General features: G+C 43.9%; 3 protein-coding genes across 4 annotated transcripts; 1 reads left to right on the top strand and 2 right to left on the bottom strand.

Moving 5' to 3' along the window:
- Positions 1 to 11110: 11110 nt before the first annotated feature.
- CWC15 (CWC15 spliceosome associated protein homolog) lies at positions 11111 to 26126 on the bottom strand. The gene is made up of 7 exons (XM_064409486.1): positions 25988 to 26126; positions 24028 to 24166; positions 21932 to 22044; positions 20904 to 20992; positions 20034 to 20144; positions 11737 to 11855; positions 11111 to 11451 (listed from the first exon to the last, which is right to left on the bottom strand). The coding sequence occupies exons 2-7, from the start codon at positions 24156 to 24158 to the stop codon at positions 11322 to 11324; spliced, it is 693 nt and encodes a 230-aa protein (XP_064265556.1). The 5' UTR covers positions 24159 to 24166; positions 25988 to 26126; the 3' UTR covers positions 11111 to 11321.
- Positions 26127 to 39881: 13755 nt separating this feature from the next.
- Positions 39882 to 50270, top strand: ENDOD1 (endonuclease domain containing 1). The gene is made up of 2 exons (XM_064409484.1): positions 39882 to 40562; positions 46222 to 50270. The coding sequence occupies exons 1-2, from the start codon at positions 40269 to 40271 to the stop codon at positions 47353 to 47355; spliced, it is 1428 nt and encodes a 475-aa protein (XP_064265554.1). The 5' UTR covers positions 39882 to 40268; the 3' UTR covers positions 47356 to 50270.
- A 6525-nt stretch (positions 50271 to 56795) lies between these two features.
- Positions 56796 to 101587, bottom strand: SESN3 (sestrin 3). Of its 2 annotated transcripts, XM_064409472.1 has the most exons (10): positions 101361 to 101587; positions 78150 to 78215; positions 75626 to 75823; positions 74762 to 74944; positions 74115 to 74351; positions 72423 to 72570; positions 70127 to 70242; positions 67591 to 67781; positions 66191 to 66335; positions 56796 to 65344 (listed from the first exon to the last, which is right to left on the bottom strand). In XM_064409472.1, exons 1-10 carry the CDS (start codon positions 101454 to 101456, stop codon positions 65258 to 65260), a joined length of 1467 nt encoding a protein of 488 aa, XP_064265542.1. In that variant the 5' UTR covers positions 101457 to 101587; the 3' UTR covers positions 56796 to 65257. The 2 variants fall into 2 exon arrangements, with proteins under 2 accessions (XP_064265542.1, XP_064265543.1); XM_064409473.1 differs by lacking the exon at positions 78150 to 78215.
- Positions 101588 to 125898: the final 24311 nt, after the last annotated feature.

The raw sequence follows: 125898 nt of genomic DNA, 5'->3' as shown, positions 1-125898 counted from the left end.
CTCTCTGGGTCTGGACTTAAAGTACATTGCAGTGAAACATGAAAAGTTCAGATCTCACTCTGGCAGGAAGGATGCTGCCAGGATCCTGCTTGTCATCAGCATCCCCAGTCTGGGGTCTGGATGCAATCCAGCAAACCGGGCTGATCTTGAGCACCCCGCCGTGTTCCGCGAGCACTGTGGGTCAGGTAAGTCAGCCTGAAGGTAGTGACCCCCTCTCTGCAAACCAAAGCAAGTGGGGAAAACAGGGCACAGTGTCCACAGTGCAGTCCCACCTGAGAGAGGGGTAGAAACACCAGCAGCTGTCATTGTGCCGCTGTGATTAATGTTCATCCAGACCTTAAGCTGCGGCTTCGAAGCCTTGTAAAACCAAACACGAGTGCCCAGCATTCCTGAGCTATAAAAGGCCCAGGAATTCATTGACTCGAGGTATGAAGACCACAAGCTATTTTCTTTCATACCGGCTACTTCAGCTTTAGATGAACAAAATATCAGCGTGCATATTTTCCACAGTAACCCTGCATGGCCCTGCTGCAGTCCAGAACTCACTCCTGTGCCAGTGCCCTGCAGTCTGACACAAAGCAGGGCAGCAACTAAGAGATGAGACCCAGGTCTGTGTTGGCCCCCATCCTGTTAGAGGCTGAAGACCTACAGTGAAGTTTGGTGCTGAAAGGGAACTTTTTTCCCCTGGTACCACATGATGAGGCAGTGATGGAGCTTTTGGCAAGCTAAAAGTTGGAAGATAGAAGTGCTACTACCTTTTGGGAGGTCATACTCACGTACTATCTGACCTGACCATTGTGGTGGCCTCTCCAGCTGCTTGGTGGACTCTTTGACTCCTTGTTCATGGCTCCCCTGGTGCCTGGGAGCACGCTCAGTCCCCTGCAGAAGCAGGGTGGACAGCCAGTGATCCTGCAGGCATGTGAAGCTTCCTCAGGACAGCTGGGCTCAGAATGAGAAGAGGGGGACCATGATGGCAGCTGACATCCCTCTGCTGGCCCCTGGTTTGGGCCTTGATCAGCCCAGGTAGGAAAAATCCTGCTGGGAGGAAGCTCCAGGAGGGAGAAGGGTGTTGTAAGGTGTGAGCAGGTGGAGGTCCTCTTGCTTGGCCTGTTACTTGGGGCATTTTTAAGATGAACCTTTCTGGTAGGCTTGCTATTAAAACTGCAATGCAATTTGGTGTGCAAAAAAATTGCTGCTTGGTGTAAATCCCGTCTGAATTCATAGAAGGAGCCTTAAAGACCACATGTAGTTCCAACACCCTGCCCTGGGCAGTGACACCTTCTGTGAGACTAAGTTGCTCAAAGCCCCGTCCAACGTGGCCTTGAAGGTTTCCAGGATCAGGGCATCCACAGCTTCTCTGGGCAGCTTGTGCCACTATCTCACCACCCTCACGTACAGAATTTCTTCCTTATGTCCAATCTAAACTTTTCTTCTTTAAAGCTGTTACCCCTTGTCCCATCATGTCCTTGTAAAAACTCCCTCTCTGGCTTTCTTGTAGTAACCCTCTTGTAGCTCTGGCTTTCATCCTCTCAGTGCACATCCTACCCTGCTCTCCTGCACCCTCTCACCCTGCTGCCTCCCACATCTTTTTCCAGCTCAACCCTGCCAGAAGCAGGCAGTGAAAGCCCGGGCAGTCGGATTCTCATGTGCCACCAGTTTTACTGTTCAGTTTTAAGAGTGAACAGCTTAAGAGGTATGAGCTACCCTCATCTAGGTGCTCTAGGTGCTTGTACAGTGCCTTGCACAGTAGGGCCGTGTGTGGTAGCCCCAAATCATACTCTCAAGCTGTAAATAAGGATATTTGTTGATGATTATTATTATCTGCATGCCTCTATGCACCTCTGCTTTTAAAATGAAATCATTGTACACATTCCTCAAGCCTGAATCTGGTGCACAGGTCAGAGCCCTTTCAGTTAAGGTGTTAAATAATGCCTTATCCCCACCCCAGGGCTTTTTTTATATGGCTGAGCCTTTCTTTTCAGATGCCATGAGTGCCTTATCGTGTTACCCAGATGGCTGTGTGTGCTGGCTCTCCTGCCTGCAGGGCTCTGAAGCCTCACCCGACCCCGAACAGGACTGCAGCACCAGCCTGCATCATCCCTGTCCCCATCCACCACTCCTGTGCCAATCTCCAGCAGCCATGGGCCAGCTCCTGGGCACAGCCAGCTGGCACAAGGCGTCTGCGTGGGGACCACTCCCTCTGCTGGCTCATCCTGCCTGCTCCTACCTGGCGCTGAAACCGGGAAGGCTCTGGGGTGGGGGTTTTGGTGTGAAGGGTGAGTCCAGCATGGGATGATGATGCTAATACCAGCAGTATTATAGTTACAGTAATTATAGCAGCAGCAGTAGTAGATGAAGAGAGAGAGAAAGCAGAATAAGACTAAGCCAGACTAGGAGGGACATGATCTAGTTGAAGATGTCCGCTGTCATTGTGTGGGGGTTGGACTAGAAGGCCTTCAAAAATCCATTGCAATCCAAACCATCCTATGATAAGGCCATAAATAAAAAATAAGATTACGAATCAGAAAAAGAAAATAAGATAAACAGGAATAGGAATAAGCCCAATAAAAATTCGGTTCATTACAGGGAATAATAAAATTAAGAAGAGAAGACGAAGGAGAACAAGGAGAAAAAGAAATCTGGTCACCTCTAGTGGCAGAAGAAAGTTTGAATACAAAGAATTTGATTCTAGAGTGAGCTAGACTTTCATGCTAAGGGAAATTTTTCTGTTATCCCCCAGTGATCCCTGGCTGTGGCCAGGCCTGTTCAAATGTAGACCTTTCCAGGTAAAAAAGCTCGACCAAAGCACAGGACTTTGAGCTTGCAGCAAGAAAATGAGATTGAGTGATCATGGGAATTGGGTCTGCATTTGAAAACTAGTTTATTACATAGCCCCTGGATGGGAAAGTTCTCTGTGCATCATCCAGTTGAACTGTCCAGACCCAAAACAGCTGCCACAGATCAGGTTCATTTCAGTTTTAGAGAGGAATTTCAGACACCCCTTTACAGCAAATATTTCCCAGCACTCGACAGCCTTCACCCCACACATGTCAGCTTTCTCCTTGGATCTTTCACCAGCAGCAAGATTTTTCCCAGGTGAAAAACATGCTTGAAGTCCTAAGTAGAAGAGACTTTTCTGAAAGCAGGAGCTGTCTCTCAGCTCGCTGGAGAGAGGAATGCCACGTCGAGGCCCCATTCAGGAGCAGCTCCAGAGCTGCACTGTGCTGGGCAGTTGTTGGTGGGGCATGCCCTGGGGTCCCAGAGGCCCCAGCAGCCCTGTGTTATCATCATATGCAAAAGTCATGACCCATGGCTAATCCCTCCTGTTCCCAGCAGAGCTGGCACGGAAGAGTGCTGCAGCCCAGGGACCACTTGGGCACTGGCCAGCAGCTGGGAATCCCTTTGGCAATCTCCTCCTCACCCACCAGCTCCACGTGTCCCTTGTGGGGGACCATCAGGAAAGTACCATGGAGTCTGCACCCTCACTGAAGTAATTTATGTGGACTATTTTGCTGGATGTGTCAGTTTTCTCTCACCAGAGCACTGTAGAAAGGGAGAATTGGCAGGAACACCCATCACTGTGCACTGTTTGTTGGGCAGTGTGGGATGTTAGAAGGCAGAAATATTGGCCTACTGAATGTTGGATGAAAGAATCCCAAAAGGAGCAGGCCCTGGACTCACTCCCCCATTTCCAGAAGCTGCTTTTGCTGAAGACCCAGTGCTTGTCCCACTGCCTCCTTCATGCTCCCACTCCACTGTCCCCAGAGTGTCTCCACTCTGTTTCTGCTGCATTGGCCAAGAAAACTTGTGGGGAGTTTTCAGCTTCTTGACAAATCTCTTTTCTTAGGAAGAGCAGTTACTGTGTTAGTCCATAATGATGCCATTCAGCATCAAACCACCCCTCCTATGCCCAGCTTGCCGCCTTGGGTTTGGAGCTGGTATTCTCCAACACTCAGTTATTCGCTGTCCCTGCAGCTGCCAGGGGTGGCTCATCCTACCAGACTCCCTGCACTTGCAGGAAAATACATAGCAGACTCTAAGGATGTCCAGGATATTAAAAAAACCTCTTTGGTTTATTGTTATTTTCACTCTAGAAACTGTACTTCACAAAAAAAAAAAAAAAGAAAAAAAGAAAAAAGAAAAGAATTCCAGGTATTTAGAAATATCTTGGTCTTGCTCTCCCATTTACAACAGCAAGAGTAACTCCACCACAGCCAGCAGTAAAACACTGGGATAAAACCAGAGCCATGCCAGTCACAGGACTGACATCTCAGAGCACTGGTTTTTTGAGCATTCTAGAACAGAAATTAGAGTTTAAAATCTTCCAGCTCCCTTTCATGTGGCTCCTAACTGCTCAGCATTTTCCCGCAGGCACAGAATCCTTTGGAAAGCCTGGGACAGGCCCCTGAACTGGTTGTCAAAAGAGCAACTATCTGTGCTGAGTCTGGAACTCATTCTTTGGGGCAGCTGAAACAAGTGCACACAAACGAGTCCACCTGGTCCCACTAGTGAGTTATCACCTCTTTGCCTAAAGCACATTGCAGGAGTGGGAAGAGCTCCTTCCTGTCCTTGTTACTCTGCTCATCTTCCCTGCTTATCCATCACACTCCTTCCCATCTATTCCCTATAGAGCTCAAGATCTATTCCTTTTACTTAATTTCACCATTTTATTATCTTTTTTCTCTATCTGCCAGTTCTGCACTGTGTTTCCCTCCAGCTGAGCGCAGTCCAAACACCCTCCAGGTCTTCTGTGAAATCCCTCCTCACATTCCCTTGTACCAAGGCACTTTGTGGCATGTCTCCATTTTTTTGCAACACACTCACTGCAGTTCTCAGATTTGATACTCTTGGCAAGGAGTAATTACTGGGGGGGAAAAAGGGATGAAATTAAGTAAAAAACCTACTCCAAACCAACAACTGCTGAAGAGGAGCCAGCAAGGCTAAGCAGTAAGGAATGGAGAAACTTTATCCACACATGCTCCCATTTGCAATCAGCAATTGCTAGTAACGTTCTATTAAAATATATAAATATTTCTGATACATATCAGTGCTAATTGATGAAAAATATAGACTTGGAAAATGTGGAATTTTAATGAAATCTTCATGCCAAATACATTCTCCCTCTGGCTCCAGACATGCTCTCATGCCCTGCAGCTACAGCTGAGCTAAGAGACATCTCAGCAGCCAGAGGCATGTCCCACGCTCCCTCCTGCAGCAGTCTGACCTGGCAAGTGCGAGCGTCCCCAGGTGGCCAATGCTGAGCACTTCTCCTGCTATCCCCTGCCTCGAGCAACATTAACTCAGAGCTTCTGCATCTCTCTTGTCACACCTATGGCTCTAAGGTGGGTCCTTGTCTTGCTCCAAGTAGTGCAGCACCACAAGGGTAAACCACACCCCCTTCCATCAGGAACAGCTGGAATGCCAGCACCCTGTTCCCTCCTCAGACCCAGGGCTGGGACTGGAAGAGTTTACATGCCTGAGCCACTCCTGTAAATTCACAAAAGCTGAATCAGAGCCAAAACCCTGCCTCCCTCCCATCTTAGAGCAGGGCAAAACTCATTGCTTCATCCCTTTGCTTCATGCCCAACTCCATGAATATAACAAGTTCTGGAACACAAATCCATCAAGAGCAATAAAATCCAGGCCACCATCTTGGCTGCAAGGAGACTCCAGAGCCCTGGTTACAATCCCTGCTCTAATGCCCACATAACACCATCTGGCTTTTATTCTTTATTGGAACAAACGGTAGAAAGGCATATTACATAAAGAAGGACTTTTATTTGCTTTTTATTTATTTTCAATTATTTGGCTCCAGAATTTTCTAAAATTATTCCTTCTTTCACTTGAAAAGAGGATGCACTGAAAGAGAGAATATACACTTTTAAAACCTGGAGTTTGTTTTAAAGCAAGCATAAAGCAAGCATAAATTAAAATATGAGGTAGGCATAAAACAGCTAGAAATTTCAATATCTATGAATAATTTCTACAGTTTTCAGAAAACATGATTTATTGTTGTTACCATCAGCTCACCTATGCTCCAAATGAAATTAATTCAGCCCTCAAAATTTTGAACTGCAAAGAAGTTCCAGTGAAGTCTTACCTTCTAAAATAAATCACAATGCTGCATACCCAAAACAAGTGTTGCAGTAAGAAATGTGATGAATCCATCTATTGCTAGGAGGAGAATTGGGAAAGTTGGTTTAACACAGTCCTTTCAGAGGTGCAAGTGACAGGTCTCATCACCAGAAGAAAGAAACCCAGCAGGACTCAAACTTCTTGAACTCTGTGTTTGGTGTTGACAACCTCTGTTGCTGCCTGGTTTCACCACCAATCCCAATGAGCTATGTGTCACCAACTTCAACTGGGCAGCCCCAAGAAAAGAGACCAGCCACAAGGGACCCCATCTGAAAGTAAGCAGACTAACTGGCAGATGTATCCTTCACCCTCATCCAACTCAAATTCACAGCTTGTTCTCCCAGTGCAGGAAAAATAACCATTTTTCACTGGAGAAAGCCCAACTGCTTGAAATCCCATCCACTAGAAACAACTCAGAAAAATCACAAATAGCCCAATTTCCTAACAGGAGTATTTCTGAGACAAGAGCTGGTTGGAGAGGCAGATTTGTAAGTAATGCAGATACCAAGGGGAGAAGAGCTCAATACTCAGCATCCAAACACAACTTTTTGTGGGACTGAAGACCCTGTTTTCATTCTGTCCTTCACCCTGAGTGCTGATCATTTAAGCTCTTCAGAATACAGCCTGCTTTATGGCCTCCATTTCCATAAAATTTATCATAACAGATGTCTATTGTGGTCTTTCAAATGATAATCTAGTGTATACAATGTAGAAATAATCTTTTCCTATGCAGATGATACTGATTTCAACAGAGAGCAATCAGATTTCTCTGTTCCATTCTTTCACCTCCCATACAGTGCTTCTTCCCTTTACTTCAGAATGTATTTCTTAGGCTTGGTGGCAAACTGGGATTTGGATTAGGAGAAATAATTTGTTTAGATATACAGGACCCTTCTCATTAGAGCCGCACTCGGCACATTAGAATTCCAAGCAATTTTGTGCTTGTTTTTTTCTTTGTCTGGTTTTGTTTTTTAATGGAAGTTCCCCACTTGAAATGACAAGTTTTGGTAAAATCAGTGACATGAAGGTTCTGGTTCTGAACTACTGGTCAGATGCTACAAAGGGAAAAGAAAAATCTACTACACAACCCTTTGGTATATTCTGAACTAAAACAATTTAAAAACTAGGCATAGTCACTATTTAATTTTCAATCTTACTTCCCCACCAGACACAATATTACGGTCATTCTTGAGTTACATCCCATGATATACCCACCTATGCCAAGAAAACAAAGTCAAGTCTGACATACAGGAAAGCCAACCTGTCTGACCTCAGACCAGGAAAGCAGCACAATGGTGATACCTATCTGTGATTGAACAACATAAGAATTCGATGTGATTTTGTTTTTAATTTTTAATTAACTTCAAATGAGAGACTGGGCCATGTATGGAAACATTACTCTTCTTTCTGCTCATCCACAATTCAAAAAGAGGTCAGAGAAGCCTTTCTTAGGAAACATGAATTTTCCAGATGTGCCCATTTATGCCCTGCTTACACTGGATCTTGGGACACACAGGGTGGTAGCAAGGCTGCACTTGCTTCTATCACTAGATATGATGTGTCAATCTGCCTCGGTAAGGAAGATACAGCTGAACTCACAAGAAGACTTTGTTTCCTTGCAAGAAGCATCCCAAAATTTCTTTTCCAAATAGGCATGACAAAATTAGACAGGGAGTTTTGTTTTTGAGTAACAACTAATTAAACTCCCTTCCAGAAGCTGACAGGAGATGAAATGAGGACTTCCACGGATGAAAACATTTCAGTGGATATTTCCTTTCCCTCCTCCTGAATCTGTTTCATAGAGCACTATGCCATGAGAAAGAAAAAAAAAGAAAAAAAAGCAGAGAAGCGCCTACATGTGATTCTGACTTTCCTTACAAAACCAAAAAAAGCTTCACACTCCAACTAGCCCTGGCTGCAGATATGAATAAACACTTGAGTCTGAAGCACTTTCTGAGCATCAGCACATCCCTTCAAGAATTGAATCCTAGATTTCTTTGAAGTGAAACACTTGAGGGCAACATCCCCCATCCATTTGATGCTTTGACCTTGTGTTCAGATCTCTCCTCCAGCATGAAAGACTTTCAGGTATTTGTAGTTGTAGAGAGAAATTTCAGCACCTCAGTGGGAATTGATACCTGCCTGGCTGAAAAGAGACACTGGGCTGTCACCACAGCAGGCACCAGCTGGGCTGCCCATGAGACACTCCCAGGGAAACAGAGCAAGTACCAGATCACCCCTGCCCCAGGATTTTACTTCAAACAAAATACAAGAGAACAGAGAAACTGGAACTCATTATAAAAGGTTTGTTTGGTTAGGTTTTTTAAAAAAGAACTCCTTCCAGGCATTCATAGGATGCTTATCCGGTACCTATAACAATGAGAAATCCTGGAAAATGCAGATGGCAATCCTGCTGGATGCAGGAGGAAGCCTGTAATATTCAGCCATCTACTGGAGGAAGACAAATAGACACTAAATGTTTTAGAACCCTGTATACACACAGCACAATTATTTCCAGCTGCAGGACTATCATTATGCTTTATTCCACATACTATTAATCCCTTCAGAATTATAAAACATACTCCAAGAAAATTCTGAAAGACAAGGCTTTGTAAAAAAACCTTAGAAGTGTAACTGTTAGCCTCCATGGAAAATAGATTCTAGTTTTCAGTTGCAATGCTACTCCAAAGGTAGCCATAAACAATAGGGAAACTGTTTATAAAGCAGATAGGCTTTGTCTACCAGTTACAGTAAGTTCAGGTGTTGCTTACAAAAACACAGGATTGAACAATCCTGATTGCCAGGAACTGCAAAATAATGCCTTTCCTTGAAATACTGAACATTAACTTTCTTCCACTTCACCTCCTGGAACAAGTTGCCTTTGCCAGGTCCACTGTCCTCGTTGAAAGCTATTTGTTATACTGAACAGGGATTCCTGGAAAAAAAAAACTCTGCTGAGAGCAGAGGTGTAGAATGTCAATATGATTTTAAGAACTCACAGTCACACTGCAGTTTTACTAAAACAAACTACCTCCTTATTTCTCCTAGATGCATGAAAAGAGCACAGCAGAAAATGAAACATCAATACAGCATCAATATTGAAAGCACTTTCCTGACAAAAGGAAATCACAGAGCACTTCAAATTTGCCAGTACTAGTAAAGGAAGTTCAGTAATTAATGATACAAAACCTACCAAAAGGTAATATCTGAGATTCCTTAATAAATTATTATTATTTATTTATTAATATAAATTATTAAGCATATTGTGTTGGTGTATTGCTGAGTCTTCAGACTGCAGGTCGGCTATCACTCCAGGAGGCTAAAATACAAAAGCTTTGAGGGAGAACATCAGAGATAGGACTTGCAAATTCGGTGGTGGAGTTGAGAAACAATGTCAACAAAAGGCTTCAAATGAAGCTGCAGCCTGGAGCTCTACATTCCCTACAGATCTTTCTCCAGAACCTGCGAGGGAGGGAGCTACTGGGAGAAATGACCCAGCACAGCTTTGCATTATGCCTCAATTTAAGAAAGAGATGCTCCTGCAGGTGTGCAGAACAGCTGCCTGCACGGCTGTGGAAGACTGCATTCAACCCCACCCATCTGACTTCTCTAGAGTTATTTTTTCCAAGAAAAAATACATTACTTCAGGAACCAAATGATGGTCACTTTGCAGATGTAATTTTCCATGAGGACACTGAACTGGCATTCCATCTGTCTCCCCATCCAATAAGACTCCACGCTCACTCCCTTTGGCACAGCAATTAGATCTCACAGTACTGTGAGACCAATGTATTTTTTGTTGTTGCCATGACAACCATGCTGCTAGGTTGGACCTGCAGCAGCAGCTGGATTCTCCACTGCCAGGCCCTGACAAGTACAGCCCTTAACTCCTTTTCTTCCCACCTTCTAAACATGTTGCCTATATACCAAGATTTCAGTTGCTTTATTTCAAGAGACTTACAAACTACACCCATTTTTCTGCTTCCCAAGAATCATTTCTATCATGAGGCAGGCAGCAGAAATAACACAAACACGTATTCCTCCAGTAGCTCACATGACCCCAAGCATGCTGAAAATCTCATTTCCAAGTAAAGGTGGGTATAAGCTGCTGGCATTAGTACACTATGCATAGCTTAGTGAAAGGGTGGCAAATACAGCTAAAGCTAAGGAAAGCTTTTACAGGATACCAGTCAAACAAAAATCTGAAACATTGTGCTCTACATTTACTCTCTTAAGAAAATCAAGTAAGTCTTCAAATTAAGAACTTGAAAATAATACTAAGAAACAGCATCTCTGAGAACAAACTCAATTGAGCACAACATACACAAGGAAAAGGGCAAGAGTTTTACATAAATACATCTGAGTTCTGCCACTGTCACCTCCTGGGCAGGGAGGTAACTACTCCATTTTGAAAATGCTATGTTCCTAGCCAGTGCACCACTTGGCCAAAATTTCAAATGCAACTGAGATGACAGGAGAACAGAAAAAAAATAAACCCTACACATTTTAGCTTTTTTTGCAGTCATTCATATTTTATACCATTCCAAGTGTTAACATGGACATTAGAGGAGTAAACAAAGTGTACTATGGTATCTTGGTATCGCTTATTTGATAAAAACACTTGCAAGTTTCTCACAATTCTATTATTACCATTAAAAGGCACACACAGAGACTGAAAAAAGAAACTAAAAATCAAAAACTAAGTTTCTAACTAGCTTTTAAGAGGAAGTCCAGTTTGCTACAGAAAGTGTGGCTCTTTTCAGCTCACGCTGCTTACTATACTCAGCTCTTCCTCACTTTTGATTAATACTGACATCTATCTAAGTTGTGTAAGTTACAAACCATCATCACTACAAATATAGGGCATTTTGGAAAGCAATTTAAATGATCAGCAGCATTTATTGCAAATCAGCTTCTCTCTTTTACCATTTACAGGTGGACAGTAAAAGTAAACACACACAAAGAAGAAAAAACATTCATGAGACACAAACTGGTTTAATCAAAACTGTAAAGGAAAACAATATGCAAGAATAAAAACTCCAGATACATAGCACTTATTAATTATGAAGCTGTTGCTGACCTCGGAAAAGCATTTGAGAATCCATGACCAAATATTCAGCCTTAAATTCTGAGGGAAATGGCCACGACCTACCAAGTCCTTCCGCACTACGGCACATAAAACTGCACTACTTGATGTACTTTTCCATGAACTTTTTGTGAAACTCTGATCGCAGAGTATCATTGACGAATCTTTTGTCCTTTTTTGTTTCGTCTATCCCCTTGGCACAGTTCTTGAAGACAACATCGTCATCCCACCTGAAAACAGAAGTTTTTAATTTCAGGAAGCTCATATGAAAATTAGGTGTAATATACAAAAAGATAGAAATGGAGTTTGACCTTCTTACAGAAGAACTAGTCATTAGGATTAGATTTTAGTCTTTCAGAAAAGATGATCTATTTTTCTACCCCAAGCTATCTCCTACACACTTGTGACAAGATCTGAGGAAGGAAATAGAAACCAGCTACAGTGATAACATTTTCTGACTCTGAACAGCGAGAGTCAGCAAGGGGATGGGTGCCACTGAACAGACTGCACAGTACCTCCTTTTAACTTTGAAGTTTGCCTGAGGCTGTGCTGGCCCAGTGAGGTTCAGCAGTGGGTTACCACTCAGGATGTTCTCCATCCGAATTCTTTCTTCTTCAGCCTTTTGCTCTTGTTCCTGAGAACCAGAAATGGATACATTATTTTTCTAGGCCACTTTTCTCCTCTAGTTGGTAGAGATCCACATTATTTAGCTTTGGTAGAGAGATCCACATTATTTAGCTTTGAACACTCACACAGATGGAGCTTTAATTCTTAGCCCAGATTTTTCAGAGTGTTTGGCACTTGCATATGAGGAGAATAAGGATAGAAGCAGAGGCACTCTACAGAGCTTAACTTTGCTAATAAACTGTCAGACTAGCAACATTCATATCGGCTCTACTTAGCTCTGATGCGCCATCAAATATTCAGGTGAATTCTAGCTTTACCATATACATATTTATTATATTAAAAACTGTATACACATTAAAAGGTTTTCTTTATCCTCATGAGAAAAGACATCATACAATATTCACTAGGTGGAAGAAACCATGCAGCATATTGAAACTTCTCTACTTTCAGCAGCTGTTAGGATTTTATAACTACAACTTCCCTAGGGACCAATTAAAAAGAATATTGAGAACCCCACAGTGAAAAGAACAGAGGATATCACAAGACTATTTAAGAGTTTCAATATTAAGAAGCAGAAAAATTTTCTTGTCCTTGTACTGTCAAATGCATATAGCTCAAGCCTAAGTGAAGCAATGCACTGCAAGTAACACAATTACAGTAATTTCATTGCCCACACTTTCAAGCTCTATTAGCACATCTAATAAAAGCGACTTAAATGTTTACAGACTTCAAAAATAATGTTTAGTATTAATTTTACATATTTTTCCACAGGCTTCCACAAATATTGCAGGGAGTGTTCTTTGATGAAAGAACTAGTAGGGAAAGAAAGTAATTCTTTAAATTAGGATGACTAAGTAGGTTTCCTACTCTGAAGTATGGTGTGAAGACACCGATTAAAAAATGAATGAAGCTTCATTAGCATTGCAGGAGAATCAAACCATGGCTTTTAAAATTACATAAACTAAAAACAAAGAGATCATGAGGTCAGGGTTTTTCCCCAAACTGGGGGAAAAAACCCCAAAAAACTGCAGAAAATTATTGCTGAGAACTTCTACAGGATCTCAAGAGAGGAAGCAGTTTCCTTGCTGCTGGAGTTTACAAGGTTTAAATGCTAAACTTGATGCTGATGCCAGCCAGAGGTCCCTAGCTTCAAACATTTAATCAATACTAAGTTATTTATTATTACCTACAATTTACTATATTTTTCCATTAAATTGATCAAATATGTGAAATTTTGGATGGGTTCCCTATCTCTGGAAGTGTTTAGGGCCAGGCTGGACAGACCTCTGAAGGTGTCCATGCCCACAGCAAGGGGGTTGGAAGTAGATGACCTTTAAGGTCCCTTCCAACACAAACCATCCTGTGATTCTATGAAATTTTCTTTTAAAATACCTCTGCTTTCTTAAGAACATGGATTTAATGTACACATGAATAGCAGATGATGCAGGATCACTGGTAAAGATTTTACTTTTCAAAATCTACTCAAGTTTTAGTTATGAAAAAACACCTACCATTACACTGCTTCTCACAAATAAAATGTAGACCAGCTGCAATTAATTGCCAGTGGGATGGGAAAAGCTCCCTAGAAGGGCACATTGCTCAAAAACAAAGCACAGCTTCAGGACAAGCCCTGTAATACCCTTATTTAAAAATATACCTTAGAAAAACTTGCTCTTTTCTGCTACTGTATCCATGGGGCTTTAACAAAAACCACAACAATTAGAAGTTATTAACACAAATGAACTGAGGTTTTGAATTTTCAAACAGCTCTAAATCTAACATTTGCAGTCCAACTTCTGTTATTATCACCCCATTAAGTATGGAAACATGGAGAACAAAAAGATTTGATATGGAACAGCAATTTCCTCCCATATTGCACAGAGCGAAGTATAATTTGAGTTTATATTTGGATCAGAGACAAGAAATGCATGCAGCTGCTTATGCACACAATGCCAACCTTTGATATACCATCTTCCTTCCACATAACATGGAACAGCCAAGAGCCATGAAATCCCATTTACTGCAGTCTGTTGCCATGTGCTCCCACCAGAAGTCCATCAGCCCTCAGACTGTTGTACAGCACATGCAGCACTGCTTTGAAACCAAACAAAATCTTGGATACTGGATCAAGCAAAAACTCAGTATTGATCTTCAGGTACCTCGCAGGAGGTGATCAGATACTGCTTATGACCATTAGCAAATTTGCAGCTGGATGCAAGCATGTGAAGTTTTCTCTGTGTTGTCCAAAATGAGGTGGGCTCTGCACCACTAACTTTAATCTCCAAAGCTTCATTAGAAGTGAGGCTTTGAAAACACAACAGGCCAGGGAAAAAGCAAGAGCAAATGAAAAGGCTACAAACCAAAAATTCCTAATCAAGAGAAGGTAGCATTACTAAGACCATTGTAAGAAATTAATACTCCACTATTGAAAAATGGTTCTGTGGACAGAACTTGTTCCAAGCTTCTATATGCAATCAGATGCAGCAGTTTCTGATTTTAGAGCTGGAGTCCAGGTGAACTCTTCTGAAGGTGGCAGGTAGAGCATGGCACAGTCTCATCCTCTAAGACATTAACTTCAGCCATGATCCAAAGTCGCTGAACCTGTGCATCATGCATTGCCTTATCAGACTACTATTTTTGTTTGAGTTTTTAGGATGCATGAAAATACATCCACACACCACTAATATACAGAGAGCTACAATGCAATTCACACATTACTTTTTTAGTGGTCAAAAATCGACTGGAGTCAGCCAGCACATATTCAGAAGGAACTGCAGTTCCTCTTCCCTCCCTTTCCCCACTTCAGATTTAATCTCATAAATTCATAGAAAGCTGATTCCAGCACTCTCCACCATGCATGAAGAGAAGCAAAAAGCACTCAGTCATTTGAATGGCAAATCTTCAGAATCACTAGAGAAAGATAAAGCCCATATTAAGAATCATAAAAAATAGGCATACGGTACTCCCATGTACTTCCTACACACAGATGTACATTCTAATTTTCTATACTAAGATTTCTAAAAGGCATGTTACACATCACCCTTTTAACTGCTTTGCCATAACCCACATAATATCCTCCAGCCTCAATCAGCCTGACATTGTTTGATTTCTGAAAACAAAGAAAAGCATTAAGTGACAAAATGTAGTGACAGAAATAAAAAATCAAAGCTGAAATAACACTTTTAAGAAGTGTTATACTACAAGCACTAGTGTAAGACTGGAAGAGGGATTTAGCTCTGGGTTAAGACACCAACAGACAGACATGGTCCCATAGGCACCTGAGCTCACATCTTGGCAGAGACCTAGAGGATAAAACAGGGAGCCAAGACAGCTTTTAGTGCTCACACTAAATTGTGACACAGGAGACCAACCACACTGTAGGCTCTGCTGACTGCATCTCCACTGCACCACCATGCAGGCCACGAGACACAACTTGCACATTGGCCCCAACAACTTGGCTTTTCAGCCTCAACTGCATTCTGTCCGCAGCTGATTATTGCTAGCAAAAAGCTGCATTAAGTCAATTACAGTTGCAGAGGACTGGGAAGTGGCAGATAAAATAAGTGGTAGAGGCAATCTTGTGAATTTCTTTCCTTGGCATATCTGTTTTTGACTGCAAAGGAAAGAAAAACATTGTTACCATGTTTATTTTGAGCATAGCTCCTACCCTTAGCACTGAGCAAGATTACTTTTACAGAAAGTGCTGAAATTCCCCAAATGACTCCATTGTATTAAAGTTAGTTATCCTACTCAGTTTTTATAGATGTTGAGCAGCTGAAAGAAAACCTGAAATACTCACATTTCATCAAAGGCGGAGAAAAAGTTAAAAAATATATAAATTGCATAACCTGATTAAAATGTTAATTTTTGAATGACAAACTGTGGTTGCACTGCCTTTAGCAGCAGGGAATGAAATTCAAGAATGCACAGACACACCCCAGTTATCCGACCCTGTGCAAGTCACCAGCTCTGTGCAATACAGACTCAAATAATTAATTGAAACTTCAAAAACAAAGAGCAGCAAGAAGTCACAACGGCAGCGTCCACACACAGCTTTGTTGTGATTTTGTCCACAAGGAAAGGGATGTTATCACTAGTTCTTGTCAAGGTTTAAGTGTTCTTGGCATGTCTCAAATATTAAATGAAGAAAACATGCTCTGCCATGTGCTTTTGTGTCTTTACTGAAATTTTCTTAATCACAGATTTAATCTTCTAGTTTTAGTCAGACCCTTGAGATTTAAGTGAAAAGGTTAACAGCTATCAAGACTCATTTTCTGATGTTTTATTTGAAAGCCTGTGGCATGTCTAAAACAGGGGGCAGAGCTAAGATTTATTGTGACCACTGGTAAAGTAATACATTCAGTTATAGAGAAACTTGGTGAAATTAAACTGTCAAGAAAACAAACTGAAATTTTTCTTCTGCTCTCAGTTAAACAAAGAACGACTGGATATTAAAACAGGTTTGCCAGAACTGCACACATACATTCAGCTGCTCACTGGCTTGAAGTTTCTTTTTAATTATTTCAACTTACTTTCTAAGGAAGCACTTGAAACTGAAAAACAAGAGCATTGTAAAGCTTAATTTAGAATACTGAAATGTTTACTGAAACCTGTGCGTGGATGGTTAACACAGACACTGATTTCATGTTTGTACAGTTTTATACAGACCTAGAATAATTCCACAGAAAGGACTTTCAAAACTACAATTTCCTGGTCAGCTTACTGTCTACTAGAAACAATCTGAGATTACAATTGTAGAGGAAACATCAGGATGACTCCCACACTCAAACGATTTTTTAAAAACATTCATAGTATTTATTTAATGATTCTACATAACCTCAGGGAATTAAGCATTTTGAGAAGTTAACAAGCTTTGAGAGGAACTGTTTATTGGGCTGACAAACTATTAGAACCTCTTAATATTAATATTGTCAAAATTAGATTTAGAGAATTTTTATGGAAATTTGTGTTGCCCATAAGGGAAGTTAATAGAGAACAGGACACCCCATAAAAAGTAGATTCTCATATTTTCTTTTTAACTGCTGTTTCAGCACAGATGCATTTGGAAAGAAGCTGTTCTCCTTTAATGACAGCTTAAATAATGGACACCGAAGTGATGAGTGAAGACTAGTAACAAAATAACAGTTTACTCTAAATGAAGTCTCAGAAGTAATTAGACCAGTATTTTAATAAATCAAAATAACTAAAGTACCAGGGAAAAATCTACACATGGCACAGGTTTGGGACCCTGGGACGTTGCAAGAAGATGACAAGAAGAGACACATTAATCTGTCTGTGTAACAATGGGGCTAGAGAATGATGATCAGGGTGAAGAGAGAACAGGTATTCACTCCACAGTTTCTCTTTGCCTGGCCACTGGCTCACCCACGCTGTCTACTGTGGACAGCAGCATTTCAGCAGGTAAAGCTGTACATGGATTTGGATTAACAGCAACTGCACAGTTAAGACTTTACATGATATGCTATCCTGAAGTGATCTGAATTATTAATACAAGGTTACTTACAAAGTTAGGTCTAAATTATGGCTTGCAGTACATAGTAACATCAAATAAAATGCATCTTAAAGGAAAAGGATTTTATATAAAATAACTCTAAAATGCTTAGCCAGTAACACCTTATTCCAAAGCCATGGAAAATAAGGCATAATCTGAACAGATTGCATACTAACAAACAGAAGACTTCTTTCCAAAGATGATCCTTACTGCTACAGATTTTCCAAGGCTGTGCCCCACTCTGGCTTTTACTTTTTCCATCAAAACAGTCTTAGTTTCCTACTCCCAAAAAAAACACAAGAAAATAAAATCCCAGCACCCTCTATTTATTGAAGATGCCAATTTTAAAGAGAGCCTACCTGCCACTAACCAGTGAAAGGATGAAAACTGGAGGTCTAGATTCTTAGCATGCAATAGGCACTATTGCAAAAAAATAACACGATTTTATTCAGCATGCATGCAGCACTGGACATTACAAGCCCTGCTGCTGGGTTAGGAGAACATCCATGAGGGTTAACACATTGTACCTGTAAGAGACAGCAAAACAAAACAAGCGCTATCCCAGATACTTTGTGGCTTTTAGCACCCTCTAGTGACAAAATCAGAATTTCACAGAGATTATGATCCTACTTTCCAGACATGATAAAAGAAGCAAGCACTTGGCTATGTGAGCTGCAATTTGCTAACCATTATCTTCCTAATGCAAGTTTTCTACACTGGAATGTGACAAGTTATACTGTTTAATCTTGATGCATAACTTACAACTATCAAGCAAAGTGAAAATCCACACAGACCTGAGCTTTCATTTTAAGCATCGTGCAAGGACAGCTAAAGTCAAAATCTTTCCTACACATGGCTACACTTAATTTGTAGTTTAGTACATTTCACACAGGAATACGTGGTCGAATTGCTGACAGTGTTTTTAAGTAATTTTCACTATGTTGTTTCTACAAAAGACAATTTCATTGCTTTATGATGTTCCTCAAATGCCTAGAAGAAGACACAGGAGATGCTTTCAGACATCCTTTAATGCAGAAGACCTCTCACAGGCCAGACAGGCAATCAAGTAACAAGTCTTGTACAGCACAATTTCTGCAGTGAAGCAGCTTTTAGCCTTGAGTACTATTTAAGTGCAAAACTGCAGAGTTCACTTGTTTTACAGGCCTTATTGATTCTAAAGTTAAATTTATATATTGTTAGGCAAGAACAACTACAACACAACTGCAATGCTGCCAACAGCAGTTAAAACATTATCCTCTCCTAGCTGCTCCTAGTGTCTGCTGGAAGCTCAGCCCTGTTTACTGCCAGCTAAGCATTCATGGAAAACACTAAACTATGAATGTGTTTGTTAAGCTACAGGAAAGGTTACAAGTAGAGCAGAGGCACTAAAACATTATGTTGTCAGAACAGCCTTTGATTCGGCTCCAGATCAGTATCTAATGTGTTTATCTAGCATGTTCTAAAAAAGTACTTCAGATAAGTTTATACACAGGTGACAGGTGGCTTGGTTTTCTGACAGACTTTTTGATGGTTTGGGGTTTTTGTTTTACTCTGATGGAGAGTATACTTACAAAAACATACAAAACTACTCCAGGTGAAGGAACCAAAGTTTCACAAAAGCACTACAATTATTTAAGCCCTACTCAAAAAGAGAAAGCACTGAGTAAAAGCAGATGAGGGAATGTTGCACGCATCCACTACTTCTGTTGCAGCACCAGAGGAGAGAGTTTCAGCAGCGCAGATGAAATACCCTCAACTCTAAACTCTGTTGCAATACTATGTTAGAACCAGCACCCAAAACAAACCTAAAACCTGGTGAGTTTGACAACACAAATGACATCCAGAAACTAGTCCAAACTCCCAGTACCTAGAAGTGCAATCAATAGCTAGGAATTTTGATAATGCACTCCATCCCAACAATCCCCTCTTACACCAAGGACCACTAGCATAGGATTGAGTCCCACTCACAGGACAACATCTGTAACTACAGGGACCTTCCTCCCCTTTCAAGGGCAGAACATGGTGTTTTCATCTGTAGAGAGGGATTACAGAGAGGTATGAAAGCTACACGTGAATTGAGTTTCCCAGTTCTGAAAAGACTGCTGTATTGTTATTGGGTTTTGAAGAGACAACTTTCAAATGAATTTGCCTGTGTATAATCACATGAAAATAGCTCTGGTCTTACAGTTCAAATTGGTGCTCCTTGCAGCACCAAAGCTGTAAAAGAACAACTACTGTATAAAACCTGCAGCACCAAAAAGCACGCATCTATATTTCATAAATAAAAATAGTATTTCTTGTTTCACAAAAGCTAGTTAAGTAAACTAAATTACATCAGATTGCATCAGCTCACTAATGCCCCTATATCCTTTGGTATGACAGCTGAGTGCAGAGGACTTATACATGAAATCAAGATTATCTTCACTCACTGCCCGTACAACGTGTAGGAAAATAGAATAAAACGTTTCAGTGAGTAAAACATTCAATATGTCTAATATAGAAAAAATTTCTTAATAATTATTAGACAGAAGAACAAATACATCATATCTGAGAGGAGGTTTGAACAGCACTTTGTTTACCAGTTCTCACTCATCCCAAGCACTTTAGGCACACCAGATTTAATAGACATCAGTTCACAAAAAAACAGGTGCTTTTTAATGTGTGAGATTTTACCTTTCGAGCTTGTTCTTCAGCTCGTTCTTTCTTGATTTTTTCCAGCTCAGCTAGAAGAGCTGCAGTGTCATCATCATCACTGTCTTCCAAGTCCTCATCTTCATCATCTTCCTAATAGTAACAAATGGAAGGCAAGAATCAGTTTGTTCATTTAATTTAATAAAAAATGGCCCTGGGCTGCCCAACTACAGCTACAATTGGATGGCTGATTTCTGAAGTACTGCTGACTGATTTCTGAAGTACTTAGGTAGCACCAAATACAATACAAATAGGGTTTTTGCTCTTTTATAGTAAAGCCAAGAGAAAAACATATTCGTGCTTTTGGGATGACTGCAATTAAAAATGCTATGTAACTGATTGACTCTAGAGAATGGGTATCCCCAGTCACTCTCCATCATTGTGATACAAGTCATTCTGTGGGCCTCATTAACCTGTCCAGTACTGCTGGGACCAAATACCACAGGATTTAAAAGCCCAGAGCTTATTGTCAAGCCTTTGACTTAACTCCTAGATATCAGCAATAAGAAGCATAGTCAAAGGCAAGCATTGGTGGTTCATGCAGAGAATCATCTGCAAGTATCTCAACAGTTCTACCCTTGGGGAATTCTTACTAAGTCAGTGGTAATTCCCCATACTGTAAGTGGTATTTTCAGTTTCCTAGATTTTTTTGCTTTCCAAGAATACTATTACAGCATGGACCAGAATCCTCTGAACAACTCTGGACTTTCACCACAGTACAGAAGCTGTAAAAGGAAAACACATTGGAACCTGTTTGAGATCTTTAGGCAACCTAAAAGTACATATAGCATTAACAGCAAATCCTTAAGGCAGGGTAACAAAAGGAAAGAAGACACAAAAGAAGATACATACATCAGTCAGAGGATCATCTGCATCAAGATTTGCTGCAGGAATCTGGTCTAGCCGAGGCTTCTTAGACACAGAAGATGATGTTGTATGTTCTATGGTGTAAGAGTAAAACCAAAAAGTGTCTAAGTCACTTCATTTAACTGCATCTACTGTCAAAAAGCAAAAATCTTCACAATTTGTCTTGCATTAGAGTAAGAGAAAAATGCTTGTGCTTACTTTCCCCTCACTTCTCAATCTTAATGTCCATGTTAATTCCTCCCCCTAGGAAGCCTCAAGAGCAGCAATAATATCCCAAACTTACAGTTTGGCCTCCAGAAGCTTTTTGAAGTCATTATTATTTCAATCAGAAGAAAAAAAAAAAAACCCAAAAAAAAAAAAAAAAAAAAAACACCATAAAAAACAGAGGTGGAGAAATAGTCTTATTACATATATCCAACTGGAGGGTTCCCATTTAGGATGATCCCAAAGCATCACTGTTGGCTAGTTTGGTCAAACTACACCTACTTTCTTCTGTGAATCTGAAAGCCATGCAACAGCTTCACATCTAAACCTAAAGTACAAGAGGTTGTACTTAAATACTAAAAATGAGTATTTCTCAAAAAGCTCTTTGATTTTGTTATTACTTCACCATGTCTGAAAAAAATAGCATACTTTCAAGCAGATTTATTGTTACACTGGTACTGTAACAGCAGAAGATGAGTCATTACACTTTCTCCTTCCTGTCTTGCCCATCCAAGTACAAAATGAAGTCCTTTATTAGCTGTACACACTTGTTGCCAACTCATTACAATTATACTGTATCAGCTGGGCATGCTTTTCTACTAGCTGGCCTGTATTTCTGCTAGCCTGAAGCCAGCGTGAAAGCCAATGGACATTCCCTTGCAGGTCAACAGCTCTGAATTATCAGGCCAATACCTTAAATTCTACTCTCATGACATGCTGTCTGCAACTGCAAACTTCTTACAACATCAAATTTCACGCAAGAGCAATGTTTCACAAAGGAGTTAAGGTTTTTGTTTCTTGGTTGTTACCTCTGGTTGGTCTGTCTCTGTTCTTTTCTCTGGCAGCAACTCGTTCTCTCTCCTCCAGCTCCCGTCTGAAATCACGGTTCCGCACCTCCTCGGGAGCATCCTGAGTGGTCTGTCTAAAACAACAAACAGGGAGAAAGCCTGAAGTCTGACACTCTGCAGCTGGGCAGAATTTTTTCATGAAGGCCAGTAAATCCTGGGCTGAACAGGCAAGGACAGGGAACAAGAACTGGGTTCCACGCAAACGCACGTTTGCTCTCTCCTCAGCAGAGCCCTCCTGTGTACGTATGCACTGCACACAGACCTGCCACGCCACCCACTCCTGCTCCTTCTGGTGGCTCCTGAAGGAATGAAAGGCCCTACTTAAATTCCTACAGAACAGGATGGTGACACCTGTCTGTACTTCGCTACGTTGAAATATTGTGTTCTCCAGCAGTCCAATCCCAGTGTCCTAGTAGACATGCACACACATGGTCACTTCTTTTCATTGTTTTACCACCCAAAGTTGCTGCTGCAAACTCAATCTCTAAGGCTTACAGATAAGACCAAGACTAGAACATCCTTTCCATGAACCTTTTCTTCTCCATGAGCATACACCATGACCAATAATAAAAAAGCTGGGAATACAGGTAAAACACCTTGTAAATACATGTCACCCCTCTTTTATGTAACAGCACACTGGCAAAAAGCAATGAACTACGTATATCTGAGCCACATTAAATTACACTAGGGGCTGCTGAAATTTTTGTGGATATCTTAAAAAGAACTAGTGAATAAAAGCAAGCACCTCTCTGTGAACCCAGTGCTGGAAGTAAGGGTGCCTGGAAGAAACCCAGACATGAGGCATTATAAACACATTGTGTGTACAGCCCATCTTTATGATGAAGCATTTAATTTGCTTTTGTAAATAAAACACTGAATTTGGAATCCTTGTTAGAGCTGCAAAATCTCCCTAAACCCTGTGCCATGCAAACAAACATGGGTGGGATTGAAACACTGGACTTTTCCTGCAGTGATGCAGTCCTGGCAATTTAACAAAGACAACTTTTTATTAGGTATTTGGGAGGAAAAACAGAAGACACTTGATTCTCTCTCCATCTCTCTCTCTCTCACACAAAAGGAGGGATTTAAAACATATATTGTATGTTTCTGATCCCACAGACTTCTTCCAAAGTAACAGACTGGTCTTCCAAACCCCACTTTTTTTACAAAACAAACCACCAGAAATTTTCCCCATAACATCCAAACACATTGGGCAGCACTTTTTGTGTTGTTTGTTTTGGTATTCTCCAAAACACTCAGCTCCCTTATGAATACATATTCTTGAAAACCAAAGGGGCAGGAGGGAAGAGGTGGCAGGGTAAATACCTACACAAAAAAGTGCAACAGTAAATCCTTAACATCAATTAGATAAAATGAGCATTTTTAGATTGACACAGTCAATTTAAATTCTACCATACTGACTTCAGGTTTTTTTTACTCTTTCAAAAAGATAAAAATTTATTGTGCATTTCAAACACAGGAAAATATTCCTAAGATCACATTATCTTTCTTACTAGCTAAAGAAATTTCTTTTCCCAGGACCTGAGTAAACCACCTGCAGCTTAACATCAGCTCTTCCAACACATCCCACTATCCGAGTGCTATTCCATGGCTCCCCTGCCTCCTCTCAATGCCTTCACACAGTGGTCCTTTGCCAAATACATGATGTGGTTTTCCAGCTTTACTATGTGCTCAACTTCACTTCTCTCATCCCAACCTGCTCTGCGAGTACTGACAGTACTCCCTGTGGCTCAGCCACAATGCCAACCTACTCACCACTTCACTGCCCAAGAAGTTCATCTCCAATGTTCATTTTCTAGTAATTCATGTACATAAACAGCAACAAATTATCACTAAAATTAAACCTCCCCAAATCACCCATTTGAAGTCCTAGCTCTGCTTTTGAGACTTTCACTTTTAGCCCACTTGTTCAGCACTCCTGTGCAATCTCTGGACCAAGCACATCAACATGTATTGAGAAAATTTTAGAGTATCACTCATAACAAAAGAGTCATTCCCAGTCTGCTTTGCCCCAACAGGAAAAAAATGATACCAACCTGTATTTGATTTTAGTATGAGAAGGAAGATCTCTGCTAGAATATTGTTTGGATAGCTGGCTTAAGTCTCCTTCACCTTTTCCCCTTCCTCCTCTTGCAGGTTCAAACGTCGGCCTGGCTGCTGTGGTCATCTTCACTCCTACAGAATCAAGGGATGAAACAAGCTGTTACTACAATTCACAGTGTAAGACACTCACTGGGAGCTACTCTGCTCCTGGAACTGTTGAAGCAGTGACCCAGGGATAATACACAGCTGGTCACTCAGCTCATGATCCTCAGAATTTGAGTAGCATTTTAGTGACAGAACCTATTCAGGTTTCACAACAGAGTGTCTTCCAATGTGCTTGGAAAATGATAGATGGACTCTAACTTAAGTAAGAAGCTACATAAGCCACATTTGTAAAGGAAATAACACCAGCCAGGAACTGATCTCCCATCCTTTAAGGATGTAAAGTACATCCTTACAGTAAGCAAGCAGTACAGTCTTGTCACTAAGCTCTTTCCCCTCTGGAAAACTGCAGTCAAAACCGACTGCCTGCTGGGATGAGCCCTTCACTGCTGCCCAGACCAGTGCTGGTGGCAGCACAGAGACCACGGCGTGCCTGGGAAGGTGCTGATCATTGGCCGCTGGTGAACGCCGGGCAGCACAAACAAAGTGCAAGGGAAAAACCCTGGATAAAGGGAGAAGTTGTCACAAGTTCCCCCCTAGAAACTGCAGGAGCCCAGCATGTCCTAAAAACCAGACTGGCAGATGCCCCAGTTTCTCCTGTCACTCCTCAGCCACCCCGGGAGCACACGCTGTGCTCAGCACTGCCTGGCAGCCCCTGCAGACCCTGCAAGCCCAAGCCAAGCCTATTTTGTCAGTCTGTCACTTTGAATGAGAGCACAAACACCCAACTTCAGCACCAAAATGATAATATAATGTGTGGCTCAAAGTAACATCCCATCAGGCAGAGCAGCTACAGCCACTGAACTGCTACTCAAAAAACAAAATTAACAGAGGGAAACACCTTTAAAAAGAAGTGAGATGGTAACCAGCCTTGGCTCCTTTGTCTAGGCCAGCTGACACTTTTCAGTGAGGCTGTACCAGTCACCTGAAGCTCAGTGAGCCATTTCAGATCTCTTGGCACACATTCTGCCAGACCCATGATCCAAGAAAGTCACTTGTTCCCAAAACTTATCTGTGCTAATCATATGTAATAGGGGGGATCCATGAAATCAGGTGAAGAACAAGACCTGGTGTGGCTGCAGTAGTTTCAGGAAACATCTGGAAATTATCCCTGCTTTTCTTAGGTTACAGAATTAACCAGGTTGGAAAAGACCTATGACATTGCTGAGTCCAACCTGTGACCGAATATAAAACTAGACCATGGCACTAAGTGCCAAAATCCACTCTTTCCTTAAACACCTCGAGGGATAATGGCTCCACTATCCTTGGGCAGCTCATTCCAATGTCCAATCACCCTCTCGGTGAAGAAATTCCTCCTAATGCCCAACCTAAACCCCCACCGGCACAACTTCAGGTCACCTCCTCTTGTCCTGGGAAAAGAGGCCAACCAGCTGGCCCCCACCTCCTTTCGAGCAGTTGCAGAAAGCGCTAAGGTTCCCCTGAGCCTCTTCTTCTCCAGGCTAAACAAGCCCAGCTGCTCCTCACAGAACTAAGCCAGGCTGGATTCAGCTTGGCCTTCAAGGACCCAGACTCAACCTTAAACCTCTCAGGCTTCAGAAATACCCGAAGAAGCCTCTTCAGCACTAGCAGGAGTTATCGGCCGAGAGGGAACGACCGAGCTCGGCCCGCAGCCGGGCTGCGCCCTGACCGGGGCATCCAAACCGCAGCGTCAGGCCCGGCCGCAGCCCGGCCCCTCGCTGAGCCCGCCTCCCCCGGCACCCCCTGCCCCAGAGCCGCCTCTCCACCTCCAGCAGCCTCCCGCAGCGCCCCGCCGCTCTCCCGGTCACTCACAGCACGGCCTGCTCCGCCCTGCGCCGCCGAGCCTACACCGCCACCATAACTCCGCCACGCACCCACAATGCCCCGCGGCGGGCCATAGAGACGGGCGCGCTGACCATAGAGACGGGCGCGAGCGTGTCCGCCATGGCGGTGCCGGGCGGAAGTGCCCTGGGGCGCGGCCGCCCCGTGGCCATGGCGGCTGCGCTGCGGGGCTGCGGGAAAGCGGGGACGGAGAGAGGGCTGGGAGCCTTGGAGGGCTAACAGGGGAGGGTAGAAACAATGGAACAATGGCAGGCGGAGGAAAAGGGAGTAGCTTAGGCATTCTCTTTATTCGGTGGGGTGTGTTAGGTACATCAGCCTAAGTCTGATTTAAAGCAAGTCACGTCTGACTTGCCCCTGCCCTCCTTGCAGAGAAGTCCTTCACATGGCGTAGATGTTTACACGATGGATTGAGACCGGCTGTAAGGAAGACATCTTTTCCTGTGGCGGTGTGGAGGCGCTGGAGCGGGGTGCCCAGAGGAGCCGAGGGTGCTCCGTCCCTGGCAGTGTGTCCGGAGCCAGGCTGGCCGGGCTTTGGGCAGCTCGGTCTCGTGGAACATGTCCCTGCTCATCACAGCGGGCTTAGAACTAGCTGCTCTTTAAGGCCCCTTCCAACCCAAACCGTGATTCTATAATCATTGCTGTCTGTGCGAAGAAGCCAAAGCACAACGACGATCGATAAGGAATTAAATTCCCTCTCTTAAAATGCAGCTCCTTCCTTGTGTTTATTGCTCCTTTTAGATGCATTTTATTGTCAAGCTTCTGCGAAGCCACACTAAGGCCTGTGAAGGAAAAGGCTCTCTGATGTACCGACAAATGAGCACAGAAACATTTTCCCGAGTGCTCGACACCCAAATGCAGTTTGGAAGAGAGCCCACAAGAGGTCCCACGGATCTTGCTGTCCAGGGAGCTACAGCAACAAAGGCAATTGCACCCTTGCCTCAACGAGCCATCAGAGAAAGCACTTGGAAGAACTGGGTTTTAGTCTAGAAAGAAAACAAATATTTTAAGCAAGTTAAGCTTCACTCTGAAGTTGAATAGATAGTGACGGTAATTGCTGTGCCAGGTCCTAAGAGCTACGCCTGTCAGTAACCAGGTATCCAGCATTGCATTTTCTCATCTGCAAGCTTCTATCAGCACCCTGTGAAATGGGTTTATGATTTTTCCCACTACAGGCACTTTAAATTCAAGATCGAACCTTGCAGAGAAGTCTGGCTTCGGGAAATTGGTGTTGTTGGGCTACAGATCACAGCAGCCTGAACTGAGTGCATCATTCTGCGATGGGGGGTGTTACTCCTAGATTACAAATCTGTGGATTTTAAATCAAGAGGCGCTGACTGCTATGCTAATTTGACTGGTGCAGCAGAATGTCATGTTTTGCTCAGTAACACGTCCTGAAGGCAGTGCCTACTGTTCAGTTGTAATATCCATCTGGCAGAAGGTATCAAGTCTTGATTAAAGACCTCCAGAGCTGAAGGGACCTCTCCTGATGTTGGGTTAGAGGAAAAGGCGAGCATTCCGTTGTGTGTTAAAAACTAGCACAGCCCCTGCTCTGAACACATTGGAAGATTCTTCAAATAGTAAAGGAATGGCTTTGTGTCTTTGGCCAAAATTGTTCCCCAGGGAGCTTCCCTTCCCCCAGATTGTGTGTAGCAGGGTGAAGGTGTGTTTTGTGGTCAAGGGCTTGATCTCCCTAGAAGACTTGAACACTAAAGAAGGATATTGGTGAAGGGGAGGTGCCTCAGCCCAGACTCCTAAAAATACAAACTCAATTTTGTTGCAGAAGCACCTAACCTTCACAGGTCCACCAACTATTGGGTTTAAAGATCTCAAATCATACCAAGTTTTTCCCAATCTTGAGCTTGTTTGGATTTAGTTCAGGAGTAAGGAGTTTAGCACCATATTGTCTCCAGGACCTAACAATAATAGCTGGTTTATTCTGCAGCTCAAGTGCTCAGAGAGCCTTCATCCAGTAATTATTCTCAGAGTATGTCCACACTCATCAGGGTCACCATCAACTTCTCAGTCCCTCTGGGTCACATCACAGAGCTCTTTCCCATACAGGGCTCACCCCACACATGGAGAATTATTGTCCCACCAGGCAGGCTTTGGCATTTAGGAACATTCTCCGTGTGTTTTTGACCAGCCAAGCATAAGGGAAGGGATTAAAGATCCACCAAAGTGCAGGGATGTAGAAGGGGACACCACTCAAGTTCAGTGGTAAAGGTGGCAGGTGTGAATTCCTGTGTTCCTGGATTCTGCATTGAAATGCCATCAGATAGTGTAAACAAATAAACAATAACAAACTCCAGATCTTCCCCCTTCCCATGGCTGCTCAAATCTTTGCTGAGCAGTTTTGCTGTGGCAACCCTTAGAAAGGTATTGTGTGCTGCATGGAAAACATGAAAAGCAGAAGTCACCACTTCCCTTGATCATTTCCTCCAGTAATTATCCTCACAGTTTAAAACTGCACCTTATTTTTAATTTCAGTTGTCTTTGTTTCCAACCACAGGCGCCTTTTGTGCCTTTGTATGGTAATTTTAAAAGCCTGTGCTCCCACTAAGTATTTATACTTTGTAATCTAGTCTTGCTGCTGCCTTTGGATAAAGTAAGCAGGCTCTTCTAATCTTGGGATAGTTTTCTTCCACACACTGATTGATTGAGGGCTTTTTCTTGCTCTATCCAATCTATCAACAACAAAAATATAAAAACAGTTTCAGCATCAGCTCCATCAATGTGAACGAGAGAGATATAATCACTTTCCTACCACAGCTTTCTATGTTGTTGTTTATCTGAAGATCATGCTGGCCTTTTTACCCACACCACTGCATTGGGGGCTTGAATCCAGGCATGTGTCCATGGTGACTTTTGAATCCTTCTCAGAGTTGTCATTTTCTGGATTAGAAAATTCTATGTAGTCTTTGAGCTGCAACAAATAAACGTATTTGGTTGTGTTACAGGCATCAGTCTTAAAAATAAATCCTTTGCTGGTGTCACTGGCATAGCCTCTTAGTGTCCCAATCCTTTGTGGTACCCATACACATTCACAGTGCCATTTGCTTGTGGATCACACCTGGAGACCAACATTCTTTGCTTATCCCAGTGCTTTAGGATGTAGGTCTCACCAAAGTGCTGGTCCTTCTCTGAGATCATGGCAAGACTGCAAAAGACATTGTGTCCTGAAAGAGAACAAACACATTTCTAAAAACCTTGTGCCTGTTTGAAGCTTTGTTAATGTTTTTCTCTTGGCCTGTAGTGTTATGAAGATTGTTAATGTTCCTAATGGACTTTAAAAACTCCCTTTTAGACTTGCCAGTGTAGGGATTTTCCCTGTTTCCTGTGTAATTTGTCTGTTCTTGAAACCTTTCTCTATTCTTTGGGTTTTGGTTTCCCTTTCTTCCATCTCAAGCATTTATCTTACTTACTGATTTTCACTGATGTTTTTTTCTGAATCCAGAAAGGCATTTAGTTGAAGCAAATGTAATTCCCGAGTTTTCATCTCTCCCACTGTAGGGTGTCTTCTTCCCACCCTTAAAGTACAGCAGGACAATGTGCAATCTCCTCTTTCAAAGCAGTGCTCTGAAGGTGAGCATTTTCCCCAGCAGGACAGAGGTTCAGTGCTGGAATGGAAATCTCCCAGCTTGAATTTTCCCCTTGCCTCCCCTTTCTTGTGAGAGCCTGTTTTTGGCCATCTGAGGCACAGTTTACATGGCTGATCAGCAGTAAATTGTAAATCCTGTTTCTGCTTTGGAGTGGCCACAGCACCGTTTCCTCCCTCAGGACACTGTGTGCTTTGAAGGATTGTGCCTCCTGCTGGGAAACAGATATAGAAGGGCGCAGGGAATTGTCAAGAGTGGAAACTTGGTGCAGGAATGCTCAGCATCCAAACCAGCCTTAAAAGCAGTTCATGGGAAGTTGCTGTTTCCTTGATTGGAAAAAGAATAGAAGCTGGGTAAGGCTGTGACTCAGCCAGTGAGTCAGCAGGGGCTGCTTTCCAATGAGGCCATCTTGTGTTCTTTTGCTCTTCGCCACACCTTCCTGCTGCCTGCCGTGGGACAGTAAAGGCCATTTAATGCTGCTTCTCTTTGCACACAAAGTCATTCCAGCTTGTAACCTATTCCCTGATGCCTCCCACTTCACCATCTCTCCAACTGTCTGCTTCCGCGCTCCATTCCATTCCATTCCCTGGGCTGCTGCTGGGATTTTTGTGCCTTCAGTACTCCAATCATGGGTGCATTTAGCAGCTGCAGAGACAGACTGTGACCTATTCACCACAGAGGGAAAATCCCAGGAATGAGTGGGAATTCCCTGGAAGAAAAGACACGGCATGAGGAGCTGACCTGGATCCTCCCCGAGGCAGTGATGACCTGCATCAGACACCGCAGACTGTGGTTCCTCAGCCAGCCATTAAACGAGCCAGACCAGTGCTGCAGGTCCAGCACACTGAATTTGAATACATCCTCTGTCAATTGTTTCTTCTCTGTCTGCTTCCCCACACGCGCGGCTCTCCGCTGACATCCCAGTGCTTTTCCAACGTGAGACGTGATGTCAGCCAAAAGGCACTCAGGGACTTGGGGAAGGGAGGGTGCTGCAGGAAGGAGTGGCGCCCCAAGACACACACAGCTAATGCTTCCTGGACTCACAGTCTTGGATGCATGCTCAGCTCCATGGAAGCTCTCTTGTTTCTACTGAAGGGATTTTGTTTTTGAGCTTGGATAAAGCAAATAATTTTAGCCATGCACTATTTACATCCAGGCAAGCAGCCAGGACATACTCTGCTATGGTTGCATCCACTGTTAAGCAAAAGTGTCCTACTGTTTTATTTATTAACCAAACATTTCCAATAGCCAAGCTAATTTTATCCTTTCCTTAATGCTGGCTGACGATGACTCAGTCTGGCTGGGAGGAGTCTCAGAAGCACGGGGCCCAGATTTTGAAAACCAGTGTTATAGAAGGGAGGGGCTGGCTGTCTATGTACCACAGTGGCTCTGGCTTTGAACCTGCTCACTTTACCTCTCCCTTTGTGTACGTGTGGAATAAAGGAACCAGTGAAGTATTCCACAAGTGAGCTTGTTAGGCAGGGTGGAGTGGAGATGACCTTGTCTCCGTAAGAGTCAGCTGCAGCTATAACTTTTAGCAATAATATCAGGAGCTGGAACACATACTTCTCTGGAAGTTTTTTAATGTTTTAATGCTTTATCAATATTTTCTCTCTGAATCAGTCCTCAGTTTATGTGCATCTCTCCCTTAGCTTTAGGATTGCTCTTATACCACACCAGGTAAGTGAGATATCTAGGCTAGGCAAATCTTTAGGGTACTTTATTTGTTCAGTGGACAGTGACAGGTTCTTCTGGGAGGTGATTCACTCCCTTGCTTGAGCAATCCCACAAAATCCTGCTCTATATTTCATTAGTAATTTACAAAGCAACCAGAAGATGTGGAGTTTACAATGTAAAACTATGTAAAAACACAAGGTTAAGTTAAATGAGATCCTTCTGGATTCAAAATTTCAGTTACTGGAAGCTTCAAGGTGCAGGTAAGTACTTTTTGTAAACAGGGCTCTAAAGAATAGAGAATCCAGTGTGGAAGCACAAAATCTCCTAATTTATCTTCAGTCTCCAAACCAGGAATACAAGGAAGAATTCATAAGAAAAGTAAAACAGCTCTATGACATCCTGACCAAGTTAAAACACAATTCAAGTTCCTTTCCAGCAGCATCTCAGTATTGCAGTCCTCAAACAAATTGAAAAGAAGGTCAGCCATAGGATCAATTTCTACTACCTCCAAAGATGCCACACAAATATAATATGTGTTCCTACCTAACAGGATTCTAGCTGGTATCAGCCAGCAGTGAGTTCTCTTAACCACTGTGTTAACCTTTAGTTATTCTTAGTTATCCTTTATTTACTGAACTAGCACACTGAGGAAAGGGTTTGGCCAGTAATGTAGCTTTGAAAGAGTTTTAATCAGCCACATTGTTTCTTTCAGACGTGGGCAGAAGTGAGTTTATTCTGATTCAGATGGAAACAAAGAACAAGAGCTTGAAAAACAATGAAATCCCCACAAGCGGGATCAACCAGGTTGTTTTTCTTTCAGTTCTTGATTGCAAATTTCCAGTATTTTAGCTGCTGGGGCCTTAAGGGAGCCTTTTGCTTTTGTGGAACTATGTCAGTGCAGAGGGCTGGCACTCAGGAAAACTTAATTTCTTCCTAGCACTGCCACTAGAGAGGGGACCTTGACAAAGCCACTCCCTCTCCCCAAGTCTTGTGCATCTCCCTTTTTGTAAAACCACAAATAATGGACCAAGGGCTTTTGCTCTGCAACTTGTTGAAGTAATGTCCCATTTAAGTGCAGGCTCTGAAATTTGTTTTCCCATATTACAAAGCCCATAGGGCTTTGACATTTAATTTTGCCATCAGAACCATCACCTCTATTTGAGCAAGACTTGTGAACTGGGTCTTGTTGTGGGACTCAGATTAAGGATAAAGCAGGCTTCTCCTACAAGATCAGTAACCCTGACTGAAGCTACTTACAGATTACACCAGCCTGGCAAAACTTGTTCCCTTCCTGGGTTTTAATCTCTGTTTTGTGATTTGTGCAGAAAGACAGGAGGAGCTGAGTTGAAGTTTAAGTGGTTAATACTGGTCAGGAGTATAAAAACAGGATTAGCAGAACTGGTTGGTTTAGGATTTCTGGTGGCCAGTTCCTTCAGCTGAACATGGAGCTCCACTGTGGGTGCAAGCAGGAGGCCTTGCTTCCCTCCTTTGGGGAGCATGCAAAAGGGGGTATTGCCCCAAGACTTGGGGCTCACCAAGAAGGTGAGTGTGCTGCAAACGACTCTGCAGATGTGCCTCATCTTGGCAAGACACTGCCTGTTTCTGTATCATTGCTATTGAGGATTAGTAATTACGTCCAAGCTTTGCATTTCCCTCCCTTTTCCTGTTCTCCTTGTCCACTTGCCTGTCATGAGTGTGGTGAAAGCAGCCACATCTCTGTCCCTGCAAAAATATGCCCGTTGAGCAGCTTGACCTCACTGCTCCCATCCAGTACTATCTTACTGCGCCCCTAATAACTTGGCTTTGCTGTCCTTGGAGGTAGAAATTTAAGCAGGAATAGAGGGAGGAGTCCTGGTCCTGTGCAGGGTGCTGCATCCCTCTGGTGGGGAGTCCCACCCACCAGAGCACAGCAGTTTGTGAGCAGCTGTGGAGGGAAGACGATGGAGCTGGTGCCTGTGGGGGTAGGGCTTGCACAGGAATGTTTGGCGTGTGATGAATGTGCCTCACTATTTACATCTCTCCCCCCTTCAAGTTTTCATTGTGCTGGAGCCTGCCTACTCCAGCAACTCCTGCTCCTGCAGTGTTTACCAGCTATGAGCTCTGTAGTCCGTGCTTGGTAGGTTTCCAAGCACTTCCCATCAGGTGTAAGGATGCTCAGTTAGGAACACGTGGAGTGGTTATGCAGGCCTTGTGCTGGAGGGAGGTTAGAGGGCTGTGCTGCTCTCAGGGGAGTTCTGTTCCTTTGGCTGCTGCACAGAGGAGATTGAGAGCACCATGTCCTGGCACCGGCACAGGGACTGCTGCTCAGAGGGACTGTAAGCAGAGTGGTCCAGGCTGAACTGCAAAACTCTTGCTCTTGTGCTTTCACTACAGAACTAAAGGGCAGAAGGTGATTCTCCTTCTGACTATTTGTGCAAAGTTCAGTGGCAAGCAGCCCAGGGCAGCAGAACAGTGACTCCTGTCACTGGCTCTTACAGGGGTGAGACACTTGAGGCCAAATCTCTTCTGCCTCCTGATGGAAAAAAAGATCTAAACCTCAATTTCCTAGACGCTGAACTGAGCTTGAGAGAGGGAGACAAAGTTACCTTTCCTCAGGGGCTTTGGGTTTTGCACTTGTAATTTAACCTGCAATCCCAACATCCACCTGTTTGTTTACAGGTCTAATTTGAGGCGAGTACTTCCTTCCACCCTGCTGTCAGTGTGACTAAAAGCACTGCTGCTTTTTTATTTTAGAGGAAATACTCTGTCCTGGCTGTCATGCACCGATGCTATTCTGTGACCTCTAAGGGCAGAATCTGAGCCCTATATTCATGGTAGTGACAGGATCCTGGGAGGGGTGATTGTGTTTTTCACATCTGAATTTTTCCCTAGGCAGTACTGGCCAAGAAGCAACATATGTGGAAAATATGATATTACATTTATGCCCAGAGCAGTTGCAATATATATTTCAGTAGCAAGCCAAGGCCTGAAATGAGAATGGAGAAAGAGCTGCTCACTCTTCTCTCACACAGCCAAGGCACTTAATTTTTCATGAGCTAAGTCTCTGTGATGGCAGGAGTACATTAGATCCTGCCTGAGGTTTGTCATCCTGGGTTCACTTTAGAGCTGGTGCAGAGACAGAGGCACATCTGGAGGATGCCACCTTGTCCTTGCCTGGCTATGTAGCATGATGCAAGTCAGAGCCTTGTGGTGCCTGCCTCTCTACTCTTGGGACTGGGCTCCATAGGGACATCTCCACTGCCAGTCTGTGTGGCACAGAGGGTGCTGGGGCTGGGGAGCAGCTGGAACTTCATATCCATCTATCAGGTCTGGCCAAACCTTTAATGCAGAACATCTCACTCCTCCTAGTACTCCTTGGTTCCAAAACACAGTGCTGTTTCTGGAGACAGGCAGTCCTGGGTGTGGCTGCTATCTTGCCTCTTGATTAGAGGTTCTGGATCCTGCCAGCAGGTTTAGCTTTCTCAAGGGTTATGGCTTTCTCCTTCCCTCTTCTGAAGATGATGCAAGCCTAACAAGCCTGTACCTCTAATTTTCTTCCCACTCACCAGTCTTTTGTCAATGCAGACTGTCAGGAGCTGTCTCACGCCTTGTTTTGGGCAGCATGAGCACAGCAAGCTCTCAGCATTGACTGAATCACACTGCACTTTTGAAAATATAAAATAAAACAAATAGTAAAAAAAATCAATATTAACACCTAGAAGAAAAGCATGTAAGTGGATAACTCCCTGTCCAAAACAGATTTAAAGTGTGTAAGAACTGTTGTGGCTTTGACTAATTGACAATCTGTAAAACAAAGGCCATTACAGTTGAAACATCAACTCTTTTTTTTTTAGTTGTTTTCATGTTAAAAAGCACCTCCTAATTTAAAGAATGGATGTACTACAGCTTTCAGCACATCTCTAAATAGCTCATTTTGACAGATAATCATTTGCACTATTAAAAACAGTGCCTTATACTGCTAATCTACATCCATCCTGCTTTTGCTGTCTAGCATGGGATTGTCATTGTGCTTCTTTTAAACAGTCTGAAGATCTCTTGGGTATGAAGACTGTGATAAAGTGCCAAAGGAAGCAGCCTTTGGATTTTATTAATTTTATTCCATATTTATGCAATGCATTTATACTTCATGGTGCATGATTCATTTATACTTTACAAGGTGCCTGTCAGACTTCCACCATGCAAGTTTTTGTACTAAATGAGAATATGTCTCTGTCCTAATGGTGTCATGATTCATAGAGCAGTGTGCATGCTTCATTCTTCCCAGTTGCCACCCTTTTCCTCTGATTGTACACCACAGACAACCTCCTCTATAATGTTTTGTTTAAAACTTCATGCTCTTTTTCTCTTCTGAATTCAACTGCAACACCACTTCGGGGCATCCACTGTCTGCTGTGAGTGGACACTGAGTCTGGACAGGAGAAAATGCAAGTAAAGAAGCAGAGCAGCCAGATCAGCATCCCTGGGACTCTTAGGCAGTTCGTGGCCTCTCACAGGCCATCCTTGCTGTTGAGCATCGTGGCAGAGTTGAGCAACAAAGCAGCACTGCCAGTGCAAGGCCATTCCTCACCAGCACCAGGGACACCATGGGGAAGGTGTCAAGACAAAAGGCAACAGAGATTGGCATTAAAACCTCATTTTAGGTGGGAAAAATCAAAATCCCAAAAATGTGTTTTCAGGCTCTTCCCTAGAATTTGTTGCCCTTCTGCCCACCCCCTCCCCTTGCCCTTGAATCTCTTAGTTACAATAGGAAAATTGTTTCACTCTTGCTTTTCCCTGTAGCTCAGCACTGGGCTCCCTTCCCAGAGCAAGTTTCTAAACTGATTTTAAAAAGACTGTTTCCCCATGAGACAGTGAGGAGGCAGATGTGCTCTCTGACATGCCATAGCATGTCTGCTGGCACTGTTGTGCTCCAAGTCCAAGCTTGGTATGCCTACTGAAACAAATGGTGTCTCTCTCATGTGACTGCTTGCCCTTGGAGACACTGTCTTCTTCCTTTTCTTCTCAGGAGAAAGGGACAGTCACATACAACACTTGAGTCTCACAGAGGCCATGATAGGAGACTGGAGATCCAGCCTGGAAAAATATTTGGAGTCAAGAATGTTTTGAAAGGCTAGGTTAGAGGGTCAAGCATGTGAAGGGCTAGATTTTCTATTTGTAGCAAATCCAGTGTCAGTCGTGTGAACAGAGACAGGGCTGGAGAAGCAGTGTGGGAAAGCAGACAGACAAGCCCAACAGCTTCTTAATGGCTAGAGAGTTTGGATGCTGACATGCTTTTCAGGTTAGTTTTGCAGGGAGGTAGTCTTCCTTTTGAGACATTGTTCTTGATGCTTGTTCTTGGTCCTGCTCTTGACCCTTGGAGAACAGGAAGACTGCTCATTTATGTCAGGTCAATGAAGATGGAAGTTAACCTTTCATTTTCCTTTCCCCCTATTCCTCCTCATATTTTCTCCTCATTTTCTTATCACAAGAGACTTTCCTCAGATTTCTCTCATCATCTCACTTGACCTGTCACAACCTGCCTCCTGGGTTTCCTCACACCTATTTCCATTTGTTTTCCATCTTTACCTTTTCTTAGCACCCTAGATTTTCAGGAGTGCAGATCCTCCTCCACTCTAATTTTTGCCCAATATCTTCCTTTTCCTGATGGTCAATACCATTTTCTGGATCCTTACCTCTTTTCTTCCCTTCCTTCTCTCCAACATCTCTTAATTTTCCCCAACACTCTTTACCTCTGTCATGTCTTGCAAACTCTGTGTCTGTACAGTTTGTTGTCTACAGCCTCTCTTGTCTCCCACAGCCTCTGCCTGCCACTGAGTGATCAGTTTCCTCATGAGGGCAAGAGGAGAGGCAGGCACTGATCTCTTCTCTGTGGTGACCAATGACAGGACCTGAGGGAATGGGCTGAAGCTGTGTCAGGGGAGGTTTGGGTTGGATATGTTCAGGAAAACATATCCTGAAAGAAAAGGTTCTTCACCCAAAGGGTGGTTGGGCACTGAACAGGCTCCCCAGGGCAGTGGTCACAGCCCCAAGCCTGACAGAATTCAAGAATCATTTGGACAATGCTCTTAGGCACCTGGTGTGACTCTTGGGGTGTGCTGTGCAGGGCCAGGAGCTGAGCTTGATGGTCCTTGTGTGTCCGTTCCATCTTGGGATATTCTGTGATTCTGTGATCGCTTTTCTCATGTGTCCCTTTGGCCACATCACTCTGCATCCTCCCTGGGTTCCCTCTGCTCCATCACACAAATCATCAGGTTCTTGCCTGCACTGTTGACACTGCTCAGCTCATTGCACTGTCACCCTTGATGGTTTGGAGAAGGCAGCCCCAGGTCCCAGGGCCACCCTGCTGCCACAGTTCATGCTGACACTACCAGCTCACACTGCCCATTGCCAACCTAATGTGTATTTTGCCAAAGCTCTTCTGCTCACATCAAGAGCCTTAGGGCTGTTTTGAATCTGATCTTAATAGTCCTTTTGGCATCAGCTCCTATAGGCATCCATCGCTCGCTATCACAGCCTATAGGCATCACTCTCAGTGATGCCTATAAAAGTGTCTGATGGCAGATAAGCTACTGCAGCTCTGAGCCATCAAAACCTCTGGCCAACTCCATCTCTCTGTGTTTGAGCCCTCTGTCTGTGGTCCCTTGGCTGAGAATGTAATCTTCCTAGGGCGGGTCATTCCTTTTGTCTTTATCTTTTCATCACGGTGAGTGACAAAGCATGATGATGGCATGAGTCCCTTTAGTAATAGTGATGTTAGCAAGAGAAAAAAATACTCAGCTCTGTCTTCAAGGGCCACAACAGCTATCTTAAATTAGATAGAAACTGGACAGGCACCTCGTTTGGACAGAAAATCAAACTGGGAGCAGAGGAGTGGAACTCCATGCTGGGTTTCAACTAATGCTCCTCATGGGAGGTGAGAACCTGAAGGTCCTGCTCTTCAGGATGAGTCAGGTTTTATGTTTGCTGGTAAATGCAGAGCTGAATCGGCAGGCAGACCCCAGCCTCACACCCTGAAAGGAAAGAACTCCTCAGAGTTTCCCAAAAGCCCTTGAGGCTCAGAAGAAAACATGGGGCTGTACATCTGATGAGACAGAGTTGCCGCTTTGAGGCAAGAGGTTGATTCACAGGTCTAGGACAGAGGCAGGATTTCCACCAGTTTCCTGGTGGAAATTACTGATCTCTTCGGTTGCTAGTGCCTGCTGTCATGCACATCTTGAGGCACCTCATGCTGCCTTTTCATTGGATTGGCATGCCAGCCTTGAAGTGGGGTGTTTAAATTAATTGTCTGACCTAGCTTTGCCTGGTAGTAGGGCTTACCATGCTTATGGAAATATTTTCTTCTGCTGCCCAGGTAATTGCAAGTCTGGGGTCAGAAAAGCACCTAACAGCAAAGGTTCAGCTTCAGTTCTTGATTTTCCAGGAGCCTTTTTACATCCAGGAAAATGAAATTTTATGTCTGTGCTTTCCTTTCCATCACCTTTCCTGAACATGACTAACTCTTTCTGGCAGGGCTGGGTGACCAGTCATCTGCCTGGACCAAACCCAAGCCCACTTACTACATTTCCTGTTGTTCCCCAGCCTGTCCAGCCTGCCTCTGTCTCCCCTAGCTGATATCACCACACCAAGAAGTGTTGACGTATTTCCTTGTCTTGATACTTCCAGAAGTCATCCCTGAGTAGAGGAATGATAGTCATACAGTAGAGTCTATTTTTAGCCTTTCACAGACTCCTCCTCTGCCCTTGGGCAGGCTCACCATCTTTAACCACTCACCCCTCCACTTCATAATTTTCAGTATGGACACGATCCTACCTTGTCTGCAAAGTACTTGTGGGATGGAAGCACTTGGGAGGTTTTTTTCTTGGAAATTGTATTACAAAAGGGACTTGTGCCCTATTGGCATCTAGGATTTTTTAAATTGTTGGCAACACAGCTGATCACATCTCACTTCTTGGGTTGGAAAGTGCTGCCTTTTCTCGACTCCAAGATACTGCTCTTTCCATCTAAACTATTTTGAAAACATTAATTTTCACAGTTACTGAAGGAATACTGCTTTTACCCAGCAGTAGCCAAGGTATCATAGGCAGCTGTTGAGTGTATGGTTACTTTGCTGAACATAAACACAGAGCAGCAGCTTAATTTCCTTTTTTTTGCCAGTTCCATAGGTGTGGCCAAAATGTTCTCTGGTGGGTGCTGATTAGGGGTACTTGATCTGAGAGTCCTCAACCTTCTGCCTGTTGTTAATCTCTTCTGAGAGAGGCTCTCCCGAGATGAGGTGATACTGGAGGGTTTGCAATTCCCCATACAGCACCAGGAGAGTTGGGAGGTGAATGCCTTTCCCAAGCACCTAAGCAGCAAGTGGCTGGCAGCAACAGTGATGACAGACACCCCAAAAAGGGACAACGGGGGCTCCCAGCAGCTCCAGTGTTGCCACCTCTCTTCTTTCTCTCCCTCTCCTTTGGCCAGGCTCACAGCTGGAGAGGACAGCTAATACCTTCTTTGGGGCGGCGGAATCTGACTTTGCAGCATCCCCTCTGACAGCCTCAGGAACATTTCTGGCTGTGTCAGCCAAAATTCCTGCCGGGGACTGCTGCAATGCAGCACACCACACCCCCGCGGGCGCTGAGCCCCAGCCCGGACAGCCGGTGCGGCTGAGCTCCAGCCCTGCCGCTGCCACAGGCGTCTCTCCTCCTCCTGCCCTTCTCCGAGCAGGAGCCGCCGGTTCCCGGTGGCCGGGCATCCCGTGCCGCGGGCAGCTGTTGGGCGGCGTGTGCCCGAGCCGCCTCGCGCGCGGTCTGTTTCCCAACGCGCCGCCGGCTCCCCGGAGGGATCGGCCGCGGTTTCAGATTTCATTGCCCTCGCACGCTACACCCGAATTCCAGACGCTTTCTGGCTTCGCTGCTGCATGGACTCTGAGCGCAGATCCTTTGCCGTACCCAGCGGAGGCAGCCGGGGCTTCCCTCGGCTCCAGGGAGTGGACCATGAAGACGTCAATTGTATTCTTGCTTTGCATCTCAGTTTTCCCAGGCTTTTCCCAGGGCAGAGTTGTTAGAGAGGATGAAACTGGTTTTGCCGAGTGTAACGTGTTCTTCTCTGGACAAGTCCCACCCGAAGGATTTACGGAGCCGTTCCATGTGAAAATCTGTCAGCAGTACAACAAAGAGCCACGCTTTGCAACCCTCTACAGCACTAAGGACAAAATCCCTCTTTATTCAGCTTTTAAGTTCACAAAGCCAGCGCAAAGTGAGGAGGAGAACTGGCTGATTGAACCGCAGGTAAGGCAGCTTTTCCTTTGCTGAAAAGCAACTCTACCTGGAGAGCATTTCCTCTGGGTGAAGCTGTGGCTAGAATATTGCAGAGGAGGCAGGAACTCTGCTTGTTGAACTTCTGTTGGTATGAATTTAGCACGAGCAGAACATATTTTTGTGCTTGGAACTGAGCAAACAAATAGTTTCTTGTCCCAGGGAGCTTATAATGAAAACGGAGAGGCTGCTGCATGAAAGTGCAGTGCCAGGGGAGAGGAAAGCCCTCTCTGACACCAGGGATGTGTCTGTCCTGCCCAGCCAGCCCTTGTGGGCAGGGAGCCTGCTGGGGGGTTAAACATCTCAGTGTCAAGTTCAAGTTTGTTCTGTTGCAAGTGTGATCTCACAGTGTTGATAGGGGTTCTTTAGCTTCACTGAGCAGAGATAAAGCATCCATTTGTGGTTCACCAAGTTGATGCTGCAGCTTTTCAGTGTGTCCCAGTGTTGCAGACTGAGGTAGGAAAATGAGTTGCTGTGTCGTGGGGTGTGCAGGTCAGAAGTATGCAGTATGAAATGAATTTTGCCAGAGCCTCAGTGTTTTTTGTCTCCCCTGTCACTTGGTGTGTTTAAGCAAGACCTTCAAGCTGTTCAATTTAATGGCAATCCTTTAAAAACTGGTGGTGCCGTAAGAAAACTTTAGCTCTTCTTTTCGCCCCCGTCATGTTTTAGATTTTTCAGCAGTGATATTGAAGAATATTGTAGCAACATCAGCCTACCCCATCTGTTGAGGTCAGGAGGGATTATCAGTGTGCAGGGGTGTTTTGTTAGGGCGGGAATGGCTGCAGTGTCAGAGCAGTGTGTTGGGAGTGTGGCCCTCAGCTACTGGATGTTGCCACAGTCAAAGCTCACCCCTTTGCCAGGAGAATGCTGTGCTTATTTTTCTCATGTGTGGTGATGAGATATTAAGGCCACAAGGCCACAGGCATTGAAGACAGGAGATATTAAGTGGTTATCTCAGCTTGGACTGTCTTGTGGCTCTCTGGGGTGGGTTTTGAGTTGCAGGAGTTTCTAAGGGCCTTTTGATCTGAGCTCCTTCCACTTCACAGGCAAGTTTGTGGGAGCTTGCCCTTTTAAAACAGAGGAAACTTTTTGCAGAATCTGTCATGATTGAGTTGTGGAAGGGTGGCAAATTTTTAAAGTGCAAAGGGGACCTAGGCTGGCAGAATCTTTAGCCAGTGCCACGGAGGCAGCAAGGGGACAGAGATGAGATCCTTTTCGATTTGCCTTGGCCAGTGACACCCTTCATCACCTCTAGCCCCCATATTGCCTCCTGCTTCTTGTGGTCCAGCTCTCCCAACCTACCTAGGTAGGCTCAGGAGCTGTTCCTGCCATGGAGCAGTGGCCAGCTCCCCCCAGCCTCCCAGTAACTTCAGTTCCCCTGGACCTCCTTTGAGCTGGCTTCTCTGCCCTTCCTGCTCCATCCCTTTTGACCCCTCATCTTGTCTTGGTTCCTGCCAGCACTGCAGAGTCCCAAACCTTGTGTGTCCTGCCACCAAAACCTTCTGCAGCCTCAGAAATAATAGGGCAGGTGCTACCTTTACTTGATCTGGCTTCTCCAGAGCAGCCTCACAGGCTGACACTAGTTCTTAGTTGACACTAATGGGTCTCCTTCATCCAGAAGTGAAATGCAGATATCTCAGAGGCAGGAGTTAGCAACTCTGCAGCTCCCTGGAGGAACCTCTGACTGAGACAGAAAAGTACTAGGGAAAAAAACCAAATCTGCAGAAGACTATGTAATGGGAAGAAATCAAGAATATGAGAAATTCCTATAACTCAAGAAATAAGTGCATAAAGCCCTCTCAGACACTGCCACTTGGAGGAGAGAGTGGGGAAGAGCTTTCACACCCATTATGTATTTTCTACCTAGGCTGGGTAGATGGCTGCTGAAGGGAGCCCTTAGCAACACCTGCTCTGCAGCACAGCCCAGTGAGCTCATATCACCGATTTTCTGGGTAATTTCCTTGCCAAGACAGGGATAACTGGGTAGGGGCTGGCTGAGCTGCACAGTGCCATGTGCTTGCACATGGAGATGCAGACACACAGCAAACGGAAAGAAATCACTATAGAAACACTCTCAGCACTCCAGTGAGGGCCTCGAAGTTGTAATATGCTTTTTTGGGGGGGATAATGATGTAAGTGGTGAGGGCATCATCTCACTCCCTCCTCAGGAATGTCTGCCAGAGAAACAAATGCCAAGGTAGCACGGAGGCAGTAATTGGGTGAGAAGTGTGAGGAATGTCAGTGCCACCCACTGCAGATTGGCAGCTGGAAACAATGAATTAATTCAGCAATTAGTGAAAAATTAGAGAGCAGGAAGGGTAGGCTGATGAGCAGGGTACTGATGGGACTCCCCGAGGCGCAGGTCTGAAAACCTGCTCTGCCACGGATTTCCTAGGGGCTGTGAGCAAGTCACTCAGGTGTCTTTTACCTCATTCCAATTTGGTTGTCTGAAAATCTCTGATTCTTTCTGTAGCTTAGAGAGAGATGGAAAACTCCAGAGTTGCTTTTCCGATACTAATTTACGAGGGGCTGGATGAATTACCTTGTGTTTTTATTTGGTTAATGGCTATCCCAGGCAGACAATGAAGGTGGGATTCTTGCCCAGCTATAGTGCAGCTACCTCTGAGCTGCTCTTGCAATCTCTCTTGGTAGAGAGTGAAGAGAACAGGCACTTCTAGAGCCACTCGTGGATGTCCTGCTGCAGAAACTTCAGGGTAAGATGCAGTGTGCCTCTTCCCTGTGGTGTGAATCCAACTAAGGTTGGATCAAACATTTCCACTTCAATCAAAGGTGTAAGGGGGCCTGAGGAAGTAGAAGTGGGAAAGGGAAGCTGAAGTTCAGGGATTCTACATAGCAGGGTGGGGAAGGTGGGGGATGGCAGTGTCCTGCCTTGTTAAATGACCAAGCTCAGTGGAAGCTGCCTACCCTAATAACTGTGTGTTGCCATACTTCTAATCCCCCTCTAGCTCTGTCCTTTCTGTCAAACTGCACCCTCCACTTAGTGACACACATCAATATTGTTATGTGCTAACATCCATACAGGCTGCAGGCACATAAGTTATTTTTAAACCTCCATTCTATGATAGGGAGTTTACCTGTCTGCTTGGATTTTGCCCTGAGCTGTTCCAGGGTTTTTGGACAGATGGCTTCATGGCTGACTCCTTAAACACAGGTATGTTTTGGGGTGACACAAGCCAGAAGCTTTTTGAAGCAGGGAGGAAAGGTATCTTGCAATGCAGATTAGCTGCAGTGCTGAGACAGCCTGCCTTTGGGATTGAGCTGGAGGAGGCATGAAAACCTCAGGCACACATTAGTTATTACAAACCATAATAGGAATTATTATAAGCATAATTAGGTGATGTCAGAGCCTGACACATGAGCAGTACACAGCTGCATTTTTATCATATTCTTTTTTAATTGCGCCCAAACAATCTTGATGGTATGTGCAAAGGCCTGCAACTGGACAGGAAACCAGGGACATATTTTCTTGATAGGATCCTCAAGGTTTGCATGCAGCAGCTCTAGGGAGAGAGAAATTAAGTTTGTTCTGCTTTGTGTAGGTTGGCAATTTCTTCCAGGAGGCAGAGCTGATCCATCTTAGGTCTATGTGTCCTTGTAGTTTGGCAGCTACACCATGGGAGTGAGATGGGATGTGTGTCTCTGAGAGGGTGTAAAACTCCAAAGGGTCATAGCACTGGGGACAGTTCCTGGGCACAGCCTCACATCTATGCCCAATCCCCCTCACCTCTTCTGTACTATTAAGCACACTGGATGCATTCCTTGTCCCATGGCACACCATCATCTCATCAGAAGGGGAGAATGGCAAGGGAGGCGGGGCAGGAAGAGAGAGTGATATTGTGGAATGCAAAATGTCTGGCCTCATCAGCCTGTTGTTTGGGGTGACTGAGCAAGAGGAGCAGAATAAGGCAGTAAAAGTGCAGAACAAGTCTTTTTAAGCAGTGCATTTAGAAAAAGCTGTGACTTGTGCATCAGCACACGGGACTGACTATGATCCTCCCAGTCCTGAAGCAATAAGCACAAGATGCTTCAATAAAAAGAGCAAGAAACCTCCTTAGCAGGAGGTAGGGTAATGCAGCCCTCTGCAATGGCCAGGCTTGGCACTGTGACCAAGCCTGGTGCAGAGGGAGCCCTGCGCCTTGACTGCAGAGGTTTGGTTGATGCAGGAAGCCAGCCCGAGCTCAGCTCCCAGGTGAGGGTGATGGACAATTGCTGACACTGGCCCTTCCACCCTGACTCCCAGCACAGGCTTGTGCAGAGCTGGGAGGAGGTGATGTGCCACTAAGAGGATGCAAACTCTGTGTAAGGTTGTGAGGACACAGTTGGGTATCTGTCCAAGTGCACTGCAGGGTGGTCAAGAGACAAGGATGGATGACCTGGCAATGATTCAAGGTAGACTATAAACTGTCTGTCCAAGACCTCTCCAAAGTGCATATTATATAGTGCAGTAAACAATTTATGGGCCAGGGGCAAAGGCAGAGGATTTAATTGGGCCAGCACAGTGCAGGGACCTGAGGGCCACACCCTCTGAGACTCCAAAAGGCAGTGACTGCCAGAGATCATCTGCCACCCCTGAACTTCTAGCAACATGTTCACCCTCTAATTTGAGGATCAAAATGACAATTTGGCACAGCCCTCTGGAGCAGCTGCAGGCTGTGTCAATAGGAATGACTATGGATCAGACAGAGCTGTGGTCAACTGAGAAAGACCTGAACACACCCTAACATTTAGTGCTTATCCTCCCACTGCTCTTTGCCTCCCCTGCCTGCCCCCTTCCCTCACGCATGGCTCCAGGACAAATTCCTGCTGTGGTAATTGCTACCTCTGGCTCTGCTGCATGGGAGCCGCAGACACAGGCAGGTAGCACATATTCCATCGAGGACCTTTGGTGATGGCACCCTCACCCATGTTATGCCAGGTGGTCATTAAGGATGAGGTTCAGACTGTTAATGACATGAGGATCAGGTTACTGATGACCAGCCCTGCAACAGCCCTAGAGCTCATGGCTGTGTCTCCTGTTCGAGGTGGGGTGGTTCAGGTCATCTGACATGATGTCTGACTTCATTCTTGCTTCTTACACAATAAGCAGTGAGAGGTAAATGCCTTCTCTAGACATCTTATACACCATGGCTTGTTTGTTTTTGGTTTTTTTTTCCTTTCCCCATGACTTGGATTTGATAGTTCAGAGGGGCTTAAGTTAAACCATGGTTAAGTTCTTAGATGAACTGCAGGTTCCACCACAGTAGGAGGTAAAAACATGACCCTAAATTTGCCATCTATTGGTCTTAAAGATCTCTTCTAGGACAAATTACAAGTCAGAGTCTTGGTATATGGTGCCTGGTAAGACTTTGAAGTCTGTGCTGTGCTGTTTACCAGACTGGAGAGCTGCAAATATCCTTTGGAGCCTAAATCAATGTGTTTGGCAGGGAAGCTAAGTAGAGAATACACTCCTCTGAAGCACTTCAAGGAAAGTAATGAGAGGATGCAGGATATAATCCAAGGCATGGCATAGTACATGCCTGTGCTAACGAAAAGTATATGTCAGGGCTCATTTTACACATTGTTTTCTAGGAAGGTGAATTGCATGCAGTAATGCTTCTCTCTACTCTTTCAGATAGATGATCCAGAAAATGACTTGCATGAAATGGTGCATGAAGCTGATATTGGTGGCACTGTGGCCAACCTTGGTGCAAATCAAGCCCTGACCTCAGACTACATGGGCTCTGGCTACGAGAGAGGTCTTCTCAATCCCAGTTTGCTTAATGAGGAGGATTTCCAGGTGGCCACTTACACACTCACGAATGCTGTCCCTCTGAGCCCGGGTCTGAGCAAAAGCTGGCACAGAGACATTGGGAAGGTAGTGGAGGAAGCTCTGATCCCTCACTGTCCCAAGATGGATCACCTATATCTCCTTGCAGGTGCAATTCCTTCCAGTGTCCAAGTTAAAGGCAAGGTTTCAGTGCCAGAGAGCCTCTGGCTGGCAGCCTGCTGTGATGCTCCAGAGGGATGGTCCCTGGGACTAGTGAAAAAAACCAATGATGAAAACAGCTTAGCAGACCTCACGGTGAGAGAGCTGGAGAAGCAGCTTCTACCAGGAGTTCACTTGTTCAAGGGCAACTGTGGGAAAGACAAACAAAGCCAGAAGAAAAGAGAAGCAGTATTGCAAGCTGTCAGTCAGATCCGCTCTGGAGAGGAAGTAGGAACAAATAGCAATGAGGAGACCAAAGAGAGTGGCTGGGTGAGAAGAGTGGCTGGCATCATTGCTACTCCTTTCATCAAACTTCTGGAACTCCTCATCTACATCTTTGTGGAACTGGTGAAATTTGTGTTTTATTTTCTGTGGCTTGTTGTAAAGCGAGTTGTTGGCACAATTCTGGGTGGAGTATGCAGCCTGTGGAATGGGATGGTGTCCTACCTTAAAGCCGTCAGCATGGTGCTCATCAGCATCCCTTATGATGTTGGGAGGGTCATCGTCAACATCTTCCTGGGCTTCCTGCAGATTGTTCAAGATGTGATGTCCCTCACCTACAGGATCCTGAGCATCCCCGTGGGGTTCATCCTTCATCTTGCTGCTTTCCCGTACCACTCCATCTGTGCCATTCCCTCTGTCCTTAAAGACATGGGCACTGGGATCATGGGCACCTTCTCGCTGGTCATCGACGCCACAGCCGCAGTTCTGCACGGCTTTTATTATCTGGCTTGGCACATTGTCAAACGGTTTGTCCCTAAAGGCTCTTCTGACGACTGATAGGAACAGAAACCAAGGCTGCAAATACATGGAATAAAGGAGGAGTGGGGCAATGCTTTAAGATACGTGGCCAAATGCTGTCAATTTCATTCTGGTATTTATTGTAATGACATTAATAATAATGAACTGACTGGGGAATAACAAGGAGGGCCAAGGCAATGTCGCTCGGGGCCGCCACCACTGTAACTAGAGTTCTGTCTGTTGTAAAATGTTCGGGTTTTATCGGGGCAGGCCACAAAGTTTCTGTGATTTGCAGGTGTCAAGATTCTTCCTCTGGGAAATGCACACTAAATGTGGTATGAGGTAATTTCTTTCTGGCTATGATGACACTGAGACTTATGCAGCGGCAGTGAGCTCTGCAGAAGCCCAGCCCTTCCAAGGAACAGGTGGTGGTGGTTAGGGGAGGACATGAGTTACAAAGGATTACTGGGACCTGATGAAAGGAAAGGGAGGCAAGAGTGCAAGGGGGTGGGAAACAGCAGGGAGAAGGGTGGAATGGGAGCAAAGTCCTGCTATTGGCTGCATTGCTCATTTCTCTGGTGTCCCACTGGTGGAGGGGATGCAGCAGGGTATATCTCATAGTCTTCAGGCCTTTCCAGACATCTGAAATTGCATGGATCTTGCTGCAAGGAAAGACCCACTGCCCATTTTTTTTTTTTTTTTGCATGATGGGAAAGCATTTTTCCTTAGCCATACCAAAGTCATCTTCCCCCAACCCTTCCTTGCTGTCTGGTGACCACTGAAGGTCTGAGCGCTGAATCTTCAAGATGTGGTGTTCTCTGAAGGTCTAAACCCACAAATATCTTAGCCCTGAAGCCCTCGTGTCTGCTCCAATGCCCAGCAGATCTGGGAGCCACACATTTGGATTCAAATCTGTTGCAAACTGCCTTGTCTGCCTTGAGAGCTGACAGCTCCTGAAGCACACAGGGGACTATGGACTATCAGGTGGGAGGAGAGGCAGGAGAGATCCTGTGCTGCAGTGCTTGTTTTGCTGGGTGAAGATCCACACACAGACACTGTAGTGTCAGAGGCAGAACCAACTCCTCTTCTGCACTGCACATCCTCTCTGCTCACTCTTCACCCCTTCTTCCCTCTGCCAGCATAAGCCATGTCCCCCAACATCTGTGAAATTGGAGCTGGGGCACATGTCAGGGCTTTGCAAGGGACCAGCAAGTGTCTGCAGCCAGATGAGAGACATCTACCACTGCTGGAGAGGGGCACAGGAGTGCTGCCCTTCCCTGGGGCTCAGCAAGGGGCTTTGGATCTTTTGGTGCAGTTGCTTGCAGGAGGGAGGCTTCCTGTCTCAGCAGCATTTGCTTTGGTGGGACTCCATGAGGTGTTGAGGAGTCCTGCATACATGGCACCTCCCTTTCACACCCATCTGTGTCTCTCCCTCCAGCGCCAGCTTGGTGTGGACCCCTGATCTACCATAACACCCCATAATGAGTCCCAGGAGTGAGCAAACTGGTGCTGCCATCTCAGTAGTGCTGTGTTGGTGGTGGCCTGTCCTGGGTTGAAGACAGCTCAGTTACTTACATGGCAGCTTTGCCTCTCTGCATCATGCAGCCTGCAGCGAGGCTGAGCTGGCGTGGGTAGATTCAGAGGGAGAAGGAGATTTGTCTGGTTCATGATGGGACAGAGTTGTTTCTTTAGCTCAGGGGCTGTGTTCAATGCAACCAGATCTGTGTGCACATCCCAGCCCAGCATACCCTGGTCGGGTGGCACCCTGTTCAGCAGTGATGCAAATGGCAAAGCTGGGGATGCCAGCAATGGTGATGAAGTGGGGAACCAGTGGCATGAGTGGAAAGAGAGGATGACTCCTTGCCTCACCTTTCATGGGTCACCGCTGTTTTATGGAGAGATGCTGTCTGCAAGCAGAACTGGCTTTGTTCAAAAGGAAAAGCAGCTTTTGGGTGCCAGTATGGGTTGTAGGTGGGTAAAGTCAGTGGCATTTTGCTATAGGAATGTTGGGTGCAAGGGGCAAGGTCACAGCTCCTATCAGGCAGAGAGCAACCAGTGGATGCTCTCCAAACTGAACCTTGCATGTCTGCCCACTCAAACATGCCTGGTCTGCTGTCAAGACAGATGTGGAACTGATTTCCCACTCCTTCATGAGATCCTGGTACTCCTCAAGGGCTCCATGCAGCTGTCAAGGCAGGAAAGAGGCCAGCCCAAGCCCCAGGGTATCCTAGGGTGGGGTGACAGGGTCCCCAGCAGCCTCTGAAGGCACATGTGATGGAAGCAGCTCTCAATGGCAGCCCAGGCACTGGGGAGAAGGGGTAGCTGCCCCCCACAGCTGTCTTGCACCTGCTGTGTGACCTTATCTTTGACCCATCTTAGCTGCATGGCACTGCACGGCAGCAGCCATGCACTTCCTGGGGCTCTGTACCCAGAGCAGCTTCCCTGCACCTGAGCCCAGAAGCCCCTGCATCCCAGATCCACCAGCACCTCCAGTGCAGCTCTGCAGTCACAGTGGTGTGGGAGCTCGTGTGCTGATAAGATAAGCAACTGTCCCTTTGCCACCACCATTGCTACCCCACCTAGCTCAGGCCAGCGTGTCTCTGCTGCAGCCATGACTTCTGACAGCAACTGGACAGTCCTTGAAATCCAAGGCACTGCAGCTCTATAGGATTTGGGCAGAGATGCAACAGTATTATTAAAATTGTCTTAACATGCTCAGATTTCAAATGCTGTGAACAGTAACTGGCATGGGGCATTTCTCTTCTGTGCTGCGTGTCTGAGCAGGCAGTGTGAAATCTGCCTTGAACATCGTGCAATTATCACAGAACAAGCAACATCCTGCAGAAAAACACTGTTTGAGAGTCTTCTTATCTAGGCATGATTTATGGCTCCTGAGCTTTACTCTATCCTTGGAAACATATGGCTTCAACAAAATAAAATGACTTTTCCTAAGAGGGACTGGTATCACTTTCTGTCACAGTTGCAAATGAGATAACAACCTAGGGTGTCCTGACTAATAAAGAAAACAGCAGCAGCACAGTTTTTCCTTGTAATAGCTTGACATCTGATATTAATGGCTCTGTTGTGCTTTTTAAACACCTTTCCTCTCACAAAGCACTCTAAGACTCAATTAATTAAGCTGCAGAATAAGTAGATAAAACCCGAGGTGTTGCAGACAGTGAATATTACTGTGTGTGTGCCAGGAGAGGGGATTGTTTTATTTTTGTGAGATGCACCTGGAGTGCAGCATAATAGCCAGTTTTCATACAGAAATCACAGCACAGCAGCACAGTTCTTCACAGCTCACAGGGAGAAACTCCCTCTTGTGCAGTGCTGATCCCTGGGCTGGCTGTGTCACAACTTCCTTACCTTCCCTAACAGGGGTAATTATATTCCACTGAAGGTATGGAGGTCCTGCGATGAGTAAACCAGATGCTGGCACCTCTGTTTTGCAGGTATCTCTCTTTGGGCAGATGAATCCCTGCAGCTGAGTCTGCAGGAAATGGTCAAGGTCAAGTTGGCAGGTTGGATGGGGCTTTGATCAATGTGGTCTATTGGAAGGTGTCCTTCCTTGACCAGATCACCCCAAGCTTTGACACAGGGGTCTCTCCACCTCTGCTGCATCCACTCTGGGGCTGGGCACCCATAATGGTAGAGGGGCTCAGTAGCCCTGCAGGACAGCCCCTCAACCTCAGGCCCTCTGGGTCACACCTCTGCTACCATTGCATGTTTTGAAGCTGCTCGCCTTGCGTAGAACTCCATCAGCAGCTCTGTCCCTCCCTCTGGTCAGGGAGCTGCTCCTGTTCATCAGGGAATTGAGCCATGCTTGCTAACAGGTAGCCAGTGCCAGAAAATGGAAAAGGTATTGGATAATAAATACCAGTGTAACTCGTTTGGCCAGGAGGGATTGTCTGGGAGCAAGGAGTGTGAGGTGTGTCCAGGGTGTGTGTGTATTAGTGAGGTTGCAATACTGTGGGTTTGGCATGGGATGATTTCTCTTTGCTGCACAGACTCCTGGGCTCTTGGACTTACTTCGGTGGATCTCACACGGGGTAACATCTGCTATTGATTTCCACACAACTGGTGTTTCCAGCCAAGTAGAAACGCCTAAAGACTTTCCAGTGGTGTTAGTGTTACAGCTGGTTGGAAAATCTCCAAGGAATTATATTCTGTCAGAATGGGGTGATTTATCATACAGGATTCTTTTCATGGCAATTTACCATTTTTAGTGGAAAATAGTTTTCAAGTCCAGGTTGGAACAAGGACAGGAAACATCCATGAGCAGCCCAGGGTCTGGATTAGCAGTTTGGATGTTGACATTCAGCACCCACTCCTACCTAACAGCAGGTTTGGCATGTGAACGTGGCTCTTTCTGTCTCAGAGGCACATCCTTCAGCCATGGCCCATCTTAACATATGTGCGATTTTCTTCCATTTGTAAGGGTGAAAAAACCCTGTCTCCTTTCCAAAAATACTGAAATTGTGACAGTATTCCTGAGAAGTAGAAGCCATTTTCTATTAAGCCAACAGCAAAGTTGCCTGCAAAACTGAAGCAGAGGCTTCAAATTCTTCTGCAGGATCATCTTTACTAATAAGTTGATATTTTAATCTTATTTAACATGGTGAAGAATGGAGGTATGGAGCAGATGTCACTGTGTGACATCTACCCCAGTACCTGCTGGTAGAAGATGGTTATGGACCAATGCCAGGAGCTGCAGCAGGTGGGCAGGACCATGCTGGTGGGCAGGGGAGGATGTGTGGGAGAAGAACATCAGATTAATAAAAGGAAGAATTAAATGATGGTAAATTACAATGAGTAAAACCCTGGTACAGGTTGTCTAGAGAGGTAGTAAGTGCCCCAGCTTTGGAAATGTTCAAGATTAGGCTGGATGAGACTCTGATCAACCTGATCCGGTTGAAGATGTCCCAGGTAGGGCTATGTGGCTTTTAAAGGCCCTTCCAACACAAGCAGTCCATGATTCTGTGAAACCAAATGGCCAGTAGCTAAACAGTGAACAGTAAGGCTGAGAAATGGTCTCTGCTTGATCCTGACACTGACCAGCTCCTGATGTGAGTGAAGCAGCTCCAGAGGGATGATACCATAGACTCATGGAGACATCATTTCTGGATTTATGCCATCTAAATGTAGCCATTTAAAATTTCTTCTCTGCAGGCACAGGGGTCCCTGTGTTCAGTATAAATATGTCACCTGGCTTTCACCTGGGCAGCTCAGCTGGATGCCTGAAGTTGGGACCAATGAACCTTGGCTGGGGTTGGTGGCTGATGGGGCTTGTCCCATCACCCTCGAAGACCTTTGAGGTGTCCATTGGCATGGTTCACCCAGATGATGGTGCAGGTGGGATGGTCGTTCCAACATCCCTTTGGAAGGCTCTTGGGTCACTAAATCCTTCCATGCAGGTAGGACTATGTCAGGGTCTGATGCCTCCTGAGTGCTGCTGGAGCAGCACCCGCAGCCACAGTTGGGTGTTGGTGGGCATTGTATGTGGCCCTGTTGAAACACATGGGGTTAACCACCGTGTGCACCTCAACCACACAGCTTGGCCTGACCTGTGGGGAATGAATCCAGCTCCCAAAGAACTTGGCCCAATTTTTTTGAGTTCATGGAAAACATGCACATTTGTGGGGTGGGTGAGTTCATCCCTCACCCCCAGGCATCTGTAGGAGGCACACCTTTGCACTGGAGGTGACAGCCTGCACTTGAAAATACCACTACACCCTGCAAAAATGAGATGAGCGTCTGATGTAGGACAAGGGCCTGCCTTCCCAGGGATCTGTGAGGACACAGAGCCCATGGCTGCAGAAGAGGCTTGAATGGTAACAGTGGCTGCCCTGGTGTCAGAGGGGTGCAAATCTGAGGCTCATCACCACAACAGTTGAGGATGACTACTCAGACAGAATCATTAAGGTTGGAAGAGACCTCTAAGATCATTGAGTCCTACCTTAGACACAGCACTACCAAATGCACCATTAAACTGTGTCCCCAGGTGCCACAGCCACATGTTCCTTGAACCCTTCCAAGGTGGTGAATTCACCAATTCCCTAAGCAGTCTGCTCCAATGTCTGACCATTCTTTCAGTAAACAAATTTTTCTTAATCTCCAAACTAAACTTCTCCTGGTGCAACCTGGGGCCATTTCCTCTTGTCCTGTCACTTGCTACCTGCGAGAAAGAGACTGACCCGCTCCTGGCTACAGTCAACTTTCATGTGTGATCAAGGACAAGTGAACAGGCTCTCAGGCTCCAGTGATGAAGGATAATTTTGTCCATTCCCAGATCCTGTAATACTTCAGATCATGCCCCCATTCCCAACCCACGGGAGGTTTGGTGGTGTAGGATCTCTCTGGGAACCTGGTCCCTACTCTTTATTTCTCTCAGGAGTTTATTCAGAATCTCATTCTTTTTCTATCCCCCATTTCCAGCTGTGAACAGATGCAGGTGTTCAACACTGAGCACATTCCTGCAACATGTCCTCCTGGCACTGCTGGGGCTCCTGTGGGCACAGCACTGAGGCTTTGGACCTCTGTGGTTGTGGGGATTTGCACTCAGGTCTACTAATTAGAGCTGGTAATGATGCCTCCAATGGAACTGCTCCTGTTCCTGTTTTCCACAAACAATTATTTTTGCTGTTTTGTTTTTTCATCAGGAAAAGAAGGAAAGAAGGAAAGAAAGAAGGAAAGAAAGAAAGAAAGAAAGAAAGAAAGAAAGAAAGAAAGAAAGAAAGAAAGAAAGAAAGAAAGAAAGAAAGAAAGAAAGAAAGAAAGAAAGAAAGAAAGAAAGAAAGAAAGAAAGAAAGAAAGAAAGAAAGAAAGAAAAAGAAAGAGAAAGAGCCTAGGAGTTAGCTCAAATCTAATACCATGTTTTCAGCTGATATTTTCAGCATCACTATGCTGTATTGCAGATGTGAGATGCAGTTTCACCTTCTGCAAGCTGAACGCTGCATCCTGACGGGGAGGGTGGAGGCGGATCAGAGTCTCCCAGGAGATGATTCAGGGCAGATGTCACCCTCTGGTGGAGTCTCTGCCTTTCTCCATGCGTTGCAGAGGGAGCAAGAGAGAGTAGCTAGGTAATTTTGCAGGGCAAATCAAACACCTGTGCTCAGGCAGCATCACCTCTCCAGCCCAGCCCAGCCCTTCTGGTGCTTTCAGAGATGCTGGGACATAAATCAGCATGGCTGAGGTGGTCTGGGCTGAAGCTAAGCCCTCCTCCACGGGGCTGCACATTGTGGCAGCAAACTGCTGGGGAAATCCTTCCTGAGCCAGTCAACACTGAATGTTGCAGGTCACCACTGCTAAAACACTTCTGTTTTGACTGTAATCATGTTTTGTTGCATTTGCTGTATCTAGTTTTTTGGCTATGTTTTACTGCCTGGATATACTGATACTCTGAACACCAGCACCAGGCAGAAGAAGGAGGAGAAGGAGGGCTTCCCTTCTGCAAAAGCACTTTCCCGCAGGTCAGAAAGGTTCCAGTTTTGCTCCTTAGGGCCTTAGAAAAGACCTAGGGAAAAAGACACACATGGAAGATGAGGAGGGTTTTAATTTAGCAGGAAATATAAATGCAGTGATCATCTTCCTTGTATATTGAAAAGCTTACAAAAAATCAATTTTATTTACATGGGCTCATTGGCATGATGAATGTTGTTATTTAAAATCAATGTAATTCTATCTTGGGTTTGAGCCTCTGGTCCTCTGCCCAGGTACCTCACCAGATAACTCCATCATGATCCAACTAAAAGTTTTTGGGGGGACTTTCCATGCCCCCACATTGCCTATAATTTGGTCTAATTGAGCATGTAGTGCTGAAATGAAGTCGTGCAGGTGGGTGCACTTCAGTTAATGTACACTTGGTAGAGCAGATCCACCGAAGGCTCTGTATGGGGGTCTGGGGCTGGTCACCATTTCTCCCCCATGCTACGGCACGAGGAGCCTGAGCTGATGCTGGGAAGAAGCGAAGGAGACCCCAGCACAGGTGGAAATGCAGCCCTGCAGCTGGGGGCTTGCTGGGGCCATGAGTGGGCAGCCAGTCTCTGCTGGCAGTGGCACACACTCTGCCAGCCACCCCGGCCTGCTCACGGCTTCTCGGCCCCAGCCGGGATGCTGGGGGTGCCACACTCCCAGCTGATGGTCATGGGGCACACCAGGGTGTGTCCCTGTGCTCCACGAGGAGGGGAGGAACCTGGTGAGGCTTGGGGTCAGCCCAGGCAGGTGTCTCCCCAGGGATGTGCTGCCCATGCAGGGCTGCCTACCTTCATCTCAGCCATGGTCCTTTGCAGGTGCCAGGGACATCCCACAGCGGTCACCTGTGGGCTGCAGGGAGATTGTCCCACTGACACTCACTGTGAGCACATCCCTGTGACACCTGTGGTCCCTGGTCTGCCACCACCCTTTGGTGTCCAGAGCGGGCACAGGGGGCAGGGATAGATGGCAGCAGAGTGGTGGCCCAGAGACATGGGCAAAGAGGTCTTGGGGAATCACCAACACACAAATGTTTTTGGCTCTGAATTTCCTGTGGCAAACCAGCTGGAGAGGTGAGGATGGGGTGCAGGGGATCAGGGCTGTCCTCTGCTGTGCTGGGTACCCCCATGTGAACACTCACACCACACACAGCATGTGAGCAGGGACCAGAATCTGGGCAGGGCTCACTTGAGGGTGGTCCTGTCCTGCCCTGCTGATCATCCATGCTCTGGGACTTCTAAGGGCTAAAGCAAGGATTCCACAGCAGCCCTTGGCTTTGAGGAATACTGCAAGATCTTTATCTTCTTCACGGTGGTGCTGGTGACATGGTGCTTCTCCCAGTCCTGAGCTGCTCTGGCAACTGGAGGTGACAGCCACAGCACCTGTACCAAGGGACCTGGACCTAAGACAACAGATATTCAGAGTTTTGGAACTCCCACTGAAAGCAAATAAATAGGCAGTTTATATACATACAGATATTTATGTACATACAGGTATTTATTTTATTGTGATCTGTGCATCCTGCAGCTGGAGGTGAAGTTACACCCAAAATATCCCTGGTCTGCAGCTTGTGTTAACTAGTTTAGTCTTTCTGAGGGGAAATGATCATCTGCCCCAGGACAAACTTCCCTGGTGATTCCTCAGCACTAAGTCATCCTTCTCTGGTGATGCACGGGGCAGAGGGCAGGCTTTGGGGACTTGGGGGCAATTTCACTGCAGGTAAACTTGGCACTGCCCTGAGCCAGCACCCTCAGTGCACATTTCCTCTCACCTTCATGTGCCCTTCCTGTTTTTATGGCTCTCACCCACTTCTGCTCTGGGGTTTGCCCAGGTCTCCCTGGAAGAGGGATTAAATAATCTCTGTTTCGAATGATACGTAAATTAAAATCCACTACAAAGGCATGGAGAGGAAGGAACTTTGAGAACTGGATTTGTCCCAAAACACAGGATGTTCTGCTCTAGAGATGTGTTCCCCAGCATGTGGCAAATGATGGCTCAAACAGGAGTCAGGTTTTATCCATTTTATTTAACCAATGAAATTCCTACTGATAACAATGAAAGTAATTTCAGCAAGTATAAATGCGATACAGTTTTAAACAAACCCCATTGTTCCGTACCTATAAATAGATTTTTCAAAACCTCATAAAAAGTGCAGATTTATGAATTGCTGTTAAAATGTTAATACATGATTCCTTTGTTTAAAAATGCGTTTTTGTCTCTTAACTCACAAAAAAGAAAGTTCCTTCTGCATCTGTTCAGATAAATTCAAGTCGGGTAACTTAAAAACTAACAAAAGTCACACACAAAAAATTCCATCCCACTAGGTCAGTCTGTCCTTTCAAAAAAAAAAAAAGAAAAAAAACCAACAAACCCAACCAGCAACAACAGTAAAGAAATGATAAAAGCTGCTGTGGGAACCCACAGTGAGCTCCTAGCAGCTGCCTCACCTTGCAGGCAAACCTCCCCTGAAAGCATGGAGCCTGTGGCCTGTCCCTGGGGCTCAGGACAGGTGGTGACCTGGGAGGCAGGACAGGAGATGTGCCAGCTGCCCACGGGATGCTGTAGGGACTGTGGGACCCACAGAGCCACCACACTTCCTCACTTCCTGGTGGTGGGAGGGAGCTACAGTATCAGAGCTTTGTCCTTAGCCCTCCGTCCCAAAACGCCCGCGTGGCCGTGGCACAGGGAGGCAAGAGGCTGACAGCTGCTGGGCTGGGTACAATCTTCCCCCTGTCCAGAGGGTCAGAGGTGGGAGATGCAATGAAACACCCCTCTCTGGGCACGGAGCTGCCCTGCCTGCTGCCCCAGCCAAGGGGGCTCAGACCCACGGCTGCCAACAGGGAGCCAGTGCTGCTTCTTACCCCGATGTGCCAGGCTCTGCAGTCAGCAAATCAGGGGCGAATTCTTACACTCGAGAGAGGCTTGGAAGCTTTTTGGCTGCAGAAGTGCCGTGACCATGTTGGTGGTCCAGCAGCTGGCCTGTCCATCCCTCTCATGCCAGCGAGCTCGTGCTTGCCCCGTGCATTGGTGAGCAGAGTGTGGGGGGCAGCCTGCAACAGGCTTAGGGGCACAGGGGGCTGAAGGAGCTGCCAGGCCCCAGCCCTGGCTGCCTTTGGGTCTACATGTGGCCACGGGCAGGGTGGCCGTGTGGCTCGGACCGTGCTTTGTGCAGAGAGGGGCTCGGCTCCCACAGGCGAGAGAGGTCGGCTGGTGCTTCTCCCTGTATCTACAGTGGTATTTTATCTACAGCAGGGTCTGTTTAGCAAGAGCAGTTTAAAGTGGCTATGTTTATCAAGTTTGCTACTTTATGAATTAAAAAAAACAAAACAACAAAACAAAAAACCAAACCCCAACAACTATAAATACAAAGACTCTCACACACCAGACACTTGCAGCCTGCGTGACTCATCAATAACCGCATCAATATTCTGTTAAAAAGCTTATTCTACTTAGAACTATACATAGTACAAGAGACTGAAAAGTGGCAGTCGTGTACGGGCACGCTACCTGCCCCAGGGTGGCCCACAGTCAGGTGCTTCCTAAAAAGTCAAGGAGTTACAGTAACATGGCACAGGACTGCAAAGCCGATCACAGCTTCTGCTTACACTGCATACGAAGTACCAAGGGGAACACAAAAAAGAACTGGTGTTAATACTGATGGATTAAAGAGTAACTATAAAGATCCAAACAGACGTTCACAGCATGCTACATATATTGCTCACAAACTTTCCTTTTTTTTTTTTTTTAAAAAAAAAGGCTAATACAAAACAAGGAGTTGGCAGTCTGATTTTCAGTTATGTGGATAGAAAGATAAAGCATATACATTCATCGTGTGGCTTTCCAGCAAAAGGAGAAAAGGGTAAAATCAAGAAATTTCAAGTTTGCAAAATTCCTGTTTTTTTAAGCTACAGTTCATATCCAGTTCTGGTCACAGTCGTGAAAAGACCTCTGACTGCACTGCCTAGCAGAGTCCAAGGGTTGTAGCCTATATATTATTATTTTCCCCCTAAAAGTGGCCACATCACCCACCACCATGAGCAGGCTGCTCCTGCAGCCACCTGGGCGCGTGGCAGCTGGGCTGGAGGGAAGAGGTTTGGGTCTGGTGGCAGGACATGAGCATGAAGTGAGGAATGAGACACAGTTTTGGAGTGTTGGTGTTTGGAGCTGCTGCTGTTGCTGCCTCCCCAGACCCCTCAGCTGGAGACACAATGCTTAGTGATTGACCCATTTTGCCAAAACTCCCTTCAAAGGGAAGATGGGGATGAAAAAATGCAATTCAACAGCAGCAAGTTTTTCTTGGGCAGAATGGTTCCCTTCCCCTACTCTATCTCTGGAGTAAGGAAAGGGTCCCAGCTCTGTTCCCAAAGAAGCCCTCTGGACACCATGGAAGGAGGCATCCTCCACCACCTCCCCTATGCACAGGCACATAAAAGAACCTCTCAGACACATCAGTGAAGTTTCTTCAGCTGGCCAATATCTCAACTCCTCCTGCACCGTGTCCCCTTGGGAGTGCCTGTGGTCTGTGCCCCCACCAATGCTGACAGACTGGCTTGCTCCCCACAGTTACTGCAACGATTGGCATCTCCAGTACCTCTAAGTACTGCCAGGAACAAGGCTTCTATTTTCCACAAGCCCTGATGATACTCAGTACCCTAGGAACACCCAACTCTGCCTCCAGCAGATGCTCCACAACATGCAATTGGATTTTTTTCCCCATAGATAAATGAAAAACTCAAATCCACCTGTTCCAGAGGCTGGATGCAGTCTGCCTGGCTGCAAGGCACCCAAGGGACTGCCAGGCAGATGGCCCTGTAAGCCTGCCTGGCAGAAGGGGACCACAGATTCCCAGTTAGATTCCCTCTGAGAATCCTGCACAGCTGAATAGCTCAAGCATGGGGCGTTTCACCAAAGAAAGCATTTCCTTAGTGGATCCACTGCATTTTTACTGTAACTTTAGAGATAGGCTTTGACAGACTACGAAGCAAATACTGAGTTTCATCCTTTTGAACCACATTTAGCATTTTTCTGTCCAGAAATAATCTACTACGGCAATTAAGTTCTAAATGTGAGAAAGAGCTTCTGCTCTTACCAACAGGCAGTGACAGAGGAACCTTGTTTTCAAGGTTAAGGCTGGGAGGCTGCATGGGGTTGGGAACTGGGAAAGCAGGAAGCACTTGATGCAGGATAGGGGTGGTGGCAGGTTGGAAAATGACAGTTTTTCCCCTGATGAGCAGCAAATGATTAAATATCTGCAAGAGAGACCCGATGCAGAATGGGGGAGCAGCAGCATGACCACCTGCCAGGAAATGTGCTCTAAGGAATAAATTAACACTGATCAAGATACTCCTGAAGTTTCCTCACACTACTGTGCTCTCTCTCCATCTCTCACACCTGTAATCTATGCAGTAGGTATGAAATATTGTATTACTTTTCATTTGGAGATAAAATGTTTCACTTACAATTCCCAAATAAAGGAAAGCTGGTGGATGCATCTTTTCAGACAAACATAGTGCTGGGAGACATGAGGAACAGTAAACCTGAAGTAATGAAAACTGACATTTTTTCCTTTTGTCCAGCTCTTGGAATGACTGCTAACAGCAACTAATTCTTACAGCTTTATAGTCAGATCTGGTCTGGCAAAGTTCATTTACAACAAATCCACTCCCTCTTCCTTTGTTTTGTGCAACATCACCCCTTATTTATAGGAGAAGGATCCAAACATCTACAGAAAGTAACTGAAAGAACATCACTTGAGATCAAGAAGATTTGGGGTATTTCTTTTGATCCAAAAACTTTTAGTTCAGGCACATGCTATCCACTTACTACCACCAATGAATGTTTTCTGCAAGTAGAGCTTAAACAACCCAGCTCTTCTGAAAGGGAGTCCAAATTCTGGATCATGAGCCTGAAATGTATGCCTATGTTCATGGAAAACACACATGCATGAGAAACATTGAGAACCTGTTCTGCAAGAGCAATGGCTTACAGTTTAACTGCTTTAGGAGAGACTTCTCTGAGTCTACATATTAAGTCCCCAAAACAACTCTTTTCATTAACAATCACTGTGAATCACATGGATCTGGTACATATTATTCCTTTAGTCTCTATGGAAATTAATTTTATTCTATTTTATTTAAGTGACTCGGTTTCTTTAAAAATCTGACTCAAACATTCAAGTGGGCATCTTCTAGGATTTTGGTGAGTGTCTGGGTGCTTAAATCCCCATTGAAATTTAGGCAGCTAGCTGCTTTTTTCAAATCCCATGAAAATATCAGCACACTCCAAACAAAAGTACACTTGAAGAATCTGGTGCTTTGACTTTCTGCACTCAAGTAATAGAGCAACAAAATGTTTTCCTTTTTGTTCTCTTCTGATCTGTTCTAAATTTATACTTAACATTTGTAATTGTTTACAAGCACTGTTTTTCCTGTCCTTAAAGCTTTTTTTTTTTTTTTTAATACATAGGAGAGCTGATAGTGGCAATTCTTTAACTCTTACAGCTGAAATAAATTCTTTTCAAGGATCAAGGTGTCAGGCAAGGGAGGGGATTGTCCTGCTCTGCCCTGCACTGGGGCAGCCTCACCTCGAGTGCTTTGTGATGCTTTGGGTGCCACAGTATCAAAGATAGGAAACTATAAGGGAGCATCCAAAGGAGGGCAATGAGGATGGTGAGGGGCCTTGAGGGGAAGCCACATGAGGAGTGGCTGAGGGCACTTGGTCTGTTCAGCCTGGAGGAGGCTGAGGGGAGACCTCACTGCATTTTGCAGCTTCCTTGTGAGGGGAAGAGGAGGGGCAGGCACTGATCTCTCTGGTGCCCAGTGACAGGACTGGAGAGAATGGCCTGAACTTGTGTCAGGGGAAGTTCAGGTTGGATATCAGAAAATGTTTCTTCCCCCAGAGGGTGGCTGGGCACTGGAACAGGCTCCCCAGGGAAGCCTGACAGAGTTCAAGAAGTGTTTGGACAATGCTCTCAAGCACATGGTGTGACTCTTGGGCCTGTCCTGTGCAGGGTCAGGAGCTGGGCCTCTTGTGGGCCTCTTCCAACTCAGCAGATTTTATGATTCTGTGATTTTCATTTTAATGACGGCTTTAGGACAAAGGATATGTGTTTCAATTCAGCCCTGATGAAAATAAATCCATCTACAGCTCACCAAAATTCTCACAGGACACCACAACACCAGCTGTAGTAGCTATCTGCACAAACTGCACCCAAATTTAAAATTATTATTTCTGTTTTAACAATTATTTCTGTTCTTGTATGATGATACTCTCATGAAATTCAGCTGTGGGTAGAGTGTTCTGGGAAATGCAAATGCTTTCTCCAGTTGGCACCTTTTTCACTTCTCTTCATTACCAAAAAAATAGAGCAATCTCAGCAAGGACATACTCTACAACATTTCAAGTGACTCTGCAATGATAAGAAGCTGTTCATGCTCAAAAGCTCTGTTCCCTACTCAAAGTGTTCCCTGTGCTAGCTGGTTAATTTGTACCTATCAAGCTTTCTCTTCAGCAGACAGGAGACTGTACACTTTGTTTTTATGTTGGTCACGGCTGGGATTTAGTGGACTAACATGAATGCTGGTAATTACCAATTCCAATGAAGGAACACAGAGGGAGAGGATCTACACTTCCAATCATTATGGTACCCTTAAGAAAAATATTAATGAACAAAGTGTGAAGATTCACATTCATGCGTGCTTTAAAAATGCAAAAAAAATTTCCAAGAACACTTGCACATTAAAAGCTGGCACAGTGTGAACCTAAAGCACGCATAAAGTATATGGTAGCATTGTCTGACTTTAAACACCTATCTGAGCAAACATCTATTAAAAATCCCAAATTTGTGTATAAAAACTAGGCTATAAATTGTTGCACTGTAAATGCGATACTTTGAAAAAAAATATGCCACGTGGAAAACATTTCCAGATGTTTCAAGTTTGCATGTAATATTAAAGAAAAAAAGAGAGAAATAGCAAACTAGTTGTACAATGACATTTCCTGTGATGGAATGTCTTGCAGGCCATATGGGACTTGATATGGCACTTAAAAAAACCAAAACAAAACACTGGTTTACTACAAGTTTTATAAAGCAATCCATTTATGGTTTCTGTATTTCAAATCTGCTCATGCACTTTGCTCATGAAGGCATTTGAGCTGGCAAGTATATTTCATAAGGAAAGAAGTAAAGGCACTCATATTTCCAAATGTAAAACTCAACCTACTCCAGAAGTCTTTGCATTTCTGAGGGGAAACGAAGCCATCATATTAGTTACCCAAATGTAGTTTCACCTCCTTTCCGGAGCTCAGCTGTGCTTCTTGAGGACTACTTGACTTTTCAATGCAAAGAAATTTAAAGTAGTACTGAACAGTTCCCATCACTTGAAAAAAACCCAAAAGTATTGCATGAAAACTTCTCTCAGCAGAAGCCATTAGGTATGGCCACTACAATCACAAGACGGGGGGAAAAGGATCATAACAATTTAGAAAGCAAATCTAAGTTCACATATATGAGCATCTCAGCATTTCTGAGAAATCTTTGCAGTTAGCTATACAAGATAAATAAATCTGATGTTCTACCCAATGCTCTCTAGCAGACAGACCACTGCTGTCTGTTGGGTAGTTTTCTAAATAGCCAACATGACACTTAAAAAAAATTACTGATTTTTTCCTCAAAAGGTTTTCACATGCAGAGTCTGCAGTCTGAAAGTGCAGAAAAGTGTACAATCATTGGGCTTTCCAATCTGGAACGGACAGATAAAGGAGAAAAAACAACATGCAAAGTCAAAGCAAGGATCAGGAAAAAAAGAGAAAACGAACTTTAGTAGAGTACTGGTCCATGGTTTTGTAAATGAAAAGTGTCAAAATATGACTGGTAGTATTTTTTTTTCTAACTATTCTGCAATCACCAATGAAAAAAAAAAGTCCTGCATTAACTTTTACAATCCAACAGAACATTAAAAATAAACCTGTCCAGTTAGTTTTGAATGTATACCACAGAAATGAAGGTCACCCTCCTCAAAAGAAATATGAAAAGTCCAAACCAACAGACAAAGGTTGAAGCAGTTAACTTGTATTCTACCAGGTAAGTTTAAGCATCTCTTTAGGCACTTCACTGGTTCATTAAATGCAATACAAAATAAAGCTATAAATATCAACATTTTGTGCTCTCAAAAATTAGTCAAAAGCAACAGAAAACAGCACAAAAGTGTGACATTTTTGGCAGCTTATTTCTTCCCTTCCCCAATATTACTGGTTGTCCAAGAATGCTTTGTTTTGGGGATGCTTTGGCATCTCAGTATCAGGTTGTCTTAAGCCGTAAAAGCTAAAACAAAACTGCTAGGCCTTAGACAATAAAGAAATTTGGTTTTAAAATTTCTTTATGGCTATATAAGAAGGACACTTTAGCAGTGGCATGTCAGGGAAAAAAGCTTGCTTTCTTTTTAAATATTGCACTTTTCTTTTGTTCACTCACACTAATGCATAGAAACTTTTAAAACTTTGAATATTACAATTTCATGCTATGAAAAAGTTATGGGAAATAATTTCTCTACATCCAATATGAAAGAATAGATATACTAGCCTTCCTTTACTTTCCTTAGTTAAAACATTGATAAAGAAGAGAGTGCAAAAAACCCCACAACCCTATTTTTGGTCAGCCTGTGTATTAGTTTTATAGGTGCCAACTAAACAAATTGCAACACGTGATGAGCATGGATATTGTCAGGACAACTGAGGGTGACTGTCAGTAAAACAAGACTATGCATGATTGAAACACAGTAAGTGTGGCTGAAATGGCAAATCGTGAGGCCTCTTCTCCTTGTGAAGGGGCACGACAAAGCATGAATGAATTTTGCACTTCAGTAGCATGCTGTAGGATTTACCAAGATTAATTTCACATTAAAGTGTGCTCGATGTTTGCATCCACATCTTGCATCACCTCCAATTGCTGTAGTAAGACAGTGACTGGCAGCAGTCTCCAGGAGACACAGGAGAATCCAGTGGGCAATTCGATGCAGCACAGCCCGCGCGTCTCTGTCGCGAATCACGGTGTGGTGGGACGTTCTCAGGACAGGCAGAACTGATCTTCTGCTGGACTCCACTCATCTGAAAAATGATTGCTTGGAAAAAGAAGTCTCTAAGCACTCCACTGCAGTGCTTAAAGAACAAAGCGCTAGGATTGGATACAATAAAACCAGTTTCAGGATCCAGACCGCTGTGCAGAAATCCAGCTGGAAACAATGCAGAGTAGCACTCCTCAGTGTTACTTTTGTTATCATTAGTAATGTTAAGCATCAAGAAAATAAAACACGTCATTGCACATTACAGCCGCCAAGAAGCACGGCTAAACTTTGACACTAGAGAATTGAATAACCTGATGCTACATCACAAACAGCTTCTGGTGTGTATCTATTTCGAAAGGTCTTTACATACTCAGTAAAAGCCCCTGTACTCCTGGCCAGCGAGTGCTTCAGGTTAAGTGGCGAGTTATGGCACGAAGGGCGTACAGAAGTTCGGCTTGCATCCGAGCTTCCATCAGAAGTAGATTGACATGAACCTGTAAAAAATTACATCAGCCATTTAGCTCACCTCTGAATGCAACATGGTTTATCCATTCAGGCTGAAAATTCTAACCTTTAGTAAAGTATTGCTGCAAGAAAACTTTTTCATTTCTCCCTGTACCCTCCTGCAGGACTACAGTTCTTCTAGAAACAGCTGTGTAGTGATGCCAATATGGACAACATCCCAGGACTACAAGGAACTAGCCTCAACTGCTTCAAGCAATCTTCCATCTGAGAAGCCACCCTTAAACCTTTTTTTGTATCCTAATGGCATTAGTTCTTTCTAAATTACATTTGGTTATCTTTACTACTACCTGTGACCATTATACAGGAGAAGAGAATAAGGAACAGCTTCCATGCCAGATAGGCTAGCAGGAACTCATGCACTGAACCACTGAACCCTTCTCAGGAAGCATTTAATGTGATATCTGAAGGCATGTTGACATTTTTATTGCTGAAAACCACCATAAAGTATATATATATATGAGTTTAGGTATTTCTTGATCTCCAAATCTCCAAATCCCAAGTATTGGCATCATCTGCACTCTCAAGTTTATCTTTAAAACTTTATAAAAGTTAAATATCTTTACTTTTCTTTTACAGTTGTCCATTCACTTTTATGGAGAAGTGACTCAAAATAATAATAATAAAAATTATTTCCAGCTCACTAAGAAGCATTTTTGTCAAATTGGTATCTAACACTCAAGGAATTATTCACATTTGTTTTCCTCTGATTTAAAATGGTTCATGTGACAGATGCTGCCATTTTAGGTGTCCCCATATTTCAATTTTCAAGCAGCACAGGGGTTTCTGTGAAGCCACTTTGGCTTTGGAGCACGTACCTTCTCCGAGTGCTTGAACTGACGCCAGTAACTATCGTACATGCGCTTGGTCGTTCTCTCTGGGTAGCAGGTCACTGTCTTTATGTAAACCTTCAGGCTGCGTTCAAGTAGCTGATTCACTTCTCCATAGTCGTAGTCATCATACCTACAAAACACAAGCAATCATTCTGCTTGACATAACTTTCTAAAAGCATTGTCTTTTGCAGCATCATGTTCTTAAGCCTGGGAACTGGAACGTTTATCATACATGACCAAAAACCATGTGGTAGGAGAGGATCTGAAAGGTTTAGTAGGATCATAGAATTGTTAAGGCAGGAAAAGACCTTTAAGATCATCAAATCCAATGGTTAACCCCAAACCACCACCATGTTCACCGTTAAACCATGTGCCCTATCCACCATTTTATGAACACTCCAGGGATAGTTGCTTTCCCACTTCTGTGGGCTGTTCGAATGCTTCACTAATCTTTCTGTGAAAAAATTTTCTCTAATATCCAAACTAAACCTCCCCTGGTGCTACTTGAAGCCATTTGTTCTCATCCTGTCACTTGTTATCTGGGAGAAGAAGCTGACCCCCACCTGGCTACAGTCTCCTCTCAGGTTGTTGTAGACAGTGATAAGGTCCCCCCTGAGCCTCCAGACTAAACACCCCCAGCTCCCTCAGCTGCTCCTACCAGACTTGTGCTCCAGACCCTTCCCCAGCTCCATGTCCCTTCTCTGGACACGCTCCAGCCCCTCAATGTCTTTCCTGCAGTGAGGGACCCAAAGCTGAACACAGGATTTAGAGTGTGATCCCACCACTGCTGAGTACAGGTCACTGCCCTGCTCCTGCTGCCACACCAGGGCTGACCCAGGCCAGGATGCCATCGGCCTTCTTGGCCACCTGGGCACATGCTGGCTCATGTTCAGCTGCTGTCGTCCAGCACTCCCAGGGCCTTTTTCACTGAGCAGCTTCCCAGCCACTCCCCCAGCCTGTAGTGCTGCCTGGGGTTGCTGTGACCCAAGTGCAGGACTTGGCACTTGGCATCACTATACTTCACACAATTGGCCTTGGCCCACTTATCCAGCCTATCCAGAGCCCTCTGTAGAGCTTTCCTAGCTCCTTCCAACAAATCAACACTCCTGCCCAACTTGTTGTCTGTGAACTTTCTTAGGGATGTTGTCCTTCCTGAATGAAGGATACAGGCTGGCTTCAGAGAAGACATTTCTGTAAAAATTTCCATCCTGACCCATTTTCTGCAAGGGAAGGAGAAATATGCCAGCAAAACCACTCTAACTTCCAGACAGAGGTACCATCTCCACTTTAAACATCCAGCATAAAATGATGCTTTACACATGGTTTATTTTTCTGTTTACATGGTTTTAACATGTATTCCTAAGCCAGGGAATTTTTGTCCATACCTGATTCCATACATACAGTGGACATAGTTAAATAAAGCTCTTCTTAGTGTAGTTGTATCAACATCTTCATGTGTTGCCATAGTGTTATACGTGAGGTTATACACCATCCGAAACTTCTCATCCAGAAGATGCCCAATATCAGAATAAAGCCTGTTTACAAGGGAAAAGCCATGATTTTCCCAAGTATAGTCCTGAGGAAGAGAAGAAAATATATAAAGGCACAAATGAAGTGAATTCCTTATGTCATCTTCTCTACAACTCAACAGCTTTTGTTGTCTGATAGTTATGACTTTATTATCTTCCAAAAGTTTGCATTTTGAATCCTTCATCCACATCACCTGCTCCATTCCCCCAGAATTGTTGGCAACGAATATCACATTGTGACACCCCAACCCTGGATATCATTAGCCTACAGGTGAAATACCCCCAGGCTTCTCCTGAAGTGCTTAGGGAATCTTCTGCTTTGCCACTCTGACCAGTATCATTCCATGTGGCACTGGCCTTTAAGTTTAAAAACTTGCTCCTCTTGGAGGTTTTGGTGCTTAGCTCCAAGCAGAGATGGAGTCTTTACTTCCAGCCAAGATGTACAATCATTGGGTAAAGTACTGAACCATCCCTGAAAAAATGGATAAAATCCAGGCTGCTTTGGTCTTAGACAAGCACCTGGATTGCAAGATAAAAGCCTGCCTGCTTATATTAGGAATGGGGAATCTTTGCAGAGCAGTGGCACAGCAGGAAGAACCATCCTGCTCCAGAGCAGGGACCAAGGGCGCTCCGCACCGCTGTCACATGGAAAGTGAGAGTGTGTCTCCCCAAATCCTTGTCAAGTGCTCTATCATCCCACCACTGATGGCATCTTTACAACTGAGGAATTCATCTCCATGTCCTTCCTGTTTCTGGCTGTTTTCCAAAGGTACTGCCAGGCCAGGGCCCTCACCTGGGCACCTTGAAGCATGTCCACTGTCCTGTCCCATGAGTAGGACAGCAGGGAAGAGCAGAACAGGGCTCTGTTGTCTCACGGAGGCATCAGTGACACATAAAACATGTCACAACATCACGTTTGGCCTCTGGCTGCCAGTACAAAAGACTTCAAGGCTTGTGAGAAATATGCCATACCCATACAGCCCTGGAAAGGTGTCCAGGACATCACAAAAGCCTCTGAGAGCCAGAAGGCCCAGAGAGGGGAAAGCACTGCTGACTTACAGCAACTGATCCTATTATCAGTGAAACCTCTGCCAGAAACAAGCTTAAAGACATTCTGCTGTGTATAGAATACCTTTTTTCTATTAATAAATTAAAAACCATAGTGACAAAGGCAGTTTTAGTTTATCAGAGTAAGGATTAGACTTATTGCAGGTGTTTGGGATGCTACTAAAATTTAAGTATCATTAATAGCAGAGAATTTGGGAGGCTCTGGGTATATACATCTAACTGCTAAGAGTAGGACACAATAAAGTTAAATTATCAAGGTGACTCCTTTGAATGTAAGCCAGAAGCTGTCCTGTTTATTTAAGAACAGAGATGTTTCAGTTCCAATTTCAGCTTCTTTGGAGCTTTTTTCCAAGGGAGCCTGCTGCTCCTAAAGTAGTTAGGCAGATTGTTTGATTTATAAGCACTGACTATGCCTTACTCTTTTTGGCAGTAATAACCTACTTCAAGCTCATATAAAGACCACAGAATAAATTATCCAGTTCAGCAGAGACTGCTGTAAAGCTAAATACATTTCCTGAGAGTGATCATGGATTCTTTATTTTACAGTCTCAGATACATCTAACCACGGAGTTTTCCTGCACCCACTGCACTGTCTTTTTAACTGAAGTTCTCTGATTTGGTTGAAGATTTCTCACTTCTAGACTGCTTATGAATGCCTTCTCTAAGACAGAACAGAACCATCTAGAATGTCCCTCCTGTTATATATAAATACGAACCTCATGATTCTGGTCATGGCAAAGGATGTCAGTATGCAAGACAATGTACATGCAAAATGTATATTCTGTTCTTCCAACAGCACTGAGAAAAATGTATTAAAATACAGCAAAAACTTCATTAATCATATTTAGGAATTTCTTTTCTTTCATAGCATTCCAAGTCCAGAGATTTGGTGCACATATGAGAACAATACTCCCCAAATCACTCTCTCAGACCTCTATGTATCCAGGTACTGAAAGCCACTGGACAGAGAGTACTTGGTAAAATAACAGGAATAAAGAGCTGCTTCAGTAGATTTTTTTCCTACAACATCTGAAGGGATGGGAAAGGAACTCCTGCTATTCTACTTTTCCCTTTTATTTCAGATATGCTTTACAATTTTCAAACATTAATACTGGTAAGGTAGAAAGCCAAGTATTGCCTTGCCAGAGATTGACAAATAGTGAAAGATTCCATCTAAGGGAGATTTATGCAAGGTTGTGAGTTATTTAATGAACCAGGACAAGAAAAGCAGCATGCAACAAACATGCCCCACCATAACAACTTTATGCTCTGTAGTGGGATATATAAACATTCTTTGAGTGAATGTGCTTTAAAGAGATGGTACCTGAGCTCTGAATGTTGGCAGATGGTCTTCTCCTCGCCTTGCAAAGTCTTTGTACCCAAACCCAGGATCTTCAACATAACGGGAGACATCTGTAGAAACTATTTCATCATCAAATGCTGGGAATAAAACAGCAAAATGCTTTGCTTTAGGCAAGAACATGAGTTAATGCTGTCTTCCAACTACCACTCTACTACAGGACTAGAGGACAATTTTAGAAATTATGGAAAGGAGAAAAGTGGTACAAAGAAAAGAAACATTCAGTTCTCATCTGCTTGTATTGGATACATTGCTTTCATTGAGAACATTAAATGTCAGACATCTAATGTACTTCTACAATAAGAGAAGAGATGGGCTATACTTCTGTCTGGAGGTTTCCTTTTCTCTCTGTTGACTTCTGAGCTAATTATCTTAAGTCAGGAAGATGAACATCATTAGCAAAGTCACTGTGTTAGCATAAGAAACAAAATAATGGATCCTTGACAGCAGGACTGTTGATGATGTACTGATGATGTACTGATGATCCTTTCTGTCAGGAATCACACCAGCTCTCTCCTGTAAGCTGGAGTATGAGCACCAGAAAGCAACACAACACTCCACTGGTAAATATCAGCTGAAATTTATATGAAAGCAAAGAGCTCTGCAGTACATCAGGGTGAAATTCTGCCAGAAGCTGTAGTAACTAAGCATCTTCAAAGAGCTCCAAAACATATCGCTGAGCACACGCAGGTTCTCTATCAGGAGTCAATCTTTCCCTCCCGAATAAACAGGTGGCTTGATTGTGTAACTACCTCTGCAGAAGTTGACTACTGCATAGCTGACTGCATTTGACCCTGATGTTAAAATCTTGGCTTGCTTCCACATGCATTGGTAGAGCAGTTGCCATATGTCCACTGTTAGCACCTTGAAAAGTCAGTTATCTAAGAATTGCAGAAGTGCTTTATCTCCTCTTTGCCTCATTAAACAATCAAAACATAACTGTGTAGGAAGAAGCTTGGACAACATCTGCTACAGTAAATTCTCAGTGAAGAATAAAAAGCCTGTACACATACACGCCTCTGCCCCGATAAGGACTGGATTTCATGAAAGGGTAAAGGCCCAACACACACAGACCCCTCAACTGAAACCAGCAAATGGTAAACAGGGAAGAAAGTCAACAAGACTATCAGCAACCCTACTCAGAAATCCCTCCTGTCTTGGATGACCCCTTTTCCTTAAACACCTGAAGTTGCACAGACTCATGGAAGTCCTGATTTGATAATGAAATTGCAATGAGTGCTGATTTAACTGCACTGCTGATACTGCCTGACCAAAGGAAACTGCAGCAGGAATTTACAATGTCCATTTCAATAAATGCAGCTTGATGTGTGTTGCTGGATGTATCTTCCTTGCACAAGCCCATTGATTCTTTCAAACATGTTTGGTCTGAAGCTGTGGAGACCTAAATTCACTAAGAACAGTGCAGTAAAATGTGAAACATTTTAGTGGTCACTTTTTAAAAAGACACAAGCAATCATCTTCAAGTAGCTTCTGCTGTGAAGAAATATCTAGAGATTCTGATTGTCTTAATAATATCCTTTTTTCTAACACTTCCTTTGGGAAAAAAACACTGTTCTGTCTGTACGAAGTAGGCTTCATTCAGTAGTTTGTTAGAGATGAAGGCCTCCAGAGCATATGAAGAATATGGGAAAAAAAGATTTCAGCTCAAAATTTGGAAAATCATTTAAGAATAAAAAAATGTCAATCTCTATCACAAGACAGGCAGTGGAACAGCACAGTAGTATGATCACTCAGAACAGCAAGTTGGAAATGTCCTTTCCAGGTGGGCAGCAAATGGTAAAGTAATTGAGTCTCATCATCTAATCTTTAAACTAAATGTCATATCTGAAAGCTACTTATGAGTGTCATTGAAGTTCTAAGCACCACAGAACCTACACCTGTGAAATGTTACTGAATATTTATTACTGACTTATTAATTATAATTAATAAATTAATTATTTTGATTATACAGAACATATAAAGAAAGAAAAATGTACACCCTACTTTTTAAGGAAGCCTACAGGCCTTTTTTTCCCTTAATATACAAAAGTTAAATTTCAAGTAGTAAAAAGGATATTTGTCAATCAAGAAATCCTAAGGTGATAAACCAAAAGTAAGACTGCCCTTACTACACACCTCCTACATGAAGAGAGAGAGAGAGAATAAAGAAATGGACCGAAAAATTTCAGTAACTGAACCAGCCTCAAGATTTTATTTCTTAAAAAGCACAAACAAAATTGAACTGGAAAAGCACAAATACCTCCACTAATTACTAGTAGACTCTCCTTCTTCTCCTTCTCAAAGCGAGTTGCCATTTCTTCCTGAGAGGCCTCTTCATCCTCTTTATCTTCTTGTAGTCTCTTCATCCTTTCCATCAGGGCCTCCAGCTCACTTAAAGAATCTGCAATCTGCAAAAACACCATGACATTCTGCAAAATTAGAAGGTAGACAGCGTGTGTCATCTTCAGATTTCATGCTTGACAGTAAACGTTCTCAAAACCAGACAGCAGCAGCAAACACAAAAACTCAAGCCAGAATGCATTTTGCCACATACATCACAGACAAACAGCTTTCACACAGCAGGCAGACAGGAGCTGGGAAGTGCTAATGTGGCCTGCTGCAGTAATTTATTGCAGTAGGATTAACAGTGAAGAGGTGGTGTTTGAGTGTGGAAACCACAGCCACTCATATTCCACCACATAGCTCAGGAAAATCCATCTGTGTGCCCTACGTCTCCCTTAAACAACTTTTCATACTAAGAGAACTATATTCAGTCCATTGGTAAAGGAAAATATGCTTCTGAAGAGATGCAGTGCAACACTGCCTTACAGGAACACAACCTGAGAGGGCAAATCAGTACTTTTATTTCATTATGTGAAACTATGTTGACCCTTTTTCCTACTTTTGTGAGGAAAACAGACCCCTTTTTACTAGAAATACGTCAAAGTTGGGGTGCACTGTACCTATTAGTCAGGTTTTTCATAAGATAAATAATTTGGTTTTTCTTTTCCACCTTTTTGAGTCTGTTCTTTTGCCCATAGTTACAATTGTTTCTAGCAGACTCCTCACTCCTTAGCAATAAGCACAGTCAGCAGCAACGCTCTGCCCACTACAAATAGGGAATAAGGGACCTCCATGGCATGAGCTGGCATGTTTTACAGCCCAGAAATTTAAGACACAGTGATTGAACTCAGTGATGACATGCTTACATTCTACTGGTAATTGTAAAAATTGTATCTAGCAACTCTGCTCATAATCCTGATTTTCTATCAAAGGCAATGAGGCTAATTCATCTGTCAGCATTAGTTCAAGGGCATGTCTTCAAAAGCATTCTAAAGCACCTTTCAGGAAAAAATGTCCAGTTAATTAACTAGTAATCAAATTAATCAAGTTAATTAACTTAGTAATCAAAGTTCTCTGTTGATTCAAGACTGGAACACCAGCAGGAAGAATTAAGTAATTTTATTTCAGACATTTCCTCCCATCTACATGGAAGTGTTTCAAACTGCTTTGTGATTGTAGGCCTTGAAGTAAAAATAATAATTATTATTTTATTACTATTACTACCACTACTACTACTTCTATTTTTTTTCTGTTTTTCTTTTCTCTCCCCATGTTAGGAACATGGATGGAACAATGCTCCAGTCAATGCCACACTGTTTAAAGAAACTGGGACTTTGAGTTTTCTGCTGAAAGCAAAGTTTTAGTCTTGTCCAATGCGTGGTGAGATTAACTATCAAAATCACACTGCTCTGACTACCATCCACTGTTACAGTGTGATTTTCAACAGATTACACTGGAAATTGCCAGAGTGTATGTAAGAATTACCGGACTCAAGCATTCCTGTAAAGTAGACAAAAACATTCAAACTAAAATTTAAACAGGAAAGAATGGAAGTAAGTTTTCTAATGCAAAACAGAAGCAAGCAAAAGAATTTTCTTGCAACACTAACCCCAAAGTTGCTACTTGTGAGGGATGCATTTTCTATGTTGTTGTCATTGGCAAGATCACAGACACAGAAGTTGTTGACTGCTATAAGTCTGACTCCATTAGAGGTATCCGGATCTCTCTCTGGATTAATGCCACTACCAAATACAAAACTTGCCAAGGCATGATAATGGGCCAACAGGACAACAGCATGCACCAGTTCAGGAAGAGACCAATTATTTTCTCCAGTCTTGACAAGTTTCTGAAATGAGAATAAAAAAAATGTAAATATTAAATTTCTTTTGGCCCCCAGATTTTCTATAAAACACTACACATTTCAAAAAGGGATCAATTCTTTCTTCCAATAATACTATATTGCCCTTGCATACAAACTCTCACTGGATTAAAAAAAGAGACACCTAACATATTACTTCTATTCTTTTGGGTTATTTTAGCCAATGCTATTCCTAAAAAGAAAATCTTACTGGCTTTGTCACACAGCAGAATCAGCTTGTTCGGTGCACTAGTACTTCCCTGAACTTTTTAACTCAGGGTAATGAAGCCTACCTAGGCAGAGTTCTGCCTGTAGATCCTAGCCTACCTTGCACAGTTCTAGGCAACTCCTTTTACCAGGCATTTACTGGTATTTACAGGGCATGACTGAAGAGGTACCTGGATGTGCTCCTTCGTGATCAGCCAGGGCCGGTGTGCAAGAAGTTTGTTTATTTCGTTCAGGTTTTTCAGTCGTTGGGGAATGTATTCTAAACCATTCAACCACTCTGCAATCCCGCCAGTCTTCAGAAACTCATCAACGTGCATATTTATTAGGTAGGAGCACTGATGTCTGGCAGCAGCCTGGAATAATTAAACACAGAGTGAACAGGGCAGCACATTAATGTGTGATCTGGTTTTGCTGCAGGTGGGAGACAGGTTAGTAACACAAAACAAAAGTACAATGTCATTCCAAAAGGCTTTGTGCAAATGCATTGCAATGCACTTCTATACAGTATGGAGGATTCTCCAACAAAAATATATTTGATTACTCTGGATTGTAAAATATAATTTCATTTGGAAGTGATCACTAGACAAGAACCCTCTGCTCACAGAGCTGACTTAAAACTTGTTGCTCAGAGCCTTGTCCAGACAAGATCTTCACCCTTGGAGATCACAGAACCTTTCTTGGTTCCTGCTGCAATGTCTCAACATACTCAGAGAGAGAATTGTTTTCCTAGTGTCCACCTGGAATTTCTTGTGACTTGAGTCCACTGCATCTCATCCTACTGCTGCACAGTGATGTGGACATGAGAGAGGAGCATCACTGTGGGAAACAGGGCATGATTTAGGTTGCCAATTCTCCCCTCTCACTGAAAAACTTCTGGCTAGGCATGTTTTATTGTGATAAAAATCTACAGCAAAAATTTAGCCTCTGTCAAAATACCACCCTAATTTCTCCTTTCTAAATCCTTCCTTTTTTTTTTCTTTTTTAAATAGAGAAGTCAGAGTTGCAGAGCAGAGACACAGCCTGTTGGTACACACCATGATAGCAATGTAGTGCCTGTAGGGCAGAGGAAGGGGCCCATCCATGCGCAGCATATAGAACTGGCTGCGGAGGAAAGACTCCAGGTACTGAGTATGGATACTCATGACCTGTGTGATGTTGTCCAGGCGACCAGACGTAGAATATTCTTCCACAAGAAGATTAGTACGTTCATCCAAACCGTTTGCTTGCATAACCTTAAAAATAAGATGGAGAAATGTTAACAGAGGGAGAGATTTTCTCTTGCTTTAGTCCTGGGGAGAAACACATTGTGGTATGAAAGGTTTATCTTTGTCCAGACTTAAAGACAATGATGGAGTTCTGGATGTGTATATGCAAACATGCATGCCTGCATGAATGCAAATACACACACAGATCTTACTTGTATACTGAGAACTGAAGAGTACTTTACACTGAACCTCTGTTATTTTTGATACATTTCTAAAAAACCCAAAGCCATTTTTCTATACATCTTCTTGAAACAGAGGAAGTCGCAGGTGCTGAAATCAAACCTGTACAGAGACCTGAAAGTAAGTAAGAGCTAAATGGAAAGTAAATTCTTTATGGAAGACAACCTGTACAGACACACACCACCTGAGTTCTCAGCCCTAAAATCAATTTCAAAATTAATGGAGAGGAACTGGATTATGTAACCAAATTATAGAAACAGCCTGGCAATCTACTCCTTCTGTGCTTGTATAATTGAAGAGGAGATCAAATGCTAATTTGTCCATAACATTCAGGTATTATTTAGAATAGAAATTTAATGCTTTCTTTAAACAAAAGCTGTTCTTTAATTATTCCAACCAATCCAAACCTTGGGCACAAGATTAAATCAAACAGCAGAACAGCAAGTAGCTCTTGCATTGCAAGCCCTGACACAGTAAGAGTGCTATTACTCAGTGTTTATCACCAGGAACAGCCATTCTCAACATGTTCACCACTGAAGTTACAAGCACAAGACTAGAAAACCCAGTATTTATTCTGACACTGTGCACTAACAAACCAGCCAGCTTACTATTGCAAACACCATGAAATGAGAACATATTTTAGTTGTTTTATTGCACATGAAGGTAGAAAGTGCCTAAAACCAAGAGCACAATACTTTTGCTGAAATATTCTATTTAAAATATGTTTTCTTATTTATGATGGGCTGATGAGTGGACCATGTCTCAAATATTTTTCTATCAGATCTTATACAGAAGTCACATGCAATGAAACAAAACAACACATTACATCTTCATTTCACACCACTGTACTACCCTGGTTTAATTTGTGGGCCCAGAAAGAAAGGGGAGAAGCAGCTACACAGTTAGGCAGCTCCATCCTTTTTACCTGTGTATCTTCACTATGGCAGCTTTTCTGTGTTTTATACCCAAACCAATGCCTTCTCAGTGGTCCTTAATAATGTTTTTACCATCGGAATTTTATTCACACATTAGAGACCATTTTATCTCCCTGTATACACCTCACTCCACTCCTAGGAGTCCCCCTTATTCTTCAGCAAGTGTATCTCCCATGTATTTAAGAGATTCTTGTCTCATTTAGTGGTTTCTTGGGGAAATCATATTTTTGTGTCTTTGGTAAGGTTTCTAATCTTCTCCAGCTTGTCAGGAATTTTCCTTGTAACAGTGCAAGTTATAGAAAGACATTCTGCTGACAGAATCAAAATATAATCCTGTAGGACTGTGCTGTTGCTATGTTAGGCATAGCAATATGCCATATGATTATTTCTAAGCTTTATCTTCATCTCTATTACTATCCTCTTCATACTGTGCATGTACTTCCTCCTGATTTATTTCCATCCACAGACATTTTTTAAAAATTCTGCTTTCAAAGCCTTGTGGCATGTTAATAGGAACCTTTACAAGTATGCCATTATTCTCTGCCCATATTCTTTCCATTGCAACAATAAAGCAGCTTTTTCCACCAGTGGTGTTATTATCACTTCAGTGTGTTACTATTCTGTCACTAAACCCTCTCTATTCACTGCACTATTTCATGACAAGGAATGAGGGAGAAAGGCAATCATTTGTTTAACAAACCACAGTCAGCATTTGTCATGGTAGAAATCTCCAGTCTGAAATCCACTCCTACCTTTCAACCATAAATTCTCTCAAGAGCCACAGCTACAGTCTAAGGAGTGAAGTCGTATTTGCAGGTTCTCTCAAACTGAAGGTCAGGCACTGCTCTGAGAGCTACATAATCACACTGCTGCAATACTGGACAGGCCTCCCTTCAGGTCTGGCATTATAAATAATGTGTTCACACCCACCTGAAAAGAGCAGAGCTGTCACTCATGGCTGTCTCCGGGAATGCAGGTGACAGAAAAGAAGTCAAACAGTACCACTTGTGTGAAAAGACGGGATGGGTCTTACCCACTGGAATCTGCTCCAGAGAAACCATTGCTTTTGCTTTCAAGGGAGGTCATCCAGATACCATGGAACAAGCAGGATCATAGAACCATCCTTCAGTGTCATTATTTTCAAAACTATCACCCAGCCCAGCTAACTGCAGACTTACTTCATTCTCTGGTATAAAGGCACTTGGTCCTCTTGTCAATGGTGGGGAGACCTGTACTCTCTTTTCCTGCAAAACAGTCACATAGTTCAGTCACTCTCAGGAATTACATATTCACCTCACAAAATGAGATCTTCAAGGTCTGGATTCTATCCTCTTCTCAAATCCCCCTGAGTGTTCACTGAGGATGTATGGCACCACACCACATTAGATCAGCTTTGCATCCCCTGTACTTTGCATAAAGGAATGGCATTCATTTTGGCAAGGAACAGCACCAATTTTGGGCAGGGTTAAGGCAGAAACAAACCCCAAAAATCTAATCCCAGTTGGTTTACAGACCAGTTTGAAGATGCACAGACAATAGCAACAAAACATGTGGCGTGATCCTAAAATTAGCCATTTTACTGGATTGAATGGAAGTTTGAAAACAGAGGGGGGGGGGGAAAAACCACACTCAGGAAATTACAAGCAAGATGCTGTTTTTTTTCAACATCAGCATCTGATGAGATCTCTAGTGTTGTGAAGAGCTAAGAACATTTGTGCCAAATATTGGCATGAAAAGCAAACCAGCAAGACCCAGTTCCATGCATTTTCAAGAAACCTGATGAAAAGGCCACCTGGCTCACTGCCGAGCCTGGAGCACACTGCAGGCAGCAAGAGCCTTGGTGTGCAAACCCCAGCTACAAGGCAGGAGGATATATTTAGTACAGAACAAGTAGTGATAGTGTAACAAGAGGGAGAGGACCTTTTTGATTTATTAGGGATAAGAAACTGGACTAAGATAAACTGTGCTGCCAACCAGAGGAGTGAAGGGGACCTGGGGAGGCTGCCCGCTCCTCTGACTCATCAAGGGCAGGACCAACACTCTTCACATGATTCCTGAACAGTGTTGGTCCAATTCTCCTGGAGGTTGCGTCCTCTTCACGGGTCATTTATTTCAGTGACTAACTCCTCAAACTGTTAAGGTTTTCCTAATGCCTAATCTGAATTTCCCTTGCAATAATTTAAAGCAGTTGCTTCTTGTCTTTTCCTCTTTTCCTCTTTATGGCTATTTTCCACCTATCTGGTTGGCTGCACACTACTCTCAAGTCCCTAATTGCAACCGCAGTGTTGGTGACTCTTAATATGTTATCCATAAACAGCAGTATTGGATTTGCATACTAAGTATTTCATGCCCTTAACATAAAAGTCTGAAGTTTTCCATAACAAATGACTCCTAAATACCTCTACCAGGGGGGCTTTAAGCTTAACTACCGTGTGCACAAACAGCAGTGCCAGTCCCATAATGAATGTGCCACTGATTTCCACCCAGGAAAATGAAGCCACTGGAGCTGTGTAACTATTGTCCTGATCCTTAAAAACATCCTGTCCTTTCTAAATTAGATTAAGGAATAACATGCAAAAATCAGCAATGATTATTCAGGAAAGACGTTCCAAAGCAAACTCTCACAGGACAATTGAATTTGTGACTTTGGAACAATTAGCTGCTAAAAGATGCAGAAATAAGCTGGATCAACCGCATGAAGCCCAGAAGCCAGGAGACAACTTCCTGCTTCTGCTGCCTACTGTAACAGCCCCAAAAATCCTGTAAAATACTTCTCATGTACAAAAAGTACTCAATCCAAAGTATGAAGAAACGGGTGAAGAGAGTCCTGGTATCCTCACACAGTTACACAAGGCACCGGAACACTTCTTCTACCCTCTAATACACAGTCTTGCCAGTAGTCAGACATTTCCACCAACATTAAAAAAAAATGTTTTCCAAGACTGGATACAAGCTTGGATTTTACTTGGTTTATGAAGGTTATCTGGAAATTAATGTTTAAAACCTTTATTTCACACTACATAATCTGGAGGAAGCAGCTTGTGTGAATGACACAACTTGGATACCTGTACACTGTCAGCTTTTGCTGGAGCATACCAGAGCTGAACCTTCTCCATCCTGCTCTCTGATCTGTACCTTCTTCAGGCTCTGAAAAGCTGGTCCTTAAGGCCAGACCATGGCAAAAAAATCCCTTTGTTGCTTCTGGCAGGATCTGGGCTCCATTCCTCTGTTTTCCCATTCAGTGTGACTGCTATTGCTCCTTTGTGCCTGCAGATAAGCTACTGCTGAGGAAAGGAGGAAATGGTACTTGGGTGGATGAATACAGGCAAGTATCAACAGTTAATTTCTGGGAATGATGACAGAAAGTCCAGGAGATAGTAAGACATGAAAAATGTGTGCAAATCTACTGCAAAAAGAAAAAAATACAACTCCTTTTGGGTGCTGGCAACTCTTAAAAAAAAAAAAGCCTGGAAAAAAAAAAAAAAAGACAAACAACTGAAACAAGAACAGAGCCCCAAAAGCCTGAACATGATCATTCAAGTTGACGAGTCTTATCAGTAGACACTTACAGGAGCTGGGGTTTTTTTATATTAGAACTGGATATTCTTCCCTTCCACCAACAAGAAAGATTATTTCGCCTTCTTGCCAAAGCTTTTATTTTATTAAAACTGGCTCAAACAAGCTTGTGAGGAGAAAAGGAGCAAACATCATCTGGTTGCCCAAGTTCTCGGGATGCTATAAATAAAAACATGTGAAGTTTACAAGCATTGAGAAAGATAATGTTGGCTTTGTTGAGCTTAGATAAGAACCACTCCTTCTGGGCATGCTTTATCTAGAACAATGATTTAAGGTCTACCCGAGAACCAAACATAAAAAACAGTACATGGGAATTAGAGAGCAACAGTGCAGATTTATGGCCCTTTATGGTGAAAATTCTTGCAAAGCTTCTTGTTTTCCAAGAAAGCCATTTTGTTTTCCTGTCCAAGTAGTCTTTGCAGATTACACTAACTATCACTACGTCAGCCAGGGTCCCAAATATCTTATTTGAAATTGAATTCTTTTGCTAAGAGGCTGAAAGAAGAAAGAGGTTGCTCAGCAACTAAAATGCTGCACGCACATCTACCAGTCATTCTCTGCTTCATGATCCTCCAGAAACAAAATTACTTGAGTAAGAACAATTTCCATTTACATTAAGACTAGTACCTTTTTGAGGGCTGTTTCCTCAGAAGGAATGAGACGATGAAGGGCCTCAAAGCAGAAAAAGGTGTGCCTGAGCATGTTCCTGAGAGAGGAGCTGCTGCAAGCCAGTGCCTCAGAGCAGGCTGAGCAGCAGTGTCACTGTCACACTGTGGTGTCAGGCAGCAGAACAAGACCCCTGCAGAGCATGGGAGAGCTAACGCAGGAATCCATGAAAAATCTTACGTAAGCTCTACCTGTGACTTCTTCCTGTCCTTAAACTGCACTTGCAATGGAATCTGAATGCTGACAAAGTAGGGGCATTTCCCCTTTGCCCAGCTATAAACTGTAAGAAATATATTTGTCCTTGGGCGAGCTCTGCACAAACCCACAGACACAAATCTGCAACTTGCCAGCTCATGGGTTTATTTTCAGTTGTGGCAGTGACTGCACACCCTTCCCTACAGAGCCAAGACAGGCACTGGAATGAGGCACCTGCATCCCAAATAGCTGCCAAGTGGCAGAGCAAGGAATGCCAGAGCCACTGGGGTTGGTGATGTGGCCATGAAGGCCAAGGGGGAGCAAGCACGAGCCCAGCTGGCACTGGGATAGCACAGCGGCTTTCCTCCCGAAGCCCAAAGCAAAAGAAATAACCTTTCTTCCTCTTCACCACCACATGAATCACCGTGTCCTCAGGCTTCAAAGAAATGGCTATTTTTAGCAAGCTGTAAAATGAGGCTGTTTTGCTTGAGAATGGAAGTGCTAGCTGGTGGAGCTGATCAAACAGCTGCTTCAGGAAGCATTTCTGAATACCTACGTCTTCAAAAACACGGGCAAGAAGCGAGTGCTTGCACTGCTACGGGTGCAGGGAGGCTCCTTACACACATGGCACATAAAATCTAATCCATCCTGCACTTGACACCAAGGTGGTCATGCTTCAGTGGGACTGGGGGAGGGGGATCACAGGGAAGAAACATTTAAGAGGGAATTTTGTGAGCCACAACAGCACTGCCACTTGTGTCCCTGCAAGCTCCCAGAGCAGTCCAAGTGTCTGGGAAACACTCATGAAGGGGATCAGAACCTCCACTCTCACAACACCTGCCACCACTGCCAAGACATCAGGATAATAAGCAACACCAGATCAAATATAAATTCTAAGGCATCCCAAAATTAGCTTCTCCTGAGGAACAAACTATTTTTCCTACACAAGCAGAAATGGTTTTTGGGGGGAAGGTAATGAGTAACTAATTATTTATTAAACCTTTTCTTATATTATAATCTCCAAGCCATTTTGCTACCATCTAGCATTTGTAAGGATCTTTGTTATTAAATGCATCGGTCTATCTCTCTAAAATACTCATTACCATCTGCAGCAATAATCTGAGTCAAGTGTGTCATTGGGTGGGAGTGGAGAACTGGGTTTAGGATTCCCTATCTGGGGTTGAATCTTACAAAATTAACAGGTTTTTCCCCCCAGTCTCAGCTTTACCTTACAGTTCTTCAAACTCAAAATACACCAGTTCAATCTCACAGACTTAATGTCATGGAGCCCACATTTGGTTTTGGAGCCCACAGACACAAATGCCTTGAATTTTAGTTCACACTACAAGAAGCATTATTTGCTGCTGCTGGTTAAAACCCTACCTATAAACTGCATTCTCCTACTCCCACTGTTGTTACTTCACACATTTTCATTTTTTGTTCTTGGATCCTGGAAGAGGGCCTATCTTGACTGGCTCTAATTACAGTCAAATGTTCTGATTCTCAGTAAATTGTAACACAATTTTAGTCATACAGTCATACTGGACCATCTGCTTATTCCATCCTCACTGAAAACAGAAGAAAGCATTAAAAAAAAGTTATCTGAATACTGGTTGTGCCTTAGCATCTACTTTTATTCAAACTCTTCCCTAGGATGCAGGAGGGATTTGCTTTATTTCTGTGCATGCCAAGTTGCCTTTTGATTTAGCCACCCAACCTTGGCAGAGCAAGAGCAGTTTAGAAATGTGGCAGAAGTTTAGGATGCATCCAATTCATTTTAGGTGGTAACTTTATTATTTGTTGTAAATTTGCAGAGGATTAATGTAATAGTTAAAATTAAACACAGTCTTGCTGACTAAAACGAAAAGCTCAATAGTCACAGTTTACCTGTCTTCACATGACAGTTCTCCTGGGAGACTCTGATTGACAAGAACAAAGAAGTATATTCAGCAAAGCTGTGAAATTTTGACATTTATTGACAACAATTTATTGATGTATCATTCTTTAAAGAAAAAAAAATCTGTTCATGGCATCTAATGTAATAAAACTGGGAGCTGTATAGCTTCAGAACATATCTACAATTCATCTCAGATGAAGTTTCCATTGCAACTTCAAAAATTTAGATACACATTTGAAGGGTAAACCTTGGTGTCCTGTTATCCAAAACAATTTCTGTAGAAAAAGAAAAGCCAAAAGACAAAAATGTGAAGAGTAATGATTTGAATGACACATAACACTTTATTTGCTGACAGTGCAGCACTCCTCCTTACAGCTGACCCGTTCCTATAACTAAACCCAGGATATAACTCCAAAAGTAATAAAAGAAATGTTCAGAACAAACAATGTCAAAATGTTGAGAGTTCACAAAGCAAAAGTCCTAGCCTACAGTCATTTGTTAGGGGTATTTCAAGTGATTTTGCAACAGTTTCTTCCTCTTAACAGACTGTCCAACTCCAAAAATGCAAACTAAGCCATAAAGATGAAAATTAGCAGAGGAAGTCAAACAGCAGGAAATCTTTTTTTAAATGGAACAGCATTTCAAAATACTTAAACTAGTAACTTTTAACATTAAGAATTTGGCATCTTTGTGCCTCACAGCTGATGAAGTGGTGCAAAGAGCTGGGAAAAGAGCCAATGTAGTACAATTGATGGAGAGCTTTTGCTCTGGTAACAGGTTACAGCCCTTTTGGATTTCACACAATAAAAGGAAGCCTATCCCAAGTTCCCGTCCCTCCACCAGCTATTAAGAACACAATCCACACTAATTAGAAACCAAAGGTCAGCAATTTCTACCCAGCCCAAGATGGATGGTCAGGCAGGAGAAGTCCCTCAATGGTTCCTTGCTCTTTGAAAGATATCGGTACCCTCAGCCCACGGGAGAAAAACTCAGCAGTGAACATAAAGTTACTGGCAGAAAAGCCTATCACCTTTGCCATAAAGCAAAATTCCTACATCTGCATCCTTACTGCTCCTACTGCTGTGCCTCTCTCCTTGTCCTGAAGATCATTCCTATGAACCAAAACCAGCCTTCAGCTGCAACTGGGAGCAGACAGACAGGGACCAAAGTCACATGTCAGAGCAACAAGTATGCTGAAAAACACTTCTTTATTTAAGAAACCTGAACTGTACTTCACTATTTTTTTTTTTTTGGTCAGAATAGATCTAAATATATGAAGTTAAAGACACACCTGTAACTTAATATTGACTGAAGTTCAGAGTACATCTAGCTGTCTAACTAAGCCTGAGGCTCTTAAATAGAAAAATGGAAAGACCTTCACAACAAAATTCGCTCAACTAATGGTGCCAAGTCAAACCTAAACATTGATTATTAACCCCTGAAAAGAATGAGAGACAAACAGCAACTTTTTCTACTTCCTTGTTCCTTGAGAATCACTTCCATTTAATATATGCCAAACCTCAAAGTCTGACTTTACTCATGCCCCAGTTGCTCCCAGATACCAAGGATGAAACTCAACTGACCAAACACAGGCACCCAAATCAGAGTTTGCCAGCTGCCTGCTGGTTAAAATGAAAAAAGGAAGCTGATGTCTAACTCAGGATGACAATATGGAAAAGCCTGAATTTTCACTATAGACTAACAGACTTCATGGCTAACCAGGTATTGGTCTGAAAACCAGCAAAACCTCTATCACCAGCAGACAACAAATGGCCTTCTGGTCTACTTCAGCCTCCAAAAAACTGCTCAAAAAACCAAACAAAAAAAACCAAAACCAAAGTTATGGGGAGAACAGAAAAAAGGAGAAACAACGCTTCTTTCATCCGTCCATGGAGAACTTCACCTCCTTCCCTCCCTGCACGCCCAGCAGTAACACTGGAGTTTGTGTGCTCCTCGAGAACTGCCCTCAGGACAGAAGATCTTGTGAGTGAATGTCTAGATGACTCAATACTCTACAAGCACAGCAGAAAAGCATTTTCTGTGTTTCAACAGCACCAGATATTAAGAGCAAAAGTTAGAAAACTTCAGTGGTTTTAGCTGGGACTTGTTTCATCTGTACCTTGGCTCCTTTCCACCTTCAGGTTTAGTCCACATCTGACATACTGAGACAGACCAGCATTATCTAGTTTGGAGAACATAGCCTTTAGCCATTAAGTTGGCAAAACTGCACTGAGTTAATCTGCCTCCTCATCAGCCAGGACAGGAGCGCTGCGTGTTAAGAAAGGCTCTCTGAAGCAGCACAGCATATCCTTTAATCCCTGCCTCCATGCAGAGGGCTGCCTTGTCCTGCCTGAGCACAGCCCATCGAACCAAGGCTGGTTTTGCTCTGCCAGAAGGGTCCCATGTGCTCAGGAGGCTGCAGGCTCAGCGTGGGCAAGGACAGTGACTGGAGCCACACATGTGGCCTCCATCCTCTTACGGAGAGACAGGATCGACCTGCCATTGGATCCGTGCAGCAGAACACTGCCAACAGGTACAACAAACATGGGCTACAAAGTGCAGACAGAACAGCAGCTGCTTTGACAAGCCTGAATTAATACCTAAATTAATGACTGAGAGCACAGCCTCTTTACAATACAGTAATTGAATGGTTAAATATTTCAATTCATAAACACACACACATTTGATTTATTGGGCATACTGCCAATTGGAGATTAAAAAACAAAAAGAGAGAAAGACCCCTGGGGTATGCAAATCCATCATGTATCTTTGGCAGAACTGTCTCCCAAGAATGCTCTACCGAATTTTTAATAGAAGTATTGTCTAAAAAGACATGCCTTGTAAGCAAGCAAAATAGAATGGTATTCATCCATACTGTAAATGCATAATGGCATCCTCCTACTGTTAAGAAAGTGGCCCAGGGTTTGATGGTTTTTTGTTGTTTGGTTTTAGTTTTTTCCAAGTATTTCAGAGATACTAAATTATTGAAACATTAAATTAATGTAAGGGCAGTACACTACACAACACTCTGACTATTTTTAAAAGAAAGTCTTGAAAGGACTCCACTGCAATTCATGCTAGAAAAACTTCAAATGCTACAGTGTTTCAGCAGAGACATCATCACCGTGGGTTTATAGAAACGAAGATGCATTTAACAGCATGTTACTATAAAAACAGACTGGGTGAATTTTTAACTAGGGACCGTCATCAAGGCTGCATTCTCTCATCTCTCCTCTTTGTTACTGGTGTTGCATTCATTATGACAAGAGCAGAGAGAGAGAGATTTTATGCACAGTGTGCCCTAAAACATCAGGATTTGTATTTTTACCAACGTGAGACTCTTGAGGTTATGCCTACACTGCAGTTGCTAGCACAACTGCTGCTCTTCTACAAGTCAGCTTTAAAGAAGTTCTTCGATTCACTGGTTTTGAAGAAGTCCGTGGTTAACAGTTCCTAAGTCAGGCAGGCACATGAAGCTCTGCTGCACAAGAGGCTTGAGAAACCAGACAAATGTTGAGTCAGCCACTGCTGAGTTTCCAGTTAAAAGGATGAAGCTTGACAGCTCAGAGTGAACATAAAGAGATCTGCTCACAGCAAGTATGGAGTCCTACCTTTGCACTTTAATGGAAAAAATAATAACAACATCCTCCTCTGATTAGCATCTCAGTCCCCCACAGCTGCAGGGGAGGAAGCTGGACTCTGACCTCTGCACCAGTTCACTAAAATTGTTTTCCTTCCTATCTTCAACTTACCTGCATGACAGACTGTCAAAAGCAACAAGGTCTCCTGCACTGGTCTCCTGGCCACACAAAGTATTTTGCTGCCTGACGTGTTCATGACTAATATCAAAAACTTCATGTTTACAGACTACCAAACACTGAAAAATCTTCACAAGCTGAGTGTGGTGGAAATCCACCACAGAATTTAACTCAAGAAGGCAAAGGTTGAGGACCTTTTCCATGTGAAAACCTGTTTGACCTGTAACTATAAGATTTTAGATCACACAGTCCAGCTTCCCAGGCATTTCCATTACTTTTCACCCTGCAATGTCACTGTACAGCTTATTCTTCTTGTAGTTGTTCTTTTAAAATTCAGTAGGAGGTGCACTCTGCCTGCTCCCCTGATTGGCCATTGAACCAGGACATATAAGTGGGAAGTCTGAATTTTATCAGAAGAGCAGCAAATCCACTGCAGACACATTTTGCTACCTGGAGCATATTACGGGTGCATTTCAGGGAACAGGTATATGAGCAGAAGCCCCACACTCCAGAAATAAACTTAGCATGTGTCCCTGCCAACACTCCTTTCTGGTAAGTCTGTGTCCTTGTAGTGTTTTCAGCTCAATAAAAATTTCTAGGACACCATCTCTTTGCTGAGTAGTAAATGCTGCTGCAGACATACACTCTTGAGCACCTTTCACTAACCAAGCACTGCATAAAACCAAATTCTATTCAGAGACATAAGAAAGTCAAGGAAATGACAAAAGCATGAGCTTTCAAACTGCTTTTCCCTTACCTTTAATGTACCAAACGATCAGAGCAGTTATTTTGAATCTCTATGTATGAACTATCTTATGTGACATGGAAGTAACTCACCAAGATTTAGAAAACAAAATCCTCTCACACAGATTAAAGAGGGAAATGTGCTCTGCTCAGTGCTGGAGCTCTTTTAGCTAGTTTTCTGCCACCTTTTTCATACAGGATTGTGAAACACAGCAGCTTGAGTCTTGGGAACAGCAGCTCTGAACTGCTGATGTTGCTGTCACAAGCATGTCAAATAATTTAAATTGATTGCCTCCTTGCTGTCACAGTCCATGCATAGTGTGCTTCTGCCACCTTCAATAAAAAATTAGGAACCAACCAGCAGGCAACAAGCTCAAGCACAGATACACCTAGCCTTTTCCACAATATGCAACTAAGCTATGGAAATCCTTGCTGTAAGATGCTAAGGACAAAAAGCCAGAGTGTGTTTAAAAGTGAAGTGTTCAAGTTCATGGAAGAGAAATACAAGAACAGTTATTAAATATGGAAAATCCACCTCCAGCTCATGAAGTTTTCAAATGGCAAATACTTGGATCCTGGGAGGTAGTGCTGTGGGAGTGCATAACAAACTGTTCCATTTTGTGTCTCCTTTCTTCAAGATCTTCCCTTGGCCACTGTCAGAGACCAGAGTCTGAGTTTCAATCCAACCCACTGTATCTGCCCTAATGCTGTCATACATCTGCAATAGATTGGTTCAAAAATAATACTTATTCTTTATGTCCTAGTAAAAAATTGAACCCATTTTCTAATAAGAGATAGGAATTGGCACCCTCAAGCAAGGAGACATTTTAGGTAAACTGAACCATTTCAGAAATAAGCATTGTGCTAATGCAGTGTAGATGATGCAGGCCATGGTATAGAGCCCTTAGTGCCTGGGTGAGCACATTCCTACACTGCCTGTTCAACACAGGTGGTATCATATAATTTACTTCCCAATCTGAAGTACATTACACTTCAATTCTTTACTAACATGGTTTTAGGAAGCCAGTGTTATTGTTCCCATTTTCTGAATGCACCTCATCAGAAATTTACATAATTTAGATTTGAAAAAGATGAAGAAAAAAATGCCTATTGTCTTTATGTCTTAATGCATTAAAACATGAAGACAATATACTTATGATCCTCACTATTCATCTAACGGGCAGAGGATGTTTGTTAGATAGATGGTACTGGAAGAATCGAAGCACATATTGGCTATGCCACCTCACCATGAAGAACTTTAATTCGTTTGCATTAACATTCAGAACAACATCAAACATGAAAACATGAGCCAGAAAGATAAGGTTTTTAATTTATAGCAAAATTTGTAGCCAATGTTCCTTAACATTTAAAGTTAATCCATTGAAAAGCTTTTAAAAGAAAATGAGAAGCCCCCTTGGCACAAATTTCTTGGACAAATGCTTATGTACACTGACATCTGATGATCACTGACATCTTTGCAATAGTTCAAATAACATAAGGCACACTGATGCTGTTCTCCTCACTCTGCCTGGGAAGGGATAGTTCTCCTGGACATGCAAAAGGAGCAATATCCTCCTGCTTTAAGAGAAGCACCTTTTTTCACCATCTTTCTTTGGGTGATGACTCAAACAGAGAGAATGTGCCAGACAAAAATAAAATCTCCCTAACATGCTTTACGTCTAGCCTAAAGGTACAATTTCCAAGAGCAAGCGCCGTGCTGTCTAAGCCAGGAGTTTAAGCCTCTTTTGATTAGTTGACTTGTAAGCATTTTTCAGGAGGTGGCATCCACACCATGTCTCTGAGTTTGCTTCAGTAAGTCTTCTTACACAGTCTCCCTGTAGGAAGTCCAGAAAAATCTTATAGGTGCTAGGGCCACAGATGGAAAACCATGGATAAGCCCTTTTGATTTTTCACCTGATAGGAAATCCTAAAATGGTCACCAATTAGAACAAATTATTTCTCCAAGGAGTCTTGTTTGCAAAGGCAGGAGACTGTTTTACAATGAGCAGAGAGCTGACACACTGCTTTACATTTGATTAGTCTGGGAAAGTCTGGCTAAGAGACAGACAGGGGAAAGGCTTCATCTCAGTATCACATTCGCAAGCCACCAACTTGCTGGAAAGACCATACGAATTCTTGCAGTCAGGCAGTTTCTTCCCCCTTTTTTTTTTTTAGGAACATTTTGCATCTTAAGTTACATCTTACCAAAGTGAGTCATTAGTGAGATACAATCTCCAAAACACACTGACTTAATGTAGCTGAGCTGGTGGCAGCAAAGACCTAAGATACAAATGTATTTTCATGATGGAGCTTAAAAGATACAGTGATTTTCAAAAATGAAGACTCCTAACTGTTAGAGAAGATTTATTGCATGCAAATAGAGGACTCATCCAGAGACAGATCAGCTACTCCTGCTCTCTCCAGCCACCCAGGCCAGCAGATTGACAGAACTTCAGATTTACCTCCTGCCTCTGCTGGCAGATGTTACCACTTTCTCAGAGTACTGCCTATAGTTTTACTAAAGAGGGCTTTTGCTACAGTTTGGTGACTTAATGACTCCATAAGAAAAAAAACCCCAAAAAAACCCAAAAAACAAACAAAAAACCCCAAAAAACCCAACCAAACAAAAAAAAAAAACCCAAAACCCCCAAAAAAGCACCAGCAAGTAATTCACTTATTTTGTACCCTGCTTGAATCATGACTTCTGTAGCTATGGAAGAGTGATTAACATGCACTGCATAATAAGGTTCTTCATTGTCCTCCAGTCAGCTTGTCCTTTTTCTTAATGAAGTCAGCAAACTCAAACTGAGACCTTTTCAACAGAGTAAGCCCAGCTCCAAAGAGACACATTCACAGCCTTCACTTGCACCAGCCCTACCTCTATACAGACAGAAGTGAGACAGTGCAATTTTTTTGTCCAACTTTTCTGGGAAACAAGAACTGACGCCATAGACCTACCTTCTCAAACAAGACAAATTAATCATTTTGGATGGCTGGATGCTGCCTCTATGTATTCATGAGGCACAGCTTAACTCAAAGGAGTGTCCCATACAAAACAGCAACAGCAACAGCACTGGAGAGTCAAACTGCTTTTGCTTGTATGGCAAGTTTCTGCTGGATAAATAGGTCAAGTAACTACACCTTTATCTAATACCTTTTGCATTAGTGGCCTAAAGAGCAGGGGCACGGAGGGAGACCCTCTTTCCACCTCCATTCCCCTCTTGCTTTTCTAAGGCATGTGTGAAAGATGTTTGCAGCATACCCTCCATGGCTGCAGCCTGCTTTCCTCCCACTCGGACTCTGCCCTGGTGGAAGAGGCACCCAGCTCCATCTCTCCTGAAGAACTACAATGCTGGCTGCAGGCTCCTTCAACCTTTAATTACATTAAGCTGACCTTTTCAACCAACACACCTTTCGTCCTAACTACTTGTCAAGCACCAGCACAGAAGACAGACAAGTTTTAAATTGCTGGAATAAAAGCCACTTATTTCAAAGCAGATTCTACTTGAATGCCCCCCAGTGTTACTGCCTGATCCAGTCTTTTCCCAGTAACACAAAACTTAAAATAATAATGTAATTGAACAATTTGTTAGTGTTTTCTGGAGGGAAAAGAAGATGAAAATATTCTATGAACCATTAGCTCAGGATAAACTAGTCAGGAGTTTTTCTGGTTCAACCTTTCCACTGCATTTGTTTAAATGTGGCAACTGCAAAATGTAAAAATATTAAATATGGTGGAGAAACAGAACTGAAAAAACCCCAAAAAAACAAAGCACAAGAAAGAACACAAAAGGCCATGTCTGATTCTAGTGAGATGCATTAGAACTTGACTTCTGGATTTCACAGGGAGAAGGCAACCAGTCAAAATGAACTTGTTGACTAGTGAACACCAAGCACCTCAAGTATTCCTGAAGTATTTTGATATGTTTTCTACCACTGGGGACTGGAAGTTTCCACCACAATTTAGAGTTTTGTAGTGATAGTGGTCTACAGTAAAATTGGCGGCAACTGATTTAAAGAGGACTTAAAAAACTTGGGTGCTCAAACAGCTGCCACTGCACATAATGGGTGTTGCAATCAGCTTTTGGAGGGAACTGAACGAGCCAGCTCATAATGGGGAGAGAAATGTGGTGCTTCAACTTTAAATTCTTCTTTAGAGTGTGTTGTTGTCACCTTATTACTGGACAACAACAGGGACAAACTGGGAACTTCAGCACTTTCTACCTCATGTGCACATCAAGCTGTGTATAACACATGTGCACAACCACCCAAAGTCCAGTTACAGAGTTTGTACTGTGGGTGCTTCTCTATAAACAGCTGCCTTAATTTTTTAACTCTAAGCCAGATACTGCAGTCAGGCAATCATTGCTCACTGGAATAATCACATCCTGATGCTGATTTCCAGGGAGGCACAAGGTTTGCTCTGCCTGCTGAATAGCCAGTGGGTATTTGCATGCAGGCAGCACGCTGACTTCAAGACACAAAACATATTGTAGTAAAGCAACATTTCAAGTGTTCTTCCACACTGGATGAGATCCAGCTGGTGTCAGGTAGAATATTTAGACAGCATGTAGGCGCTCCATTTCATTAGAGGTCTAATCAAATTTTTAAATGCTAGAACAAATTACTATTTCCACACCTCTAATCAGCAATGAGGGTGCTTTACTGAGAGGAATGTCAATCAACTCAGAGGGGAATTTTTTTTTTTTTTTTTAGTTAATAGGCATAATTACTTTAAAACAGATTTAGAACCATATGGCCAAAACCCCTCCAGATACATTTAGACAATAATGTAACTATATTCCCTTTACCACATGCTACAGCAGGAGATATTAAACATATTTACAAGCACGTGCTATTAAATTAGGTTCAACACTGTTAAGACACTGTCTTATTAAACAGTTTTTAACTGCAGAATTCATATGGAGGAGAGAACATATGCTAGCTTTCAATTGTTTTGTTAGCATCAGCCAGAGCAAATCCAATGCAATAAGAAACTGCCCAGAGACAAATAAATGATGGTTTTGAATAAGCAGCTGTGTACTGCTCTAGAATGGTTTACACCAAGACAGCTTGTACTCCTTCACTGTCATGAGCATAACTTTGTTTTACTGAGGTTATGTGCAATTGCTCAGAAGCATGAATTTTTCATTTTAAAATGTTAAGTGAGGAGTCATTCTTGCAACCATTCCTCCTTTCTAAGGAATAATTTTAATCCATCCTATAAAGTGTCAAATGACTCTGAAGGAATTTACATTTCTCTCCAGTTTAATGACAAAACTAATTTGAAATTTAATATGCTTTAAAACAGATACACAATTACGCATTTTGATTCCAAACTGCAGCAATTGAGACATATTGACTGTATTTATGACTTTACTGCTCATTCTGAATAGATGAAAACCTTATTTTCAAGTTACCTTTTACTTTTCTTCCAAATGTCTTTTGCGCTTGCAGAGGTAACAGGGATCTATGACTCCAAAGAATTCTCATGAATGCGATTTCTCCTGGCTTTCCTACATGTTAATCTAACATTAGTGTATGTTGGAAGACTTAAACCACAAGCCAAAGGGTGGTCCACACACTGACCACACCATATTCCCTTGTGATAAAGACTTATTACTTCTGTTCCAGCCTACTCTCAACATATGAAGCCAGGAATACTTCATATTCCACTCCATTATTATTTTTTACCACCTGATCCCCTGAGGAAGGGGACTACAGGTAGCCTCACACTATTACCAAGTTCAAAAGGTTGGAGGCTGAGCTCAGAATCCATTAGAAATCCATTGCTAGTCTAACAAAACAAGATGCTTGCCTTAGGAGTAACATGAGAGCCATTAACAACAACAAAAGATGTTCAATCAGGAGGTTGTATCTGTTTATTTATCTTACCCTAATTCTGGTAACCAGGGACATTCAGGAAAGAATTAATATATCTTGCTAGATTAAGAGCACTGACTTCTGTCTCTTACCCTGAGCACCATCACTTACATCCAGTTCAGCCTCGCCCTAACTTAAATCCACGACTGCCACAAAGATTATGCCCACAAGAAAAAAGTCCATGCTTCAAAACACCTTCCTCTCAATTTCAGAAAGACATGAGAATAAAGATATCTGAATAAATAAGTGGTTGATATGGTCTGTAACAGGAACAAAATAGTTATTCAGCTTCATAAACACATAATATTGTCTACCATCTCTACCAGTATTTTGGCCCAAGTGATAGTTATCTAATGTCTGATATGCAAGAAGCATCCTATAATAAAAATCTGAAACTAGTAATTAAGAGAGACATTTAAAATTAATACTCCTTGATCATAGCTCCCCTATTATCAGTAACACTGGTCTGCCCAGGATGGCATACCAAGAACTGCATACAATTTCTTGAACGATCTGTAATGTATTTCATGGACTGACTGATAGGCAAACAATAAAAAAAAAATGGTTTGTGGAGAGTATCCCTACCTCCCTGTAATGGTATTTCACAATTTGATTCATTTGCATTACATTCCCTATAGCATCTACTCAAAGCACAAAGACTACCAGGCTGGGCTGCAGAGACAACAATGGGGAGCACCTCTGCATACAAACAGGAACACCTGCAAAGAACAGACAAATTAAACAGCATAAATTATTTCCATACAGGTTTTTCCAAAGATGATGAGGTGCAATTTCTCATTAACTGAGGTCTCCCTCCTGAGAATTCAAATTTCTTTTCTACTGAAAATGCCCCATTTCCCCCCGGTCCATCCTGACCCACTTCAACAAAAGCCAATACTCAGCCTGGACATGCAAACTCTGCTTGAGATCCCCCATTATTCTCCAGCCCTGTAAATGGAAATCTGATCATAAAATCTCCAGACCCCAGCTAAGCACAGCCAGGGGAGAATTATACCACTATCTTCTCTCTCTCAAATCTCCCTAGCCAGAAAAGAAATGGTTCAAACAAGAACTAAATGGGTATTAGCAGCTCCCTCACCAATGTGGGAGAGAGGAAAAACCAAGGATGCTTAATGAACCATATTATTTTTTTCAGATTTCAAAACTGCCATTTAAAGAGATGTGAGATTTGAAGCCCTAATTAAGTAATATGCATAAATTTCAAGCAAATGTTCACACAGTCCACATCTCCAAACCACAGCCTGTGATTTGGCTAATGCAATGCTCCACTCCCAGAAGTAAGTCTTAGCAGAAGACAACCTCCACACTTGGCTAACCCACTCGCAACACTAAACCTCAAAGTTTCTTTTGAAGAAAATCCTCCTGCCCACTTTCTTTCCTTTCTCACCTCCCTTCCCTCCCTGCAATTCAGGAAGGACTGTGTTTTTGCTTTTGGTTTGTTTTTGGTTTTTTTAATAGAATGACTATTCTAAATGAACATGGTTGCTATGAGGCCACCTCTTACAGCTTTTCATTGCAAAACAGCGTCGTTCACCAGAGCTTCATTTCACTCATGACACTCTCATTACAGGTCTAATGAAAATTTAATAGTTCTGCCATTTCATTTTCAGCCAGTAAAACTAGGAAAACACAAGGAAATTTCTTTACAGTGGTTTTTAAGGCAAAAGTAGGAGAACCCAGGCAGCCTGATGACCAGCATACATGTGCAAAGAGCAATACCACCCTTTGATTTGAGGACACAAAGACAGGGGATGGGAGAACAGGGGATGGGAGAACAATTAGTTAAATGGATCAGATTCTGAAAAGATACGAATTATTGAAACACTCATGAGGATGGGGAAGGAGAGAAACCAGCCACCTCCGGATTTTCACTGCATTTATTTCACAGGAAAGAACCTTGTTCTTAGTTGTTAGTTTGCTGGGAGTTTTTTAAAATCAAATCTTTTAATAAAAAATTCAGAATGAATTGTGAGAGTGAGGAGCCTCTTGCTGTCAACTTTAACTGCCCTAAAAGTTTGGTTTGTTGCTGTTGGTTTATACCTTTACATTTTTGGATCCTAAAAATCCCACCCTGTCCCCCCAGCTGCACATGCAGGATTAGCTGGAGGAGTGACCTGAGCTGGTTTCACCATGTTTCACCAGTGCTCCAGGGGACTGGAAGACACAAACACTGAAGGCAGACACAATGCTTTACACAACAGAATGTTGCTAAAATTAGAACCAATGCAAACAGAGTTGATTTTTCATGACAGACTTTCCAAATCATTTTGAGAGCTCCTTTAAGAAGAAACACATTGGAGATTTAAAGCCATCTAGGCAGCTCCTCACACCCCCTACAATGTGAAGAGAGATTATTATTAAGAGGCATGAAATTATAGAAGACATAATTTGATTTTACAAATTAAGATTCTCTGTGACAGCCAACATTTGTTGATGAGATGTCCAAAGCCAGCTACACGATGCAACACAGCAACAACAACAACCAAAAAAACCAAAACAACAACAACAAAAAAGAAGTGCTGCATTGTGGAAAACCCAGGGTGTTTTCCAAGCAAAGGCATAGCAACTTTCATTTGCCTATGCTCAGAATAGATTGAACCAGGTTGACTTCCCTCAAAATAGCTGAGATATCCTTGAAAGGCCTCTAGATTTTTACAGTGCAGGTAACAGCATCTCCATGCATCTTCATGACTCATGGTGACACATATTTTAGCTTACACAGGCTTATGAGACCTGACATTAAACTATTTTTGGTTCACTTTTGGGCTACTTTTTACTCACCCACACAGAAGAATAATATGAATGAAAGTGTGTCTTTTCTTTTTCTTGGATATGAACTCAACTCCCTGAGCCTAGGCTAGTGCTATTGTAAGCACAACATCATTTAATGATGTTCACACATTTTTCTATCTCAAAAGCGGGTGCATTTTTTGGCAGCATCAGACCTAGAACAAACTCTTCCTTGTACCTGCAGACACTTCAATTTTCCAGCCTAAATGATTTATGACCATATTACATCCATTTGCTCTTGAGCTAATTTCTCCTCACTTGCTCTTACCATGAGATGTATTTATAGACACCGATCATATCCCCTCTCAGCCTCTGGATTAAAAAACCAAACTTCTTTAGTTTCCTTCTGCAAAATCAGTACACCCTTTCTCTAAGCAGCCAGCCAGCTCCCCTCTGTGCCTGTTTAATTAGGGTCCATCCTTCCCATCTTCCCTCCTCTTCAACACCGCAGCCCTGCAGGGTGACAGAAAGGTGATGGTCCTCCTGCATCGACATCCTTCTCCCTGTTCCTTCCAAGGAGCTGCTCTTATTGAAGTCATCAGCAGTAAACAGCCGAGCCTGTAACTCTCACATTGCACATCACTGGATTTCACACCACTTCAACTATGCCCGTGCTCAAGATCTCCCAGTTCCCCGTGAAATGTCCCTCTCTCCCTGCACCAACAACATGTATCACTTGTACTGTCCTCTCAGCACAGTGACCTCTCCTTTCAGCATGGCCCACCATAATTCCCATTCTCATCAGTTCCCAATCCCTGTAATTAACAGTAACAGAAAAATAGACAAACTGTGTCAGATCAAAGGTCCCTCCTGCCCGGTAACCTGTCACTGCCAGGGGACAACAGGATACATGTAACAGCCAGGAAAGCACACAGAAACTATACTGAGAGGTGTTGCTATTTCATATTTACACGTGTTGTTTAATTTTTCTGTTATGAATTTGTGCAAATAGTTTTCAAACCCAGTTAAACTTTCTGATACATGGAACATTTGATGTTATTAAATACAAACATTTAATTTCCATTGACTTGCAGTGTCAAGTTAAACCTTTGATGTTACTTCAGATGTTTAATGACTACAGTGCATTTTTAGTCCATTCAAAGCTTTTTGAAGAGGACATTCTAGCAGCTGTCTTATCAATAGAAGACCACTACATTAGTCTAGTATGGCCTGCTTTTGGTGATATCATGTCATACATATTTTTTCATATTTGCTTTAGTAACTTTGTACAGTATTGAGAGTTGTACTAAAGAAGGAGACATGCATGGGAGGATGAGGAGCAAATTATGTCCATCATTTTTATGGGTATTTCCCCTCTCACAGGATCACCCTGATCAAGTAGGTCTATAAATACCAGGAAAATCCTGGATTTAATATGCCTTATTGCTGCACTCCAGCACAGACGCTGGCTCAAGCCAGGAGGGTCAGCTAAGTCAGGTCCACTTCCACTGAAGGCTGCTTTGAAACCACACTCCCCTGTCACCCACCTGGCCACTGCCCTTCCATCTCACTCGCTGAAATCTAACACAAGCCAAATATTTAATCCTGGAACCATGTATATACTTTTCTATCCTACCAACTTGTATGTACATGTAAAAGAACCTTTTACATTACATGCTTTGCAATTTGCAACCAAGCTTGAACAGTTGGCAAATCCTCCCTGTTCCTACATTTCCTGACATATCAGGATTTTTCCGTCCCCTGAAAACTTTTTGCTCATTCCTAAAAGCTTTCCTGAAGCAGTGGTTTATCCAAAGAAATACTGAGCTCTTCCTATTTGATATTCTCTTCTTTCTTGTTTGGGATATTGATTTTGTTTAGGCAGGAGAACCTTGAGTTTCCATCAGGCTCCAGGATAACACCCTGGAGCTCCCCTGCCCAGGGACTCCCCTACATGTTGCATTTTCCAAGGGGAGGGCTGGAGCTGTCCTGGTTATAGAAGTGACAGCAACTCTCAGCCACCTCTAGGAAAGATTTGGCAACAGCACTCCTACGCCCTGTTAGGCACTTTTCCCTCTGGTATGCCACAGTTTTTTACAAAGTCTGACCATCCATCCCATGAACCAGAGCTACTCAACTTGTTTTGGTCATTCTTCCATGGATTTAAAACTGATTAAAAGCATTAACCTTGGATGTCTGTTGAACAAGTTCAGAATCGTCTATTACTGGCTGTCCTTTTTTTTTTTTTCATCTTAAACCAAATAATGATGCAGTTGTTGTATCCATGACTGTCTAAGCCCTTCTGATTAGCAACAATTCTTCTGCAAGTAGATCTGATTATCTAGAGTGCCATAATAAACCCAACTCGTAATTGTACTCTTTTAATATGAGAAACCTTCTTCATAGGCAAATTCAACCCATGAATCCTTAGCAATCTTAGTGCTGTCCTCATAGAACTTTCCATAATAAAACATAACTTTGATTACTCTGAAATTGTACAAAGCATAAAGAGATGCATCTAGCTTTTCCTGTTTCCCAGCTGAAAGAGAAACTTACCTTCACCCATGAGAATCCAAAACCTGCTAGACTATTTCAGATTTCATTATATGCCACTGAGTTAAAAGCTTGCTTTGCCCCTTATGATTTTGACAACAGCTCTACCTAAACTGAGCATTCAAATGACTTCAAATAAAGACTGAAAATGGAGGAGGGCAGAAGAGATTCAACATGTTCCAAGGCTAATCATTTTTTCCAGTATATTATCACATGAACATTAGGAAAAAAAAAAACCCCAATACCATCAAAAGAACAGATGAGGCAGCACTTATCTGAAGATTATAACTCCTCGAGATTCAGGTCAGATTTACATCTTGCTTCTATCAAGCGTTTTGTTTTGTTTTTTTCCTCATGTCTTCTATGTGCATGCTTGCCAATGAGGTGCAAAAGGTTAAAATTTACAGTGATTTTTATTACACCAACTTTTAAATAAAGACAGATGTAGCCAGAAGCTTTGCACCTCTGTTTTTATTGTCCAGCCTACAACAGAGGTGGAAGGATGTCCCAGAACCACCACTGAAAGCACAGAACACCTATGCTTCAAGAGGGCTTCATGGGCTGTCGCTCGGTTTCTTTATTCTTCCCCAATTTTGTATGGCTGAAATGACCACAGCCAAAGCAGAGCAGCACTAAGTTGCCTTCCTCAGCAGACCCACTTGGGTTCCTATGTTTCACCATCATCCCTATAAACTACTTTAAAATAAAATAAAAATACAGCAATAAATCAAATTTCAAATAAAAATACAACAATAAATCAAATCCAGCAAGTTTTCCGTTGCCAGAAAAGTACTAACCTTGTCCCCACCTCCTACCTCCCACTGATATTAAAGAGGTATACAAAAAAAGTCCTACTCAGCAGGATGAGAATACAGCTTCAAAAAAATTCAGTAACTTAAATTTAATTTTAGATCTGCAAGTGCTGCCAAGCACCACTTTATTTGTCAACAAAACATTTTGATTATTTGGCAGAACAAAGCAAGCTCCCTCCCTGCTTGTTCTACAGACATATTTGGCACTGGTTAATTTGTATGTCTTTAGACATATGTCAAGTCTGAAGCTGTTTCAGGCTTTAACCCTGCAGAACTTCTCTGTTTTAAGTACTTGTTTTTCTTAAAGGGGGAACAGCAGCGAGCTAAAGCCAAGAAGGGATTTGGTCCTGCAATGAAATGGTTAAAAATCAGACTCTGCTGATGTGTGCTTCTCTGATCCATTACATTTCTCGCAAGCTGAGCTAAGAGCTGAGCACCAAGTATCAACTGTAATATGATCCAAGAGTTTATGGAAAAAATAACTGCACATACCAAGCATGCACATTTAATAAGATTTTGTTTCCATTAAAATATTCAAGAAACACGATTTTTAAGATCTGCTTCTCTCTCTGACCGATTTTTAACGTTTCTCCTCCCCCTCCCCTAAATACACACCTCCTTTCCAAAAACCAAACCCTTAAAAAAAAAAAAAGGGAAGAAAGAAAAAAGCAGTCCTACTGCAGGGAAGAGAGGCTTGAAAAACAACTTTGATTGGCACTTGGCCTGACCCACAGAGGAAGAAAAACAGTTTTTGGACAAAGAGCGCAAATATTTGAGCTCATTGACTTACAGCCTTTCTTAGCATTTGCAAGAGCCGACCTGGAGCAAAACGCGTCGGGAGAGATTGAATTAAAATAAAACCAAAACTGCATCGCGTTCATCTTGGGCGCTCGGGGACTCGGCGCGTTTGAACAGCTCAGCAATTTTAATTCATTTGCACTGGACAAACAAAAAGCACCTCCACCGACGCTGCCGTGAGGAGGTGCCGGGAGCGGGGGGCGCCGCCGGGCGCTGCGGGATGCGGGGGGCTGCCAGCTCTTCGCTGCTTTTCTTACATTCGTACAGCTCTGATCCCAGCCCCCCCCCGCACAACGACTCGACGGAGATGGCGGGGGTGAATTTCGCCGGGGCAGTACGTGGATAATAAACTTTACGAGGGCGGCTGGGCCCCGGGTCAAGTCCCCGCAGTGCCGAGCGCCCCCCAAGCCCTCGGGATGCAGGGAGCAGCCTGGGACAAGCCTGGGCAAGTGACAGCCGTCCCCAGGGCGATGGGGGCGCTGGGAGCGATGGGGGCGATGGGGGCGCGGGACTTGGCACCCCTCGGCACCCCGGGCTCCCCTGGCCGTGCTCCCCTCTGCCGCCCGCACCCCACGCTCCGGGCTCGCCTCCCGGGGAGCCCCGCGCGCTGCCTCCCTCCATCCCTGCTGCCCGCTTCCCCGCTGGCACTGCCGCCGCACGCTCCCGCCCAGCCCGCCGAGCCGCTGCCCCTCGCTCCCCAGTCCCCCACGAGCCTCTCCCGCGGCTCCCGCCGCCCTGCGCGGGCACCCCCGATACCTGTCTGGGCACCTTCCGGCAATTGCCGCACACCCGGTACTGCCCGGCGGCGGCGGCGGCGGCGCTGCCCACGGGTCCGGAGCCGAGGCGGTTCATGGTGGCGGCGGTGGCGTGACGGCCGGGCGCTTCGGGAGGCCCAGGACGCTGCCGCCGCTCAGCTGCCCGCGCCGCCGGCCGCCCCCATCCCCGGCCGCGGCCCCAGCGCCCGCTCCGCGCCGCCGCCCCCCGCGCACACCCCCGCGGGCCCCGCCAATCCGCGCCGCCCGCCCCGCCCGCCGCCGCCGCCGCCGGCCAATCGCGGCGGGCCGGCCGCCGCCGGCCAATGGGCAGCGCCCGCTCCGGCTCCCATCTCCGGGCAGCCTGCGAGAGGGGGCGGGGTTAGGGGCGTGGCCGGCGCAGCGGAGGGGCGTGGCCGGCGGCGTCTCTGGGCAGCCTTGGGCAGAGAGGGGCGGGGCCGGCCCCTCGGCGCGTGCTTCCCGCTGGCCAATAGGGTGGGCGCTATGCAAAGCAGGCCCCGAGGCCACGCCCCCGGGTCCCGGTGCCGCCGAGGCGCGCCCGGGGTCCCGCCCGTGTGGGCACCGCGGAGCTGTGGGCCGGCCTCCGCTCCCGTGCCGCCCGCCCAGCCCCGGCCAGACCCCTCCCCGCCATCGCCGTCCTCCTCGTGTCGAGATAGCCCGGCTCCCGGGCCGGGAGCGAGCTGCTGTCGCTGCCAGAGCGGCGGGGTGCATGCAGGGGCAGGAGTGCGCTGCTGCCCGGCGGAGCTGGATGAGCTGCGTGCTCTGGGGAAACTGGGAGCAGGAATGCGAGTCTGTGTCTGTGTGTGTGTCCGTGTGTGTGTGTCCGTGTGTGTGTGTCCGTGTGTGTGTTTGCCTCAGGTCGCCGGGATTGTTCGGGATGATGAGTCAGGTTTTCTAGGCTCCATGCTAATGCACGGAGATGGAGTGTATAATTAGGACAGAGGCAAATCTATTATCTGCGGCCTCGGAGAGCTGGGGTATGAGCCTCTTTTTTTTTTTTTTTATTGCATCACGGCTTCACTGCAGTTTCCCTTGCCTGGGTGCTCTTTAGCTTTTAAATGCGCGCAGAGCAGCTTCAGCATAAGCAGTCCCACCGACGTCAATAAAAGTTCATTAAATGTCGAGCGTTACATAACTCATGTTTTGAAAGATGATGGTATAGAAGGATTTTATCTTTTATTTTTAAATCGGAACAGAATGCTATTACTCTGCAAAATTTCTAAGCAGATTTGGGGTGTTACATTGTTTTCAAGGTTTCTCTCGGAGAAAGACTTAAATCAGCTGCTTTTGCTTTGCCTGGGACTACTTTCTATTTTTGCAAAATGAAGCGTTGTATAATTTAGTCAACTGGCTGGCTAAAGGGGGCACAATGCAATTAGTAATTTACGTATCCTAAAGGAGACTGATTGAACCTAGGTCTGTCTTTGAGAACAACCGAAAAGTTTCTCAGATCAGACTTTGCCACCATAAGTAAAGCCACATCCACAAAAACGTTCTCCTCCATCCTTTCTTTCCCTGCTATCCATTTGAAAAGGGATCTTTTCCTCAGGCAGAGCAGCCTTCAGCAGACTCTGTGGACTCCACTGTTGGGAACGCATCCAAATGCTGCACTCACAGGCAGCCGTACAAAATGCTTGGAGAGGAATACATGGAAGGGGGTTGGGGTTTTTTGTTTTGTTGTTTCGGGGTTTTTTTCTCCCCCCCAAACAGTGTACTAGAAATGGCATCCCAACATGAGAAAACAGTTTGTTTGCCTGAGTGCAGGTCCTTGCTGTGCCATCTCTGAATCCCGCACACTGCAGCATGGTGCTATTTAAACCAGGGGAGAAGGGTAGCCAAACAGGTTCGTTTTCATCAGGTAGTCTGAATGCAATGCTAAAATCTAAGTAAACTACGTGAATGATGTAAACAGCCTTTTATTTCTTGCTGAACTTCATTATAATGTTATCTGCAATAGGAATTTTTAAAAGAAGCAGCAGAGGACCAGTGTTATTAAGCCACAAGCAAAGGGGAGTTTACTCCTCAGCTCAAATAAGATCACTTTGAGTCATTTGCTGTTAAAGTGTCTGGTTCAAAACTCAAACCCATTGGCAATGATGGTAGCAGATACGTTTGAAAAACAGGTAAGAGAAAGATTTTGGCTGAGTTACTCCTCATATTTAAGATCAGAACATTTGCAAATACTCAGATTTCGGTAATAGCATTCATTCATTTATTTTATATCCACAGGGGCTTGTACACATGGGTAAACATTCTTAGAAACCTGGTTGGATCCCGTTCCCCTGCTGAAATTATTTCTGCCTTGAGTGACAACTTCAGATCTTCAGCATAGTCCATTAAACCCAGGAAAAATTTCCATTAGCCAGGTGTGAAAGTTAGGCTGACTTGTGAGGCAGTTTAAGATTAAAGAAATTTGGTATCTAGTCTCTGTTCTGCCACAAACATCTTGTGAAAGAAAGCAGGACATGCATGCCTAGATGCTTAAGTATTTGGTTGACTAACCCTTAATTAAACAAGAAGCACTTAAGTACCTTTGTGGCTCCCAGTCTTGCCTTTCAGTACTTTAGTATCTGAGAAATGTCAAGAGAAATATAAACTTTGAAAGTGTTTCATTGTTTTTGGAAACAATACAGCAAATAGAGGTTGCCTAAACCCCTTTTTTGCCTTCAACAATAATTCTATTGGATAGCTTTTCTGGAGTTCATTTTCCCCTCTGCATTTTTTTTTAATAAAGAGTTTTAATGCTAATAGATATCAGACATGTACTTAACAGGGCCAATGCTTACCCAGTATCAGTCTTAGAAAACTAGTGTATAGACTAGAGACAATATGACAATTTTCAAAACACCTGAACTCCTTCTGGATATCATATTTGGGAATGAACTGCTGGGCTCTGTGTGACAATGCTCCTCTAAAACGCCGGGTTTGTGCTCTCTTTACAGTACCCATGGAGTCCTGCTGCCTGCAAAGGCTTCTGCATGTGGGCCTGGTTTTGAGCTCTTGGATTACTCTGTTTTGAGTTAAACATGTGCATAAATTCTCCAGAATAAAAGCCTGCCTTTGTATAAGCTGGTTTCTTGGTAAATATATCCATATTCTTGAAAGTTCTCCTTGTAAGCTTACTGCTCAAACAAAGTGTGCAAAAATATCCAGTGCTCCCTTCACAATTGTCTGGCAGTTTTTATGATTCATCTGTGCCTTGCTTGCCATCTACTGCTGTGGATTTCCTTCAGTTTTTGCCCAGCTACTGAGTCATAAAGGAAAGCAGAAGGCTGAAATTAAGGGGTACTTGAGTTACCAGCAGGATGGCATCTTGACCTGCCCAGGAATTTTACAAAGATTGTCAGTTCTGTAAACCCAGTCAGTTATCTCTGCTGAGGTCACCTAGACAGGCTGTGAACTATTGCTGTGTAAGGGTAAGGTGGAGATTTTTTAAAAATCTTGATGATATGGAGCATATACTGGCTTGAGACCATCACATCCTTTCACAGAGATTACTGACTTGCTGGGATAAATTTGCGCAAGTGGTTACTGGTTTAAACAGATTTTTATCATCAATGATCATAACTTTTGCAAAGTTTAAAAAACAAACACCATGATGAAACAACAAGGCAGGAACAAACTTCCAAAGGAAGTAAGGATTACTCTGCCTCCTGAAATCATCAGATGCATTTTTGGCAGACACATTGCAGCCAGGCGTGGGCTGCTGCCCTTGCCATAGGAGTGGCTGAGATGTGATGGCCTTTGCTAGAAGGTCAAATTTCTCCTAATGCCTTATGCAGCCTTCAAGTTAACGTTGTTCAAACAGATTGGCCAAGAGACACAGGTGCATTCAAACACTGAGCTGCCTTCATCCCCCAGAGCATATACTCATGCTGTGCTTTAGCAGTGATACCAGCTTTGAACTCCTGCTGAGGCTGCAGTATTTCCACCTGGAATTTGGACAAAATGCATCTCCACTGTCTTCCAGAGAGCATCACACCCAACAGCCATCTGCTGCACAACCATTCTGTAAGGGAGCACAGAGCAATAAACATACACTTTTTTCCAAGAGCAATAAGATGATCTGTAGATTGACTGCACTGACCATATTGTGTGTCCCAGAACAGTCAGCCTGGTGGCAATGTGCTGTGCAGGTGCTGTGGGATGCTCACAAAATCTACATGCTCCTTCCCTAAATTATGCACTTACTCTACAAGTGTGCAGTGCTTTTGTTGTTCATACATTATTGAACAGCTTGATGCTTCCTGAAAAGGCTAGATTGACAAGATCAAGTGGTGTAAAATTGAACTTGTTATGCGGTGGAAACATTTGTTATTCATAGATATCCAGCAGCTTGGAGAGAGAGGACAGGAGGGGACAGCTGCCACGTAATAGCTCTGACTGGATTGCTGCAAGACTAGAAATCCCATATGGAATTAAAAGATCCTCAGGTTTTGCCCAGAAGCAGGAAGAGAGAGCATACGTGGGCACCCAGCTCTGGAGCCTTACCCAGCTCCCTGACTGCCACAGTGAAGTGCTGTGATTAAATGAGCTGATTGACACATGTCACATGCCTTACATTTCATGACTCCCTGAGTCACTCAGTAAAGCCATACTGAACATCCATGCACAGGCAAATAGATGTCGTCTCTTCAGGCCAAAAATCCAGCCCATTGACATTGTGTCAAATGAGTGATAGCCCTGCCTTCATTATCATAATTTTTGTTGCACTGTCCTAATATCATTTGCACAGCATTTATATTATGTTGTTATAGGGAAAGGAAGAGCAATAGGTAAAGTCTGTGCCCTGAGTGATGTTATGCACACTCTGACACTATAAAATGACTTCCCATCCCTACTATTACACATCCTAGTAATTGTGTGAGAGAGGGAGATGTGGTAGTTTGTGGAATTCTTCCTTGAGGGTGATAGTACACACCTTTTCATTTGCAGGGTTTAGACCCTAACTAGATAAAGCACTTGAAATTATATTTATCATAAGAAACAATTATGGCCTGGTCCGGGAAAGCTGAGCTCAGTGACCTAATAGGCCTTTTTAATATCTGATTTCTTTGACAGAAAACATTAAATCACTATCTAACCAAGAAACCTCTTCTCTCTCACTTCATGTTCTTCTGTGGTTTGCATGATAATTCACTAAATGTATTTCAACATGTTGTTTACTTCAATTCAGCCTTCTGAGACCACACTGGCCAGTGCTGCAAGCCCATAAATAGGGATCATCTGGAAAAAAAATACTTTATGCTTCAAGTTAAAGTTGGAAATGTTTCAGCCTGTACAATTTTTGGGAGCAATACAGAGGGGAAAATTATTAAATGGAAAAAATCGTATCTGAAAATCAGGACAAAGGCAGCCTGGTCTAACTCCCTGCAAAAGTAGAATTGCAAGTAATCCCTTGTAATGTATTCCTACTAATACTGATGTTAGTCCTACAAAACAGATTTAATGACAGCAGCAAGGCTACCTGTGGGGACAGAAAACGCTCTCCCCTCCAGGACTGGAGGTGGAGTTCATGTGGCAGACAGGGATGCCTGGGGACAGGCAGAATGAGGAGCGGGGACAAGTCCCGGTCTCAGCACTGCCTGCACAGCCACAAGGAAAGGCACCAGTTCAAGCCCTGGTAAGGATGTGCCCGAGGTTTTGTCTTCTCCTAAACATGTGTGCCTGCATCAAAGCTGCAGCTGTGACATCTCTGTGAGATGTAAGTGTCCTCCGGTGCCGTGGACCAGTGACAAGACTCCCTCAAGAAGACAGAAATGCTGCTGGCCTGTGGGTGGGAAGTGGGAGCTCCTGCCTTGGCTCCCAGCTACAACGTGTATCACTGAAGAGCACAGCCTAACCACACCTGTGTAGGTCAGGCGGGGAAAAACATCTCCAGCTTTCCTTTTGCAGCCAGGATGCCATGAGGCAAAGAGTTCAAAAGCCAAGGAGCCAGAAGAGGGCAAGCAGGAGGCAGCTGGCTGGGGAAGAGAACTGGAACCTGGGGGTTTGCTGCCTGTTTCCTCCCACTGCTTTGGCTCAGTTTTGTGCCTGGCCAATGCAAAGCACATAAATGTATTTATCTGATTGAAAAACTGTAATGTTTCTCAAACAGCAGAATTTGTCTGTTTGTATTTTGCAAATGAAACACTTGGTACAGCATGATGCCACATTAAGGATGGAGCTGATAAGTAAAATTTGCTTCCTGTATTCACTGGCAAAGTTATGGCTTTCATTATTTTCAAATACAAAGCACAAATATAAAAAAAAAAACCAAACCCAAAACATAGCAGCTTGTGGGATATGGCACATACTTAAGCTCCATTTCTCATTGAAACCCATGAGATATGACCATAAATATGTTGAAAGAGCAGGCTAAATTATGGCAGAGTTTTATTCCTTGTTTTTAGACAAAGAAGAGCTGAAGTGCTGAAAAATATGACTCTTTTATGGACTTGGCTTATTTTTATTTAAAAAATGTTTTTACCCTATTTCATTAGTTTTCCAGTGGTTACACCCTGAAAAACCAGAGTGTCAGCGCAAGTGGGATTTTCTCAGAAGGTACCACACTTAGAAGCAATTAGGCGTGTGAGTGGAGGCAGTCAGCACATGGGATCTTCCCCAGCAAAATCAGCGAAGTGCTGAAGGCTTGTTTGCATGGTGTGTTTTCTTTCATTCATCTCTGTCTGGATGCTGGGGACGTTCTTGGACAGCAGAGGTGTTGAGATTCAGCCTTAAAGAAAGCCCCCTGCAGGGGAGTTGGCCGACTGAATCAGCAGCACAATTGGCGTGTGCAGAGCCTCACAACCTGCTAACCTTGGCACTTCCACCTCCCTCCCTCCTGCACAGCTAGGCGTGCCTGCTGTGATACACCAAAATGCAGCGAGCGGGATGGGCCCGGCCATCTGGCACTGCAGAGCAGAGAAAAGGAGCAGGAGTTTCCCTGGATCAGCATCAGGCAGCTCCTTTCTGCTCCTGCCTCCTCTAGCCTGCTGGTTGTCTGCTGCAGGATGGAAATTCGTGGCTCCTGCATGTAGATTTTTCTTTGAAGACTCCCTGACCTATTTCAGCTCAACTCCTGTTTGGGCATATAAATTAATAATAACATGGGTCATTGCATCTTGCTCTGCTAACATCCAGATCCGTCTGGTATAACTGAGCCTCAGGCACACAGACTATTTGCTACGGCCACTGAAGCATTTATATGGATGAAGATTCGTGAGAATACTGGACAGTAGAAGCAGAGACTGCTTTATAGGTGAAGTGATGTCTCTGTACAGCACAGGGTCTGAGATGGAAAACATAAAAGGATTCTATTTCCACAGCAAGGCCGTGTCTTAAGAATTTTATTTGCCCTTATTTCTATTAAGAGGTCATTTTACAGGGAGAAATAACTTATTTTAGTCAGGTTGTATTGCTCTTGGACTTAACCTTCCTCTAGCTGGACTGTGAATCACTGGAGAGCATGGATTTTCTTGTAAACAGACTTCAGAGCAGCTTTTCTTTTTGCATTATTTGGCTCCCTTGTTTCAGAAAGAGTATGGACCAATTTCTTCCCTGGCATAACTCCAGTCCCAGTCCTAGTACTCCTATTCTGAGAATGCTGGGCCAAGTTCCCACTCCTTGTTTTGTCAATATATGTTCAGATCAACTCTGCTATAACCACTGGAGTCATATATCATTAGCATTAATCTACTGCTGAGCAGAATGCAGCTCCCTTTATAAATCGCACTTTGGTGAAGTTAAGTAAGGAAAATAATGCTGAATGTGGCCTTAAATGTATTACTAACTCTGTTGAAAGATCATTCACTCTTGACTTAACTTATTTCAAGCATGACAGTCCAGGAAAAAATGTATATCTGTGAATGGCATAAGACTCAATAAGAGTCAATATGGCCCAGTGTTATGTAGTATTAATAAATGTATATTTGTGCTGAAGCATGCTAAACCTCAAAGGCTGGGTATAAATATCAATGTCTATTGAATTTCAGGAAGAGATGGCTGGTGGTAACTATGCTCAGTGTCATTCTGCAATATGCAATCTGTGTTTACACAGTGGCTATTCATAGGCACATTCCTGCTGGTAGGCAGAGAATTTGCCTCTTCCCAGTCAGTTTATGAGAAGTGAATTTCTTCCCTTACATCCCTGGCAGGATTGTTGGATTTCCTTTGAGTGAAGTAGCAGTGATGTGCTGTTGAGCAAGTAATGTGTGAGCCAAAAGCACTGGAGAAAGAGTGCCAAGCAGTCCACTATTGGATGAGGACAGCACTTGGGTAAAGGCAAAGGGGGTCCTGGTGCCTGAAGCAACTTTTTGCAGCTGGTGGGCAAAGCATCTTCTGTGCAGACTGGGGATCTTCTGAACATCTGCAGCGACTTCTCTCTGCGATAAAACATGGCATTCATGCATTTAATCAGAAAGTGTGTCGTAAGCGGTGGCGACAAGTCATACTGCAACAGAAGGATGTGGTTTCCAAGCACTGTCTGTAGCATGATTAAGCTTGGAGAGCAGAAGAAAGTGGTTGGTAACTGTTTGTCAGTGCGGTGAACAACTTGCAACTGTGCCAGGTAATTTTCTTGGTTGTGTTCTGAGCTGCCACGTGCAGCTGTTGTTAAAGCATCGCCAATTTGTTTGGCTGTGGGTGGGAGAGAGGGTCACAAGTGAATAAATCAGGTCTTTGGGTTTGCATACCCGTAGCTAGCTGTCCCAAAGCAGAGAAGCTGGCATTTAATTTGAAAAAGTCTGGAAATAATATTGTCTGATTTTAAAAAAATAAAGGCATGTCTTGTCTGTAGCATGTTTTCCTTTTCCCCACTGCGATGATGCTCATGAGAGATTGTTCAGAAACAAAAAGGGAGGCTGCTCAGCTGTTTTGGAGGCACTGTCTGGGGTGGGCACCTGAGCACCATGGCGGCAATGAAAATCCTAAGTGCAAAAAATTTGTCATCTTCCCAAGCCACCTGGTACCTGAGGCCGAGTCTCTGCTGCCTCTGTGCAAGAGGGTCACTGTTAAAAGAGGGCACAAGGGGCTGGGACAGCTGGCTCCTGCCTTCTGGGACTGCTACAGACTTCTTGTGTCTTCTGTGTGAGAATTATCTTCTACAGACACAATGCCCACCAGCATGCAACTTCATCATGAAAAGCAGACAGGATTTGTAATTCTGTGAAACTGGATTCTCCTTTCCCACACCTCAAATTGCCTTGCAGGTCTATAAACGTTATGTTATTATGAAGGGCAGCACGAGGTACTGGAGAATCAGACCCCATCTGCCTCCAGATATTCCTTTCCAGAGCTTCCTGAAGTATATGGAGATCCACTCCTGTAAGATGTTTAATGAAGGGTGAAAATAAAAGTCCAGAAAGAGCAGTTATTTGTGGAGTTGTCAAAGAACAGTGTCTGTACTTGATAAGATGCAGAGAAAGTAAAACAGGAAAATACTCATACTGAAGACAAAGCTGATGTGGCTGCTGAACTCTTGATAATAGCATGAAAGGGAAAATCCCAACAGATCATGCACAACATGTCTGAAGTTATGTGACCGATAGACGGAAGTTTTATTCTTCTCATCAAGAAAGGCAGTTTTAATGTGAGCTCATTTCTTCTGCTATCCAGAGTTTTCTCGCAGTTTATACTAAAATGATTAGCCGGGTTGGGGTTTCCTAGGAGAGCCACAAGGCATGGGGGGACATTTGCCATCTAATTAGTTGCCATTGATTAGTGCAGGGAAAAAGGTGAGCAGCAGCTTCTTCTCTCCCCCTCAGTACCATGGTTGCATCCATCCCTGAAAGATGGGATGCTGTCGGAAGAGCGGAATACTTCTAATCTTGAGGAAGCCGAGGCATGGCCATAGCCTGTGCTGGAGCATGGTGCCCAGACTGACAAGCTTGTGTTTCCTCAGGTTTGTAGTGACACACAGGACAATGGTGTGGTGGGGGTGATTCATGAGCAGAGCCAGTTAGCTTCTCCAGCTTCGGGTTGAATGCCTAACCCTCTTCCAGCCCTTGAGCAAAGCCAGTGAGCAGCACCACGAGCCTTAATCCCATCATGTCCTGTTCCTCGAGAGGACAAATACCTATCTGAGAAGAGCCCATAAGAAGGCAGGCAGGTCCTGGGCCTCTGAGTTTTCCTGCATGCCTTGCCTAACTGCTGCAAAATTTATTTGGGACTTGGAGTTAAGGTGACCTATTCCAATGCCAAGCTTCCCATGAGAACTGCAATGGCCACCGTTTTTTGGCGTATTTTAGTGATCTGAAAGTTTATATTTGGACCTGAACACACCTGCAGCTCAGCAATTGTGTGACAGAGGGTTTCCAGCCCCAAGTGCCATGCACTGCAGCTGAAATCAGAAATGGACCTACTCTGTGCAGCAGCATTATGGGCATGTGGTGGGCTTGCCATTTTCCCACACGCTCTGTTGTATTACCTTGCCTCACTCTTCGTCTCCTGAGGAGGTGTGTGCTGTGGGCTCCTCACACCACTGAAGGTATCGGCAAAGGTTTGGGGATTGCTGAAGAGCTACTAAAAACTGCTGGCTGAAGTCAGATGCTCATGATATAATGGAAAACAAAGGCAGTGTGCATCTAGGAGAATATCCTGAGCAGCACCAGGAGATTTGCATAAAGTTCTTGCACAAATATGCGTTGGAAGGAAGAAATACTCAAATATTTGTGTTTAATGCTCTCTTTTGCACTTCTGTACATGAAGACCCATGGCAGACTTGCAGCCTGGGGTGGTTAGCAACTTTCCTCTTTGATTAAGAAGCTAAAAAGTAGAAAACAGGAAGACCCTCCAGAGCTCAGGCAGGCACTCTGCCATCACAGGCAGCATTCAAATGACTCTGTAATCAAAACTGTACTTCACAGCAAGTGAGGTCGCAGCAGTGAATTTGAAAGAAACTGCAGGAAGAACTGGACATTTTAAGCAAACTTTGCTGTTTCTAGGTCTCCTGTGGCTTATCCAAATGGCCCCTGCTCCAAAGGTTCCTCATGGCCAGAGGCTGCAGCGCTGTGAAGCAAGAGTCCTGACGGTAATTGCAGAGGTCAGGCAAGTGCAAGGCTTTTGGCTTTTGGCTGGTGAAAATGGGACTCTCAAGCCGCAGATGAGAAACAGTGATACTGAAACTTCATCTGAGACAATCGCTACCAGGAAGATGAAACCAGCAGTTAAGGGTGTCGGTGTGAAATGAGGGAGCCAGTCAGAGAGGCGCGTTGGCTTCAGGCACCTAGGAACAAAAGGCTGTTTCATGAAGACGATGCCCTGGGAACAGTGCTGGTGAGGGGAGGAGGGCAGAAATCAAAGAGTGGGCAAAAAATAAGGTGGCTGGATATCACTGGACAGGGTGACTCCAAAGACTGCCTGTCCTCCCAGCTGAGATGAATGGTTTCTTTCTATTTACGTAGATCTGTATGCAGAAAAACATTATAACTATGATCTAAGCAGAGTCACAGACATTTTGGCGCCTGGGCTGGTTCCCTCCTCCCACTCCAAGGAGCAGGGCTTGACCCGAGTGGTGAAACGCATCCCGCGAGCGCTGTGCGTGTCACCCCGCGCCACGCCGAGCCCTGGGAGCAGCACTTCGCCCTTCGCCCGCCGCTTCACCCTCGGCCTCCTCAGAGGGGCTGCCCGTGCTGGGGTGACCTCGCTTGGGGGAGGATGAGTGGGCAACACATCCCCCTGCCTACCAGTGCTCAGACCTCTGCTACGTCCCACACCTTTACAACGTGTCTCTGCCAGCGTTTCCCTTTGAATCCAGCAAAGCCAACAGAGCCTCAGTCGCCATCCCAAGCCGAGCATGTGCTGAGTGCTCTGGGAACAGCCAGCTGAGTCATAAGGCGGTCCAGCAATTCCTATTCAAAGGCTGCTGTCTCTGCCCTTGTGGAAAATACATTTATTGTTTTGGTTTTTTGTTTCTTTGTGCTAAGGTTCAAGCAGTGCTCTACTTGTTATTGCATGTAATGGTTTGTGCGCCGCACACCAGCCCAGCGAGGTTGCAGCAGTGCTGGGACTGAGCAGGTGCCCTTTGTGGAGCACAGCTGTGGCTGGCACGGTGGAGCTGCACTGGGCACCCCCTCAGCATCAGGTAGAGTGGGAAACTCAGGAACTACCAAGCTAAGATGGATCTGAGCACAAAGCCACCAAAGTGAGCCATTTGACTTGCTTGCCTCAAGACTGAATTTACTGAACTGCTTACTTACCTCAAGATTAAGGTTATAAAATTATTTGTAAGTTAATTTTTTTTCTCTCTGCAGTCTCAGGTTGTAATATGTAAGTGGACAAGATCTGAGGAAGGTCTCATCTCCTCTCTTCCTTCACAAATCTGCCTGCAGGCTGGACTTTTCCACAGGTACCAGGACCCTACGGCAAGTAGTTTCACCTCTCACCTTGGGAGGGGCGATTCCAGAAACCTGCTTTTGTATTTTATTCATGCAAATGAGCAAATGGGAGGCTTCTGGCTGTGGACTGGAGCTCTGCCCCTGGGCTTCCCGCCTCCCCCCAGTGCACTGCACTGTGCTCAGCCCTCAGAGGGGTGGTGATTCCCTCCTCAGAACCTCCAAAAGATCTGTGTGTGAGGTGGCTTTTGGGGGCTGTCACCTTGCTGGCATGATGTACATACACCCTCCAAGGGCCCCCAGCACAGACCCCAGCTGCTTGGTGGTCGCTCCTTGGGCGATCTGCATCACCTGCTAGCAACCAGGGTTCTAGGGGGAGAATGAAATAAATATGCACATTGTTATAGGCAGAATAATGACTCATTATCCCCATTTTAGTGGCAGGATATCTGGCCACCACACTGCGTAAAGAAGCTAGCCATGGAATCAAAAACAATAAAATAGAAAGTCTATGTTTCCTCCTTGCCAGCCCCTTTTCTTACTCCCTGGAGGGCTGCCCTGAGCAGCACATAGGGAGCAGGCAGATTTTGGCTCAACAGTGCTGTTTGGAGGAGGGGAGGAGTGCTGGGCCGCCAGCATCGTGTGCAGCAGAGTGCAGAGAAGCGTGGGGCTGGCCTGATGGAAAGGGTGAAAAAACCCTACTGACAACCCCACAGCCTTTGAATGGCAGCATCCTCCTTTGTAAACAGAATATGCAGATATATTATGTAACTCCTGGTAAATTAACTGGTTTTCCATACTGTTAAAACATGGTAATTAAATGTTTGCTTGTTTGCAACATGTTGACTCTCTACTGTTTTTACTGTTGTGGCTATGTCATTTGTGCCCTTTCTGTGTTATTGCCATTCTGCTAACACTAAATATTAAAAATAACACCACCTCACCTCTGCATATATTCTCAAGTATGAATTGCTAGTGCATGCATTTTCAAGCTTGCCTGAAAATCTACTTTTCTATTAAATGAAAAATTAATTTAGTGCAACATCCCAAGAAAGGATATTTCATGACAGCCTCCAAACATGCAGACCTTCAGTAAATCCCCAAGAACTGGTAACATTGGCAGTGCCAAGAGGCACAAATCAGGCTGACATCTCTGGTTTAGTATGCATTGTACAAACACAATGAAACTCATCTCTACAGCTCACAAGCCGTAGAGACAAATGCAAAAAGGTTGGAATGGAAAAGGAAGTATGAGAAGATGAGGTGACTGGAACAGGTCACAGCTCAGGTCAGGGGCACAGCTGAGAACTGAACTTTTGAACGTGTCTTTCTAAAGTGGTGCACTCTAGAAACAACTTGATTTGACTGTACTCTTACTTAGGTTGTACTGTGAGTTCTCTCCCACCAGCAGAAAAATCAATTGCCAGCAGAGACGCTTTTTAGTTAAGGGTGTCACACAGGATATACCAGTGATACTGCAAATTCATCATATAAAGGGATGGTATCCAACAAGTGAGATGGAGGTTTTAAACAACAGTACTTTTATAATAACCACTGCTATGAGAAGTCCTTCTTGTACATGTTTCTGCTTAGTTATTGCAAATAAAGCAGGTCCCTGGCTGTAAACCTTATTTGGAAAATCCACAATGGAATAAGATATTCAAACATCTGCTTTTATTGAATGTATGCAACAGCAGCACTTTGCTACTCTGGTTGGTGTCTGTTCACTTCTGCTGTAGCTGTTGATGCATAGAGGGTGGTGAGGGACACAAATGACTCACAAATATTTAGAGGTTGCTGCAGTTCCCTTGCTTACTCTCTGCATTTGTCCATCACACAAGAATGAGGTAGGATAAAAAAAATGCTTAGGCAACTTCAAAACTGAATTTATATTAAAAAATAATGCCTCAGGCTTTCTTTCAAACCAAACTGTGTCTTCCTTTTTGGGTCATACCCTCCTTTTGCCACCTGTTTCAAAATGCTACTGCATCAAGAACCCCTGTTTGGTGCACAAAGCTGATCTTCTTCCCTTGCCCATCACTATTCTTGAGACAAATTCCTTGGGCTGTTTTAACATTTACAGTGTCCCAGACAGGGTACAAGGAATGAACAAACATTTTCCTCTCAGGAGTTCAGCGTGTGCTTGCATAGGGTCATGGACAACTCTTGGGCATTATCCAGCTCCCCTGAGCTCAGCAGACACTTGAGGTCACCTCTGGTAGCCATGCTCCAGCCATGGGTCTGGGCCAGGAAGGCAACCCAGGTCTTAGTGTCGGTGAGTCTTGTCTTGGCATGGGCAGGAGCAATCAGGAGCCACAGTGCAGGGCAGACTGTATTGGTTGTCCCTTACTGGCCTGAGCCTTGGTGGCCTTACTTCAGTAGGAGGTCACACAGGCTGGTGAGGGGGAGATAAGTGCTATGGGTTTCCACAGATGTACAGCACACTAACATGGGATGAACAGCAGTGAGTCCCAAACACCATTCTATCCAAAGGGGGCTGAACAGCTGAAATCCTCCATCCATTTGATAAATGGAAGATCTTCAGCCAACCCCCTGCACCTGGCCAGACTGCAGGAGGTGGTGAGCATTCAGGATGCTGCAGGAGTTTAAGGGGGCCCACAGACAGCCAACCTGACTGCTGTCTCAAGTCTGTCTTCCCACTTCCAGCTCTGCATTCTAGTTCCTATCCTTTTTGAGATCCCAGAACAGCCCTTTGTCAACCGCAGTAGTTATTTATAAAGACAAATGATATTAGGAAAGAGCTTGATATCTTTTAAATTGCATCTGATGAAATCTGGTTGCCGTGGCCACATGTGTGAGAAAGTCCCCTTGGCTCCCTTGGAGCCTTTTGGCTTTCATTGCTGGGCCCATACATCACAGCCACTCCATTATCCCTAGCTTAGGGCCCTTGTCTTCAAGTGGAGAAGTCCCTGCCCTCTCAGCATTCATGAACCCTTTATCCAGTTCATCCCATGTTTACCACAAAGCTGGTGCTTTGGCCACTGCAACAGGCAGTGACTAACTCATGGGCCAAGGCCAAAGCTGGAAGGCTCAGAATTTTGTTTCTTACAGTAAGGGACAACCAATGTAAGAAGTATCCAGCATTTGTCTAAAGTCAGAAACTTTCAGGTGACTTTACCTTATCTTGGTTCAGACCTCAGATTTGAAATTAATTTTTGAGCTAGTCCCATCCAATGAGGGATGTACTTCGTACAAGCTGACCATCCTTACCTCAAACACATACACAGACCTGGGATGAGAGAGAGGTAGAAAAAAAAATAAAGTGAATATAACAGAAGTAAATAAAAAAAATAGTGGTTCCATCTTAATCAAAAAAATAAGGGTTCCATCTTAATTTCAAACATTATGAGAAATGACATAACATGGAGAGGTGAAACTGTTTCCCTCACAGGCAGCCTACAGACAACCCAAAGATGACCATGTTGTTAAATCTGTTCATGTTCTAATAGTGCCAAAGAAGCTCAAATGGAAATGGAGCCCCATTTTCCTATCTGCTTTCCAAAGCCAAGGTTTTTCCTGCACTGCCTCCTTGCCCCATCCTTCCAAGGTGGTGAGCTGTAAAACAAGGTGCCTGTGCTGCTTGGTGGATGTGTGTTCCTGTGCTCCCTTGCTGCCAGGATGGGCAGTGATTGCACCCATGATGACCTGAGCCAGCAAGACACAAATCCGTCTCCTAGACTTCTTTATTGCTGCATCTCAGTTAATTTGAGTGAAATTAGTGTGTATTATTGCATTTAATCCCCTAGTTGCTCCAACCTGCAAAAATTCCTGTGAAACTTGAGGCATGGCTCAGAGTTAGCTTTATAAAGTGGCAGGTACCAGCGAGTTTCATTGCTGCTTGGTGGATTTGGGAATGCAAGATGATTGGGAAATTATGGGTGCAGATGCTCTGTATAAGTAGAAGACAGGATTCATGACATCTAATTTGGTAATCTGTAAGCCAAAAGGGATGCATTTTGGTGGCCCATCTCCTCCGGTCACCTGCAGAAGCAGGAGTCCTCATCAGATTGTTTAACCCTTCTGTTTCAGATGCTCAGGACCATGTGAGTCAATGCTTCTCTCTGTGGATTTGGAGGGATCGTGGCAGGTCACTTGTCCTGCAGCACCATCACTGTCCCCAGTCACAGAGGGCATTAGGTGACTCTCAGAACAGCTGCTTAAATTTGGGCCAGACCACACCAGGGGAAAGAGTAATGAAATAGAGCTGTGCTGGCCAGACCTAGGGAGCTGGACTGTTTTTCTGCTGATGTGGAAAGAGAGTCTGCTCTATTGTTCCTATCCAGGGCTGTGAGCAAAGGCACACGCTGTGCTCTGCCTTTGCTGAGCAGGTTCAAGGTCTCCATTTCCTGCTCACCTTACAGAACTTCTATAGATAAACATCTGCACTTTTCTAGGCTGAGAGTGCTAAAAGCAAATGCCACCCCTGCTCAGCTTTTCAGATGGTTGACAAAGCACTGTAAAGGTCCAAGTTTTATTTGGAAATGAAAAGATCTTTGTACCAAACAGAACATAGCTTGTGTGCTGCTGAGACCGACAGTCACTAAAAGCAAGCACATCTGCTGATGCAACCTAATTGCTGTTTTGATTGCCCAGCCATGACGGGGCATAAAAATATTGTCTGTCTACAAAAAAAGAATGAAACCTCACTTGACCGTTTTGTGCCCAAATACCTTGGCACCCAGCCCTGCCGAGCTAGAGTTGGGCAATCTGAATTCAAAAATTTCCCAGTGGAACCAGCTCCTGACAATACAAAGCTGTGCCTGTCTGACTGGATGGGCTATTTTCATGACTCTGAATAAAAATCATGTCTAGAGCACTGCACGTTTCTGTGGGGGCTGTGCAAGCAGGCGGGCACACTGGCCTGTGCCCGGGAGCTTTCCAAGTTGAGTAGGTAGAGAATGAGCCACTGTTGAAAGCCAGTCTCTCAAGGCTTATGGGCTTTCTGCTTGTCCGTGGACAAGGATCCTTACAAAACAACATTAAGTACGTTTCTGAAGCAGCATGGCAGGGCTGGAGCTAATACCCAGTCAGGAGAGGCCACATCTGCTTACTGAAAGAACTTCTTGACTCTTGTGGGAAACAGGAGAGTGGGCTCCTCAAATTCAGGTATAAATCACAAGGATGTCTCACTTTCACTTGATTTTGATGAAAACCAGGTGTTGTGCCTCACCCCGTTGTCTAACAGGACAGCATTATAACAAGTTACACCAGCATGGCTGACCCTAACTCTCCTCCTCCCTGCCCCAAGTAATGTGGACATTGCAGAGCTCCAGTCCAGCTGGCTGGACTGGGATGGAGTGGGAACCCCTGCCACAGCCAGCACAGCCCTGCAGGATTCTGCTCCAGGGCAAGTTTTCTGGGCCAAATCCAGCCTCCCACAGTCCAGCTCTTCTGGACTTACCTGCTTATAGGAAGTGAATAGAAGGGAGCTGGGGTAGGAGTAAGCCACAGACTCATAGAAACATAGAATTCTTTGCACTGCCAAGTCCACTACTACACATGTTCCCAGCGCCATATCTACACATCATTTAAATACCTCCAGGGGTGGTGGCTCCACCACTTTCCTGGACAGCCTGATCTGGTGCTTTCTTTTTGGTCAAGAAATTCTCCCTGATATCCAAACTAAACCTCCCCTGGTGCATCTTGAGGTTATTTCCCCTTATCCTATTGCTTGCTGCTTGAGAAAAGAGACTGGCCCCTACCTCACTACAACCTCCTTTCACAGATCAATAAGGTCTCCCCTCAGCCATGTTTTCTCCAGGTTAAACAACCCCAGTTCCCTCAGCCACTCCTCATCAGAGCTGTGCTCTATAAACTTCAACAGCTTTGTTGCTCTTGCAGAGAAAAAGATTGATCTTTCCCTCCCATTAAAAGGGGTATTGATTGATCTGCCCATTTAATAGGCTTCACCTGCTAAAGCCTGGCTTGCAGCCGGTCTCTGCCTCTTCAGCCAGCTCCTCATACCAGTGCTTTTGTATTTTTTTTTCCTCCATGGTAGAGCCTTTCAAATTTTTCTTTAAAGAGTGAACCAAGTGATTTCAATCAGCTGCTAGCCCAGCCCTGTACCAGTGAGGGGCTCCTGGCTGCTCCCTGTCTTGGCATTGCAGCACATGAAATGCTCAAGATCCTCCTCCCTCAATAAAAAAATGTCAGACTGGCTTAAGACATTTTAATGTGGGGGGGGGGGGGGTTTGTTTGTTTGTTGAGGTTTTTTTTGTTCTTTTTTCCCTTCAAATTCCTCCCAGGAATCAGTGTGTTTCACACACTGAAGCTCTTGCAGGGCTCTGACTGCAGCATACATCAAACACTGTGGGGCATTGCAGTCACCTGATCAGAGGTGAGCAAAGAATGGAAAAGATGGGCTGCCCCTTTTTCACAGCCTGCTGGGCAGACCCCAGCTGCAAATCTGGCTGTGTCTCTGCTGTATTCAAACACAGCCTGTATTCAAAGGAAAACTCTGCTGTATTCAAAAGAAAAATCAGGAAGTCTAAAATCAGTTCTAAATTGCATGTTTTCTCTGAATTTGGGTTATCCTTGGCAGTGCACCAGTGGCTCCCATGTAGAAGCTGACCTGAGATACAGCACCTTGGCTTTGGCCACTGCAGACCTGATAAAAGAAAAGAATGCTGCATCTTGCTGAACAGCCTTTCCTTTTGGTCACAGGGAGCAGGGGAAATTGTCAGGATTAACATCTTGTGATGTCCCACAGTCAAGAACACTTTGGGAGGAGTGTGGGGAATGGGACCATTTGTGGACATCTCCTAGGGAGAAGGAATGAAGCTGCTGAGAAGAGGCTGTGTCTACTCCCAGCAGCATTTTCAGGCAGTGCAACCACACCTTGCTGTTGATAGAGTCAGAAGTAACCAGTAACTTGAACAGATGGATCTACATCTTATTCCATGTTCAGCTCCACAGATGACACACACAAAAAAAGTTTACTCCAAAATAAATAAAATTTGCAATGGTGAAATTCCAAAAGTCATTTGAGAAAACTTTTATACAGTACTTTGTGTGTCAAGCATTTACAAGTGTTCCCAAGACTCTCAGAGAGAAGGCTTGGGGAGGGATGGCTTTCTTAGCATGGCAGTCCTGAGATCAGGCACCTTTGCCAGGGTCTTTCTGTGCAGCAGAGGGAAGCTCCAGGAACTTGGTGTACCCATGATCCTTGTGCCTGGGATTCAGCAGGGCAGCCTGCCAGGGGTGCTGTGTGTGAGCTGACAAGAAACAGGGAGGGTTTGGAAACCCACCTGGCAACTGAGACTGTATTGGAAAATTGCCTGGTTTCTGTCAAAGTGTTGTCAAAATCATCCCATTCTCAAAGTATGTTTTCTTTGTGTCAGGTCAGCATTTTCAGGGTAAAAAAACACCCAAACACCACCCCCCCCCCAAAAAAAAACCCCAAAACCCACCCAACCCCCCCCCCCAAAAAAAAAAAAACCAAAACAACAAACAAAAACCACCCCAAGGAAAACAACAAAAAAAAGTTGGAAAGTTTTCAACCAGCAATCAGCCCAATGGCTGATGGTTGCTGGTCTTCACAAGTCTCCAAAAGGAGGTTTCTAAGCCAACTTTGCATTTTACACAGAGAGAGTGAGGAGGGTGAAGGAGAGCAAAGGCACTTAGCTCCTCTGGGACCTGCTTCTCCACAATCTGATCCAAAAAGAAAATACTGTAGCTGAGTGTGACCAGAATTACAAATTCTCAGCAATGTCTTCGTGAGCAAAAACCACTTATTGACTCCTTCAAAGCAAAATTAATCTGTCTTGATAAAAAGCAATGCTGACAAATTCTAAGTCAAGGACCTAATGTTCTCCACCAGCTTTTATCTACCACAGATGATACAGATGCAAGATATTTTCTTTGTTTTTATAACATCTACACTACCTAAGGAGTACCTGTTGTCCACATTTTACAAATATGAGTACTGTGTCACTTTATGGGTTTGTTCCACCATCAAATCAGTCTTATCCACAAAAAAGCAATTCCCTTCCTCATTATAAGAACCTGGCTTTGCTGTGAAAGCAAGAGCATCCACACTTAGATAGATAGACTTACCAGTCTATCTAAGACCAGAAGAAACCTCTGCTAGAATTTTGGATAGCAAAAAGGACAAATCCATAGTGTGAATCGAAGATGGTTTTTTTTCTGGGAGGGATGTGCCTCCCCTCTGAATTGCTGAGGTAGTGGTTGATGCACAATGTAAGATCTAATTTACTACACTCCACTCCCCACTCGAAAATGAGATTCAAACATTCAGGTGTTGGTAATCACTGATGCATAGCTGCTTTGAGGAACAGAAAATTCACATCTGCCTTCCCAGATCTGCCATCTCCAGGCAGATAGACACTCCCCAAGTGACCATGTCCAGTGTCACTGCACCAAAGATTCATTTAAGTTGTGAAGTGACATGAACTAAGCTGATGGTACATCTGGGGAGACAACATGCTAAATCCAGTGTCATTTCATGCTGAAGTAGACATTTTCCTCTCTGAAGACAATCTCCCTTCAGTGATCAGTACAGCTCCTCTTCTCCCTAGTGGTCTTAAATCCTGGTCTACTGTTACATGATGGGCATGTTCAATACCATTCTTGTGCATAGGTAACACACTACTTCTAATTTTTGGATTGCAGGTTGCTGATTTTTCCACCAAGAGAACATTTCTTGTAGTTAACAACAATTTTTAGGTGGCATTTATCTCACCCTATTTAAAAGTCTACCCTAACAGTCTATATCTGAGCTGATTTCTCTGGGAGTCTTTTGATGTTTGTTGGAAGAAACAGGTAATGAAATGTACCTGTTTTACTTTAAAATTCTTGTTTAGGATTGAAACAATCCAAAGTGATCTCCAAGTCTCCAGGTGAATTCCATCCTTGTACTGCAATGATTTAAGATCCTCAGAGGATGAACTGTAAAGAACCAAAATGAAACTCTTTTTGCAGGATGTACGGTCTCTGTGGTTTCCCTTACCTTGTTTCAAGGTGCCACTGGGACTGAGGACACAAGACTCTGCTGGTGATGTTCATCTTGGGTCTCTGTTATTGCACCAGTGACAGCAGCCTCTGATGGAGGCAGCTGACAAGCAAAGTTGATAACAAGAGTGACCTTGTACCACGATACCAGAAAATAACTCATATTTTCTGCCCAGCTCCTGCTCCTTGTCTCACACTGAAGGGCTTTCCAGCTATTATACTTCTTCCCCTCTTATGCCCTTCTTAAATCCCCTTTTGTCACTGTGGCCAAAGAGAGGTAAATGTGAATGCAGTCACTCCTTAGGCTGGCTAACCTCTAAGTTCTGCTGCCAGAGTCCCAGAAGTGGGAAGAGAAGTCAAAATTGGTTTGTCTCACATCACCAGGGGTTTCCCCCACTTGCAGTACAAGCCCTTCATCTCTCCTCTCCCCATGATAAGACCACCTTTAAAGAAAGAGAGGACTCCTTATGTAACTAGAAGGCTCCTGGAGCCTATCAGTATCAGTTGCCCCCATTTCTGGCTGTTCTTTCTCTCACAGAAGCCAAACTATATGAATTGCACTGGGGATTCAGCATTAAGTCTTATTCTTTCCTCTTGTTCACACAGCAGAACCATCACACCCTATCCCACTGAGTCTTTCAATAGAACCAATATGTGAGAACTGGAAGGAAAGAAATTTTATAGCCAGGGAGCTATGAAGGTAAGTCCTCATCCTAGATCTGAGTTCCCACTGATTGAGAAACTCCTCTACTCACCAGAGTGGTGGTAGATGGGGAGCAAACAGCAAGACAAGGTTCTGAGCTCTGTGGTACTTTCCCACTGCCTGGGAAAAGCAGTGGGAAGAGGGGAAGAACCCCTCTTGCAGGACAGGTCCCAGTAAATCCTCTCTGTTACCAGCAGTGTGGGTCTGCTGTGTAAGGTGAAATGAATAAAAAAATCCAAACTGTTATTGATGCAAATGAAAAGCAGGGAATTTTTTTCTTAACAGCTGTCAGCTATTTGAATTCTTGCAGAAGTCTTACTCAGTGTTGGAGCTGAGTCACTCCTACAGTGCCTGGCCAAACTAACATCTTGTGGGGATATGTTTGGGGAGGGGAGTGGGAGTAAAGGGGAGGGAGGGGGCTAATCATACTCATAATTTCTCATCTTCCAAAATAATCTGTTTTCTAAATGCACTGCTAAACCCTTGTGCTAGCAATCCACCATCTGCTCCTTCTTTCAAAACACCCACTATGTAGTCTGCTCTCTTGTTATACTGCCAAAACTCTATATACTGTGGGTAGAATAGTCTCTACTTTCAGATGCTTTTCTTAGGTGACAGGGGAAAAAAACCTTTGGAATTAGCACCAAATATAAATTAGTGCATGGCCATGCAGCTTACTCTTATCCTGCAATCTGTGATGTAATCTCAGTAGCAAACAAGCAACTAAATTTTATCCATCTAATTCTAGGCAGGGGCTCTGGTATCACCCTCCAGCATAGACTGGAGCTGGAATGTTTTGGGTAATCTCTGGAATGCCTCAATAGAATTATAAATCCATAAATCAAAGCAGTCATTATGTATTTGAATAATATGTGGATCAAAGTCTCAGATTGAGGGCCCCTTTGTTCCCATGCTCTTTTTATATCTTACTCAGTGAGCATCTATTCAATGAGAAACAATTACAGTGAATTTAGAGCAAAAACATACAGTGCTAATGGAGCTCTGAAGACCTCCTCTGGCAAAGCATTTAAGCATATGCTTAATTTTAAGCACATGAGTGGTAAGAGTGAAACTGCACACAAAAGAGTGGTATTTAGTTCAGCAATATGTTGAATTGGTATCTAAATTTAAATTATCGATCTCTCCAAATTGAGCCTTTTTCAAAGTAGTTAATCTTTACTCTCCCACCCAAACAGTTTGTTAGCAGCATTTCATACCACAGGTCTGTACAAATACTGCATTAAATCCTGCTCATCCTACTCTAAAGCGAGTCTGCCCTCAGTAGGAGCAATTAAAGAAAGAGGAGCAAGACAAAGGCTACGTCTCATTAAACAGTGCAATTATCCTGGGATATATGAGTGCTGGTTTTTTGCCAAAGGGAAGCTGAGACAAAGGAACCGAGTGAGTTATGATGTGCATCGACTCCGTTCCATGGCAGACACGGGACCAGACCGCTGGATCACAAAATGCCGCCACCAGAAACGTCAGCCAAAAACCTCCTGCCTCCAGTCTAGGATAATCCCAGCCAGTCCAGGGTTCCTTTCTCATCTGAAAGGACATTGTGATGAAAGGCAATGTTTGCAACACTGGGCTGGTAAGCCTCTGAAAAGCAGTACAAACAAACACAGGTATGACTGTGCCTTCAATAAAGGAAAAAGTAGCACTGATGGATCTGGAAAGGTTCTTCACATGGCTGTGCTAATGCTTGCTAGGCAGAAGTGAGACCAGCGAGACAAGGGCTTTGGTGCACTCTGTTTTCTCATGGGGAAGTAGAAAAACCCTCTGGCTTCAAACCACCTGCAGCAAACTAAACAAATCTGACATCTTTGCTCTGCTCTGCTCCAGAGAGGCTCCACTGGATGTACTCTGATGTTGAGATGAAACGAGGCCTTGAGGGGCCTTGCACAGATGTTTGGGAAAGATGTGGATCATCCTCCAGCGTAGCTCCTGCCCCAGCATCTGAGCTGCTGCCTGAAGAGACTTCCAGCTGTTCAGGAGCCACTTCCCTGCTTCAGCCCAGCTCATGTGGGTGGTCAGGCTCAGTCCCTCCTAGAAAACTTCCCCTGCTGTGACTTGCCCTAAGTCACATTGGCAAAAGTAGGAATTGTGAAACATGTGTCAAGGCAATTGGGAGCACAAAGGTGGTCTGCTCACAAGGTGAAAACAAAACATTATTTTAAAAGGTAGGTGTTGCAAAATACTTAATAAGATCAGAAGATTGCATAAAGAGCAGTGAGAGGAGCTCACATCACTGAGAAAATAAGCCCGTTTTTTCCCCACAACCTGCTGTGTGGATTGGGGAGGGCTGTCTGGAGTAGAAATATTTCCAAAGAGAGAGAAGGAGAAATGGATAATCTTTTCCTCTGGAAAACAGGAGAGTTTCTCTCTTGCTTCAGCACACATCAACTCACCTACTTAACTTTAAATACATTCTTAACACTTAAGGTCTTTCCAAGGTGCCAAATCCTAGATCTTCTTGCTCTCTTAAAAAAAAAAAAAAAAAGTTGCTTATGTAA

The sequence above is a fragment of the Passer domesticus genome, chromosome 2 (genome assembly GCF_036417665.1).
Source record: "Passer domesticus isolate bPasDom1 chromosome 2, bPasDom1.hap1, whole genome shotgun sequence".
NCBI lineage: Eukaryota > Metazoa > Chordata > Aves > Passeriformes > Passeridae > Passer > Passer domesticus.
This window is presented reverse-complemented; position numbering and strand designations above follow the sequence as displayed.

What these genes read in the sequence shown, in the direction of transcription:
- CWC15 (XM_064409486.1), bottom strand. Translation starts at nt 24,158, where the DNA reads ATGACCACAGCAGCCAGGCCGACGTTTGAACCTGCAAGAGGAGGAAGG. An exon ending in CAGATGATCCTCTGACTGAT is followed by an intron (nt 20,145 to 20,903) that starts GTATGTATCTTC and finishes TGTTACTATTAG; the next exon opens with GAAGATGATGAAGATGAGGA. An exon ending in CTGAAGAACAAGCTCGAAAG is followed by an intron (nt 11,856 to 20,033) that starts GTAAAATCTCAC and finishes TCTGGTTCTCAG; the next exon opens with GAACAAGAGCAAAAGGCTGA.
- ENDOD1 (XM_064409484.1), top strand. Translation starts at nt 40,269, where the DNA reads ATGAAGACGTCAATTGTATTCTTGCTTTGCATCTCAGTTTTCCCAGGC. An exon ending in ACTGGCTGATTGAACCGCAG is followed by an intron (nt 40,563 to 46,221) that starts GTAAGGCAGCTT and finishes CTACTCTTTCAG; the next exon opens with ATAGATGATCCAGAAAATGA.
- SESN3 (XM_064409472.1), bottom strand. Translation starts at nt 101,456, where the DNA reads ATGAACCGCCTCGGCTCCGGACCCGTGGGCAGCGCCGCCGCCGCCGCC. An exon ending in TCACGAAGGAGCACATCCAG is followed by an intron (nt 74,352 to 74,761) that starts GTACCTCTTCAG and finishes TTCTCATTTCAG; the next exon opens with AAACTTGTCAAGACTGGAGA. An exon ending in TCACAAGTAGCAACTTTGGG is followed by an intron (nt 72,571 to 74,114) that starts GTTAGTGTTGCA and finishes GTGTTTTTGCAG; the next exon opens with ATTGCAGATTCTTTAAGTGA.